Source organism: Mustela erminea, chromosome 16 (assembly GCF_009829155.1).
Source record: "Mustela erminea isolate mMusErm1 chromosome 16, mMusErm1.Pri, whole genome shotgun sequence".
Taxonomy (NCBI): Eukaryota; Metazoa; Chordata; class Mammalia; order Carnivora; family Mustelidae; genus Mustela; species Mustela erminea.
The window spans coordinates 60,276,761-60,420,939 of NC_045629.1; the positions used below are offsets into that span (position 1 = coordinate 60,276,761).

Here is a 144,179-nt window from a genome sequence, read left to right on the forward strand (position 1 = left end):
TGGGTTTTTCATGATTCATGCCCTTTATGTTTGAAGTTGATGCTTATTAGGATGTTATTATTGAATGTGAATGAGTATAACTAAAAAAAAAAAAAAGCTGATACAATTAGTAGTCTTCACAAGAAAGCCTTCACACAACGATCTTTCTTTTCATGGGTATTTGTAATCGCTATTTACCATGCTGCCCCTCAAACTCAGTTATGTTCCTCAAAACATGAAAAAATAAATCAAAATGATTCATTTTATTTTGAATTTTACTTGAAAAATGTTTTCTGTTAGTATCTCATCAAGGCATTAGTTGAGGATATATATATATATTTTTTTTTTTTAACTGTATCTGTAGAACTTTATATACTCTGGCTCTTCTCATTCACCTAATCATTCAGTCTCTGGGGTTTGTAGCTGTCCAGAATGTTTCTAATTTGTACAGCCTTAAAGATTTGCATGGTGCCATCATCACTAGAATCCATTAATCTGACATATAGGGTTAAATCTTACTATCGATCTGGCACTACAGGATCGTTTAAACTTGCTAATTTAAACATCATTTAAATTTGCTGCAAGTGTTGTGAAGTGCACACATTTTTAGTTTCATAGATGTACCATTTAAACAAACTGGATAGCATTCATTCTTTCATTCAGTCATTTACCTAATAATAATATACTTCTACGGGCCAGGCATGATTGTAAGTAACTGGAGACAGGCGTAAACCGAAGTGAGCAAGTTCTTTTTCTAATAGAACTTACATTCTAGTCGTGGTAATCCAAAAACAACTAATGGGTAAATGAAACATTTTAAAATGAAATATTTCTAAATGCTGTATTGAAAATAAAATAATTTGATGCGAGATTTTACACCAACTTTAAGGGGCATATCATTCCTGTGTCACAGAAGATGATAGTGAAGTCCAAAGATAATTAGCAAGTGATTCGAAAGTAAGTAAATAATTAGTGGTAGAATTTAAAATTTGAATTCATGCATCTTCCTTGAGTTTATCATTATTTTTAATTTGCCATATTGCATATTGCTCACTATCTTTGTTCTTAAATATTCACTTTGGTGTAAAACTGAATTCCACAAACATTTTTTATATCATCATCCTAATACTCAACATACTTGCTTTTGTTCCATGTTGTTAGGCAAAACTTGAAAATTAACATTTTACTTTATTATCATGAAATAAATATAGGCAATTAATAATTTATAACCATAATAATAATTGTTTAGTATAATTGCATCTTCTAATATATGTCAGATCAGTGTCTACTAAATGTTCTACTTTCACTTCACCTTCAACCCTCCCAACAGCTCTAAATTACAAGTAATTTATTATTCTCATTGAATAATACATGAAGCTATGTCTGAGGGAGATCCTATAAATTGTCTTCCTTCTGTTCCTTGGATGATCCAGACTCCTTCCCACCTTTGAGCTTTGGAACTTACCGTCCTCTTTGCCTGGAAATTTCCTCTCTCCCCTTCCCACATCCCTTTCAAATCCTCACATAGCTCTCTCCCTCAAATCAGTTCCATCTTGACTCAAATATCATCACGTAAGTCTTCCCACTTAGTAAATAGACTCCTATAGTTATACTCCATTGCTTTCTAGCCTATAATTCTATTTTAATTTTTATAGCAGTTTTTCCCTAACTGAATTTCTAGTATTTATATATTTATTTTTTAAAATTTTTTATCTATCAAAGATCAGTCACCTGCTTACCAAAATTTACGCAGTATCTCATGCAATGCCTGGTATTAAGCAGGGTCTAGCATTCTTTAGATTAAAAATTTATTAACTAACTCAACTTTAAGTTCTTAATCACCTACAGTTTAGCACATGCTTCAGTAGTCACTCAGTAAATCAAAGTATAAAATGGTATTGGCATAAGAAAACTAGGGATAGGATAGAGACATTAGTTACTCTTTGAGAAGAATTTAATCAATACCTTTGGAAGGAGTGATCAGAAATTAACACTGAATCCATACTATACTATATCTGTGTGATATGTATTAGCAGTGAAATTAATGCTGTATCTGTGTTGTATATTAGCAGTGAAAATAATATATTACATGTATACATATACTCGAGCAACATTAGCCTTACATTCTTCTTTTTTTTTTTTTTAAAAAAGATTTTATTTATTTATTTGACAGAGAGAGAGATCACAACTAGGCAGAGAGGCAGGCAGAGAAGGTGGGGGAAGCAGGCTCTCCACTGAGCAGAGAGACCGATATGGGGCTCGATCCCAGGACCCTGAGATCATGATCAGAGCTGAAGGCAGAGGCTTTAATCCACTGAGCCACCCAGGCACCCCTAGCCTTACATTCTTGACAACTTTTCTCCTTCAGGAATTTGCCAATTTTCAGAGTAAGGCATGGAGGGTGAAGAGAAAGGCAGGCAGGCAGGGAGGCCGGCTGAAAGAAATGAAAGGAAAGGGAGGAAAGGAAGGAAAGGAAGGACGGAAGGAAGGAAAGAAGGAAGAGGCACCCTAAAACTTCAGTAGTCTCCAATAGATAGATAAATACATAGACCTGTGCATGTCTGTGTGTGTGTGTGTGTGTGTGTGTCTTTGTTTGTTTTTCTCTAGAATTAGTAATTATATCTGTACCTCTTCTCTTTCATGGGATGGGTTTACATTGCATGTCTAGTGATCTATAGTGGATTTTATCTGCTTTTACATGAAATGCTACAATGGTTTGCAGAAGCATCTGCCATGATGTCTCTCAGTAACCATGTGGGTTTGTTTTCATTGGAGATCTTCTAAGAGAAACTAAATTCAGGTCATTTGGGATGCAGCAGATGACACGCAGATCACACTTGAGATAATTCATATAGGAGAGCATTGGATGGTTGGTGAACTCTGTAACTGAGGAAATAAAGACGAGAAAAAAATTGGAATGTAGAGTAAAATAAGGTGGACTAAACTTACCTTCTAGAATTTAACTTGTTTTGTTTTGCATTCTCCTCTCCTTAATCCCTATCACTCTGATCCCATCTGCTTATTTTCTTCCAGACATGTCTTTGAATTTTGGATCCACTGGTGGCATACTTCCCCATTGCTAGCACTGTTATAATTTTATTCTTTATTTGTATGTGCTGTGTCATTTCAATGGAATTTTAGGGGGAATAGAAAATAAATATAATTATTCAGTCTATCTCATTTAATTTGCCAACAGATGAGGGTAATTAGTACAAAAACAAAGTGATGGAAATCAGGTAGCATTTCATTAAAAAACTGCCTATATTTGTGTGAAATTATCAACATCTTTTAATGATGGGCTAGACGGAAGAATGTTTCCACCTGGGATGTGACAAGCTGTAGTCAGAAATGGGATTCCCTCATAGTTTTCCAGTGTGTTCATGGAAAGCATCACTCACACGGATCCAGCCAACACGTTTTCTTTTAAAGTTGTAAATTCATTATGTTTGCCAAGGAGCTGACAAGCTACAAGGCACAATATTAAAAACGCTTCTGTCTATTTAGATATTTCTATATTTATATAACTCACAAATATGTGTTTTAAAAAAATATCTGCACATGAAACTGATATGAGCAAATATATTTACTGCATTATTGTTACAATTTTTCTTTTTCTCATTTTCTTTTACTTTACGTTGTATATATTTTCTTTTGTGTGTATTATATATATATAAATATATCTATATGTAGATTTATACAAAAGTCTATATTCCTTACTACCTTAATAAAAGTTTGCTGTAACTATCAGATATATCTGATGTTATGTCATCATAGGTGACTAAATTATAATGCATTCTTTTTTTAAAAAAATCTATTTGCCAATATTTTACTTATACTTTACTTTTTCTTGAATTGTAAAAATACTGATCTAATACATTATGCTGTTCAGCAATAATATAAAAGTTTTCCTTTCTTTACTTTTAGGATGACATGATGAAAAAGTTCATCTTACGCTTCACTATAGATAAGGAATCCCAAAAATATAAATCTGGGAGCTTTTAAAATCCTATCTCCCTTTCTGAGAGAGGGCAAGAAAATACTGTTTTTTTGTAAAAACAAATTTTTACTGAAAACAAAATGGAGGAACCCTTTGGAATATAAATAATTGTCTCTAGAGGAAAGATCAGCCATGTGGCACTGAGTTTACAACCCAGGGTTTTATACTTCTTGCAGTTTAAACACTTACCTCAAGGAAGGTAAAATTCTCCAGAATTTTCACTGACCAGCATTTTGTTTTTGTTCTTTTGTGGGGTTTTTTTTTTTTTTTTGGTCCATTTTATTTATTTGTTTGTTTGTTTATTTTGTCATGTTACATTAGTCACCATACAGTAAATCATTGCTTTTGTTGTAATGTTCCAGGATTCATTGTTCACACGTAAGATCCAGTACTCCAGGCAAAATGTGCCCTTCTTAATACCCATCACCAGGCTCACCCATCCCTCTTCCCCTCTCCCCTCCAAACCCTCAGTTTATTTCTCAGAGTCCACAGTCTGTCATGGCTCATCTCTGCCTCTGCTTTCCCCTCCTTCACTTTTCCCTTCCTTCTTCTAATGCCCTCCGTTTTATTCCTTGTATTCCAAAAGCAAGTGAAACCATAATGATAATTGACTTTCTCTGCTTGGCTTTTTTCACTCAGCATAATCCCCTCCAGTCTCATCCATGTTGATACAAAAGTTGAGTGTTCATCCTTTCTGATGGCTGAGTAATAATTCCATTGTATATGAACCACATCTTCTTTATCCACTCGTGTGTGAAGGGTATCTCGGCTCTTTCCACATTTTGGCTATTGTGGACACTGCTGCTATGAACATTGGGGTACATATGGCTCTTCTTTTCACTACATCTGTATCTTTGTGGTAAATAGCCAGTAGTGCAATTGCTGGGTCATTGGGTAGCTCTATTTTTAATTTTTTTGAGGAATCTCCACACTGTTTTCCACAGTGGCTGCATCAACTTGCATTCCCACCAACAGTGTAAGAGGGTTCCCTTTTCTCTACATCCTCTCCAATACTTGTTATTTCTTGCCTTGTTAATCTTGGCATTCTAACTGGTGTAAAATCCTAGAGGAAAACATAGGCAGTAACCTCTTCAACACTGGCCACAGCAACTTCTTTCAAGACATGTCTCCAAAGGAAACTGAAACAAAAGTGAAAATGAACTTTTGGGACTTCATCAAGATAAAAAGCTTCTGCACAGCAAAGGAAACAGTCAAGAAAATGAAGAGACAACCCATGGAATGGGAGAAGTTATTCTCAAATGACATACAGACAGAGGGCTCTGATATCCAAGATCTATAGGGTTGTTTTAACCCAGGACGAAAGGTTTGGTAAAATTTGACCAAGAATATCTGACATTACAAAATGTTATCTCTATATAACAATATATAGAGACATAAAATACTTCAATACATAGTATAAAAATATTTTCTGTACAGTCCCACGAAAGGATTATTTGAATTCATTTTTGTTCATTAGTCTTGTTTTTGTTTGTTCTTAAGTAAGGGGATACTTAAGAGATTTGATAGAAATGCCTAGTGAAGGAAAGAAACTGATAATCCATGAGAGCACTGATTCAGTTGCAAAACAAATTCCTTGAGGAGTAAAAAGTTGAGGGAGTACAGATTTCAAGTGGAGGAACTGGACTAATTAAACATATGAGGTTCTTTCATCCATCATGCCAAAAGAAAAGAAAGAGAACATAGTTATGAATGGTGGCAACTTAGTGAATTTCATGATGAGAAAATGAGGGAGTTCCTCTATGATTGCTTTCTTATTTCAATGAAGTTAATTGTAAGTTTATGAGCTAAGCATTGGGATAAGCTTAAAAGTGTATGATAGAGGTTTAAGGTTATAAGAGTGATCTATAATATCTATCTTGGTGGTTGGGAACTTTACTGGGAAAATATTGTTGGCAGGTAGTTAGAATACATTAGTAGTTTTATTTTTTTGCTGGTAAATTTTTTAAAAAAATGTAATGGAAAAATTTAAAGGTGTGTGATGGTTGATTTTGTGTGCCGACTCAGCTAAATTATGGTGCCTGTTTTTGTTAAACTTGTCTGAATATTGCTAGAACATATTTTGTTGATGTGATTAACATTTACAGTTGGTTTATTTTAAGTAAAGGATATTATCCTCAATTATGTAGGTGGGCCTTCTCAAATCAGTTGAAGACCTTAAAAGCAAAAACTAAGGTTTCCTAGAGAAGAAATTCTGCCTCAAGACAGTAATAATGAAAAATCCTGCCTGATTTTCCAGTCTGTTGGCCTGCCCTACAAATTTAAAATTTGTCAGGTCCAACAACTGATTGTGGGAGCCAATTTTTATATACAAAATCTCCTGTTGGTTCTGTTTTTCTATACTTTGTTGGATACAGCTTTCATATAAGTTATATTGAACGACCATATAAGCTATGGGCTTTAGGCTGAGTAAAGATAAATAACAAGATTGGGCAGGGATAGACTTTAGTATTGATGAAGGGCTGGGGTAGGACAGGTTTGAAGGATTTCTAAAGCATTTGCTAACGATAAGCTGAGTTTTAAGAGGTAATATTAAGAGGTTTTTAGACAAGAAAGAAAAGGATATTGAGTTGAATTGTGAGACATAAAGTGTGATACAGGAATAATATTTTTGGTGATAATGCATCAATTAGAAGGCCTGGATTTCTGATATCGAATGAGATAAACAAGCATATGGAGAATAATGGAAATAGCTTGGATGGAATCTTAAAATGGGGTAACTGATGAGTCTAAGCAGTTTTCGCTACCTTTCACTGGAAGATCTAGGAATTGTAGGCAACTCATGTCCTCTGTGGGATGGCTGTTCCCAATGGAGTGCCAACAAAAATGGTAAGAATAGGAATAATAATGAGCAAGAGGACAAAAAGAACAAGAAAAGACTCAAGCATTTAACATTACGCTATGCACCATGTCCAAGGCACATTTCAAATTATATTTTCCGTATATTGTCCATTTAATCTACTCATCAGAACTATTAATTAGGTGAAATAATTATCCACAGTTTTTAGATGGGAAAGAACTTTTTCAAAGTGATACAGAAAATAAAAACTTAGGCAAAATCCCTATCTTTCTGTCTCTGTATTATCATTTATATTACAGAAATAAATAAATGGCATGGTATTCTAGATGAACACACCAGAGCTAAAGACACATAGTTTATTCATAGTAAGTGACCTGATTGGAGCTCACTTCCAATGTTAGAGAGCTAGGAATCAGTAAGGACTGATAAAGGAGTATAATCCTATAGAATAATTAATAAGTGTGATCCTGTCTAAATGTGGACATGCTCCACTGTGTCCACATGCATATATTCTTTGATTGTATTGGTCATGGCCCTTAGCGGAAACTGACACACATAAATGGGGTAGTTGAAAAGAATTTAATTAAAGAAAAACACAATTATTTACAAAGTTCTTGGAAAAGTTAAGGAAAACAGATAAGATCTTTAGTGACACACATTTCCAAGCAAGAGTGTAGAGCTATTGTCACCCCAAGGCCCAAAGAAGAAAAGTTGCAGAGCAATAGAATAATTCCCAGGAAAGAGTCATACTGCAGGAGTTGTGCCTTTGGTTGAGGGAAGCAGTTACCTGTGGCTGTGACCATTCTCCATTCCCACACTGCAGTGTTGGCACAGTTACTCCTAGTGCTGAATCAAATAGAAAGAGAACGAGGGACTCCATTGATGCCCCCGGCCAAGATTAGCCTTCCAGGGCCACAGAACATGAAAATAGAGTGCTTTGGAAAAGCAAATAGGGAATCTTTAGCATACTGAAATTCCAATCCAAATCCATGCTGTGAGGATCCATGGACAAAGGAACTACATGTGATGACACACGTAGTTTAATTCCTAAAGTCGTATGTTGGAGAAAGACCAGAATGTCTTAAAGGATAAAACATTGTTTAACAAAGCAATGGAACAATATGTGATCCTTTTTTTCTTTTTTTTTTTTTCTTTTTTTTCTTTTTAACTATATTACAATAATAACTTTCATCTGCCTTAAGAAACTTATCCTGTACAAACCACTTTCTGCAAAAAGAGTATGAAAACTAAGACTAAGAGAAGGTACAGTCACTTACTGGGTTTATAGTCACAAAGTGACTGAGGCAAGCTTTAGGACATCTTTCTTTTTCTAAGGGCAGTGATCTTTTCGTTACAATATAGCTTTCACCAGAGCAATTGTGTGCACCTTCAGGGAACTTTGCTTCTACCCATTTTTGGCTTCTCACAGTGAGTTAATCTTATCTGAGACACTTTCATTTTCATCTCTATGAAAATATCTTTTTTTATATCTTTATTCTCTATCTCTTCATTTTTTATAGCTTAATTTTTTTTTCTGCATTTTTTCCTGTATTTCTCCCTTGGACCTAATTGAGTCATAATGCTCTTTATTAATGCTTTCCTTCTACAAATAAACATATTCAGGTCCTACGTAACCACCAAATTTTTTTTTTTATTTCTTTATCTACTATGTCTTGAATTTCCTGTCTTGAGCATTTCACCAACATCTTAAAATTTTTTGTAAATTTACAACTCAAATGACTCCTCTATTATTTATCTATCCCCTTTCAATGTAAATTATGACTGCACCACTCCACTGAACCTACTTTCTTTGATATAACCAGAGAAATAGGAAAATTGATCCCCAAACTCTTTTTTTTTTTTTTTTCTCAGTATTTATTCCCTGCAGACCATTGTCAGAATTTGGTTCTTTAGCAAGAGAATCATTCTTGAAATCTTTTTTTTTCTCCTTTTCTTCCAGTGATGCCAGTGTAGATTCCCTTAGTTCTCTCATCTCAATTTACCTGTTGTCTTTGGCGTGTTCTATTTCTGTTTCCCTTAAAAAAAGAAAAAAAAAGTATATGTTCCTCATTTTCATCCTCACTCTTTATTCTAACTGCACATTTTTCTTAACTATTTTCAATCCTCCCAATATTCTCTTGTTATTTCTATCATCTAAATATCCTTAGTCATTGTCTTTTAACTGCAATTCTTCTGTTTTGATTATCTATGGGAAAAACCTATATTTGTGTTTGCTAATGTGTATTCTATAGGCATATATTACAGAAAATATGCTGGAAATTTTTTCTATAACTTAGCATCCACTTTTCTCTTACATCATCATATTATATATGACAATGTTAAGGACATGGGAAATCTTGCAAAACAAATCATTCTAACAATTGTTTCACTGGAGTCCATACCTCTACCCATTTTTCTTCCCTCACAAAATCTACTAATTGCCAGCAGAAATTTGGCTTCCCAGAAAACACACTGCAGGGTGGTATTTCATGTGAAGTCCCAAATTCAGCAAGTCCCAAACAGAATTCATTTGAACAGGCCCATTGGTAGCAACATGAAGTTCCCAGTAACCTAATTTCAAAATAATGGAGTTATCTTTTTTTTTTCCTGTTCCTAATAGTATCTACATCTAATCACTCAACAAAATTGGTTAATTATATTTTAAAAATGCTTCACAGAGTTGCTGCTCTTCCCATTTCAATGGATATTAGTGTATATTGCAGACTCCCTGTATCTCTCAAACAAAATATCACATTTTTATTTAGTTTTCTCATTTTCCTACATTTAAGGTATGATGTTGTAATTTTCCCATTTAAATTATTCACTACTAAAATTACTTCAATAGAATAATATACACCTCTTATTCTGACATTGAGAATAGATACTTTAATACATGACTTCAATAACTCAAGTGAGATGGAATTCCTTTTTTGTGGAAATGTTATGCTACACTGCTACATAAGACACCTCAAACCATAAAGTATTTTGATTATTGTCACTAATTTGTTTATTTGGTGAAATATTTAGGTGTTCCGTATATGGATAGCTTCATGAGACTTTATGGGAATACAAAAAGATAAATAAATTAATATTGGGCCATTGTGCTTACATGCATGTGTGTTTATCTAGTCATACTGGCTCTCTGATTACTCTGGGGGAAAATTTACTCAATGGAAGCTACCAAAGAATTGAGAAACGGTAAAATCCCATATAACAAGATCCCTTCAATTAAATAAAATATAGCATATGTAAGTGATTATGATTATAAGCTGCATAAGACTTGAATTTAGATGTTTCTGCAGGACATGTATGTTGCATTTACTGCTTCTGGTCTAAAGAATGATTTCCCCATCCCCACTAATTAATGTATGCACAAATTCATTGTCTGGCTAGTTCTCCTTCATTGTTCAACTTCTTTAACTCTCCTAAACTGGGGGTTAGTGACTGGTTTATAACACGGTGCATTAGGGTTCATGAGTTGAAATCACACAGCACAGATTTAAGCTCTGTTACTTCCAATTATTGGTCTGTTAAGTAAATATTACTTCAAGTAAAATAAAATTTAAATCATTTAAATCATTTCCCACTTCAGAAATGGTGAAAACTACTTTACTCCAAAAATTGTTGTGAAAATTAGATTGTGCCTTGCATATAATAAATGCTCAATAAATATTTCTAGTTGTTAGTATTTCATTATCTTATCTCATGATTTTATCTCTCAAAGAGATACTAATTTTTTTTTTTTGTTAACTTCAGTATTTAGGCTGTAGTTTTGTTGTCCTACAGATTTCTTTAAGACAGTGGATTATTTTCCTATTGGTGTTGTAACAAATTACCACAGCCTTTTTGTCTAGAACAACAAAAATTTATTATTAAATAATACATATTATTATTATTAAATTACTATAACAGTTCTGAAAGTCAGAAGTTCAAAATTGGCCTTACCACAATATAATCATGATGTCTGCAGGGCTATCTATATTCCTTATGCAGGCTCTAAGGAGAAATCTCTTTTTCCGGCTTCAAAAAGACCATCTACATTCCTTAGTTCATGACCCCTTTCTTTATCTTCAGAGACAACAGAATATTATTGGCAAATTTCTCTTTCTGACCTTGACATCTTTGTCCCATTTATAAGGATCCTTGTGACTACATTGGTAACATCTGGATAATCCAGCATAATTCTATCTCAAATCCTTAATTTAATCATATCTGCAAAGTTCTTTTTAACTGTATAAAACATTCATAGATTTCAGAGATTAAGAAATGGAACTCTTTGGGGGCCGTTATTCTGTCTGCCACAGGCAGGGTGTATAGAATTTGTCTTACCTTAGTTTAGTTTCCATAATGTTTAGTGTCTATCTTCTGCATATGAGGGGTACAATAAATGTCTGTTGAATAAATGAATCAGTAATGGAAGAATAAATAAGTAATAGAAAATCTTAAAAATACCTGGATTTCCTATTTTATGGTTGATACTACTTAATTGTTTAATTAATTTAATTATTTAAACAATTAAAATTTAATTATTTAAACAAGAATTTCTTGCACTCCACTAGAGTAGCAACTAACTTATGGAAGATTTAGGTTTATCTATTTATTATTATAAAAAGACTAACCTACCTGTCATAAATCAGCTTGAGACACAGTTCTAACAAAAGGTATGGTTTCAGAACAACCTTTCATCATTTCCTAACTTGACTCTCATCCATTTATATACTGTGGTTACAACGGTAAGAATGTTTTGGATGAGTGACATGTGTCAGGTATGTTTCTTTGAGGACAATGAATGCTGAACTTTGCGTTGTGAATATGGTGCTGTTTAGATTGTTCTAGGGTGTGATTTTAACTTGAACTCCATTTTAGTTTGCAGAATGTCAAAAGTTTTTCTGTTATCTCAAAAAAAAGACACTTTTATTTAAATTCATGAAGGCTTAATAGAAATAGAATATGTTTGGTAAATTTATCAGTATAGATGCCAGTTACTTATATGGATTGTACTGTTCATTATATGTCAAAACGCTGCTTTAAGCTACAGTGAAAGAGCTTTAGATTTGAATGTTTTTATTTACAAACTGCTCAGAGCTGTTATTTGATATTAAGTTTTTAAGTTTTCACCAAAGCTCAGTGGAATTTAGCTCATCCATTTAAACTTTAATCATGGCAAAGCAGTACATAGATAATGAATTATTGCTTCAAAATAGGACCATGAAATGACATGAAAAATGTTCATATCTTGATTGAAATATGAGCATTTACAAGGTTATGTTTAATTTACTTCATGTCTGCAACATCAGTAGTTTTCAGTGCTATGATTTTGTATTTATTTGCATTGCAGACTCTTCAGACTGAAGGTTGTTGTCTCAATCGGTTCAGACTGCTGCAGGCAGAACATTCTGGATATAACATTCTTGTCCTCTATGTTCACTTTACAGATAAATTTCAGATTTGAAAAGTTTATAATGAGCTACTTTTATTTGTTTAAAAAATACAACCCCCAAATCATAGTATTGGTTTTTATATTTCCAAATGGATTTGAACTTAATAAGAAATATTTTCAATGGAAGCATTAGCAACCTTCAAATCCATTTATACAATGGATTTTTTTTTTATTTGGAATGTAGGCATTTTGGAAAAAAACAAATCTATCTATTTATTTATTTATTTATTTTTAAAAGATTGTATTTATTCATTTGACAGACAGAGATCACAAGTAGGCAGAAAGGCAGGCAGAGAGAGGAAGGAATGCAGGCTCCCTGCTGAGCAGAGAGCCTGATGCGGGGCTCTATCATAGGACCCTGAGGTTATGACCTGATCGGAAGGCAGAGGCTTTAACCCACTGAGCCACCCAGGCACCCCTAAAAAATAAATTTATGATCACAAATTAAAAATCCTGATAGATGTAGGTACCACAGCAAATTTTGTTATGTTTCTTTAGTTAATGCCTACCAAGAAGAGAATGTAAATGCCAAGAATGCTGTTAAGCAGACCAAGGGCTAATTCTCACTTAAAGTCCCAAAACAAAAGGGAAAAAAATATCTATAGAGAAACTGTGGAAGTACCCTTAGGTGAGACATTCTGGGAAGACTGGTTCCAGTACAGGACAGGAAGAAAAAACCTGTAAATCTAACAACAACAAGAAAATCTTTTATTCAGTTCAGATGGAACTCAATAGAGTGACCCAAACTACAGTTTTCTCCACATAGTTTCAGTTCATACCTGTTGCCTCGTGTAATTATTAATAGCCCTTCCTGATATTCTCAGAAGTGTCCCAGTTAGAGTGATAAATTATATGATCACATAAAACTTCCTGGCCTAATGCTCCAGATCCTAAAGGACTTTGACTATTGAGAAGAAATGTCTCCTAACTAAAAAGATCGCTAGAATTTGAGCAACTTTTGCTATTCTATTGCAATAAAAGTCATGAAGTTTGAAGACCAATCTTTGAGAACTGATCTATTTGATGCGTATATTGCTTGGTCTAGTTTGTGACAGTTTCATTAAATTGATGTAGTTTTCTTTGGCAGGAAGGTGATTATATCTAATTTCAGAACCAAATCTCTTGAGAACCTTAAGCTAACAATTGCGTTATGAGAAGCTTATCAACTATTTAAATTTTATGTTAAGGATTTGTTGCACTTAATGGAATTTTTTTCAAGTATTCAAAATTCTAGAGGAGAATGAAATAGACTTTTGCTTATACATTATTATTCTGAGGAAACGTTACAAACTCCAGTACTAAAATATTTGTATACCAATGTTTGCTTACCATTAATGTTTCTGGCTTGATGTGCTTATTTTCACTTTGTAATGTGTAGAAATTTTTATAAAAATGGCCTACTGAATTAATATTAATAAAAAAGTCAAGTTAAAACACATAAATACACTTTCTATTTTGTATCTGCATTATATTTTAATAGTGCTTTGGACTTTGAGGAAAACAGTGATATAAGACGTGATTTCTGCTTCTAGAGAAGTCATTGTAGCATCAAAAATAGCAATAATCATCATCATCATCGCAGTTAATGGTACCAAAGTCTAGAGAGGACAGAAATGGCACTCAAAAACCATCAGTCATGTGGGATTCTTGGATGACTGTATACATTGCCTTTCCTTTTACAGAGCTGTATCCTCTATATCTGTGCACTTCACTTTTTTTAATATTGTACCTTATCTCTGAAAAGATTTTATATATTTTTTATTTTTAATAAACATATATTTATATATTATGAAAATAATTGACATTTACTTAGCTCATAGTATGCAGGGTATTATTCAATGAATTTTTATGTATTAATTTTTATATATATTAGCGACAGTTCCACATATCCTTGGTTTATAGGTTAAGAACAATTCAGACATAGACATAGTAAAATAAATTGTTGAAATTCACCACATCAGTAATTATAGGATATGGCATTAAAACACATTCACTTGGGGTGCATGGGTTGCTCAGTGGGTTGGACCTCTGCCTTCCGCTCAGGTCATGATCTCAGGGTCCATTGGGCTCTCTGCTCAGCAGGGAGCCTGCTTTCCCCTCTCTCTCTTCCTGCAGCTCTGCCTACTTGTGATCTCTCTCTCTCTGTCAAATAAATAAATGAAATATTTAATTAAAAAAACCTCATTCACTCTGGCTACATAAGTGCTCTCTTTAACACAGCATATTGCCTTTATGAATTGTATTTATGTATCACTATCCTAATATACATATTGTGCATCTATATTTTAAATAGCCAAAGATTGGGCGCCTGGGTGGCTCAGTGGGTTAAGCCGCTGCCTTCGGCTCAGGTCATGATCTCAGAGTCCTGGGATCGAGTCCCGCATCGGGCTCTCTGCTCAGCGGAGAGCCTGCTTCCCTCTCTCTCTCTCTGCCTGCCTCTCCGTCTACTTGTGATTTCTCTCTGTCAAATAAATAAATAAAAATCTTTAAAAAATAAATAAATAAATAAATAAATAGCCAAAGATAGAAGATAAAAGAAACAAGAAGAATAAATATGTAATTTTGTCTTTCATTTCTTACATCTTCCCCACTCTTTAGTTTTCTTTCTCTGAGGAGTGTAGTCAGCTGATGCAAGCTGGTACGTGTTTGTGCAGTTCTTAGCCTGTCAGTAAAAAATGTTGTGGTTGGACTGGCCGTTGTGGTTCTTATTAAGTTTGCAAGACACCCTCCAGCAATAACCATCAGGAGACTTTGAAAAAAAAAATGTTTATTACTTACAAGACCTGGAAATTTCATAACACACCTGTGGCCACACAGGGAGGTATGGGGTAGAGTGATAGAGAGTGCATAAGTAGTCCTGGGGTTCTGCGTTTATTGGGGTCAAGGGAAGGGGGCTAGAGTTTAATGGGCTCATTCTTTTTGGTAGATTTAAAAAAGAGGGATAAATTTAAAGCACCAGAAGAGAAAAAGTAAATGACCTAAATACTCAGTTATTGAAATCACCCAAGATCTCTAAAACAAAATCTTTGGAAGGGTGAGAAGGCCTGTCTCTTAGTCTAGAGAGGCTGGCAATGTGTTTATTCAAGATAGCCATTTTTGAAGTGGATGCCTCTAGCAATCAAAGCTTTAAGTCAAGCACTTGCATTGTGAAAAGAAAAAAAAAAAAGTCTGGCTTTACACTATGCAATTGGTGGATCTCTATACCTCTTCAACATATGGATTGGAAAATTTATCATGGTGGCTTGCTGAGGCTTCTTTCACGTTGGGCAGGAGCTGGCTTTTAACTGTTGTTGCTAGGGTAAGGTTTTTTGTTGTTTTTTTTTTTTTTTTAAGATTTTTTATTTATTTGCTTGACAGACAGAGACCACAAGTCCACAAGTAGACAGAGAGGCAGGCAGAGAGAAAGGAGGAAGCAGGCTTCCCGCCGAGCAGAAAGCCCATGCAGTGCTTAATCCCAGGACCCTGGGATCATGACCGAGCTGAAGGCCTAGGCTTTAACCCACTGAGCCACCCAGGTGCCCCTAGGGTGAAGGTTTTTAATCCTAAAACATACCATTCTGTTCTCAACATTGACTGCAGCTTTAAGGGCTTTACATAAGTTTCTCAGCTTTGGACCTATTGATTTAGGACTGGATAATTCATTGTCATGGGGGGCTTTTCTGTGCATTGTAACATACCTGTCCTCTAACCTATAGATACTACTTGTACCTTCCCTCCAGTGTGACAGCCAAAAATGTATTTAAATATTGATGTGTATGCTGGGAGTCAAAATTGCCTTCAACTGAGGACCTTGATTTACAGTTGATGGCTGCTTGGTGCTCTTTGGTCTTCTTGGATCTATGGTTTGGTGTCTGACATTAATTTGGGGGAAATTCTGTCATGACTGCTCATCTATTTCTTATGTTTCTTTTCCTCTTCTTCCAGTTAATTCCCATTAAACCCATGTTTCATCTTTTGTACTTATGTCATAGTTATTGGATATGCTGTTCCATTTTTGTCAGGATTTTTCTCTTTGCTTCTCAGCTTTGAAAGTTTCTATTGCCATTCTTAAGATGAGAGATTCTTTCTTCAGCCATGTCCAGTCTGCTAATGATTCCATCAAAGGCATTTATCATTTCTATGAAAATCATTTTTTCTTTAGCATATATTTTTGAATCTTAGAATTCCATATCTCTGGTTATGTCATCTGTTCTTTAATGTTGTCTGATTTTCTCATTAGAGCCCTTTGTATATTGATCATAGTTTTAAATTTCTGGTCTGATAATTTCAACATCCATGACATATGTGAGTCTGTGTTCTTATTCTGTCTCTTTAATTTTTTTTTTTTCTGATTAGTATGCCTTGTAGCTCTTTTTTTGCTATCCAGACATGGTATACTAGGTAAAGGATATATACCCTTTACCCTTTACCTAGTATAGGTATATAGAATTATATATAGGTATACATATACCTATATATAATATAATATAATATATTATATATATATATACCCTTTACCTAGTATAGGTATATAGAATATAGAAATATATAGAATTATATATAGGTATATATATACCTATATATACCCTTTACCTAGTATATCATGTCTGGATAGCAATAAAAGAACTACAAGGCATACTAATCAGAAAAAAAAATTTTATATATATATATATATAATATATATATTACAAAGTGTGTGTATCTATATATCTATATATCTATATGTATCTATATATTTGACTGTATCTACTCTCACAGCATATATTTTATATATAAAATATATATATAACTATCTATAATTATTATATATATATATATATAACTATCTATAATTATATATAAAATATATTACCAGAATCTCATATATCTCATATGAGACTCTGGTGATGTGGTGGTAATGTGTGGGGAAAGGGCAATGTTTTATATTTCTATGGGCAGGTCTCAGTTTTTTAGTGAGATCGTGTCCCTAAGCTCTGGATTTCATAAGTACTTCTCATTCCTCATTCTCAATCCCTGCTTCAGGTGGGACAAGATAACTAGGAAGAGTTGGAGTTGGATATTTCCTTTACCCAGGTGGGTTAGACCCCGATAAAACCCCCGTAGGTGAGGCTTTGGTGAAATATTTTCTCTTAAGGGCAGGCCTTTGCAACAACAACCACCACCACCACCACCACCACAGAATACTGTGGCATATTTTTACTTTTTCTTTCCTGCTGGAAGACATAGGGATTTTTTCAGATATTCACTGTGTGAAACTGGTAGAACTCCACGGACTAAAAGTAACAAAAATGTTGAGGTCCCCCGTGACTTGACTCCTCCTGAGTATTTAACTCCCAGACTTGTCCACCCAGCCTCTAGTAATTCAATCAATTACAGTTCAGGTTTTCCTTCCCCAGCACTGGTTCCTGTGGGGGCTCTGCTCTAGGGTCTCCTTTCCTGTAAGTTATGATTCTCTTTATCTGTCTGTCTCTCCAATTATTGGGACAGTGGTTTGCCCTTTCACCTCACTTTTCTGACAGATCTAAGAAGAGTTATTGATTTTTTAAGGTTGTTCAGATTTTCACTTGTTGTTAGGATGAAGTGATGACTTCCAACCCTCTTATGTGGTGGATTGGAAACCAGAAGTCTGGAAGCCACGTAACCAAGGGTAAGCCTTATGACCTGAGCAGAGATGGGGGTAGGCTTTGAAAATGGCCTGAGCTGAATGGCAGGCACACACAAGTGACAGTAAGCAAGGCCTGTGTGCTAATGTTGAAATGGAAACACGCTTGGAGTGTGTGTGTGTGTGTGTGCTGCAGCCTCTGCTGAGGTAAAACTAAGACAGACGTTAATGACGCTTCGTGTTACCACAGAGTATTAATGAAGCCTTAACACTTAATTCTTAGTGCCAGGCATACTTGGGCACTTTCGATAGCCTGGCTTAAATTCCATTCTACATTCGGGCTAAAGGAGGGAACTGTCAAGGAAGAATTATCTTTGGATTCATACAGTTTATCCGTAGACTATCAGGAATCACTCTCCATTCCTTGGGACCAATTTGATTCTGGATTTTTAATGACATAAGCTCTTACCAGTGTTTAATTTTTTATGCCTTAATTTGTGGGTTCACCTACAAAATATGGTGGAGTATACTAAATATTAGTGATAACTCTCTCTGTTAAAATAATATGTGCTTTTATTACTTATAGTGGAGAAACAACTTAAGGAAATTATTGGAAACTAATAAAGCAACATTAATATTCTGAGTCAAGAGTACTTTGAATCTTTGTGTCAGATTTGCTTAATAACTGAGAAGAAAATGGATTGATTTGAGAAGAGTGGTTTAGTCTGATGATCAGGATGGAAACAATACAGTAATTAAAACAAAATACAACAAGTCAGGCTGATTAAATAGGAGGAAGAGAAATATTCTTGAGGAAAAGCTTGAGATTTTAGGGAACAAATAAGAAATATCAAGAGGAAAATGAGATCTTGAAGGTCAGGCTAAAATGATAAGCATTGGCATATAACTGCTCTTAAGGAGGCCACTAAAAAAAATAAAAAAAACAAATAAGAGGCCACTAAAATAAAGACATATTTTAAATGAAGTTGAGAAACCGTACCTGATGCCCAAAGAAATTTCATAGGGAAAAAAGAAGCATCCCAGAGTAGACAGAAATGACTCCCCAAAGGGGAATCAGGATGCTGAAAGACTTAGAGGTATCTCTGAAAGTTGAGGTTTGAGGATCCACAATAAAAATCAGAGACCAACCAGTTAAAGATTATTACATACTTAGAGATTGAAAACTCTTAGATATATTAGAGAGAGGAAGGCCTGCAGATTAAACTATAGTGATGGTAGGTGAAGATGATGGCATTACCTGTACCCTGGAGGCACCAAGCTAAAGAGAAGGCATAGCAAAGGTATCAGTGATGGATCAAGTCTATGTCTGGATTTGATGTTGATCTGAAGAGAAAACACCTCTGAGCTAGAATTACACAATTCATGAAAGTAAAGGTAAACTACGTTTATTAGGTGTGTTTGGCACTGAATCATGGTAATTTCTGAAACTCGGAAGGACTCATTCCAGTGAAAGACCCAAGGACAGTGACTAGAAGAACCCTATCTGCTCTTCAGATGCTGACATACTCTCTGATACTGAGAGGGACTGAGGGCCTCTGCTTTAACTTTTCTCTGTCGCCCATGCTCTTCCCCAGAAAACTCACACAGTACTCTCCCAAGCTGCCTACCTAAAGTCATGGTTAAAGTGTACCTTTTCGGGTGCCTGGGTGGCTCAGTGGGTTAAGCCACTGCCTTCAGCTCAGGTCATGATCTCAGGCTCCTGGGATCGAGTCCAGTATTGGGCTCTCTGCTCAGCAGGGAGCCTGCTTCCCTCTCTCTCTCTGCCTACCTCTCTGTCAACTTGTGATCTCTCTCTGTAAAATAAATAAAATCTTAAAAAAATATAAATTAATTAAAAAAACTAAAGTGTACCTTTTCCATGGTGCTTACCCTAAGCACTCTTTTAAAAGCTATCATCTGCAATTCCTCATCTAAATTAACTGTTCTCTTTATCCTGTATGTATTTTCCTCAATAGCTCATGCAAAAAATTTCTTTAACTTAAGGTTTTAGTATATTATTAATCATTTATTTATGTCATACTCTCTAGAATAGAAGATTCATGATAGCATGGATATTTAATATGTTTTATTCACTAATGTGTCCTAAGAATTTAGGAAAGTGCCTGTCACACAGGAGATGCCCAATAAATACTAGTTTAATGAATAAATGTAGTACTTATGACACTTAGAAATAAACTAATACAACTCCAGGGGCTCCATAGGAACCACACAATTCTAAAGAGGAAATTTCTGGCTCCTACCAGGCATCAGTAACTCCTTTAACAAAGAATGAACAGATGAAGAGAATTGGGAGAATAATTTTAAGACTTAAATTAAGGCTTTGAAACTTTAATCATTAATTCACAAGAAGAGTATTTCATTTTGAATCTTAATTTGTTCTGTGTTCAACATGATTGGAAGCAGGTTTAAGCTTTGAATTTGAGTTTCTCCCTAAAATGTAATAGGAAATTTGTGTTAAGTTTGAAGGTATTTCTGTATTTTGGCATATATTGGCATAGTTTTCATTGTTGAAATATATTTGCACATCTTATTACTGAAGTATCTTGATGTTACTTGAATTCAAAGTTAATTCTGATTGATATAGAAATGTTGAATAATGTAACTGGACTTAACCTGGTATGAAAACAGAACAAAGGGTGAATTTTTAACTGAGAGTATCAAGTGATCTTGGAATTAGTTTAATGACTGTATTTTTTTTAAAATAAATTACATGAAATATTCAACTTTTTTTTTTTTTTTAAGATTTTACTTGTTTATTTGACAGAGAGAGAAATCACAAGTAGGCAGAGAGGCAGGCAGAGGTGGGGGGGGGGGAAGCAGGCTCCCCGCTGAGCAGAGACCCTGATTTGGGTCTCGATCCCAGAACTCAGAGATCATGACCTGAGCTGAAGGCAGAGGCTTAACCCACTGAACCCCCCAGGTGCCCATGACTATATTGTTTTAATTCATTTCAGTACCTTTGGGGGACAGAAGTCTACACTGAATACTGATGGTCTCAGAAGCATTTGCAGATGTTTGGAGAAGTGGACTCATGAAAGGTAGACATAGTACTTACTCGGATAAACTGCTAATCAGTTGGGTCAGGGGAAATGCTACACAATTCTTTAATTCTTTGTTAAGCCCAATATATTAAGGCAGGGGCAGGGGGGTAAGAAAGGATAGAGGGACCCATCCTTCCTATGCCTGATAGTTTCTTCCTTTAAAGGGAACCCTAGGCCTCTCTCGACTTTTACTTACTCCTCCCTAGGGATGTCTAATAAACTACCCTGTTGATAAATTTGAGAAAAATAACTGGACATGCTTATCTCAGCTCCTGTCATTTCTCAAGGAAGCTAACAAGCCCACAAAGAGCTTTGTTTTTCTCTGCTCCCTGCCAGTGGAGGACTTCTCAAGTCCAGCATAACAATGCCCTGTTAGGTAATTTTGTCTCATTTAGCTGGAAGGCCTGTTTTGTGCTAAATGAAGCTACACCCACCGCATTAATCTTTATTAATAACAAAGATGATATATTAGCTTCTACCCTTTCTCTTTGTTATTCAAACGCAGTTAGGGAAGAAGCTTGTTTGTATTGCCCTCCTCTTAATAAACACAGAAAATATTTTCTTCTTGGTTACCTACTTGGGTAACTTCCTCATTTTAAAACTTGTAGTAAGGAGATGATTTTTTCTTCTAGTTTGTCTTATATTATGTTCTCATAGAGCATCTGGGATCTTACTTGTTCTGCCCTCTGGTACAGCCTTTTAACTCCAGCTGTTCCAAACATGGCCAGTTTAGTGAGCTGATGTCTCTTTAATTGGACCGTAGGCAGGTTTGAGACAGGTTGCTTCAGTCCCTTCCATAATTATTTCTATGGCACTGAAAATCTAAGTAAAAGCTTTCACTTAGTGGTTATACAACTGTATAAGGAAATTATAACGCATGAGAGAAAAGACTTAAAATTTTTACATTCTAAATTAATTCAGTATACTCTTTTTGTTGTCTTTCTTTCTGAAATTCTCATAATCCCTTAAAGAAAGACCCTATTTCTACATCTTAAAAAAAATATCAATTCCTGAAACTATTTTTCTGTGAATGCTCTATTTCTGTGTTTTTTATTGTGCAGTATTATCCATTCTTTGGCCTTCAGGTAATATAGTTCAAGAGGGATTTGTACTTCTCTACTAGAGGTCATTTGAAAATATGTGGGGATACTTTGGCTGTCAAAATGACTAGGAAATTATACTACTATTTTAGGTGGACTGGAGGATGCTAATGATACCATAATAAGAACAATTCTATCCAAATGTCAGAAGCAACCCGTTAATTAAAATTGAGAAGGTTGTTTCCAGTTTTGGCTTTTGTGGACAGTGCTGTGATGTTCATTGTTAGACATGTCTTTTCCTGCCAATATGTACAGTAGTGAAGTAACTACTGTAGTAGGGATGTAAAATATGCCCTTGTGAGCTTTGGTAGATACTACTGAGTAGTTTTCCTAAGGGTTTGAATAACATTTATACTTCCATGAACAGTTTATGAGTGTTCTAGTAGTTCTATAACATTTCCACTTGGTATTTCATTATTTTTATTTATTTGTTTTTAGGTTTAACCATATTATGAGGTGTATAAATGAGTCAATTAATTTCTATATCTTTGGATAATTTTCATATATCTTTCATTTAGTGATTTCTAGTTTAATTCTCTTAGATCAGAGAACATGCTTTTTTTAACTAAAATGTTTTATTTATTTTCACCAGCTTTACTCAGGTATAATTAATAAATTAAATTGTATATATTGAAAGTATACAACATGATGATCTAATATACATACATATTGTGAAATGATAATCATAGTAGGTTAATTAACACATCCATCTCCCCACACAGTTTACCTTTATGTCTGTATGTATGTGTGTCTGTATATGTGATGAGAATGCTTTAAATACTCAGCAAATTTTAACTCTACAACTCAGTATTATTAACTATAGTCACCATGCTGTACATGATCACCAGAATTTATTCATCTTATAGCTAGCAGTTTTTATCCTTGGTCAGTAGCCCTCCCTTTTCCCCATACACATCTCCAGATAAGCACTCTTCTACTCTCTGTTACTATGAGTTGGATTTTTTTTTTTTTTTTAAGATTCCACATATTGGTGATACCAGACAGTATATACCAGATCTCCTGATCTGGCTTAGTATAATGTTGTCCAGATTTATCCATGTTGTTGAAAATAGAATGATTTCCTTCTTTCTCATGACCAAAAATATTGTATTAGGTGTGTGTGTGTGCACACGTGTGTGTTGCATCTTTATCTGTTCTATAGCAGTGGGCACTTAGATTGTTTCTGTATCTTGACTATTGGGAATAATTCTGCAGTAAACACAGTACATATTACACAAACACTCTTTGAAATACCGATTTTGTTCCATTCAGGTTTATACACAGAAGTGGGATTACTAGAACATAGGGTAGTTCCATTTTTAATTTTTTGAGGAACCTCCATATTTTACCATGACTGTACAAATTTTCATCCCGACCACAGTTTATAAGGGTCTCTTTTCTTCACATTCCCCACAACACTTGTCACCTCTTGTCTTTTTGATACGTGCCATTCTAATAGCTATAACGGAATATCTGTGCTTTTGATTTGCACATTCTTGTGGATTAAAGATATTGAGCAACTTTTCATGGATTTGTTGGCTATTTATATGCTTTCTTTGGAAAACTATATATTCAGTACTTGGCTCATTTTTTAATCAAATTAAGGTTGTTTTTTCAAATCAAATTGGGTTTTTTTCTTTTTTTGCTATTAAGTGGTATGTATTCCTTGTATGTTTTGATATTAACCCCCTATCAGATATGTGGTTTGCAAATATTTTCATTCTCCCATTCTGTAAGTTACCTTTTCATTTTATTTCATTTGTTATACAGAAGCTTTTTAGTTTAATCTTGGTCCACTTGTTTATTTTTGCTTTTGTTGCCTGTGCTTTTGCTATTATATCCAAAATACCTATTTTATTTTATTTCATTTCACTTTATTTTATTTTACATTATTTTATTATTTTATTTTATTTTTTCAGTGTTCCAAGACTCATTGTTTATGCATCACACCCAGTGCTCCATGCAATATGTGCCCTCCTTAATACCCACCACCAGGCTCTCCCAACTCCCCACTCCCCTCCCCTCCAAAACCCTCAGTTGGTTTCTCAGAGTTCACAGTCTCTCATGGTTTGTCTCCCCCTCCGATTTCCTCCAACTCACTTCTCCTCTCCTTCACCCAGTGTCCTCTGTGTTATTCCTTATACTCCACTAGTAAGTGAAACCATATAATTGACTCTCTCTGCTTGACTTATTTCATTCAGCATAATCTCCTCCAGTCCTGTCCATGTTTATACAAAGTTGGGTATTCATCCTTTCTGATGGAGGCATAATCCTCCATTGTATATATAGACCATATCTTATTTCCATTCGTCTGTTGAATGGCATCTTGGTTCTTTCCACAGTTTGGCAACTGTGGCCATTCCTGCTATGAACATTAGGGTACAGATGACCCTTCTTTTCACTACAACTGTATCTTTGGGGTAAATACCCAATAGTGCAATTGGTGGGTCACAGGGTAGGTCTGTTTTTAATTTCTTAAGGAATCTCCACACTGTTTTCCAAAGTGGCTGCACCAGCTCGCATTCCCACCAACAGTGTTAAGAGCATTCCTCTTTCTCCACATCCTTTCCAACACTTGCTGTTTACAGCCTTGTTAATTTTGGCCATTCTAACTGGTATAAGGTGGTATCTCAGTTTGGTTTTGATTTGAATTTCCCTGATGGCTAATGATGATGAACATTTTTTCATGTGTCTGTTAGCCACTTGTGTATCTTCTTTGGAGGAGTATCTGTTCATATCCAAAATATCTTTGCCAAGACTGACATTTAGGAGTTTTCTCCCTATGTTTATTTCTTCCCCCCCCTAGGCATTTTATGGTTTTAGGCCTTACATTTACATGTTCAATCCACTTTGAGTTCGTTTTTATGACTTGGGTATGATATGGCTCTGATTTCATTTCTTTGCTTGTGGATATCCAGTTTACCCAGTACCACTTATAGAAGAGACTGTCATTTACACATTGTTTATTCTTGACACTCTTGTCAGAGATTAGTTGGCCATATGTGTGGATTTATCTCTGATCTCTTACTCTGTCCCATTGGTCTATGCATCTTGTTTGGTGGTTGTTGTTGCTGTTTTGGTTTGTTTTGTTTTGCAACTATATACTGTTTTGATTGCTTTGTAATATGGCTTGAACTCAGGAAGCGTGATGACTCAAGTGTTCTTCTTTCTCAAGATTGATTTGGATATTCAGGGTCTTTTGTGGCTCCACACAAATTTGGGGATTTTTTTTCTATTTCTTTGAAAAATGCTATAGGGATTTTGTTTTTTTTGTTTTTTTGTTTTTTTAAAGATTTTTATTTATTTATTTGTCAGAGAGAGTGAGCGAGAGCGAGCACAGGCAGACAGAGTGGCAGGCAGAGTCAGAGGGAGAAGCAGGCTCCCTGCGGAGCAAGGAGCCCGATGTGGGACTCAATCCCAGGACGCTGGGATCATGACCCGAGCCGAAGGCAGCTGCTTAACCAACTGAGCCACCCAGGCGTCCCAGGATTTTGATTGGGATTACAATGAATCTGTAGATAACCCTTAGTAGTTGACATTTTAATTTTGAACCAGGAACACAGGTTATCTTTACATTTATTTATGAATTCTTCAAGTTTTTGTCAATATCTTAATAATTTTCAGATATTTCAATTCCTTGGTTAAATTTATTAATTGTATTTTATTGTTTTGATGCAATTATAAATGGGATTATTTTCTTAATTTCTATTTGTGATAGTTCTTTGTTATGGTATAGAAGTGAAATTGATTTGTCTATATTGATTTTCTATTCTGTAACTTTACTAAATCTGTTTATTAATTCTAGCAGATTTTAGTGGAATCTTTAGGATTTTCTGTAGGTGAGATCATGCCATCTGAAAACATAATTTTTACTTTTTGCTTTCCAATTTGGATGGCTTTCATTTTTATTTCTTGCCCAATTTCTCTGATTAGGACCTCTAATATTATGTTGAAATAGAAGTGGTGAGAGTGGGCATTTTTTTCCCCTAGCTTCTCATCTTAGCAGAAACACTTTCAGCTTTCCCCATTGAGTATGATATTAGCTGTGAGTTTGATATGTATGGCTTGTATTACTTTGATATAAATTACTTCTATACCTATGCTGTTTGGGAGTTTTTATCATGAAAGTGGGCTGAATTTTGTCAAATGGCTTTTTACGCATCTATTACGATGATCATGTGGTTTTTATCCATCATTCTGTTAATGTGGTGTGTCACATTTACTGATTTATGTATGTTGAACTGTCCTTGCATCCCACGATAAATTCCAAAAGATCATGATGTATGAGCTTTAATGTGATGTTGAACTCTGTATTCTAGTATTTTGTTAAGAGCTTTTGTATCTGTGTTCATCAGGGTTTTTCGCCTATAATTTGTACTCTTTTTGTGTCCTTTTTTTGGTGTTGGTATCAGGGTAATACTGGCCTTCCAAAATGAGTTTAGAAGCGTTTCCTCCTCTTAATGTTATGAAAGAGTTTGAAAAGGATTAACATTAATTATTATTTAAATATCTGGTAGAATTCACCAGAAAGACCATGTAGTCCTGGCTTCTTTTTGAGAGATTTTTGATTACTGATTTAATCTCCTATGTAAATATTCTAGAATTTGTCTTTTCATGTATTACATTATTCAGCTCTAGAATTTCCATTTTATTATTTTTTATTTATGATTTCATCTGCATGTTTAAGTTCTCATTTTGTGTGTTGTTTTCCCATTTGATTTATCTTTCTAACCCCCTGAGTATCTTTGTAACCCCCTGAGTTTCCTTAAAACAATTTTTTGAACTTTTAATCAGATAAATCACAGATGTTTGTTTCTTTGTGGTCAGTTACTGGAAAATTATTGTGTTCTCCTGGTGCTATCATGTTTCCTTGATGTTTTATATTTCTGAAGTCTTGTGTTGTTGTCTTTACATTTACAAAAGCAGAAACCTCTTCCAGTATTTTTGGAGTGGCTTCTGGAGAGAAGTATTTTCACCTGTCAATTCTGATAGAAGTTCTGAGGCCATCTCACACTTATTTTTTATGAATACGTCTTTTCATACTTGTTCTGTCTTGGGGAGAGGGAGTCTTTCTTAAGCTTGGGTCCTTCCTCTTGATCCTACAGAGCCAGACTGAGTGAGGACAGCTTCCCATTAGCTTTCTATAAGGTGGTGCTGAATGTTTAACTTTATTTGCTCTCTCCCACTCCTACATAGTCAGGCTAGAGTTCTGACAGGCTCACTAGCTACCTATAAGGCTCGTACCTGCTGCTCATAGGGCATTCTCCAGGAGCCCATCATGGGAGTGGGGATATGTGGGTGAAACGTCTGGAGCAATGGATGAGGTGGGTCCATAGGTGAGGCATCTCCAGGATGTCTGGATGGGCTTCCTCGTGGAATACAAGAAGTGGTTTGTAGGACACATCCCTTTGATGAATTCCAGCTCTGGCTGCTATGCTTCTAGTCCCTCGCTATCCCTCATTTCTGCACAGTATTCCAGATAGGATGAGAAAGAATTGGTAGCAGCATCTTATATAGCTGGGGAAGACATCTCAGTTTCCCCTATGGAAGACATCATGGACCAAGTGGGTCTCTCTTGGTACTCAGCTGTGTTACTATGAGGGAAGATGATGTGGCTAAAGTGAAATTTTCTACCTTCCTCAATGCATCCCAATCTCAGATTTTTTTTTTTTTTTTTGCCTTAATAGTGTGATGGAATTCTCTACTTGACTCAAATTTCCACAAAAGTGCTCTCATGAATGTGTGATTGTCAAAATTGGTGTTGAGGGAAAGGCAGTAGAAAACTCCTGTTTCACCATCTTGTTGACTTCAATCTCTCCTACTTTTAAATTTTGTTTTATGGCTAGCATTTTCTGTATTGTTAACTTTATGCCAGGCCTGTGACCAATATGTAATGTTCCTATATTATGTTCTAAAACCCCTAGTTCTAACACACATCCAGAGAAAAATACACATGTAAATATAAATGTCCCTGAAATTGTTATGTGTGCAAAGAGTAAGGGCATAAAAATTATTTTTATAAGCTTATCTATTTATATAGAACTATTCGTTGAAAAGACCATTCTTCCTCTTTTGTCAGAAACTGGATACCTATATATGGAGGGGAAATTTCTGGAATCTTTAATCTGTCCTATTTTACTGATGACTTTATCTTTATACTAACACCACACTGTCTTAATTATAGTAAACTTCATAATGAGTCTTGATATATGAAAATGTAAGTACTACAAAAATTTAAAGCCAGTTTAAAATTATCATAGCTATAATTTGTCTTGGGAATTTTTATATAAATTTTAGAATCAGTATTTCCATTTACTAACAAACAATATTTTAATTGGCATTGCATTGAACCTATTGAAAGATTTAAGAGAAACTGACATTTTTACAGTATTTCGATTCCTAATCCATGAACATATACACCTTCCTTGATAGCTTCCTATAAAGTGTAGTAGCATAAATATCTTCATTTGTGTCTTCTTTGACTATTTTCCATTGTGGTAAGCAATATAATAATCCTGCAAAGGAAGGCTACATATCCTAACTCCTGGAACCTGTAGATATTTTATCTTACATAGCAAAAGGGGACTTATGATGAGATTAAGCATTTTTAGAGGAGGAGATTATTCCAGATTATCTGAGTGGAGACAATGCAATCATAATGTTTCTTAGGAGGAAGACCAAAGGGTCTTGCTAGAGAAGACGTGATAAAGGAAGTAAGGGCTGGACTGATGGGGGGCCATAAGTCTACTAATATGGGCAGCCTCTAGAAGCTGGAAAAAGCAAGAAAATAGTTCCCTCCCAGAGCTTCCAGAAAGGAATGTAGCCCTGCTGACGTACTTTGTAATTTTGATTTACAGAATCATAAGGTAAAAATATGTGTTCTGCTAAGTTTGTGGAAACTTTTATGGCAGCAATAGGAAACTAGTGTGATTGTAGAATTTATTATAAAGGTCTTGAACATCTTTCACTAGTATATTTCTGAGTATTCGTAATTTTATGTATTTGTAAATGATGTTAATGTTATTTTCTAAATACCCTTTGTTATTAAGTAGAAATGTAGTTATTTTAGTATTTTATATTTTTATATATATTTATTTATATTTATATTTATTTTATGTTTTATATTTATTATATATCTAGTGATCTTAAATTTATTATAAATTTAGATATATTATTCATATTTTCTTTTGGAGTTTTTATTTATACAATTATATTACTTACAAATAGCAGCATTTTTATTTTTTCTTTCCTATACTTGCTAATTCTTTGTCTTATGGGATAATTTAAAATCTGAACTGGATGAGATACTAGTAGGAGAGAATGCATAAGCAAACATAATAGGTCAGGCATTTCAGAGTTATAGGATAGTTAGTATAGATATCATAAAATTAAATTTTTCTTACTGGTATAATTACTGCATTAAAGAATACAAAGAAAAACTACCTACGTGTGACTGTTAGTGGGTCTTTTTCAAAGCATATAAAGAGAGTCCCATGCCTTATAGTTAGACGGTGGAAAAATCTGGAGACAAGTCTAGGACAAAATTATGAGTAGACTTATTTTTCAACAAGTCATGTGAGGAAACTATGCAAAAAGAATGAAACCTTACCATAATTTGCACTGGCTTAGGAAAAAAGAGTTGTTAATAAAATTAATAAAGCATAAATCATTAAAATAATGGAAGGTACTCTTATTCATAGGGATAGACAAAAATATATTAATTGGATCATTGGCCACCTTCCCTGTACCTGAAGGCTTGTTAATAGTCCAGCAAAGTGGAGTGCCTGGGTCGCTCAGTTGGTTAGGCATTTGCCTTTGGCTCAGGTCATGATCCCAGGGCCTTAGAATCTAGCCCCGCATCAGGCTCTCTGTTCAGTAGGGAGCCTGCTTCTCCCTTTCCCTCTGCCTGTTTTCCCCCCTGGTTGTGCTCTCTGTTGAATAAATAAATAAAATCTTAAAAAAAAAAAATTCCAACAAAAATATCACTCTTACCTAACACAACCCATGTGGTACTGTAGGAAGAGATTGGTGAATTATATGGAGATAAACAGGGACTTGAACCCTTTTATTCTTTATGTCTATAAAGCTGATATTAATTCCTGTCATTATCTTCTGGGAGCAATATGTGTATATGTGTGTGAGGGGATTTTGATTTTGTATTTACTATCATGTTTAAATGTGGCATATGTGCAAATTTAGAGAAATCATTCAGTAATTATATTACCAACAAGGGAACCTTAAACAATACTTTTTCATGGACAAAAACATATGAAGAAAACAACAGAAAAGTAAACAAACACGTTAGCCAGTGACCCACCTTATGAAATGTATTGACGTAAGTATAGGGAAAACAAAACAAAGCAAAACAAACTTGTCTATTTTTTTTCAAGGTGAATGATCATCAGAGTAGGAAAGTATAGAACATTTTCATACTAAAAATTAAAGTACAATGTAGGTAAGATTGTGAGAAAACAACTATTTAATGCCTGTATCTGAGCCCTACCTCTGTCCTGTCTCCATCAGGCTATTAATTGCATTACCAAATGTTTAATGAATGTCTACTACTTCTGTATTTTACATTTATTCCCCATATACTTATTTATAACACTTTGAAACATAATTCCTAGGACATTCATGTTGCAGAATTTGAGACAGAAAATTAGAATAATGTGAATAACATGAACCTAAGATCCTGCTCCTAATTTCCTAGTTCTATCAATTATCACTGAAAATTGATGAATCACAGTGACATAACTTAGGAGTTCTTGGTATAAGAATGGCTATTTTGATACATATTCTACCATTTACTTATTGTATTTCCCTCTTTAGAAGTTCTAGAAGGTTAGAAATGTTCAAAGACATGATTTTCTTGAAAGCAAATGAGGTAAATGCCTGAACTATAGACAAGTGAGTTTCAATAATGTGAAGAACATTTTGACAAAAAAAATTGCCAAGCAGATGAGTTACAAACATTTAAAAAGGCAATTAATGACCTTTAAGAGCCAATGAAAATTTAAAAAGTCATGTTATACAATTAAAAATATATTTTGATAGACAAATAGATGAGGAGGATTCATTCCTCTTTTCCTACATTTAGACTTTTTTCAATAAATATTTATGAAGTGCTAGGTGCTATCAAAGGACAGAGGATAGGCTTGTGAATAAAACAAAAAAGGCCTTGCCTTCTTGGTGAAAAATGAAAAAGGATAAAAACATAATTGGTTATTATAAGTATATAGATAAATAACATAAATATATTTATATGTATATGTATTTATATATCAATATCCATATCTATATCCATGCCTGTACCTGTATCTGAATCTCATGTATACATGATATTGATATGTATTGTCAAATAGTGACAGGTACTATGAAAAACCATAAAACAGTATTAAAAGATAAAAAGTGATGGAAGGGGCATGTTTTTTGAAACAGATAATTAGGGAAGGCATCTATGGCGATATCACAGTTGAGTAGACAGTGTACGGTGGGAAGGAGAAAGCTGTGTCCGAAGTAAGGGGAGAGCATTTTATGTTAAGAACATCAACAGTGCAAATTATCTGAAGAAAAACAATGTTTTACAAGAATGGTAGAAAGTAACTAGATGTCAGGTCCTGTAAGAACTTACAGAAAAGACATTGATGCATGAGGATCAGGGCTATATCTTAATCATACTTGAAAGATTATTTTGATCTTGTACAGAGAACAATCAGGAGGACAATGAAACAGAGAAACCAGATAAGAAATGATGAAGATAGAGAGTTAAAAAAAAAAAATTAGCATGGTTATTGACAATTTCATTTTGGGTTTTTTGAGAAATTGATGGAGAATTTCGAGCTTTCCAATAACATAGTTAGCTTAATAACTTCTCAGTGAGAATCCTAGGGAATGTTAATGACTTAATGTCAACTTGGAAGGAACTGAGGCATAGGACTTGGTTCTTAATATTATCCTGTTGAGCATCTTTATCTGCAGTTCAGTTGGGCACATGGAAAACATGCTAATGAGATTCACAGATGATCTGAGGCTGTGAATAAGCCATTGTAACACATTGGCAGGGGAGCCTGGGTGGCTCAGTGGGTTAAAGCCTCTGCCTTCTGCTCAGGTCAGGATCCCAGGGTCTTGGGATCAAGCCCTGCATCAGGCTCCCTGCTGAGGGAGGGAGCCTCCTTTCTCTCTGCCTGCCTCTCTGCCTACTTGTGATCTCTGTCTGTCAAATAAATAAATAAAATCTTAAAAAAAAAAAAAAAAAGAAAAGAAAAAAAGAAACACATAGGCAGGCTACAAAATTACCACTATAGACTGGAAAATATAGTAACATTTTCCAGAGAAACTGTACTTTGCTTCAGAGAAGCAAATCTCAGACATCAGACAGAAATTCCTCATGAAGCCAAGATCACCAACTGTGCAAACCCCCAAATCCCAGAAAAAGTTTAAACAACAAGTTAGAGATCAGACTACAGCTACAATAGCAGAAAAAAACAAGAAAGACTGCCATCAATGTGTCAAAACTTTTCAGAAATTTCTGTCAGTAAAGAAGGTTTCTGTTTCTGATTCTACAGAGAAACAAAACCACAGAAACCACAGTTCAAATCAATAGAAAAATATATTGTTGACGCAGTAGGAATAGTTCAAGGGATATATAAACCAGACTTAATAGAAATAGTATTGAACCCTCTGGCATTCACTAACGTTATTAAATGGGAAGCTGTAGTATAAGTGAGTAGGCCAGTCAGTGTTACCTCTGAAAATGAGGGATATGTTTTAGGGAGTTAATAACTTCCACATAATCCTATTCTTTTCATTCACTCAATAGGATTACATACAAACAACAAACATTGGAGAATAAGAATTATCCATTTAAAAAGATAGGAAAACAATCAGAAAGAAAACTAAATCCATGAAAGAAAGCCACCAAATTAAAAAAAAATTGAATATTCAACACCCAATGAATCTCAGGGAACAGAACAAAATTAAGAAGTCTTTGGAAACAAATATAATTTGTATTTTAAACATGATTCCAGAGAATATTGCACCCAAGAAAAGAATCAGAATTCTTGAAATGAAGACTTTTTTAAAAGAAGATTTTATTTATTTGAGAGAGAGAGAGACGGATAGTGACAGAGATAGAGAGAGAGAGAGAGCACAAGAGCCTGATACGGGGCTTGATCCCAAGACCCTGGGATCATGACCTGAGCTGAAGATAGATGCTTAACTGACTGAGCCACCCAGGGGCCCTGAAATAAAGACATTTTACAAAATTAACAAAAAGAAGAGAATTATTGAAATGGAACATGGAAAAAATATTCAAAAACACAATAGAAAAATACAAAGATGGGAAGGATAATGAGAAAAGAGTTTAAACACATGGAACATTGATGCAGACATCCGAAACCTAATAGGAGAAGATAAACATAATAGGGAGGATGGAAGAATATAAATAATTAAAAATAATAGCAATAAAATCAAAAACATAAATGCTATGACTAATAAGAAAAGCAGACTGTTTTCTGTGCCCAGTTGGGAACAGATAAGTTATGCTATAGTAAGAAACAGTTTCCAAATATCACTGGTATAAAAGAACAATGGTTTATTTATTGTTCATGCTATGTGTCCGTTTTGGCTTGGTGTAGAGCTCTGGTAGTCAGTTTCATCCTCACCCAGGGTCATCACCCAGGGTGATGGATTATCCGTCATCTAAACTATTGCTCTTTGTTGGAGTTGGAAGAAACAAGGGTAACAAGTTACACATAGGGTCTTAGGGGATCTGAACATACTTGAGTGTAGCACATATTCCTCCTGCTTATATTCCATGGACCAAACAATTCATGAGCCCAAAGGCTCACCTCAAATTAGAATACAAAATAACAAAAGGTATGTAAAATAAATGAGAGAAGATAATTGTTACAAAGACAAAGAGTCAAGTTACCCATAATCAGTGCTCAAGAAGCAGAGAACAATGCAAAATGGAAATAAGATAGTAGATACAGATATATAAAAGAAGAAAATAACCTAAAAAAATAGACTTGAATTTATAGATTGAAAGAACACGACCCATTACAGGAAAAATGTATGTAAATAATTAGCACTAACAAATATCCTGTGAAGCTGATGGGTACCTAGTCAGATAAGAAATGTCTATACTATTGGAAAATCATGTTGGCTTCAAATATTCTCATAATAAAACAGAGTTTTGAGGAAAGGAAATTTATACCAGTAATTTTATATTCAGAAAAATGTTAACTCAGCCATAAAGCAATGGGCGTTCTCATCCTGCAAAACCATCCTTGAACATTTACTAAGAAAACTACTGAAAGAAAACTATGATATCTGGATAATAAGTAATCCTCAAAATAAAACAAATGGAGAAATTTGGAGAGCTATAGCTTAAAAAATATTGGTGAGGAACTGATTCTGTCGAATCTTGAATCACGGTAAACTAATTTTTAAAATTACATTTAGGTAAGAGAAGTACATGTTATATATCTTAATAATTCAAAATCGTAATTCAGCTGACAAAACCAATTTATAAGAATGGGGGTAAAAGATGGGAAGAATCATAAGTGTACAAAACCTCTTGTTTTTCATAAATGAGAGTCAACAGATAAAATAAGTGTATTGTATAATATAAATAAAATAAAATTAAAAAAATAAAAAATTAAATAAATATAAACAATATATTTAAAATATTTAAATTCTTTCCATATAATTTAGCATGATTTAAACATCATCATATTATAAATTATTGTTATATATAAATATAGTCATTTTTTTCAGGTAGCAAAATGTCTTCATGTCAGCACACTTGGAGTATGAGAGCTTATATAAAGATGCATCCATTCAGAATACAACTCAACAATAATTAATACAACTCCCATATTAGCAGCATTTAAATTATGCATGAAGTTTTACTCCTTACTGAGATATCTGGGATTTATAAATTAAATTTCTGCCATTATTCCTCCAAGTTACCTATAACCTTTGCCTTCCCAATTTCCAATGAAATCCTCCTAGAATACGGCCTTCATACTTAGAGTCAAGGTGTATGTAAGGTATATGTAAGCACCATATATTTATAACCATAGTCCAAGCACATTAAAAAGAAATGAATGGAAGAAGGCAAAAGCAGAGAGCAATATCCCCTCTCCTTAAAGACACTTTTAAATTCAGCATAGATTGCTTCTTTTTATATTTAACTTCTTAGGACTTTGTTATCTATACTCAGTTGCCTTGGAAGGAAAATGCAGTCTTTTTTCCAGGCCACCATAGAAAAACAATATGAAACGTATTTGAGAAAAATAAAGTTTCTTGGTCTGGAAAAAAAAGAAGACATGGTGTACATGAAACTTATGCTAAGATACTCCATGTCTGGCATGGAAAAATGATGGTCACCTATTGTTGTGACTTTAGAGAACTAAACCAAGATCCATGTTTATAAGATGTTGGAGGAGGTGGCAGAATGTACACTAGAGATTAAAAACAATTACATATCTCCCTGAAAATAGAACGGATATTCCCTGTGTTCTGTGAAAACAGAGGATATTAGTGATGTTCAAGCAGAGACAATATAGTTTACTGAACTAACTAATCTTTACAGTTGATTTCAGATTTGAGATCCCTCTAATAAAATAATACTTAGATATAACAGTATTTTATTATTTAGCAGTATTTTTTATTATATAATACTATTTTATATGTTATATTAATATTATGTTAACAATTTAACAGTAATTTTCTTTTATTCAAGTATAATTAACATGCAGTGTTATATTAGTTTCAGGTGCACAATATAATGATTCAACAATTCTGTACATTAGTCTACTCACCATGGTAAGTGTTCATCACAATAAAAGTACTCTTAATCCCCTTCACTTATTTCATGCATGAGTCCATCCTTGTCCCCTCTGACAACCACCAATTTGTTTTCTGTATTTAAGAGTCTGGTTTTTTCTTTGTCTCTTTTTCCTTTGTTCATTTGTTTTGTTTCTTAAACTACATATATGAGTGAAATCATATGGTTATTTGTCTTTCTCTGACTGGCTTATTTCACTTAACATTATATCCTATGAATCCATTAATATTGTTTCATATGGCAAGATCTCATTTTTTATGGCTAAGTAGTACTCGTTATGCAATTATACCAGATCATCTTTGTCTGTTCATCTGTGAAAGGACATTTGAGTTTCTTCCATAACTTGACTATTGTAAATAATGCTGCAATAAACATAGTGGTGAATGTATCTTTTAAAATTAGTGTTTTTGTTTTCTTTGGGTAAATACCCAGCAGTAGACTATCTGGATCATATGATAATTCTATTTTTAATTTTTTGAGTACCCTCATACCAGCAGTGCAGAAGAGTTCCCTTTTCTCTACATTTTTGTCAGAACTTGTCACTTCTTGTATTTTTTTATCTTAGCCATTCTCACAAGGGTGAGGTGATAAACAATGTTATATAACAAATATACAACACTATTGTATAATAGCATTATACAATAATATTTTGTTAATGAGATTTTATTTTATTTTTTATTTATGTTATCTTTTTATTTTTAAAGATTTTATTTATTTATTTATTCATTTATTTAATTTTTTCTTTTTTATAAACATATATTTTTATCCCCAGGGGTACAGGTCTGTGAATCACCAGGTTTACACACTTCACAGCACTCACCAAAGCACATACCCTCCCCAATGTCCATAATCCCACCCCCTTCTCCCAACCCCCCTCCCCCCAGCAACTCTCAGTTTGTTTTGTGAGATTAAGAGTCACTTATGGTTTGTCTCCCTCCCAATTCCATCTTGTTTCATTGATTCTTCTTCTACCCACTTAAGCCCCCATGTTGCATCACCACTTCCTCATATCAGGGAGATCATATGATAGTTGTCTTTCTCTGCTTGACTTATTTCGCTAAGCATGATACGCTCTAGTTCCATCCATGTTGTCGCAAATGGCAAGATTTCATTTCTTTTGATGGCTGCATAGTATTCCATTGTGTATATATACCACACCTTCTTGATCCATTCATCTGTTGATGGACATCTAGGTTCTTTCCATAGTTTGGCTATTGTGGACATTGCTGCTATAAATATTCGGGTGCACATGCCCCTTAGGATCACTACGTTTGTATCTTTAGGGTAAATACCCAGTAGTGCAATTGCTGGGTCATAGGGCAGTTCTATTTTCAACATTTTGAGGAACCTCCATGCTGTTTTCCAGAGTGGCTGCACCAGCTTGCATTCCCACCAACAGTGTAGGAGTGTTCCCCTTTCTCTGCATCCTCGCCAGCATCTGTCATTTCCTGACTTGTTGATTTTAGCCATTCTGACTGGTGTGAAGTGGTATCTCATTGTGGTTTTGATTTGTATTTCCCTGATGCCGAGTGATATGGAACACTTTTTCATGTGTCTGTTGGCCATCTGGATGTCTTCTTTGCAGAAATGTCTGTTCATGTCTTCTGCCCATTTCTTGATTGGATTATTTGTTCTTTGGGTGTTGAGTTTGCTAAGTTCTTTATAGATTCTGGACACTAGTCCTTTATCTGATATGTCGTTTGCAAATATCTTCTCCCATTCTGTCAGTTGTCTTTTGATTTTGTTAACTGTTTCCTTTGCTGTGCAAAAGCTTTTGATCTTGATGAAATCCCAATAGTTCATTTTTGCCCTTGCTTCCCTTGCCTTTTGCGTTGTTCCTAGGAAGATGTTGCTGCGGCTGAGGTCGAAGAAGTTGCTGCCTGTGTTCTCCTCAAGGATTTTGATGGATTCCTTTCGCACATTGAGGTCCTTCATCCATTTTGAGTCTATTTTTGTGTGTGGTGTAAGAAAATGGTCCAATTTCATTTTTCTGCATGTGGCTGTCCAATTTTTCCAGCACCATTTATTGAAGAGGCTACCTTTTTCATTGGACATTCTTTCCTGCTTTGTCGAAGATTAGTTGACCATAGAGTTGAGGGTCTATTTCTGGGCTCTCTATTCTGTTCCATTGATCTATGTGTCTGTTTTTGTGCCAGTACCATGCTGTCTTGATGATGACAGCTTTGTAATAGAGCTTGAAGTCCGGAATTGTGATGCCACCAACGTTGGCTTTCTTTTTCAATATCCCTTTGGCTATTCGAGGTCTTTTCTGGTTCCATATAAATTTTAGAATTATTTGTTCCATTTCTTTGAAAAAGATGGATGGTACTTGGATAGGAATTGCATTAAATGTGTAGATTGCTTTAGGTAGCATAGACATTTTCACAATATGTATTGTTCCAATCCATGAGCATGGAGCATTTTCCCATTTCTTTGTGTCTTCCTCAATTTCTTTCATGAGTACTTTATAGTTTTCTGAGTATAGATTCTGTGCCTCTTTGGTTAGGTTTATTCCTAGGTATCTTATGGTTTTGGGTGCAATTGTAAATGGGATGGACTCCTTAATTTCTCTTTCTTCTGTCTTGTTGTTGGTGTAGAGAAATGCAACTGATTTCTGTGCATTGATTTTATATCCTGACACTTTACTGAATTCCTGTACAAGTTCTAGCAGTTTTGGAGTGGAGTCTTTTGGGTTTTCCACATATAGTATCATATCATCTGCGAAGAGTGATAATTTGACTTCTTCTTTGCCGATTTGGATGCCTTTAATTTCCTTTTGTTGTCTGATTGCTGAGGCTAGGACCTCTAGTACTATGTTGAATAGCAGTGGTGATAATGGACATCCCTGATGTGTTCCTGACCTTAGCGGAAAAGCTTTCAGTTTTTCTCCATTGAGAATGATATTTGCAGTGGGTTTTTCATAGATGGCTTTGATGATATTGAGGTATGTGCCCTCTATCCCTACACTTTGAAGAGTTTTGATCAGGAAGGGATGCTGTACTTTGTCAAATGCTTTTTCAGCATCTATTGAGAGTATCATATGGTTCTTGTTCTTTCTTTTATTGATGTGTTGTATCACATTGACTGATTTGCAGATGTTGAACCAACCTTGCAGCCCTGGAATACATCCCACTTGGTCGTGGTGAATAATCCTTTTAATGTACTGTTGAATCCTATTGGATAGTATTTTGTTGAGAATTTTCGCATCTGTGTTCATCAAGGATATTGGTCTATAGCTCTCTTTTTTGATGGGATCCTTGTCTGGTTTTGGGATCAAGGTGATGCTGGCCTCATAAAATGAGTTTGGAAGTTTTCCTTCCATTTCTATTTTTTGGAGCAGTTTCAGGAGAATAGGGATTAGTTCTTCTTTAAATGTTTGGTAGAATTCCCCCGGGAAGCCGTCTGGCCCTGGGCTTTTGTTTGTTTGGAGATTTTTAATGACTGTTTCAATCTCCTTACTGGTTATGGGTCTGTTCAGGCTTTCTATTTCTTCCTGGTTCAGTTGTGGTAATTTATATGTTTCTAGGAATGCATCCATTTCTTCCAGATTGTCAGATTTGTTGGCGTAGAGTTGCTCATAGTATGTTCTTATAATAGTTTGTATTTCTTTGGTGTTGGTTGTGATCTCTCCTCTTTCATTCATGATTTTATTTATTTGGGTCCTTTCTCTTTTCTTTTTGATAAGTCGGGCCAGGGGTTTATCAATTTTATTAATTCTTTCAAAGAACCAGCTCCTAGTTTCGTTGATTTGTTCTATTGTTTTTTTGGTTTCTATTTCATTGATTTCTGCTCTAATCTTTATGATTTCTCTTCTCCTGCTGGGCTTAGGGTTTCTTTCTTGTTCTTTCTCCAGCTCCTTTAGGTGTAGGGTTAGGTTGTGTACCTGAGAAAGGTTTCTTGTTTCTTGAGAAAGGCTGGTACCGCTATATATTTTCCTCTCAGGACTACCTTTGTTGTGTCCCACAGATTTTGAACCGTTGTATTTTCATTATCATTTGTTTCCATGATTTTTTTCAATTCTTCTTTAATTTCCCGGTTGACCCATTCATTCTTTAGAAGGATGCTGTTTAGTCTCCCTGTATTTGGGTTCTTTCCAAACTTCCTTTTGTGGTTGAGTTCTAGCTTTAGAGCATTGTGGTCTGAAAATATGCAGGGAATGATCCCAATCTTTTGATACCGGTTGAGTCCTGATTTAGGACCGAGGATGTGATCTATTCTGGAGAATGTTCCATGTGCACTAGAGAAGAATGTGTATTCTGTTGCTTTGGGATGAAATGTTCTGAATATATCTATGATGTCCATCTGGTCCAGTGTGTCGTTTAAGGCCTTTATTTCCTTGCTGATCTTTTGCTTGGATGATCTGTCCATTTCAGTGAGGGGAGTGTTAAAGTCCCCTACTATTATTGTCTTATTGTTTATGTGTTTCTTTGATTTTGTTATTAATTGGTTTATATAGTTGGCTGCTCCCACGTTGGGGGCATAGATATTTAAAATTGTTAAATCTTCTTGTTGGACAGACCCTTTGAGTATGATATAGTGTCCCTCCTCATCTCTTATTATAGTCTTTGGCTTAAAATCTAATTGGTCTGATATAAGGATTTCCACTCCTGCTTTCTTCTGATGTCCATTATCATGGTAAATTCTTTTCCACCCCCTCACTTTATATCTGGAGGTGTCTTCGGGCTTAAAATGAATTTCTTGGAGGCAGCATATAGATGGGTTTTGTTTTTTTTATCCATTCTGATACCCTGTGTCTTTTGACAGGGGCATTTAGCCCATTAACATTCAGGGTAACTATTGAGAGATATGAATTTGGTGCCATTGTATTTCCTGTAAGGTGACTTTTACTGTATATGGTCTCTGTTCCTTTCTGATCTACCACTTGTCGGCTCTCTCTTTGCTTAGAGAACCCCTTTCAATATTTCCTGTAGAGCTGGTTTGGTGTTTGCAAATTCTTTTAGTTTTTGCTTGTCTTGGAAGCTTTTAAAGATTTTATTTATTTATTTGATGGAGAGAGGCAGTGAGAGAGGAAACACAAGCAGGGGGAGTGGCAGAGAGAGAAGCAGGCTTTCTGCTGAGCAGGGAGCCCAACGTGGGGCTCAATCCCAGGACCCTGGGATCATGACCTGAGCCGAAGGCAGATGCTTAACGACTGAGACACCCAGGCGTCCCATATTTTATTTTTTATTTGATCTTCTTTTTAAAGTTTTTATTTTTTTATTTATTAGAGCAAGAGAGAGTGCAAACACAAGTAGGGGGATGACAAGCAGAAGGGGAAGGAGAAGCAGGCTCCCTGATGTGGACCTTTGGATCATGACCATCATGACCGGAGCTGAAGGCAGATGCTTAACCAACTGAACCAACCAGCCGCCCTAGATTTTAAATAACAAAATTAGGCTTAAATGTATAGCAGTTAGGAAATATTTCTATTCTTTAAGATTAATAAACATGTGCCTGGTGGTTTAGTCAGTTAAGTGCCCAACTCTTGATTTTTGGATCAGGTCATGATTTCAGGGTCCTGGGATCGAGCCCCATGTTAGGCTCCCCATTCTGTGGGGAGTCTGCTTGTCTTCCTCTTCCCCTCCCCCACTCACCCATATGCTCTTTCTCTAAAATAAATAAATAAATAAATCTTAAAAAAGATTAAATATGTATCAGGTATGAAATATCTCTATTTATTATTTTTGTTATTACTCCTTGCTTCTTATAAGAGGTAAACAAATACAGTATTTTATTTCTTATGCTGGTGAAACTCTTGTAATTTAATAAATAAATGTTCCCCGGATAAATGGGTTTCTATAAAGCGAACATGAAAATACCACAGGAAAATAAAAATGAATAACTAAGTTAAAGAGAGAACTACATAAATTAATTTGCCTTAATTAAGTTTAAATCCCATAAATGAATGGACCTTAAATCCTAAAATACCACCAAAGACAGTTTATAAAGAATTGTTTTTTTAAACAAATACTTATTTCTTAGGGTTCTTTTACAGGGCTTCTCCACCCTATGCAAGACTATTATAGATACACTTATTAACTCTCTAACTTTATCCCAATTCTTATTATATCCTGAGTTAGAAACCTCACATAAGAGGTGCCTGGGTGGCTCAGTGGGTTAGGCCTCTGCCTTTGGCTCAGGTCATAATCTCAGGGTCCTGGGATCGAGCCCCACACTGCGCTCTCTGCTCAGCGGAGAGTCTGCTTCCCCCTCTTTCTCTGTATCTCTTCCTACTTGTGATCTCTCTCTGTCAAATTAAAAAAAAAAAAGAAAAGAAAGAAACCTCACGTAATTTTTTAAATTATTAACCATGGCAGTAATAGTTATAGTAGTTAAAAGTACCTCACTCTCTTTTCCAAGAAATACACTCTTCAACCTGATTTTTGTTTCCTTCAAGTGGAAGCAGAACTTCTTTCACCTAGCTCTGGACTAGACAAGAAAACTTCAGTGATTAGAGAGGTCCGAATACTCAGTGCTTTAGTTAAAATTTAAAGATTTTCAAATAATAGACCTATTCTTTACTAATGAACTAAAATACATATAGGAAAAAAAAACCAAACTTCACAATCAATTCTAATAGAGAGATATCCTTGATCTTGTATACTTTTAAAAATTCCCCCCATTTTCTTCTTTAAAGTTATTGCTCAGATGTTCTGCATATAGTGTTTTACATGAGCAAAAATCGCATGTCTTTAGATTCACAGAAAGAGGAGTGAGATGACATTTTTGAGGATGTAATATCTGCCAGACACTGTGTGCATATGTTGTCTCTGAAACTTCATTTCTATTTACACATACACTTCAAGTTCTTTTTTTTCTTCACTTCAAGTTCTTTTAAACATTATTCTTTGTTGTAATATTTTACAGATTTTCTTCTCTAATTTCCTACTGCCTTTATTGTTAAACTTTATAGCTTTTCCCTTTTACTTTTTATTACATTGGGCTGCAGAAAGGATACAGGATAATTTGCACATTACCTAAAGTCAAGTAATTTTGATGTGAACAATTTATCAACTATCAATTAAATTTAATCTTTAGATTATTGGCAAATTGGGACTAATTCATTGGGTTTGTAAATGACCATCAACTCCATTATTTCCTTTTAACACTATACTTTTATCATTATTTTTTACTAAATGTTAATATGACTCACTAGCAGAGACCACTATTTTCAGTACCCCTTCACTCCTAAAGAAATAGAATACTTACCTGGACATACGGTCACCTCTAATAAAGATTACAGTTCCATTATCCTTTGCATTGTGGAAGGCCTTTGCAAGTACATTTCAGTCAATGGGATGTAAATGGAGTCTGTATTTGGCAGCTCTGGAAATCTCCTAAGAGATACTCTGGAAATCTCCTAAGAGATACTGAGTAGGACCTTGATCCTTATCATTTCTGATTCTCTTTCCATTTTCTTTTTCTTTTTTTTTTTTTTTTTAAGATTTTATTTATTTATTTGACAGGGAGAGAGAGAAAGAAAGTTAGATAGAGGAGTAGGCTCCCTGCTGAGCAGAGAGTCTGACATGGGGCTCTATCCCAGGACCCTGAGATCATAACCTGAGGTGAAAGCAGAGGCTTACCTTACTGAGCTACCCAGGTGCCCATCCTCTTTCCATTTTCTTGCCTTGAGCATAGATGCTACACTGAGACATGAGAACAAGGTCCAGACTCTGAATAAGGCTGAGTGTGGTAAACTGAATTCCTGAAGATTTTTTAAATAATTTTTTAACATTTTTCATTGCTCATATATAAATCTATATCTTAATTACATATGTAGTAATTCCTCTAGACAGATTGCATTTTCAAATTTGAACAATTCTTCCTTAATGTAGATGTACTTGCTTAGTCTAAAATAGAGTGAGTTTTTATTTCATATATAGTCAATTTGTATCAGCTAAGTCAATGAGACCATTGGTATTGATATCAGGAAATGATGAGATTCACTATACTAGGAACCAATGTGTTGATTTCCAAGTACAAGGGATCTTTTCATTGTCTTAGAGATTGATACTGCAATCTTTTGCCTTCTGCCTCCACATTATTATCCAAAGTGGTCTTACCCATTGTGATATACTTTAATAATACTGACATTCTAATGAGCCTCAGTATTACAGACCCAAAACCTTTCCCCCTGAAATCAAACATGTATATCTACTTTTTCATTTCATGTTGTATCCTCTTGGATTTCTAATACTTTTTGCAAACATGGCATCAAAACAGAATGCTTGAGGGGCGCCTGGGTGTCTCAGTGGGTTAAAACCTCTGCCTTTGGCTCAGGTCATGATCTCAGGGTCCTGGGATTGAGCCCAGCATCAGGCTCTCTGCTCAGCAGGGAGCCTGCTTCCTCCTCTCTCTCTGCCTGCTTCTCTGTGATCTCCGTCTGTCAAATAAATAAATAAGTAAATCTTTAAAAAAAAAAAAAGAATGCTTGACTTCTATACCTATATTCAACTTTCAACTCAAGAATTCTTTTCCTTTTTATTATTCTTCTATATTCAAACTGTTTTCAAATTTTAGTGACTTAATATGCAAGACATACTGCAAATCCCCCCTCTCCACTACAACCACTTTAAATGGAGAGAAATAAAGTAGAAAATAAATCCATCTATCAAGTCTATTCCAGGACGAGTAGAGTAGCATTTTATTCTAACTCCCTTCTTCAGAATTCACCCCCTATCAACTTATTCTCTGTATACCAAATCATTGGTTTCTTGTTCTTTAGCCAGAATAATGTTTCTATAGATACTTAAATCCTGGAAATACTTTGTTTAAACCCTCAATGGGTTCCCATTAACCTTAGAATAAACCCAAATTTCATATGATATTCTAAAAAGTGTGACATTAACTGAGGCCCTATTGGCTGCCTTCATTTCCTAAAAGTCTCCAACACCCTCGCTGAAGTCCAGCCATGTTGCTCTACTTTCCATTTCGGCAGCTACCCAGTTTTTTATTCCTCAGGCTTTTACGTGACCCAGATTTTGGCATATCTGGCTACTTCTTGCCATTCATGTATACTGAATATCATTTAAGTATGGGTTTTTCTGGAAATTTAACTGAATACTCATTCTTTATCTCAACTAGCATAATTTTTATTTTTATTATATAATACACCACTACTGATCCATCTCGTTATATTTTGTTTGCTGTATTTTCCCCTTTATCATAAGGGGCATTTCATGCAATAGTAGATCTTTTCTCCTTATTTATCTCAATTTCCCCACAACCTAAAACAACACTTGACATGCAGTGAGTACCTGAATAAAGAATGTATGAGGGAGTAAATTACTTGGAAACTTACTGTCGTGAATCTCAACTCTAGACTAAGGATGTTGCCTTTATCCTGCATTACTATTTTTTGCCTCTGTAGTTATAATGAAAAAATACCTGTAGAGTTTTGTGTTGGTTTTGATTGATGCAAATGATTTTGTTTCTTTTTTTTTAATTTTAATTTTTATTTATTTTTTTAAAGATTTTTATTTATTTATTTGATAGAGATCACAATAGGCAAAGAGGCAGGCAGAGAGAGAGGAGGAAGCAGGCATCCTGCTGAGCAGAGAGCCTGAGATTTTGTTTCTTAATAAAGAAAATATTCTCAGCTATCCATAGATATAATCATTAAATTAGTACAATAGCCAATGAAAAGCCTGCTCCCTCTTAATTGGATGAAAAGCAGAGCTAACTTTGCACTGTGCTATAGTGAGGATTAGAATGAAAATCACAGTTTCTGGTGGTTGTAGTTCCACTTACTACACCTGTCTTTTGCCCAGTCATTTCTGATGCAATCCAGACCCAATGATTATCTTTGTTTTTCACCTCTTAAAAAAAAAAAAAAAAAAAAAAAGGCAGTTCTTACCCACCCCCAAAGATTTTAATTTATTTGACAGAGAGAGAGAGAGAGAGAGAGATCACAAGTAGGCAGGCAGAGAAAGAGGGGGAAGCAGGCTCAGAGAGGGGTTCGATGCAGGGTTTGACCCCAGGACCTTGAGATCATGACCTGAGTGGAAGGCAGAGGCTTAACCCACTGAGCCACCCAAGCGCCCCTGTTTTTCACCTCCTAAGGTAAGTGACAGTTGTCCACACAACTCCTTTAGTAGAAGTAAGAATATTCTAGATTCAAATCTTGTTTTTCTGTTCTCTTCTATGCTTTTTTGAGGTTAATCCATTCCAGGATACTTAGTATTAATCATAAACTATCTTTAATGACATTCATCCAGTTGATTAAAAAGTGACATCAGCATAGTAAAAATAATAATATAATTTGTTAATGTTTTTGAATATAGAGTATCCAACAGTGAACCCAAACATTATATATATTATGCACACTATATTTTTTGAAGTGATTACTATTTTTTTTTTAAAGATTTCATTTATTTGAGAGAGCAAGAGGGAGAGCACAAGTAGGGAGAAGAGGGAGAGGGAGAACAGACTCCCCGCTGAGCAGGGAGCCCAAGCCCTGGGCTAGATCCCAGGACCCTCTGATCCTGACCTGAGCTGAAGGCAGATGCTTAACCAGCTGATTGACCCAGGAACCCCTGAGGCGATTACTCTTCTTATTATCATTTTGCAGTTGAGAAAACTGAGACTTGAGGATGTAGAACTCAAACTCACTCAAATGCACACAACTTGATTTCAAATGACTCACATATCTTTATGTTAGAGAGGATATTCTTTTTCTTAACAAAAACAAACAAAAAAAACTACCTAGCTCTTTTGGGTTCCGTGAGATAGAATAATGATAGGTCTCCCTTTTTCAATTTAGGCCGTCAAAATTTAAGGAGTTTCTCATAGCCTATATTGTGAAGAAAGATGCCAATGTAGTCATAGAAATTTAAAAAGTTTCAAAATACCAGTAACACACTGTACCATACCATGAAATAGTCTAATTAGAAAAGATATCTATTTTATTTGGAAGATAAGGATACACTTCTGTCAAACTTTATATCGCTGCTATTTGGTCTGTTTTAGAGCTGACCCATTATACTTTAAGTGCTGAACAGCAGTATCTAATTGGTAAAGCTTGTACTTAGAACATAGCAAAATACAAGAATTCACAGTAAGCAGGAATACTTTCTCTCTCTGTCTAATACGGTCTTGAAAAAACAGGAGAAAATCCAATTTGGCTTATTGAGAGACAATTTTAACTCCCTAGATCACCTAACTTCATTTTTTCCCATGATAAAGCTTTTCTTGAAATAGATGTAAATTAATGTCACAATGTCCCATTTAAATGGGTAATGATGTTTAGTGATTAACAAAATAATTCAGATTTATTGTTACTGATTTGAAAGCCAGCAAAGGTAAAGCTACTGAGATCAAGATCCCTATTTTCCACTTGTATTATCTTCTGTAGTCCTTAAATGATTACAGTGTCCACACTATATATACACACAATTGAAGGTTATATACACACAATTGAAGGGTAGATCTGAAATCTGAGTAAGAGAATTGTTTCATGTAGAAATAAAATTTTAAACTTCTTAAAAAGATGAAATACAAACAATGAAATTATGGGAAATAACATTGGCATAGGAGCATCTTTGTAATTATAAATTATGTCATAATAATCATTGTTTTGAATACTGATGCCTTTATTAGCAAAACTAGCATTTGGAGTATATTCAAAATTCTATTCATGAAACTTCATTTAACTCTGACTATTCCAAACATTGGCATATTTGCAGAAACAGCATTATAAAACTATTGTTTTCTTTCAATTTACTCTATTTACTTAGATGAGACTTTATTTAGCATCTTAGAAATAAAAGATTTGGTTTGGCAGGTAAAGTGGAATCATAACCTTGTTCATGTTACCTAGACTATCACTTAAAGTGTGGTTTGCAGAGGTGTTCTAAGTCAATGTAAAGAGAAACAGAAAGAAAGGACATCTAGAACACTGAGAAATTACTTCTAATTATCTGTTGTCTCATATATGCCATGATGTGATTCCATTCAGGCTGTTGGATCATAATTCAGATTTGGAGCTAAGTGTGTGATTCATGTATGGGACAAAATCTTGGAGAAGCTGGTTATGACTATGAAATGTAGAGGGAAATCTGGCTCAGGATCAAGTATTTATTACATCCCCTTTCTTATATAAATAATATTTTTTATTAGGCAGTAAAGAATTGGGCATCAAGAACTATTTATGTTTGTACTTTTCCTAGATAATTAAATGTATTTTTAGGAAGTATGCTATAACTTTCATGTAACCAATACCAAATTAAATCTAATAAATTTCCCATATATATTCAAGTTCCACAAGGACAACATTCTATTAAAAAGTTATTCAATCTTTCAAAGGGTGATAAAACAACCTACACATTGTTTAGATGTTCCACTTAATGACAGGCTGCCTGCATATCCCTATAAAATGATTTGATTGAAGAAGCATTTTTTTATTTAATTAAAGAATAATAATTTAATATTGACTCTGTGATTGCACATGGTCCACAGGCTATGACTGGTCATTGAGGCAGTCCTATTGAATCTGAACTATGCCTACAACATTTTGAACTGTATGACCTTTGGAAGGATATTTTACGTATTTGTAAAATGGGACAAAATTCATTTGTGTGCCTTATAGGTTACTTGTGAGATTTAATTCATAATGAAGATGAATTTGTCACATTAGAAAATTGAGAAACAAACCAATTTCTCTTGACTGTGTTGACCTAAAAAAACAATAGGTAAAGTGAGGCAAGCACAACATTGTCAAAAAGATGAGGGAACATCTTTTGGGACAGCGGAGGAATTGCAATTTGGGACAACAACAAACTATATAGTAAGTACTTGAAAGTTTGAGGTAGGCTTTATTTATGGGCAGGAAATGTAAAGAGGGGAAAGTTCACTTAGAAGTCTGCTCAAATCAACCAGTCTCAAATCAAAGGAGACCAGCTTTGAAAATTCCTCGAGATAACCAGTCCAATTATACAAACAAATCTCAGTTCAACTTACTTTGTGAGATCAACCTGACCTGGGTATTTCTTGTTCATGTCTGTGGAAGGCATGAGCAAAAATTTCACAAGGTTGATAGGAGATAAACCTGAAAAGCTCTCTATAATTTAAGAAAATTCCGACATCATTAATTTTCTGTTAATCAGATATTTATGGGAAATCAGTCTCTCAGTCCTTAAGTTTTGTTTTCCTGAGGGCACATGCATGAAATTTTCCATTTTATATCCCCTGATTTATTTTTATGTGGAAATTCTTTCACAACTGCCTCCTTCTTTCTCTGTGTTTCTTTTTTTTTTCATTTATTTATTTTCAGCATAACAGTATCATTTTTTCACCACACCCAGTGCTCCATGCAATCCGTGCCCTCTATAATACCCACCATCTGGTACCCCGACCTCCCACCCCCCCATTTCTCTGTGTTTCTTAATTAAATGAGGTACTATGCCATGAAGTGTGTAATGTGGCTTCCTTAACAAGGTTCTGAATGTAACAACCTGGAAGTGAATGAGATTTTGCTTACCATGAATTGAAACTTAAAGAGAAATGTCATATGGGAGATAGCTAGATATGTAAATTCCTTGCAGTCCTCCAAGAAAAGTCCTCTATCCTGTGTGTAAATATACCTACTGAGAAATCATTTAAAAAAATGGAAGAGGAGGGTATACTTCCTAACAAATCTCTATGAGTCCCAACTTGTCTTGATACCATGAGCAAAGATATCAACAACAAAAGAAACTGCAGATGAATCTCCAAATTACTATATATTAAGTCCTGGAGCATATACAAATGTTACGGATCATGACCAAGAGGGATTTATAACAGGGATGCAAGGTAGTTTCAACATAAAAAATCAATATAATAGTTCATACTACTGAAATAAAGGACAAAAACCATATGGTTATCTCAATAAATATAGAAAAAAAATTTGACAAAATCCTACACAATTTAGTGATAAAAACACACAATAAATTAGGAATAGAAAAAATATTCTTAATATAATAAATGATATCTACTGAAATGTGTGCAGCTAACATCATACTAAGTGTTGAAATAATGAATGATTTGCCACTATGATCAGGAACAAGGAAAGGATGTCCACTCTCCCATTTCTGGAGCATTGTACTGGAGATTATAGTGTGGGTAGTTAAGCAAAAAAAAAAATAGGAGGCATACTGATTGGAAAGGTAAAAGTAAAACTATATTTGCAGATGACATGATCTTGTGTATATAAAATCCTACAGAATCCACTAAGAAAATGAAAACTAAAAAATGCATTTGGCAACTTTGCAGGGCACAAGGTCAATGCAAAATAAATCAGTAGTTTCCAACACGGTAGATACAAGCAAACAAAATGCGATTAGATAATTCCATTTATGCTACCACCAAAAATACTTAAAAATAAATTTATCAAAATAAGTTCAAAACATTTACTGAAAACTACAAAACATTCATGAAAAAAATTAAAGGAGACTTATGTAAGTGGAAAAATTTATAGGTTCATCATTAAGATGATAATATACCCCAAATTGATCTACAAATTCAGCATAAGCCCCATTAAAACCCCGGGTAATGTCTTTGTGGGAATTAATACACTAATCCTAAAATGCATTTGGAAATTCAAGAATATCAAAATAATCTTGAAAAAGAACTAATTTAGAATATTTACATTTCCACATTTCAAAACTTTAATACAAAGTTACACTATTCAAGACAGTGTGATGCTGTCTACATGCTTATGTAGAACAATGAAATAGAATTAAGAGTTTAAAAATAAATCTACACATTTATGATTAATTATCAACAAGAGTAAAAAGATTATTCAATGGGGAAAATAGTCTTCTCAATAAACGTTGGGAATAACTGGGTATATACATGCAAATAAATGAAGTTGAATCCATTTCTCAAACATAGTAAAAATCAACTCAAAATGGATCAAATACCCCAATTTAAGAAATCACACTATACAACTCTTAGAAGAAATGTAAGTGTAAATCCTTGTTAGCTTTGATAATTAGAAAAGTTTAAGGGATGTCTGGGTGGCTTAGTTCGTTGAGCATCCGATCCTTGGTTTTGGCTCGGGTCATGATCTCAGCATCCTATAATCAAGCCCTGTGTCAGGCTCCTTGCTCAGAGAGGGGTCTACTTGAAATATCTCTCTTTCTCTGATTTCCCTGCAATGTGCATGTGCTCTCTTTCTCTCTAAAATAAACAAATAAATCTTAAAAAAAAAAAGTTTTATGACACCAAGAGCACAAGAAACAAACACAACTAAAATAGATACCTGGACATCATTAAAATTAAAAATCTTTGGCTTCTTGGGGCACCTGGGGGGCTCAGTGGGTTAAGTCTCTGCCTTTGGCTCAGGTCATGATCTCAGGGTCCTGGGATCAAGCTCTGCATTGGGCTCCCTGCTGAGCGGGAAGCCTGCTCCCCACCCCACTCCCGCCTGTCTCTCTGCCTACTTGTGATTTCTGTCTGTCAAATAAGTAAATAAAAACCTTTAAAAAAAAAAAAAAACCTTGGCTTCAAAGGACACTGTCTTTAAAGTGAAAATACAGCCCACAGAATGGTAGAAAATTTTTGAAAATTATATATCTGATAAGAGACTTGGATTTGGAATATATAAAGAACCATTATAACTTAATAATAAAATGACAAATAACCCAACTGCAGAAGAGCAAAGGATTTGAATAAACTTCTTTTCCAAAGAAGACACAAAAATGAGTAAATACGTGAAAAGGTACTCAACATCATTAGTCATTAGGGAATGGGAAATAATTAATTTACTTCGTTAGTTGTATGTGTTAGTTCAATTTCTAGAAAATTTAAATACTTAGTTTCTTATACTTTTTATTCATTTTGCTTGTTTTTTCCTCTGGAATTGATATGTGAAACTTCTCACACTGTGATCCTGAAGATGGACTTCCCCACCTTGACCCTGCCACAGTATTTTTTTTGTCTTGTTTTGTTTTGTTTGTTTTTAATATGATAAAAATATTGTGGAATTAGGTATGGCTGAGCCTTGTAAATATATAACAAACTACTGAGCTAAGTAATTTTAAATGGTGAATTTTAGGATATGTAAGTTTTATCTTGCTTAAAATGTGAGTGTGTGTGTGTGTGTGTGTGTATTTGTGTGTATATAAATTAATAGGACAAAGTAAGAAATAGACAAAATATAAAATAATTTTGGAAATCTTAACATACCTCTTTATATGGCTGGCAAAGCAAGTAGACCAAAAAACAAAACGAAACATTAAATAAGGATCCAGTTCTGAACAGAAGTATTAAAATTTTTGGCCAGAAAGCATGTAGAGAACCTTGCTTGCAATGATGAAAGACTTCACATATTTCTCAGATTTATGCAGAAGTTTCCATGACTGGTAGACCTAGAACCATAAAGAAAATGTCAGTAAATAAATACTGAAATATTCAGAGCCTATTCTTGGACAACTATAAATTTAAGTTAAAAATTGTTAACAAAGATGGGGCGCCTGGGTGGCTCAGTGGGTTAAGCCGCTGCCTTCGGCTCAGGTCATGATCTCAGGGTCCTGGGATCGAGTCCCGCATCGGGCTCTCTGCTCGGCAGGGAGCCTGCTTCCCTCTCTCTCTCTCTGTCTGCCTTTCCGTCTACTTGTGATTTCTCTCTGTCAAATAAATAAATAAAATCTTTAAAAAAAAATTGTTAACAAAGAATAACTAGAAAACAATACTGGAAATTTTTTTTTTAAATATACTTCAAAAGTATCAAATATGGAAGAAAACACTTAAAAGTGGATCAATAATCTAAGTCAACTCTATCCTAAACTGATAATAATGAGAATAAGTAAATGCAAAACTAGGATATAATTAAATTTCTCCAAGTCATATTTATAACTTTAATGTATGTATTAGGAAACACCAAGAATTGGAATTAGGTGCCTAAGCATTTCTAACTCAGAAAGATAGACAACAAACAGCAAATCCCCTCCTACAGATGTGAGACAGAAAGCACTGATGATAAGAAAGAAATGAAATAGACAATAGAGAACATTATCAAAGCCAGAAATTAATTATTTGAAAAGACTAATGCAATTTTTTTTTTCATAGAAAATGGGGAAAGTACAATTAAACAAAACTGGAAATGATAAAGGAGACATTGTTAGTAACAAAAAATTAATAAGATGATACTGTGAATAACTGTATGCCAAGCAATTTCATAGCTTAAAGGAAATGCATAATTTTGGGGACAACAATTCTATTACCTGAAACAAGAAAAAATGGAAAATTTGAGTATTCCAGTATCTGTTAAAGAAAATGAACATGTTATTAAAAACCTTCCTACAAAGGAGACATCTATCTCAGTTAGATTCACCAGTGAAGTCTCCCAACATAAGAAGAAATAACACCCATGTTGAACAAAATTTTCGAAAGTACACAGAAAAAGGGCAACATTTCTTATTTTTTTTAACATCTTAATTTTATTTTTTTCAGTGTTCCAAGATTCATTGTTTATGCATCACCCCCAGTGCTTCACGCAATCCCTGCCATCCTTAAAACCCACTGTCAATGGGCGCCTGGGTGGCTCAGTGGGTTAAGCCGCTGCCTTCGGCTCAGGTCATGATCTCAGAGTCCTGGGATCGAGTCCCGCATCGGGCTCTCTGCTCAGCGGAGAGCCTGCTTCCCTCTCTCTCTCTCTTTGCCTGCCTCTCCATCTACTTGTGATTTCTCTCTGTCAAATAAATAAATAAATAAATAATCTTAAAAAAAAAACAAAAAACAAAAAACCCACTGTCAAGCTCACCCATCTTCCCCACCCCCCTCCAAAACCCTGTTTTTTCCTCAGAGTTCACAGTCTCTCAATGCTTTTTCCTCCCCTCCAGTTTACCCCAATTCACTTTTCCTTTCCTTCTCGTAATGTCCTCGATGTTATTCCTTATGCTCCACAACTAATTGAAACCATATGATAATTCACTTTCTCTGCCTGACTTATTTCACTCAGCATAATCTCCTCTAGTCCTGTCCATGTTAATACAACAGTTTGGTATTTATCCTTTCTGATGGCTGTGTAATGTTCCATTGTAGATATGGGCCATACTTTTTCTATCCATTCATCTGTTGAAGGGCATCTTGGCTCTTTCCACAGTTTGGCAATTGTAGACATTGCTACTAGAACATTGGGGTACACATGGCCCTTTTATTCACTACATCTGTATCTTTAAAGAACTCCTCAAACTCAATACCAAAATACATATACTTATGTCAAAAAATGGTCAGAAAATATGAACAGATGCTTCTCCAAAGAAGATATACAAATGGCTAACAGACACATGAAAAAATGTTCATCATCATTAGCCATCAGGGAGATTCAAATCAAAACCACATTGAGATACCACCTTACACCAGTTACAAAGGATAAAATTAACAGGACAGGAAAAAAAAGCAAGTGTTGGAAAGAGTTGGTGGGAATGCAAGTTGGTGCAGCCACTTTGGAAAACAATGTGGAGATTCCCAAAAAAATTAAAAATAGAGCTACCCTATGACCCTGCGATTGCACTACTGGATATTTACCCCAGAGGCAACATTTCTTAACAATTATTGCTAAGATCAATATATTCTTGACTCTAAAGTTAACATGCAGGAAATTATAAATAAAGGAAATTATAAATCAGTCTCTTTCATATTCATAAATTATTGATACTTAATGTATTGGCAACCATATCCAGATATATAGTGTTATTTAATCAAATGTAGACTTCTGTATTCTTTCTTCTTGTGCAGATTATTTTTCACATTTCACATCTCTCTTGCAGTTGAAAAGAAGTACTTTTTGCTACATTACTAATGAGTAGATGACGATGATATATATTTATAATATACAAGTCATTAGTTAATATTGTTTAAATCCTCAGACTACTTAATTTTTTTCACTTCAAATTTTTGGATTTAGAATAATAAGTTATATTACTTTATTTCGGATGAGTTTTGTCTGCCTCTCTATCTCTCCCTTTATTTCCTGTAGTTTCCACTTTAGAAATTTTGCTACTATGCTATTTGGACACTAGATATTTAGACCTATTCCATGAGCATTATGAATTCCAACCTTTTAAACTATAAATCTGTCTCATTAATGTTTGAAGGCTAAATTCTACCTTAATTGATAAACTTCTGTTTTCTTGTTTGCATTCGGAATATATTTTGTTGGTCATTTTTTTAGCCTCTTCATGCCCCTCATGTCTATGTCTTTTAATAGAAATAATGATATTAAAAACAAATACTCATAATACTCTGCCTGGCATTATTCCAAGTGATTTTACATGTCTTAACTCATAGTCCTTAAGACTAGAATCAGCTACATAATTTGGAGGACAAAATGCAAAATAAAAACAGAGAGCCTGCTGTTTAAAAATGAGAAGAAAGTCGGGGTACCAGGTGTCTCAACTGACTAAACGTCCACTGACTGTTGTTTTCAGCTCTAGTCATGACCTCAGGGTCTTGGGATTGAGCCTGAATCTGGCTCCAAACTCGGCCCAGAGTCTCTTTGTCTTCCCCCCTATCCCCCTCATTTTCCCCTTCTACTCCTCCCTCACCAGCTCTGTCTTTTTCTTTTCAGATAAATAAATATCTTTAAAAAAATTTTTAAAAATGAGTAAGAAAGTGCTTTAATAACAGGTGCTGAATTATAAAGCTTTTTTCTTTCTTCCTCTTGTGAAGTTTTTTTTTAAATGTTACTTAATGTCATTCTAAGTAAAAAATTGAAAATTAAAATTATTAACATGAATTTTAGCCTTCATCCTTATACTTTACAATGCCTATTTTAGATTTTACTATTTTTTTAGCCTCTTTAACTCCATTTCTTTTTGGTTTACCTCTGGCATAAAGGACATAAATCTAATACAGAAAAAAACTCCAGCGTACATAAAGTTAATATAGAAAAACAAACAACAGACAAAAGCATATTAAAACACTTCAATTGACTATAAAACACATAAAATAAATGTAATATAAAATACAATGAAGGAATTATATGAAAGAAAAGAAGAAATTCAAAATCAAAATATAAATGAAGGAATAATAGGAAAATGTTGAATTTCAACTTCCTGAAATCAGAAAAGGAACAAAAGAAATGACAAAGCAATCTCAAAAATAAAGAGTAGTTGCAGGATATCCAAAATGTATATGACAAAAAGTACAGTTAAGAGCAGAGATAGAAAGGAAAAGAGCAAATAAAAGATGGTGGTAGATACAGGCAACAGACAAATATATTTCAGAATATTAAAACTGGAAACTCTTAAGGAGAAAAACAGTTTAATATAATAATGCTACAATTGAAAACTGTTTCAAGAAGACAACCTAATTGAACATATTGAAGGTGCACTAGTAAAGATGACTCAGGTTGGTCATGTAAAACCTAGTAAGCTATTAGAAAAAAAAAAATTGTAGGGGCGCTTGGCTCAGTGGATTAAGTGTCTGCCTTTGGCTTAGGTCATGGTCCCAAGGATCTGGGATTGAGCTCCACATTGGGCTCTACTCATTAGTGAATCTGCTTCTCTTCTTCTGCCTTTTCCCCAACACTCATTCTCTCTCTTGCTCTGCACTCTCTCTTAAATAAAATATTAAAACAGAAAAAAATCTAAATGTAGAGGGTTAAAAAGGAAATTTGTCAAGGAAAAATTGTTTAAGGTGTCTATAATCTTTTTATTTTTATTTTTGCCTTTAAAATTTATTTATTTATTTAAAATTCCATTAGCCAACATATAGTACATCATTAATTTTTGATGTAGAATTCTATAATCTTTTTTAAACAAAACTAAAAAAATGCATGTATGTTGATTTTATTATACAATGTTTATACACGCTATGTTTAAATATTTATGATGTATTTATATAAGAAATATTTTTGAATATGTATAATTATATCTATGAGTTTGCATATTCATAAATATGTCATATACCAAATAAATATATATGGATATAATGGATATGTGTGTACATATATATAAGCTTATGCTCTCTCCCTCTCTCTTTCTCTCTCTCTATATATCTGTATATATGTATATATACATATATATAAAACACACATGTATATTCAATACTCTAAAATCAATGAAACAATTAATAAAGATATACGTGGATGATATGTGTGTATACTTCTATAAATTACTCAAAGGACTATTCAAATGTAGAAACAACCAAATCATATTTATCATTCAAAATTTCTTTGATGGTTAACTCTATAATGTTAGGTAGGTATTGAGTATATTAGTATATTTTGGTTATAAATAATATATGAAATATGCCCTATATTATAAGCATTGAGTTAACACTGAGAATTGCAGATAAATAAAATACCCTAAAAAACCATTGGGCTTTAATTCACTTAACTGCTGTCAGTTATTTTTATCATTTGGTTCCATTGTGTTTGGGAATTAGGAAAAATGAATCAGCTGAATAATAATTCACATATTAATAAAATATTGACTACTTGTATTTGAACATTGTGTAGGAAAAAATCTGCAATGTCTTACTGCTCATTTGAAGTGTCAGATGTTTTCAAGTCTCTCTTTTGGGAGTGATCAAGCACTAAAGATTCTGAAGGAATATATGAGGTGGGGAGAAGGTAACTAAAGCTTTGTTCCTGTGGGGCCAGAGAGAGACATTGATGACTTTAGAGAAAAACTTTCTAATTGTTTTTCATAATTAGCAGCAAGTAATATTCTGTTGATAAGTATGTTTTGTTCCAACTTTGTAAATCAGACCTAAGCATTTGAAATTCATATTATAATAAAATATTACAATATATATATATATATACATATATATACACAATATATATTCATCATATTAAATAATAACATATATTCTCTGTCTTCATGTGACACAAAGAAATACCACTCAGCTCTTAGTTCAAATTCCTTTTTGCATCTTGCCTACTGGAAATTGTAATGGGAAGAAGAAGAAAGAGCATTAGTTGAGTGAAGTAGAGGAAGAAAATGATGGGGACAAGGTCTTGTCATTATTTTTTTATAAAGCCCTCATAAAAAAATATATATGTGTGTGTATGTGTATATATATATATATATATATATATATATATATATATATATATATCTTTAGCATCATTTTATCTGTAGCATCCCACAGAAGAGGGAGCTTTTAGGGACTCTATGTACGTTCTTGTAATTTTCATTACGATGAACGAACTTCCTATTTTGGGATATATGTATATCTACTAATGGAATATCTATGGTGTTGGATAATGTGAGTTTACAGATAAACTAGTTATATATGTTGCAAATGATCACATTTAGCCAGCCATCTGTCCCTTAAATATATTAAGACTTATGCAAAGTTTCAACATCTGTGTGTGCATATATATTTTTATACATTGCTGGTAAAATGCTGACAAGAGTGGAAAACAAAAATGATAAACCAATGAAACTTCAAAGAACTTTGCTTTTTTGAATTCATATAGATTTATCTCCTGCTTCTAAAGTACATCTGTTGTTGTCTTTACTGAAATTCTAAAACTAATCAAAATCCTTTTGAGGAAAAATGAATTGAAATTAAATTTTAAATGCTTTGTAAATTTGTAAGTTTATTTGTAAATATACCCAGTTGAACTAGATTTTTGACAACCAGTGAGATGATATGCCATAAGCAATGCGTAGACATCCAATCACTTCTTAAAAAGTCACTACTTATTAACCTTATTAAAGAGTGAAGGTAGTTATTTGCTATGGCTATATTTTTTCTACACAGGGAAAAACATTAACACACAATATGCACACACACCATCAATCAGATAAGAGACAGCTTTTAATTTTTTATCTGAATAATATACCCAATATCTGAATATATATCTGAAGAGTCTATGAAAGTCCTAAATTTCTCTCTATACTTGGAACAAACAAAGAGAAAAAGAAAAAGAGAAGGAAAATGGAAAGAAGAAAGGAAGGAAAGAAGTGGGAAGAAGAGAAGGGAAAGTGAGGAAGAAAAGAAGGATTCTAGAGAATGTCAGAAAAAAAAACAAAAGAAGGGAAGGGGTTGAAAGGAACAACTTCTCAAGAACAAAATAATTAAATAACTCATATAAAAAGGTGTTTAGGATTTAAAAAGTTAGCAGCTGAGGTAAAAACAGTTCTTACAAAATCTTGGAAGTAGTCTTAATCATACTATTTTCACGTGGGGACTGAACTTTGATCTTAGAATATAGGGTAGAATGTATTTATTCTGAGAGAGATGTCACATTTAACTTTAAGCCATACAGAATAAATGCTATTTAAATCTTGGCCAGGTGAGACTCTCACATAGCCAATAGGGAATGGCAAAATAGGTGCAGTGAGGTATCCGTGTGTTTCTGACGGAGACAAAAGCCCATTAAAAACCTGAGAGAATAGGATAGATCATTATCTGAGATTATATAATCACTGTTGTCATTTGAGTTTGCAGTATACATCTTTTTTTTTTTTTTTAAGATTTTATTTATTTGACAGACAGAGATCGTAAGTAAGCAGAAAGGCAGGCAGAGGGAGGGAGGCAGGCTCCCTGCTGAGCAGAGCGCCCTATGTGGAGCTCAATCCCAGGACATCGGGATCAGGAGCTGAAGGCAGGGGATTTAACCCACTGAGCCACCCAGGCACCCCGCAGTGTACAGCTTCTTGAAAGTAGGTATGTCTGAAGCATTTTGAGCAATTTTCTGTACACTGAATATTCATCCCTTAATTGTTGATAATCATAGCAATATATCTAAGGGAACTACAAGGTGGACACTGATATTGCATTACAAACAGCAGTTAAACAGTCTCATGAGGAATGCAAAAGCCTTTTTGAGTGTCAAAACTGTGAAGCAAGTTTTTAGTCATTTTCTGTAAGGAAATTATCATTATTAAGGAAACTTACATTTAATTAATGATTTCCATGTAATTGTACATAGTTAGCCACCATTTTAGCAACATTACATTATTGTAATAGGTTACATTATTTATTACTAGATAAAACCATCAGGAAATTCCAGGGGCCCTGGAAACTTCTCAAGATTTAGGGAAAATTGATTTACTTGTGTAAGGATCAGAAAATTTCTGAAATTGTTACCCCCAGCATCGCCAGAATCTTGATATTCTTTGTCTTGTATCCATATTTAAACAAACAGACACCTCTCCTGGAGGGTTTGGAAATTATTTCCTGCAGGATTGAATAAAAGTGCTACCATGGGGTACAGGCATCTTCTTTCAACAGCTGATTTCATAAAACAGAGCCTTAGGATTCCGTAAGGAGGAGTCAGACAATGTATTTCTCATTTCAATTCTATCTGCCTTTTATTCATGGAGTGTAGTATTAGATTCTCTTTCAGTCCAAGTTTATGGCAATATTCTGGTATTTTATAGTTTTCTGGACATACACATGTATAATAGTATAATGTGAAAAACTGGAAATTATGTTAGTCAGAGTACCCCCATATACATTTTGAAATGTCCTGGAATATCCTTTCTAATTTTGGATAGATTTGGTGACTTGAAGATAGTTTCTATTTTCATTTTTTAATTCCTTATCAAAACTTGCCTTATCAAACCTTAGCCTATCAAACCTTATCTCTGTCTGCTACCTTTCACAAAATTATCAATGCAAAATACTTTTTTCTTGTAAATATTTTTGATATTTTTCTGAGCACCTCGATTTGGTTGCTGTTTGCTTTTGAGACCCATGTTTTATAGACTTAATCTATAGTATGTTTAGTTTTTGCGTCATTATATATATTTTTTCCTGTACTTGCCAGTAATCATACAGAGCATGACTTCTTAACAAAAGTGAACTTTTTCTTTTCAGATAAAAGCTTTGTTTGGCTTTATATATTGTCAAGGCTATAAGTGTCCATTAACTCTCAATTTAACAATTTAGGAAATAAACTGATCAGACCTGAATATTAAAAATAATATCTATGAAAACTGATATAATCTGGCAGAGTTATCTTTAACTGGTATAACATGAAGCGTCCCTGAGCATACTCTGATATTAAGATTAAATGCCTTTTATTGTTTGTCATGATCTATGTACTAATTTTTTTCAGAGATTTTATTTGTTTGAGAGAGAGAGAGACAGAGACAGACAGATATAGTGAGAGATAGTGAGAGAGAACAGGAGCTGGGAGGAGACGGAGAAGCAGGCTCCCTGCTGAGCAAGCAAACTGATGGAGGACTTGATCCTAGGACCCTGGGATCATGACCTGAGCTGAAGGCAGATCCTTAAACAACTGGGCCACCCAGGTGCCCTGTACAAATGTTTTAAAAATATTCGTATGACTATAGTTTTACAAAAAAGCACAAAAATTGGCAAGTTAAATCCTCACACCGTGATTGTATACTTAAACATTTGAGGTATTTTAAGTCAGTTAATGTTCATAAGGTGATTTTTTGTATAAAATTTTTTACCAACAAAAGGGATTCCCATTATAAAATAGGAATTCCCCCAGCAGTGTTTGTATATTCTGCACTTATTCTGCAGGAAGATAGTTATTCTGTAACTTTCTCATCACAGTTACAACTGATAATTTTTAGAGCATCTTCCTCAACTTCTATGTATTTGTGACTTTAAAACTTGCATGAATAAACAATGAGGCAATAAATATTATTGGTACTAACAGAGATAAGGATCAAATATTTGATGAGTTTTGGAAGCAATAGCTACTTTAGAATTTAGGCATCTAACTGAATGTCTGAAGTGAGCACTAGAGGATTTAAAACAATATCAAAGATGTAAGCACATAGACAAAAGTATAGAACATGTAAAAGATAAAACTTGGTGTTGGGTAAATATCATTCTATATATATATGTATTTTTTTCTTTTCAAATAAATTTTAACGTTTATATGTGTATATCTATAGGGCATGATATTTACCCAACACCAAATTTTATCATATATATATATATCTTATATATATATATTTATATATTTATCTTTTATATATATATGCTTCATTAGAGCAATATATTAGAGAATAATCTAATCTCTATTAGAGAATATATTAGAGAATAATCAATATAGAAGAGCTTTTCTATCTGTCCAGCTTTTGTCAAGTTAACACACATTAAAATAGTGATTTTACTTCATCTTATTTCATGTAAACACACCTGCTGGAATACATTCAGTTATAGGCATTTGAGTCCTAGGAGTAAATAGATAAATGAAAAACAGGAGCTCACAGCAAAAGCAATATGAAAGATTAAGAGAGTGAACAGATAGACTAATGAAAGGATTAAAATATCTCAAATTTTATGAGCTAGAACAAGCAAAGTCTACCAGGGGACATGAAATCTACATATAAATATCAAGTACTTGTAAACATGGATCAGGAAAATAATTTTTAGCCCAAAAGTAAGAACAGGAAAACTGGACAAAAACATAAAACAAAATGTACAGGATATTTGAGAAACAACGACATTACTTCAAAAAGATTATATAGACATAGTTTTTTGATTCTTTTGGAAATAGCTTCATGGTGAACTGGGTGGTGTAAAGGCAACATACTTGCCTATATCAACTCAATTGAGAAATGCACTGTAAAATATGTAGGAAAAATTAAATTTAAAGAAGTAGCTGTGTTTTGCTCTGGTGTTTTTGTTTTTTTGTTTTTGTTTTTGGCAAAACATCTGTGGCACACATATTAAGCTGAAAAATATATTTTTTAGTTCTATGATTATGTGAACTTCATGGTAAATAGAATATTTAGATCTTAGCTTTTTGATAATAGAAAAATGGAGGAATTAAAAAACATCATTAATCGAGTAAAATTAATATGTAATATATACATTTTAATATCTAAGGACCCTATATCAAACTGTGGACTATGTTCACAAAAGAGCAAAGAGCATCTACTTAAGACAATTGTATATTTCTTGATGTTGGACATCTCCTTGTCCTGTCCACTTCTGGGCTTTGATTTTGGATTTTAAATATTAACATTCTCAGCTCCTGTCTTCCTTTGGGGTCACCTCTCTCATAATCCCAACTTTGATTATTAGATCCTTCATTTTAAAATTTTCTTACCCCAGATTCTAGTGTAATACTAAATTGCAGTTATTTACACAAGTTATTTATTAATTCTTTTACTTTCTGCAGACATAGTATCAATTTCCAGTGTCTGCTTAGGACACTGTAATGAGAAGATTTTTGATTGCAGAGAGAGAAATAGGCAGCCATTTACTTATGTATAACTTGGTGTAGAGGGAGGAAGTGGCAACCCTTGGACCAAGGAGGAACCAGTCTTAATTATATTCCATATGATTCTAAAGCATATATTCATATCACCTCTTAAGTGACTTGTTAGGGTAATTTTTGTTAGGGTCCATGATCAAAGGAATGAGATTGATACAAAGCAAAGGTCAAGCAAAGCTTTATTTTGCACCAAGCATCCAGAATCAAACTGACCGGTCAGGGCTGTCTCTTACAAAGAGGCGACCCCTCCCAGCCTCACAGACTAACTTTTATAGCGGTGGTTGAGCCTGGCTATACACAGGTGACCAATGAGATTGCAATACACAGAGAAAACAGAGAAAACTGCACAGTCATCCTAGGTCAGCTATACTGGTGGCCAATTGAATTTCAGTTTACCTAGTAGATATATGCACGCCCCACTGATTGGATGTCTCCACCTGGCCTGTCCTGCCCTTGTATCTAGGTTTTGCAAGTAAGTTCCTCTGGGAGGGGAAGGGTCAATTCAATCTATGTTCACTGCATAAACTCAAAATGGCTCTCTCTCCTAAGTAGGCCCTTACATTACCCCCTTTTCTTTGGAGATTAGTCAAATCCTTGACTTTTCAGCTAGTTCTATGTTCTCCTTTTGAAAGGGGTTATATTGAGCATGTACGATTAATGTTTTTATTGCTCTAATTTTCTTTTAAACAAATGACATTAGGACGTTTATAATGCAGGGGCCAAAAAATAACATTAGTGCACGGTCGGCTAATGAGTTAGCCATTCACCGCTTTGTATAACCTTTTTCATTTTTCCTAATTCTGTTTCATGTTTTCCTAATTTTGTTCCCATTATTCCCACTTATACTTTTTTGTCTTATGAGGTGACTCAAAAACACTTACACAAACAGGTAACAATAGGAGCAACAATGAATTCATAGTCTTTTGAGTCTTAGCTTTAGTCCGAGGTCAGTGGGATCCATCAGCTGCGGCTTCCACCTCTGGGCAATGTCCTTGTCCTCAGCTCCTTTGACTTGACCCGCGTGAATCCAGGCCCTGATGCCTTCTACTTTTATTGCCATGGTGGTGATCAGGTTGACAGTAAATGGTCCCTTCTAGCCAGGCTCCATGTTTCCCACTTGATGGCGATGTATCCAAACCAGTCCCCGGGTTGGAAAGGATGTGGTCCCACCTCCACCTCCATCTCAGTGTGGGCAGTTCAGATCCCTGTGTGGGCTCTTTTTAAAATAGACTGTAAAGCCTGCAGTGTCTGGAGTACAGACTGATCAGTCATTTCTACTAGGGCAACCTCTTGTAGCCAAGGGCAGAGTGGGGGGCGGAGGGGTCTCCTGAACATTATTTCAAATGGGGTCAGCTTGTTTAAGTAGGGTGTACACCATGCCCTGAGGAGGGTAAAAGAAAGGAGATCCACCCATCCACCACCAGTCTCTAGAATCAGCTTTGTCAAGGTCTCGTTAAGAGTCTGGTTCATTCTCTCTACTTGCCTGGAACTCTGAGGCTGATAGGCACAATGCAGTTTCCAATTAGTGCCCATGGCCTTGGCCAATGCCTGTGAGACTGAATTCACAAATGCAGGGCCATTGTCTGACCCGTTCGCAAGAGGCAGCCCAAACCTAGGAATTATTTCTTCTAGTGACTTTTTGGCTACCACTTCTGCCATCTCATGTTTGGTGGAAAAAGCCTCTACCCAGCCTAAAAAGGTGTCTACAAAAACTGACATATACTTGTGCCCGTATTTTCTGGGTTTCATTTCTGTAAAATCTATTTCCCAATAAAGTCCTGGTTCCTTACCTCTTTCTCTTTTCCCTCTTCCCATTCTAGTTCCTCCCACGTTAATTGCCTGGCATTGAGCACATCTATCAACTATATCCTGAACCATATGCCCTAATTTAGAAACCTGGAACTGCTTGCCTATAAGCTCCTTGAGTTTGTGTGTCCCCAAATGAGTACCCAGATGTATTTGGTCTACTAACTTCTTACCTAATCTTCCAGGAAGAATTATCTTTCCTGCTTTAATCTTAGTCCAGTCCCCTTCATAGTCCAATTTAGCCCATTTTTGTAAATACTTTAAATCTTCTTCTGAATAGTTCAATTTTTCTGGTACGGCTGGAGCTGGGAGTGTGACCAGCTCTTGCACTGTTTCGGGCTGCTTGCTTTGTGGCTCGATTTGCTAATTGGTTTCCTTTTGAAATCAGATCAGTCCCCTTTTGGTGTCCCAGGCAATGCATAATGGCCACCTCTTTTGGGTCCCAAATAGCCTGGAAGAGAGCCAATATTTCTCCTCTGTTTTAATTCCTTTTCCTTCAGCTTTTCTGGAAATTCTTACCCATTTCAGTTCCAGGATTTCAACAAATAAAAACCTGTATTTGTTCTGAAAGTCTCCCACATCAATTTCCTTTAAGGCGGAATTCATCTTACAAGAGAATTAAAACAATTACAAATGACAAAAACTCAGAATAGTTATGGTTAAATATCAAGTGATGACCCTTATCAAAACATTAAAACTTTAGGAAATGTATAGAACGTCTGGAGTAGTTACAGCGTTTACCCAAATGTAACCCAAGGTTTATCATTGATTTAGCAGTACTTCCTGAGTAACTTAGCATTTCAAGGAAAAGCCTTATGAGTCAAAGAGATCTCATTTACAATTCTGGGTGGGCAAAGAGAAAACCATTTACATTTTCTTAGAAATATCTCAATCTCTAGTGAAGACTAAATATTAACCAATTGTGAACTGTTGCAACAGCAGTTAAGCACAAAACATGTTTACCAACAGATTTCAAAAGCACAAACCCAGTTCCAGCAACCAGCGCCCTAGCATTTTATCCCATTTGGTTAAGACCTAGAGGTCCAACAAATTTAATTCCATTTGTCATCCAAGTAAATCTTTAAAGTTTCAGGTTACCAAAGACTTTGAGAGCTACTGTAACAATTACCCATTAAAATCCTAGAACAGACAATTAACCATCAGTTTTAGTCATCTCTTTGCTAACAGATTTCATGTTACACCTGGGCCCACTCCACTTCAGATGTCATGCTTTCCCACCAGCAAGGTTGGGGGGGGGGCACTAGGCAGTCCACATTGGGCCAGAGAAGACAGGAACATCCCCAAAACAAATGGAGTTTCGGCAGCTGCTTGGGAATATACCCTAAAGTCTCTGTCTTGAGTTAGACTAACCACAGTTGGCTCCAGTTATAGCCATTAAAAGTCAGAGTCCCCTCACTCTCTGCTTGTCCCATTTCTCTGCAGCAAATAACACAACAGACAACAAAAAGACAATACAAAGACAACCGCAGGCCCAGTGGTCCTGCCACCGGTGGGGACTTTCTAGGGGAACTCGAACCCCCTGGAGATCTACCAGTAGAGGGAAGGGGTGTCCCCACATCCACTCCAGCCCTGAGGAGCATGACTGCATCCAGCTTCTCCCTGGTGGGCCATACCCTGGAGCTCCACAACCAGACAGACAGACAGACAGGATCCCGAGAACTTACCTCCAAAGGCTTTTTCTAGAAATTCTGATGCTGGCTCAGTTCTCATCATTTGATCCCGGACGAGCCCCCAATGTTAGGGTCTGTGCTCAAAGGAATGAGACTGATATAACGTGAAGGTCAAGCAAAGCTTTATTACACACCAAGCATCGAGAATCAAACCGACCGGTCAGGGCCATCTCTTACAAAGAGGTGACCCCTCCCAGCCTCACAGACTAACTTTTATAGCGGTGGTTGAGCCTGGCTCTACACAGGTGACCAATGAGATTGCAATACACAGAGAAAACTGCACAGTCATCCTAGGTCAGCTATATGGGTGGCCAATTGAATTTCAGTTTACCTAGTAGATATATGCCCACCCCACTGATTGGATGTCTCCACCTGGCCTGGCCTGCCCTTGTATCTAGGCTTTGCAAGTAAGTTCTTCTGGGAGGGGCAGGGTCAATCTAAGTTCACCACATAAACACAAAATGGCTCCCTCTGGCTAAGTAGGTCCTTACAATTTTATTTTCTGTTTAAACAGCTCTAGCACAAATGCATCTTTTACTCCTTACTTTACATTGTAATTTGGGTATTTCTAAATGTCTTAAATGTGAAATCTCCACCACAAAGCAGTTGGTTCCCATTGGTCATGACCACTCCTTGTAGTGGTAAGCATAGTGCCTTATGAGAATGGTGATTTCAATAAATATGAACTAAATAAATGAAGGATAAATGTGAATTGGCTTCAGTTTTCTCACCATTGCAATGAGAGAATTTATCTGAATAATTATTATTCTCACTCAGATTATAACTAAGATTAGTGTGGTAAATCATGGTCATGTTCTAGGAAGAAGATGGAGTTTAGTTCAGAGATGATATCAAGTAATATCCAAGAATTTTTTTCATGATATAGAAAAAATTACTGAGGCCTTAAGACAGTGGAGATACCAGAATGAAAAGTAGACAGGATTTGAGAAAATATAATCTTATTTCTGAATCTCTAGATGAAACATAAATTAAAAGTTAGGGTTAAAGATTAGAAAATTTTAGGGATTGGATAATCAGAAGATTTATATTGCTTCTCATTCATCTCCCATAACTGTGTACATACACATTCCAAGTTAATTGCACTTAAAGAATGATGATGAGTATATCTAAATTGTATCTAAATTGGGGTGTGAGTGTAGTCTTGGTAGTTTCAGTTTTACTATGGTGGCAAAAGCTGTCTACAGCTATAGTAATCAAAACAGTTTGGTAGTGCTGAAATGTAGACATGAGCAGAACAGAAAAAGATCCAGAAATAGACTCACATATTATATTGTCAATTAATTTTGAAAAAGTTGCCAAAGTTCTTCAATGTATAAATTCTATTCATTGTAAATATAAACCCTTACCTCACATTATAAACAAAACATTAACTTAAAATGGATCATCAGCTTAAGTTTAAAACCTAAAAGAACCTGAAAGTGTAAGTCTTTTAGAAGAAAAATGAGTGGTCATTTTTGCTACATTGGGATAGACAAAGCTTTCTTAGACACAAAACAAAACAGGTGAACTATTATTTAAAATCAGTACATTGAATTTCATGACAAGTATTTTTTAAAACTTGGTGTTCAAAAAGCATCATTAAAAAATGAAAATGCCAGCAATAGAAAAAGAGAACTTATTTGTGACACATATAAAATGTTTAGTATGAAATAGTATTATTACTCTGGAAAAATATTCAGGAGTTTCCTTCTCTCTCTCTCTCTTTTTTAAGATTTATTTATGTATTTATTTATTTGAGAGAGAGAGGGAGAGAGAGAGCGAGCGCACTGGGGAGAGACAGAGACAGAGGGAGCAGGAGAGAGAAACCCAAGTTGAGAGAAACCCAAGCTTATATCCTACTGAGCGAGGAGACAATGCCTGCTAGATTTCAAGGACCCTGAAATCAGGACCTGAGATCACAACCTGCGCTGAAACCAAGAGTTGGCAGTTTAACCAACAGTGCCACCCCGGCACCTCAGGCAGTTTCTTAAATAGTTAAAAATTCACCTACATATAAACCAGCTTTCCACAGCTAGCTAACTACCCAAAGGAAAGTAAATTTCCATACAAAGACTCATATATAAATGTATATATTTTATTCTAATATCCCAAATCTGGAAACAACTTAAATGCCCATAGGCGAGTAGGTAAAGTATAATATAGCCATATATTATTTAGCAATAAAAGGGAAGCAACTGCTGATACATGCAACTACATAAATTAAATAAAACAAAAGTATGGATGATTTTTCAAAATCCTATACTGAGGGAAAGCAACTAGGTAATGAAGATTATGTACTGAGTTTATATTTCTAAAATACTCAATTTAATCTATAAACACAGAAAAAAGATCAATGGTTGTCAGTGGATGGTGTGGAGAGGAAAATTGTGCTAGGGATCTTCAGGGATTGAGGAAATATTCTTTATCTTGGTGTGGTGCAGGTTTGTCAAAACTTTTAAGTTTGCCAGAACTCATGATGTACTCAAAATGTGTGCAATTTTTTGTATAACAATTTTACCACAAGAAAATGTGTGTTATTTTATAGTGCTTCCAAATACTCACTTATCCCAATTTAAGTTTTCTGCAGCTAAAGAAATATGGAAGTTATAGGCTTCTTGTTTAAATCTCTTCCTTTCCACACTGAATTCAATTGTGTGTGTGTGTGTGTGTGTGTGTGTGTGTGTATTATGTATGTATGTATGTATGTATTATTTCTTTTTTTTTAAATTTTTTATTCTTTATAAACATATATTTTTATCCCCAGGGATATTATTTTTTAATTTTTGTTTGTTTCAAGACTTATTTAAATTCTAGTTAGTTAGAGATGCTTGGGTGGCTCAGTCAGTTTAGTGTCTCCCTTGGGCTCAGGTCATAATCCCAGGGTTCTGGGATTGAGTCCTGCTCAGGCTCCTTGCTTAGCAGGAAGCCTGCTTCTCCCTCTGCCTCCTGCTCCTGCTGTTTGTGCTTTGTCTCTCACTCATACACACACAAAAATAAATAAATAAAATCTTTTAAAAAACAAATTCTAGGGGCGCCTGGGTGGCTCAGTGGGTTAAAGCCTCTGTTTTGGCTCAGGTCATGATCCCAGAGTCCTGGAATCGAGCCTGCATCAGGCTCTCTGCTCGTCGGGGAGCCTGCTTCCCCCTCTCTCTCTGCCTGCTTCTCTGCCTGCTTGTGACCTCTGTCTGTCAAATAAATAAAATCTTTAAAAACAAAAACAAAAACAAAACAAAACAAAAACAAATTCTAGTTACTTAACATATAATGTAATATTGTTTTCAGGTGAAAAATCTGAAATCTGAATCTGTAAGTGATTCATCACTTACATATAATATATAATACTCAGTGCACATCACAACAAATACCCTCCTAATTCCCATCACCCATTTAGCCCACCTCCCACCTGTCTCCCCTCTATCAACCCTCAGTTTGTTCTCTATAGTTAAGAGTCTCTTATGGTTTGCCCTCTTCTTTTTTTTTTTTTTCTTCCCCTATGGTCATCGGTTTTCCTTCTGAAATTCCACATGGTGAGTGATATCATATGGTATTTTTCTTTCTCTTTTTTTCTTAATATCACTCTAGCTCCATCTATGTCATTGCAGATGGTAAGATTTCATTCTTTTTCATAGCTGAGTAGTATTCCTCTGTGTGTGTGTGTGTGTGTGTGTGTGTATTTTATCATTTCTTCTTATCCATTTATCAGTCTATGGACATTTGAGCTCTTTCTATAATTTGGCTGTTGTTGATAATGCTACTGTACACATTAGGGTGCATGTGCCCTTTCAAATCAGTACTTTTATATACTTTAGTACTTAATATCTAGTAGTGCAATTTAAAAAAGCAAATAATACCAAGATATTCCTATAGTTATTACATTGAATATAACCCAAAACAGCCTTAACGATGTTTTAAAAATGAGGCAAGTAAAAAAACTTCTTATTTAAATGTTTCATTATTAACCAATATTATTCAATGTATTAAATTTTTAAAAAAATACTCCAAAAAGTAGAATTTATCCAATTATTCTGTTTAAAATCATCCAACAAAAACAAACGGGAGAACATATTTTCCTATTTCTTTTTAGTCTTTAGCCTTTTAAAGACTCGTTATGACCAAAAAGAGAAAAGGTCACCTTTAAGGCATCAAAATAATTGAAGATTATTGTCACAACCTAAATCCTTATATTCCACATGATACTGAAGGAAGCCTAAGGCAAAACTAAAAAGAAAATTATGTAAAGGCTATTAGGGATAAGAAAACCTGTGTGTACTGGGTAGAAATAATACTTGATATGAATGAATGAATGAATGAACAGCAATCACGCTTACTTAAATAATCCAAACAATACAGTCAAAGACATTTAAGGATACCTTAACACATTGCTTGACAAGTTATAAGTATTAATTTTCCTCCCATTTTTAGATCTCTGTTAGACCTATAAATGTTGGAATCTGTAGAAAGTAGGCCATAGTCAGTATTTCCACTAGCATGTCTTAAATTCAGCCTAAAATCAACACTTCTGTTCCAAATTTTTAATTAATTCTTTTAAAATAACTTTCTTGTGCTGCCTAATGTTTTCGACTTTGGTAAATGTGTAAGAAAACAATGAGGACATAGCTTCAGTGATCCTATGGTCTTCGTTTAAATTTGAAAATTCCTGGTGGTTTTAGATATTTTGATTTTATAGTTCTCCTTGGTTATGATGAGAAAACAATGCATGGGTTGGCAGCTACATTTGTCTGAAATCTCCTTGCAATCTTTTTAATGTGGCACAACACTTATTATTTAATCTTTCTTAATAACCCCAATACTATGCACCTTGGGTTTCCAAATCCATGCTGTTGTTTTTTCCTGGATTTACTGAGGTATAACTGAGAAATAATATATATGGAATAAAGATAAATAAATAGATGAAATAATTACCATATATATGGTGAATAATTATCATATGTGCATATATAGTGAAATAATTACCAAAATCAAGCTAATTAACCTATTCTGCATCTTATATTGTTAGCTTTTTAAAACGAAAATACTTAATCTACTCTCAGCAAATTTCAAGCATACAATACAATATTAATTATAATTCACTGCGCTATACACTAGATCTCCAGAATTTATTCATCTTATAACTAGATGTTTATGTCTGTTTTTTCCAGTTTTGATGAGAAATAATTCACATATGTCATTGTATAAGGCATACAGCATGATTGTTTGATTTACATATATTGTGAAATGATTCCCACAATAGGTTCAGCTAATATCTATCTTTTTATATAGACACAATAAAAAGGTAAGAAGAAAATAAAGAAAAAAAACTGTTCTCCTTGTGATAAGAACTCGGGATATATTCTCTTAATGGCTTTCTATGTATCATAGCATGTTAGCTATAGTCATCATGCTGTACATTTCATCCTAGTGCTTATTTATCTTCTAACTGGAAGCTGGTACATTTTGACCACTTTCCTCCAGTTCTTCCTCCTTCTACCCCGTTCCTTTGGGAACCACAAGTCTGATCTCTTTTTCTATGACTTTATTCTTTTTTTTTTTTTTTAAGTTTCTACAAACAACTGATCTCATAGAGTATTTGTCTTTCTTTGTCTGACTTATTTCACTTAGCATACTTTCAATGTCCATTCATTTTATTGCAAATGGTTGGATTTCCCATTTTTATAGTTGAATAATATTTCATTCCATATATATACCAAACTTCTTTTAGTTTTCTTTTAAGTTTTTTAAGTTTTAAGTTTTTAAAGTTTCTTTTTAGTTCTTTTAAGTTTTTAATTTCAGTTCCAGTATTGTTAATATACAGTTATATTATTTTCAAGTGTATGATATAGTGATTCAACAGTTCTGTACATTACCTGTGGCTCATCATGATAAGCTTACTAATCCCATCACCTATTTTACCATCTATCTCCCCACCTGCCCTCTGGTAACCATCATAGTTAAGAGTCTGTTTCTTGATTTATCTGTTCCTTTGTTCATTTGTTTTGTTTTTTAAATTCCACATATAAGTGAAATTATATGGTATTGGTCTTTCTCTGACTGACTTATTTTGCTAAGCAAAATACTCTCTACCTCCATCCTTATTTTTGCAAATGGCAAAATTTTATTCTTTTTATGGCTGAATAATATTCCATTGTGTGTGTATGCCACATCTTCTTTATCTATTTATATATCGATGGACAGAGGCTGCTTCCATAATTTGGCTATTATAAATAATGCTATAATAAACATAGGGGTGCCTGAATATTTTTGAATTAGTGTTTTTGTGTTTTGGGGTAAATACCTAGTACTGCAATTCCTGGATTGTAGGGTAGTTATTATTTTTAACTTTTTGAGGATACTTCATGCTATTTTCCAGATTGGCTGTACCAGTTTGTATTCCCACCAATAGTGAGTGCATGGGTGTTTCTTCTTCTCCATATCCTCACCAACACTTGTTGTTTCTGGAGTTTTTGATTTTAGCCATTCTGACAGGTGTGGGGTGATATCTCATTGTAGATTTGATTTGTATTTCCCTGATAATGCGTGATGTTGAACATCTTCTCATGTGTGTGTTGGCCATTTGTATGCCTTCTTTGGTGAAATGTCTGTTCATGTCTTCTGCCCATTTTTTAATTGGATATTTTGTTTTTTGGGTGTTGAGTTTTGTAAGTTCTTTTTAAATTTTGGATACTAACCCTTTATCTGATATGTCATTTGCAAGTAACTTCTCCCATTCAGTAGGTTGCCTTTTAGTGTTGTTGATTGTTTCCTTTGTTCTACAGGAACTTTTTATTTTGATATAGTCCCATAGTTTATTTTTGTTTTTGTTTCCCTTCATTAGGAAATATATCTAGAAAAATGTTGCTGTGACCAGTATCAAAGACATTATAGCTTGTGCTCTCTTCTAGGATTTTTTAATTTTTTAAATTTTAAAAATTTATGTATTTATTCTTTTTTTGGAGAGAGCGAGAAAGTGAAAGAGAGAGCAAGTGAGCCTGATAGCAAGTATGAGCAGGGAGCCGGGGGAAGGACAAAGGAAGAAGCCAACTCCCCACTGAACAAGGAGCCTGGCATGATCCAAAGAGTATGAGATGCTTACCAGAGCCAAAGGCAGACACTTCACCTACTGAGCCACCCAGGCATCCCTCTTTTAGGATTTTTATGTTTTTTTCTCACATTTAGGTTTTTAATCCATTTTGAGATTATTTTTGTGTATTGACAAAAATTGGTCCAGTTTCATTCTTTTTCATGTAGTTGCCCAGTTTTCCCAATACCCTTTGTTGAAGGAACTGTCTTTGTTCCATTGCATGATCTTTCTTCCTTCGTTGATGATTGATTGACCATATATCACAACTTCTTTATCTATTCATCTATTGATAGACCCTTAGGTTGTTCCTGTATCTTAGCTATTGTAGATAACACTGCTGTTAACATGAAGGTACAGATATCTTTTCAAATTTTAACTTGTTGATACAGTCCCAGAAGTGGAATTCGTGGATCATATGGTAGTTGTATTTTTAATTTTGGGTGGGGGGATCTCCGTATTATTTTCCATAATAGCTGTTCCAACTTTTAAACCCACTGACAGTGCACAAGTGTTTCCCTCACTACATCCACACCAGCATTTGTTATGTCTTATCTTTTTTATTTTGTCCATTCTAACTGCTGTGAAGTAATATCTCATTGTGGTCTTAATTTGCATTTCCTAGTAAATAGTGATGTTTAACACTTTTTCATGTACCTGTTGACATATTTATATTGTCCTTAGAAAAATGTTCACTTAGGTCTTTTGTCCATTTTTTAATTGAGATATTTGTGGGTTTTTTTGTTTTTTTTGTTTTGTTTTGTTTTGAGTTATATTAACCCTTTATTAGATATATGGCTTCCAGACATTTTTTTTTTTCCATTCTGTCAACTGTATTTTCACTTTGTTGGTGGTTTCTTTTGGCTGTGCAGAATCTTTTCAGTTCGTATACTCTCATGTGCTTATTTTTTTATTTTGTAGCATTTGCTTTAGGTGTCATTTCCAAAAAATATGGTTGCGAATACTCATGTCATGTACGTTTGTTGCTATGTTTGCTTCTAGGAATTTCATGGTTTAAAGTCTTACCTTTAAGTCTTTAAAGATTCCTAGCAGTTGAACCCCACAGATTCCCCTACAGTCTGTGTGGTACTATATCAAAGTAGGGGATCCTATAAAATGATCCCCAGTACTTCTGGGTTCTCTTTCCCCACTGGAGGAAACAGTGGTTCAGGGGAGATCTCTCCATTTGGTGCTGTGCTGGTCTGGGAAAGGGACAGTGCAGTCAATGGATAGCCACCTTCTTTACTCTTCTAATGAAGTCTGTCTTGGTCGCTGTGGTGCAGAGAAGTAGTACTTCAGCCTCATACCTGTATTCTAGGATTCTCTCATGGTGTCTTATTCTTGAATAGATATTAGCATTATTCTTGTGAGGGGAAGAAGAGTCAGGAACATGTTGTCATCTTGTTGATGTCATTCTCCTGTTGTTTTTTATTGAAATCTGTTATTCCTGTCTCTTCAAAGAAATTTTGTAATGTTTGTAATGTTTCACATGATGCAGTCCACAGTATTAGCTCCTGTTGAATATAAATATTATTACCTACTTACTGTTCCTTTTGTAGAGGGATTCAGACCTAGTAGCATCCGTTCCTATAGTAAGATCAAACACTGGGTTTAGTTCATTCTCAATAACCCCTGTCCATAAGGTGCTGGAACAGTCAGTTACCTTTGCTACAATAGTCTATCCTTCATTTATGTTTTGAAGGAAATGGTATCCCAGATATGAATATTTACAATTTTCTTTGTTTTCCTTATTTATATTTGGCTTAAATAAGAAACCAAGGCCAGGGGCGCCTGGGTGGCTCAGTGGGTTAAATCCTCTGCCTTTGGCTCAGGTCATGATCCCAGGGTCCTGGGATCAAGCCCCACATCGGGCTTTCTGCTCAGTAGGGAGCCTGTTTCCCTTCCTTTCTCTCTCTGCCTGCCTCTCTGCCTACTTGTGATTTCTGTCTGTCAAATAAATACATAAAATCTTTAAAAAAAAAAAAAAAAGAAAAGAAACCAAGGCCATAAATATAGAGCAAATAGCATAAAAAACTATTAATATGAAAAAAGTACTGGGGTCAAACTTATTATGTGCCTTTTGCTTTTATTTTTTCAACAAATCAAAGTAAGGATGCATTTTACTCCTATTTCAAACATTTTCCTAATTATATGATTATATTTCTAATCATCTAAACTCAGTATTTTTCTTCTTTGTTCTTAAGTGTCATTATTTTATATAGTATCAGTGTTCACATTGAATGTTAATGTCTTAACTTTTAATATAATTGTCTCTGTAAAAATATTTCGGTCTTTAATTTTTCCCTCCTCTTTGTTATTTGATCAACTTTCATTTAGGAAATCTTTTTATTCTTAATTTTGTTTCACTGTTCTTTGTGCTTTTCTGAATATTTTACTTCTCAACAATTTAAACAATACTTTCCCTCACATTTTTAAATTTCTTTTACAAATACCTCTTTTTACTTTCTTTTTCTTTTAGAGATGTATTTTTTTCATCCTAACTTTACCCTCAGGATTTAACAAAGTCTCTTATTTTACTACCTTCTAAATGGGGTTTTGTTTTATTTTTTAAAATCTTTTGTCAAAGTTATGATTGACTAGGCTATTTACATAAAGATATTTACATGAGTTTCATAGCTACCAGAAAAATTACTTACTGCATCCATCTCTTCCAAGGACATCTGAATCTTCTTTTTTGAGACACCCTGGGGAAAAGAATTTGCTGTTCAGTGGTGGCTCCATGGATTCTGAGGAAGGGGCATTGTTATGCAGTTTGCCTAAAAAACAGAATTGCATTCATTGTGTCAGCTGGATTTGTGATTATATTCTCACTCTTGAAGACAATGGTACTTGGGGACTTTATAGTAAAGGACATAGCAGAATACCTTATCTGTCATCTTGTTCACAGGAGGAGAAATATGTCATTTACTCTCATTTTCTATCTCTAAAATTATTGCTTTGTTATAAAAGTTTATGACCAAATCACTTTGCTATTGACAATGTATTACTACAATCTTTTTTTTGCAACAAGTGGAAAGAGGAGGAAGAACAAAAGTAAAAAAGAGAAGAACCTCAAATTATTTTGAACAGTAAAAATGTTTAATGGAAACATCAGGGAGCTCATAGAATTGAGATGCATGAATTTAGTGATGCCAGCTATCATGTGTCAGTACCAGCTTTCTCTTCCCTTGGGCAGAATAAGCAGAATAAGAAGAATTTCTTCTGCAAAATAATGCAGACCAAGAGTTTGTCCAGGAATAACACTAGCATATCTGGACATTCTCTTAAAATTTAGTAGAGGATTTTTTGGTGGACTTTTAGTAATAACAATTCTATGTTTTTTCCCTACACTTTTCTCTTTTTTTCTTTTTACAATTTTTTGACATACTCATTGCTCATTGGTTTTAACCACAAATAAGTTTGTTGAATAAAGTTTTTATATTGCTCCTGCAATAGGTTTTTTTATTGAGCTGTAATTGACACATTAGTTTCAGGTGTACAATATTCAGTGTTTGTATATATTGCAGAATGATCACCACAATAAGTATAGTTCACACCCATCACAGTACATACTTTTTTTTTTTTTTTTTTTTTTTTTTTTGGTGATAAGAACTTTCAAGATAAAATCTCTTAGGTAATAAAAAAGACAAAATCTTTTAACAACTTTGAAATATGCAATACAGTATTATTAACTGTAGGCTATATATTACATTTCCCAAACTTATTTATTTATTTTAAACCAGAAGTTCCTATATTTTGATCACCCTCATCCCCTCATTCCACTCTGGCAACCACCAGTCTGTTCTCTTTATCTGTGAGTTCAGTTTTTTGTTGGTTGGTCGTTTTTAGATTTCATGTATAAGTGAGATTATATGATATTTGTCTTCTCTAACTTTGCTTAGAGTTCTTAATGTCAATCCATACAGTCTGGCTATTATTTCCTTTGTTTTTTTCTATGTTTCATGATATAACTATCTGAGGGTCTCCTTTGAAATTGTAATCTTAATACATACTGCCTATATGGTCTAACCAAATTTATTAATTTCCCTTAGTCTCTTCATCTATAAAATACAATAAATGTACTTTATTCATAGCTTCATTTTCAAGGATTAAATGAATTAATAAATTTAGGTAATTTGGCATTGTTTCTGGCATTTAGTCGATGCTCAATAAAAGTTGTATGCAGTGGCTACCATTTAACCTTACCTTTGTGCATGAATATTATGCCCATATATGGAATTTTTTCCTAGGTGTATTTATTCAGAGAGGAATTATTAAATAAGTATATACTAAATTTTTGCAGTTTCTGTATAATTGCCCACCCTCAAGGAGATACATACATGTGTGTGTATATTATATTACTTATTTTATATATATATATATGAATATATATCACATTAAGAGTAAGGGTCTGTTCTTAATTTTCTACACTCATGACACTACTTGATATTACCAACCTTTAAAGTTGTGACTGGTCAAATAGTGAAAATTTAGTATCTCAGAGCCAGTTGTGATTACATTGTTGTTATAAAACACAACATACCATGAATGAATGCAGTATCCAGGAGGAAGCATAGTGCTCAGGAATCCTTGTAAGGTACTGATGAAGTTCCAGAACATAGGTGAGGTTTGGTGGGCTGAGGTCCGGAGCCGATGACCAAGAAAGAATTCTTGAGACATCTTCTGTGCGAAACAGTGGTTTATTAAAGCGCGGGGACAGGACCCGTGGGCAGAAGGAGCTGCTGCCCCAGGTTGTGAGGAATGGCAGGTTATGTACCCTGTGGTTCGGGGAAGGTGAGGGAAAAGGGGGGTTTCAGTGGAGCTTTCATATGCTAAAGAGGGCCTATGAGGAGCCAGGACACCGGAGGTCTTGCTGCTTGATCAATGTTGTCTTTTGGCAAGCCATTCACATTTCTGCTATCAAGTGTCTTTGTTAGTGAGATTTGGGTTTAGAAGAAATTTAACTTTATTTAGGGCTTGAGGAACTGAGTTATTTGCCTCTGGAAATTGTGCTATTGTTAAGATAGCTTCTTTGTTGTAAATCTCTAGGACATTGGTAAACCAGGGGAGACTCCTGTCTTGCAGGATTGTGATCTCTATTTGCTTTTCCTTTAGGACGGCCAGGGATGGCTGAGGAATGTCACACATATTACTGATGGGAGCGGGTGGGAAGGGGGTGCAAGGTGCCAGCCTTTGCTTTGTCCTCAGCCAGCCTTCCGCTCCCTCATCAGGTACATTCAGCTTAAAATGAGAGAATGGAACGGAAAGCTGCTAATAACCAGTAACCAGGTACATTTCTTTGTTTTGGGGGAGAGAAACATGCCTATAATTCAGTCTGTTTACTCCCTCCATGAGTCTCTAGTCCCTAGTGAGCCACAGTAAGGTTAAGGAGAGAGAGAGAGAGAGAGAGAGAGAGAAAGACCTCACTGTCTTATAGTGGGGGTGCTAAAGCATTCTAGTATTGTAGAGAACACCAGGATCTTTGGGAAAATTTTCAGAACAAATAGACATGTGACAATGCTATGAAGACAACTAATCCCTTAAATCAAAGGATCTAAACCCAAAAGAATTTCTAGAAATTAAAATGTTGATTTCAACTTGTGAATGCTGGCAAACAGTAGGAAATGGTTTATGTAGGAGTCTCCCTTCCAAATAAAGCACTAGACTGACCCATCACAAGGAGAATAGAGAGCTCCTGACCTTAGGGAGCAAAAAATACTTCCTTAGACTCTGATTCCATTTGGGGACAGCCTGTCGTATTAGAAAAGTTCCCCTCCTAAATTGCAGGGATGTCTGAAGGATTAATGTTTGCTGGCTCTGGGCCAAACTTCTGGGAAGTTTGCCAGAAGCTGAAGCTCTGTGGGTGATACAAAAACCAGACTGGTTATGAAAGAACTGACAGGGATAAAATTGTCAGGACTGGGCAAACTGGGATAATGACCGGAAAACTAAAACAATTCTCAGGGAAGAAACATCTGGAAGATAAAGGAGGAGGGGGAAAATATCATTAGGAAGACAGTGTGTGAGGAAGGCTTTTGTTAGGGGACCATTATCCTTTAGAGCTCTGGGCAATTCATTCTCACCCTCATAGCACATAGCCTCTGAGTTCTCAAACATGCAGTGAAGGGGGATTGCTTATCTTGTCTCAAAATTGCTTAAAACAAAACAGAACACAACACAACACATACACACACACACACACAAATCATCACTATTCCTTTGGCCCCCCTCCCATCAGGCTTCTCTGAGTCTGCTAAGATAAGAGAATAAGGACAACCGTACCTCCCCAGGCAGTTGCTTGCTCAATGGAGAGGGGACCCTTCACATTCCCAAGTCAAGAGGACACCAGAGCCCTAGAAACTGAATTTTGGCTCACGTGATAGAACTGCTGTTCCTTCAGCAACTGCCAAATAAAGCCAGCACAGTTCAGCTTGCTCACTAACACTGGCTGATGGCTTTTATAGTGATGGATGGACCAAATCAGAGTTTGTTGCAAGTTGGAATGCTGATGGGAAAGATGTATCTAGACCACAAACATAGCTTTTAACAGGAACTCCAGACTTCCAGGAGGGGAGGAGTGTAGAAATGGGAAGCAGCAATGAACTTCTTCCCTTTTCCTACTTCAACATCAGCAGATATATAGACATCTACCCCTGGATGAAACAATTTCTGAGACTCTGGAAAGATAATAGTAATGTAACAGACTGTTTCACTATTTGGTGAAATGACCAATCACAACTGACTAGACATAAACATAACACACTCCAAAAAGCACATGAATATTTGAGGTCAGGTAGAATGACAACCCTTCTTTTTGTTTGTATCCCAGATGTATGTGATGAGTTCCTGGATCAAGGGGTTGAACTACAATGAGCAGAATTGTGTGAGGGGACTTCCAGAGGAATTGGAAAATTTGGTGTGTGGGTAGTGGTCTAACATGGCTTCAAAATTTGAGAAAAGTATTCAAAAGTTTTGTTTTATGTGAGATGGACAACAGTCCATATTTGTCACGAGCTGCATTCATTCTCCTGATTTCACTTACAGTTTAGTCTACAGGGATGTTAACACTGACATTTCATAGGACATTATGCTGGGGTGTTATACTAGTTCAACCTGGCAAACAGAACAACGAGTTACTTTGAATGCCTTAGTAAGATGTATACCTGCCCAAGATGTATCCATGCTTGTAAAGGTTTTCAGGGGCCTGAAATACTTGTGAATTCTTTATGTATCCAGTGGTATGGTCATGCTGAGACATCATCTTAAAGTCAAGGCCAGTTGGTTATATTTTTCATGTACTACTATCAAGAGAACCACTTAGATTGTTCCAAGGAACAACTCTGCAAACCTCCATGGGTTTGGGAAGAGTGTCTAAAAAGCCCAGGAGGAGATTGTGGGAGGTAGGATTCTAATTCTAATTCTAATAATTCAAATTCTAATTCTAATTCAGTGGCCTTCACCCTGTAACACTAATGATTATATATATTAAAAGGTATTTTAGTGAATAGTACAGTCCCAGATCACTTTATTTTAAGATAAGGAGATTATCTTTGATGAGCCTGATCCAATGAGGTGAGTCCCAAAAGGAATGGAGGTCTTCTGGGGAGAGATATTCACAATGTGAGAGGATTTGACATCAGTGAGATTCCATATAAATGGCTTTGAAGATGGAGCATACCAAGTAGCAAAGAATGCAGACCAGCCCTAGGAGCTGAGAGTAGCCATGGCTGATAGTCATGGAGGAATAAAGACCTCAGTACTCTAACAGCAAAGATTTGGATTTTGCCAGTAATCTAAATGAGCTTGGAAGCAGATGCTTCCCTATGTTCTCCAGTCAAAAACTCTGTCTGGCTGACACCTTTATTTTCGCTATAGATACTTCACATAAAACCCAGCCAGCCTGGACTTAAGACCTATAGAACTATAGATAATAAATGTGTGTTTCTTTACTGCTGAATTTGTGGTAATGCATTATAGCATCAAACCAAGAGAGAAAAGTGCAGATTTCTAGGATTCTGGGGGTAAGTTATGCCTTTTGCTGCAGAACATGACTTGCTGTTTGGACAGAAATCCCAGCATGTGAGTGAGTCATAGAGTGGACTAAAGAGTTCACTCTGAGCTATCAATGACTGTAATCAAATCTACCATTCCTGATGTGGGTATTATCTGATCTAATAAATTTCAGGTTCAGACGGTACAAAGCAATTTCTTTAGGTTGGAAATTGTGTGGTGTAGTTTGGGCCCTGGTAAGATGAATGGTCACACATGTGTTGCCTATCTGTGTTACATTGAAGCCTTTGCTTTAACTCACATCTATGGATTAGGGTGGAGTTTTTTTCAACCAAATAATGGTGGATGAATAAGCTGGTTTACTGGTTTATCAGCTTGATATGTTGGTATAAACTAAAAAAAGGGGTTGGGATTGTACTCCAGGTCTCTTGTGGTGTGGCCTTAAAGAATGCATCAGGAAATTCTCTCAGAGGACATAACTGTGAGCATTAAACATTTAGCTATTTATATTTTATGTGAAAAACAGCCCAATATATTACTAAACACTTATTTCCAGGCAGTGGGAAAATAGGCTGGATGGTTATTTAGGGGTCTGGCAGAAATAAAATTAAAATTTCAAGAGACAGTGAGTGGATATTTTAGAGTGTCACAATGTATTAGGTATTTGTGTGTCTTACAGTAATTCACACCAGAGGGTATTCACCAAAAAGGAGCTCCTTGACATTGTTGTAGATAGATTGATTCATCCTATTGTTGTCAGTCAGTCTCTCCTCAACTATCGTGGTATTTGCACAAATGGTTTATAAGTGGAGTGGCTAAGGTAGCAGGTACATTAGCATCCATTAGCTTCTTCTCATCAAGGCTCATCATGTTACTATCTTTTCTGAGTGTCGGACCTGTCAAAAACAGAGACCAATATCCAGCCTTTAATATACTACTCTTCTTCAAAAAGAACCAGACACATAATGGGACATTGATTATATTGAATCATGTCTACCTCTGAAAGGACAATGACTATTCCTCATTGGTCTTGATAGTAAGGTTTGCAGTTTCTCTTCTGGAGCAACCTCTTACAAGATAACACAGTTGTCAACCCAGACCCAAGGACCCATTTTATGATAAGAAAAATGCATAATCATGGGCACGTAACTGTGTGATCCACTTGTCCTGCCCTGTACTGTGATCTGGGAGTACAATGGAATGTTGGAATGGCCTATTAAAGATCAGTGTGTCAGTGTCAAAAAAAAACATTCTGCAAGAGATGAAATATGCATCAAGAGCTCATACTTACGGTAGTCACTGTTGTTTTCTGAGGCTTAGAACACTAGTCCAGGAACCAGTGGTAGAACTATAATTAGCCAAATATACTGTTACACTCTGCAACTCACTTGCTAGATTTTCACTTTTTGTCCTCTAGTTTTTAGGCTTGGAAAGATTAAAAGTCTTGATCTGGAGTAGGGTAGAAGGGGGTTTCTACCAGGGCATCCAGAAAGGCTTTCTTTGCACCGGATGTTATAACTCCCACTTTGGTGGTTCAGCAGACAGCAAGAGGAGTTAATTTATGTTGCAGATCGCTAGAATTTTAGCAACCCAATAAGCAGGAAAGGAAAATATTGATAATCTAGGAGATTCATTAGGACAACTCTTGTTGATCTAAGCCCAGTGATAGCTATATGTAAAATTGCAACCACTGTAACCTCACAAGTGCAGTGATCAAAGGCTCTTATTCTTCAGGGATCAAGATCTGGGTCCTTTCACCCAAAGAAACTGACAACAGCTGAAGGACGTATTCAGGATAAAAATGAACTAGAGTGTATTCTGGGTATTTCAGCTTGTTCAATTAATAAACTTTTATTAAATGTTTTGTGGTATATTGGTCTTAATGTAGGGCATAAGAGGTCTTAGGTGGTACAAGCAGAGGGAGTGTCTATCAGACAACTTCTGTGTTTCTCTCACAAAGACCGTAGGCTTGCTTCCGCATGACAGCACATTGCTGTGGATCTACAATGCATCTCTTGCTTTTGGAATGGTGTTTATCTATCTCAGCTGCATTGGATGACTATTAAGGCCTACTCCTCTGAGCTGATGCACTTGTACATATATAACTGTGAAACAGTTGACATTTCCTGGGTAAGCAAACACTACCCTCTCTCATGTCTCAGGCTGATATGCATTTTATAGGGTCCCTCATGGACTTCCTAGTGGGACTGAATTCCAGTGGCCTCTAAAAGGAATATCCCAGTAATGTTCCTGAAGACAACTGCCCCTCTTTGTTTCGATGTTTCTACTCCTTCCATTTTGGTTCTTTAGTATCACTTGTCAAAATAACACATGCCTAAGAATCCTTGTCCCAAACCTTCCTTTATTGGGGGAACCCAAACAAGAACAGCAGGGTTTCTGAAATATCTTGATTATAAAGTACCCAATTAATAAGTCTTTTGCCATCAGACACGGGAATTTATAGTCTTTCCAATATGTCTTTGTAGTTAAAATGTATCTTATAATATAGCATGTAAGAAAAGTCATCTGAATTAAATACTTGACATCTTCCTTTCTGTGGATGCCAGACTATTAGAAGCAGAACATAAAGGTAGAACTTAACTGCTTTATCTGGACTTTCTCAAGAGAAAATATGAAAAGAAGCACCACAGTGATTCCAATAGCTAGCTACTCTATTAATAGGCTACCTCTGACTTTGGGGGAAAAAAAAGAAAAGGAACATTTAAGGATGTTAAAGTCTGTGAGATTTGTATAAACTTTGATTATGTCATACTTTAAGAGTATGCACAGCTATCACAATGATACATCTTCCAGTGACTTTAAATGGATGTTATAATGCCTCAGAATAAATGGCAACCAATATATTTCCAGGTTTGTAAAATAGGTTGGTGGTGTTCTATCAATATATTTGCAGACATATCTGAAGAATAAGAATTAAGGCATCATAAACATCTTAGAGGAAACTAGGTGTTATCTCATTATTAACCTTAAAGCAACTGAAATACCTTGATATCAATGTATGATGACCATTTAGAATCTTTGAAAAATGAAACCCATCAAAGTTTTAAGGTGAAGGTAGTAACTCATACTGCTTTTTCCTATAGTACAGTTTCATGTGAATTTTATCTAGAAATGTATACCAATTATTTCCTTATCTAGGGATTTTACTTAATTTTCTATTTTATCTGACACCTGGGACATTTGTTAAAATGAATAGGAATATTTATATCATTACAATTCAACCTTGGTACCACAGCATGTTTTTAATATGCATAAATCTGTGTTAATATTTTGGTATAATGTCCCATTAGACATTTGAATAGAAGTCAACTTTAGTTGTATTCAATTGATATTCAATGAAACATAATTTTAATGGAAACTGCTATAAGCATATTTCATCTTCAGAAAGTTAATTAATATCTTAGAAGCCTTGCTACTAACTTACATTGATCATACAAAGGATATGGGTAGCATTTAAAATGAAAATAAAGTGAAATACAATCACAGTTACTTCATATTTTCATTTCATTTCATTTCATTTCATATTTTCATTTCATTTTCTTTAATGGTTAAATTAATACATAATTTGGGGTGCTTTATAAAATTTATAAGATGAATAGTTAAGAGGAATTAACTTTAATACTTCATTTTATTTTATTTCAAAAATAATACATTGTGTCTGTTTGATCACATATTCAAACATAATAAATACTCCAGTTCTTAAATATGGACTACATAATAAAAACTCTATATATTCATATTTATGCACTATAAAGCAAGTGCTCAATAACCTATGAATAAATTATGATTCAATACTTCTTTGATTATGCATATAAAAACTTGGTATTCTGGCATACTTTCTAAGAGTCATGCAAAGAACAGTTGTTTCTTGCAAAACTGTATGTAGTGGTGTTGGGTGGGGTCATTGAAAGGATGTAACCTCTGGCTGACCCTTGAGCTGGACCCAGAAATTGGAGGCCTCTCACCCACTCCTGTCCTTGGAATGTGTGATCCACCATCATTCCCATAACCCAAGCTATTTGAAGGATATAGCTTTGAGAGTGAGGTGTTGCTGAGACCCTCTGGATGGTATATATGGCTGAAACCCTTTAAGTTCTCCACATAATCTTTTAAGATTTTGGTGGGTTGGTGCTGAGATCTATTGGTCTTGAGGCAGTGGAAGACAAAACACCTAGTCAAGCCACCTTGCTTATTGCCACCTACAAATCTAGAGTGGCCTGCCACTTTCTTTGGTCTTTCCGTTCCCTCCGTATATGATAGCCAGTTTCTAATTTCAGCTGGAGAAATACTGAGGATGCAAAACAAGTGGTAGGGCACTTCACCTTTTACAGAGAAGAGGCAAGAAAATAACTTCCAAAACTGGTGAGATCACTCTCTTTCTTTCAGTATTTGCACAGTGAAGGACAGACACACACACAAAAACCGGGGGAGTATCTCCTATTTCAGACTGAAGAATCACATTAAATACCTTTTCATTGTTTTTCATATTAATTTCTGGAGGTGAAATTTGAAACTGGTAAGACTTGAACCAAATATACATTATTACATTAAGCTGCTTTCAGTAGAAAATTTTTGAACATAAAGGTGAAGGACACCGTGTTTTCTAAATAATATGCGCAGTATATGTGTATAATACATTTAATTATTTTTCAGTGTATTTAATTTTTACTCATATTTCCCATTAAGAGTGCTAAAATTAACATTTATTATAAATACTACTATCTACAAATACTATTATTAACAATCTTAGTAATTATTTTAATAAACTACTCTGTTCCACCATCAACTGTTGAAACAACTTCGTCATCATCTTCTTCATCTTTTTCTAAGCGACTGTTGAAACTTCTCGTCACCGCATTTAGGAAGTATTCTAAGATACTTCTCTGAAAAATGTAGGTTTCTCAGTTGGGGAGTGAGGATTATAACTATATATAGTCTTCCTCAGACAAAAGAATGTACTGGTTAAAGTCTCTGGCTCTAAGTCACACATCTACTATTTGCTATGTACAAAGTGCTTCTCTTTGAGTTCTAAACTATTCACCTTTAAATGGAGACAATATTGCTGATGCCTAATTCAAAAATTGCCAGTAATATTAAATGGGATATCCTATATAAACATTTCATATTGTGTTTGGTTCATATTAAATGCCAATAAATGTTAATTTTATTATCATTACTCCTACATTTTTTGTGAATGCTGGATAGTGTTTATAAAATCAATTTCTGAGTTATTAATATCTGTTAAATGTTAATTATTATTTTATTAGTATCCAGACTCCAAAAATATCCCAGTAAATCAGTTTACAGTTGTGATCTCTACATATATTCTCAGACAGAGATAATAAGCTAGTCATTATATGGATCAGGACACACAGAACTTATCCAATGTTTTAATATGGTTGGAAACTATCAGGTAACTTTATAGTATGACATAATTTATTTATGAAATAATGACATGTTGAATGTCCTGGCCATCTTCTCCCTCAGTCCTAACTCTTAAGAGGGGATACATATTTGGGATTTTCTTGATACAAATGGGAATAACCATATTAAACAAGATAGCTCTGTTAGAAGATTCTGAACTTTGCTACAAAATAGCCACATCAGAAATAGAATCAGACATTGATAAGGGGAACAATCGAAGAGTTAACTCAAATGCAAAGAGCTCAACTAAGAAAACCTAACATAGTTAGATGCCAAGATGTGGTAGACATGCATAAGGGCTACCCACTTCCTGCTTCAGAGAAGGACTTGCCGCCCCCTGGCATGCAGGGAAGTCTACATGTGTCCTTCTGCTGCCAATGTCCTCATGTAAGCCTCAAGCAGTCAGCTCCTTTAGAGTCTTGTCCTTTCTGTGGCAGCTCTGTAGAGTTACTAAGTCAGGTAGGGATAGAAAGTTTAAAATCGTTTCACACTTAGATGCTGTATTCCATTTTCAAAGGTATATGTCATCTGAAAATTAACTTTCCATCAATACCAACTCTAAATTTTGTCAAAAAAAATCTTCATAGATCCTGGATATCAGCCTTTTGTCTGTACTGTCATTTGCAAATATCTTCTCGCATTCTGTGGGTTGCCTCTTTGTTTTGTTGAATGTTTCCTTTGCCGTGAAGAAACTTTTGATCTTGATGAAGTCCCAAAAGTTCATCTTCGCTTTTGTTTCCTTTGCCTTTGGAGACATATCTTGAAAGAAGTTGCTGTGGCTGATACAGAAGAGGTTACTGCCTATGCTCTCCTCTATGATTCTTATGGATTCCTGCCTCACACTGAGGTCTTTTATCCGTTTCAAGTTTATCTTTGTGTATGGTGTAAGAATGGCCAAGTTCCATTCTTCTACATATAGCTGTCCAGTTTTCCCAGCACCATTTATTGAAGAGACTGTCTTTTTTCCACTGCATATTTTTTCCTGCTTTGTCGAAGCTTATTTCACCATAGAGTTGATGGTCCATATCTGGGCTCTCTACTCTGTTCCACTGGTCTATGTGTCCGTTTTTATGCCAGTACCATGCAGTCTTAGTGATCACAGCTTTGTAGTAAAGCTTGAAATCAGGTAACGTGATGCCGCCAGTTTTGTTTCTTTTTCAACATTTCCTTCACAATTCGGGGTCTCTTCTGATTCCGTACAAATTTTAGGATAATTTGCTCCCGCTCTTTGAAAAATGCCATGGAATTTTGACCGGCATGGCATTAAAAGTAGAGATAGCTCTAGGCAGTATAGACATTTTAACAAGGTTTATTCTTCCGTTCCAAGAGCATGGAATGCTCTTCCATCTTTTTGTGTCTTCTTCGATTTCTTTCATGAGTGTTCTATAGTTCCTCGAGTACAGATCCTTTACTTCTTTGGTTAGATTTATTTCCAAGTATCTTATGGTTATTGGTGCTATAGTAAATGGAATCAATTCTCTAATTTCCCTTTCGATATTTTCATTGTTAGTGTATAAGAAAGCAACTGATTTCTGTACATTGACTTTGTATCCTGCCACTAACTGAATTGCTGTATGAGTTCTAGTAGTTTGGGGGTGGAAGCTTTTGGGTTTTCCATATAAAGTATCATGTCATCTGCAAAGAGAGTTTGACTTCTTCATTGTCAATTTGAATACTGCCAGGATCTATAAAGAAATTCTCAAACTCAACACACAAAAAACAGATAATCATGTCAAAAAATGGGCAGAAGACATGAACAGACACTTTTCTAATGAAAACATACTAATGGCTATCAGACACATGAAAAAATGTTCATCATCACTAGCCATCAGGGAGATTCAAATCAAAACCACATTGAGATACCACCTTACACCAGTTAGAACGGCCCAAATTAACAAGGCAGGAAACAACAAGTGTTGGAGAGGATGTGTAGAAAGGGGAACCCTCTTACACTGTTGGTGGGAATGCAAGTTGGTGCAGCCAATTTGGAAAACAGTGTGGAGATTCCTTAAGAAATTAAAAGCAGAGCTTCCTTATGACCCTGCAATTGCACTATGGGGTGTTTACCCTAAAGATAAAGATATAGTGAAAAAAAAGGCCATCTGTACCCCAATGTTCATAGCCACAATGGCCATGGTCACTAAACTGTGGAAAGAACCAAGACACCCTTCAACAGATGAATGGATAAGGAAGATGGGGTTCATATACACTATGGAGTATTATGCCCCATCAGAAAGGATGAATACCCAACTTTTCTATCAACCTGGACGGGACTGGAAGAGATTAGACTGAGTGAAATAAATCAAGCAGAGAGAGTCAATAATCACATAGTTTCACTTATTTGTGGAGCATAAGAAATAACACGGAGGACATGGGGAGACGGAGAGGAGAAGGGAGTTGAGGGAAATTGGAGAGGGAGATGAACCATGGACTCTGAAAAACAATCTGAGGGTTTTGAAGGGGCAGGGGGCAGTGGTGGGATGTTGGGTGAGCCTGGTGGTGTGTATTATGGAAGGCACGTATTGCATGGGGCATTGGATGTGGTGCATAAACAATGAATTCTGGTTCACTGAAAAGAAATTAAAAAATAAAAAAATTAAAAATGTCTTCATAGGATTGAGAATTTGCCATAATTTAGCCTCATGTTTACAGTGACCAATTAGTACATACTGAGTTAGGTTATTTGCTAGGTATCTTTCCAAATGTAAAATTTTCTGGTTTGTAATTGTTAAACTTTTCCCATAAACACAGTGGGGGACTGAATAGAACACAAAGGAAAAATTTATTGCATGATAGAAGGTCTCTGAGGGGGGCGGTTCAGACAAGATGAATGGCGTTGTTGTACCTTGAAGTTCGATAAGTGGGAGGTTTAGGAGTATTTTCAGTACCCAAATTGTCACATAAACAATGAACCATAAGCAACAGATGAACATGTGAAGGAAGGAAGGAAGGAAAGAAGGAAATCTTTAGCTGCTGACTTAATGATCCATGACAAATAATTGTAAAATGTAAAAAAAAAAGAAAGGAAAAAAAAAGATATTTTTTCCAGAGGGATTGCCCTCCTTTTTTTTTTTTTTTAACCTCTGGATTTTGAGTCAGGGTTTTAGGGCAACAAAAGCAAGTCTATCTAACCAGTCATTTCTTGTCTTTTTTCATTATTTCAGTTTTTGATTTCTGAATGCTTCCATGCTTCCTAGTCTTTAAAAATTTTGATTACTAAAATCATCTAAGTATTCTTTCCTGAATTTAGAAACATGATCAAATTATTATTATTCTATAAGATCTCCTGACGATGTCTGATTCATTTTAGAGACAAATGCTTTCTAATTCTCAAACTTACTCATAGATATTATGCATGGATAAGCACCAAAGCAACTTTATTTTATTGCTCTTATTTGAATTCCTTTTATTTTCCCTTACCTCCTAGGGCTCCTCATAGTCTCTGCTTTTAGCATAATCACGGAAGACAGTAGATCTTTTTTATCTATTGTCTAAAATAGTCTTCCCACTGTTCCATATGTATTGATTCTCATACTTCTAAAATCTCTTTTAGAAATCAATACTTTGACCTTGATATGTTCTTAATTTGAGTATTAAAAGTACATTCCCTACTTAGGTTTCATTTCCTTTAACTTGGTTTGCTTTATTGAACTGAAAGTTATGAAAAGAAAAAAGTAAAACTTTTTCTCTGGGATTTTCTCTTGATAAGTTTTCATTATTCTTTTTCAAATCATAGCACGAAGTTTACAGTAAAACCTGGGCTTTATGTTACCTACTACGTAATTCATTTGGGGTTGGAAGGACACCTTTTAAGCTCTCAAATTTGTTGATGTATATATATATATTTTTTAATTTAAATTTTAGTTTTTTTGATGTTTTTGCCCCACCATTCCCTGTACACGCGTTCTTGGTTGTTCATTCTTAATGGTGCCTTATGATTCCCAGTCACACAGTGTTCTTGCAAACATTGACAACATACAAGTGGAATGTGTTCTTTCCTTTTCTTTTCTTTCTTTTTTTTTTTTTTTTAGAGATTTTATTTATCTATTTATTTATTTATTTATTTGACAGGCAGAGAGGGAGAGAAAGGTGGAAGCAGGCTCCCTGCGGAGCAGAAAGCCCAATGTGGGGCTTGGTCCCAGGACCCCAGGATCATGACCTGAGCTGAAGGCAGAGGCTTTAACCTACTGAGCCACCCAGGCGCCACTGTTCTTTATTTTTCTTAATCTTTTATTCATTCACTTTAAATATTGCTTCAAATCTTTCTTCTGCTATTGCATTTATCATGATTAAATGTATCTCTCTTTCTAACTTCTATGTTGTATTTAAATCTAATTCCCACTAGTGCATTTTGAATATATTCATATGTTCCATTTGTTTTCCTAATTTTTCCATGTATTTTCCTTTGCTTCTAGGAAAAATTCACCCTTTTCTCTTAGAAAATTAAATATTGTCTGGTGTAAGAATTTTTTTTCTATTTCCACTGGGTAGAATTAATTATTTGATCTTTCATGCTATGAAATGACTACTTTATATGATTCCTACATAATACAGATCATTCTAAGTGCTATTCATAGATCCGTATTAAGTAATTGCTAGTTTCTTAATGAGGGATAAATATATATCTAAGAAATCATGGAAATTAAAGACTTTCTTTCACTTTCTTTCTTATACTACTTACTCTAGGACAAGAAAGTGGTTGGAATTGAGTTACTTACTCACTTAAAGATATTTTATTATAATTTCCAAAGACTAGTAAATTGTCCACAAAGTCATAGTGTTTTATAAATGTTTGTTGAATTTGTTTTGTCAAATAAAATTTAAATGCCATCAGTTACCGGAGACTGGTTATGAAAGAGTAGTTTAAAACAATAGGTAAAATTTATTAACACATTCTAAATGACTAGACCTAAGAAAATTGTAAGAGTGAAATGGAAGAATTAGGATGGTTTACATAAAAGAAGACATTTTCATCTGCCATAATTTCATTTATTTTCTGTTTTTCTTTACTTGTGTGTGTGTGTGTTCCACTGTTCCCTCTTTCCTATTTTCCTCTGGATTATTTGAACATTGTTGACTAACCATTTTGGTTTCTCTACATCTTCAAATTTTATTTTATTATGGTAAGAATTGAACAGGAGATACCTCATTTTAACAAAATTTTAGGTGTGCCGTACATTACTGTTAACCATAGGTATAATGTACAGCTGATACCTAGAACTGATTCTTCTTACTGTACTGAAATTCTATAAATTTGGATATTTTAAGTACCTTTGTCAAAAAAATGGAATTGTGCAACAGGCTTATTTCACTTAGTATAATGTCTCCCAAGTTCATTCATGTGGTCACATATGACAGAATTTCCTTCTTTTTTACATCTGAACAGCATTCCACTGTATGTATACACCATATTTTCTTTATTCATACATCCGATGGATGTGTAAGTTATTGCCACATCTTTATTTTATTGTAACTAGTGTTGCAAGAAACGTGGGAGTGCTAGTTTCTCTTTGAGATCCTGATTTCAGTTATTTTATATATATAACCATAAGCAGGATTGCTGGTACATATGGCAGGTTTGTTTTTAATTTTTTAGTAAACTGCTTTCCAAAGCAGCTGCACCATTCTACATTTTTACCAAGAGTACAAGAGTTTTAATTTGCCCACATCATTGCCAACACTTGTTTTCTTTGTTATTATTGTTCTTGTTTTGTTCATAGCCACTCAAACAGGTGTGAGGTTATATTTCATTGTGTTTTTGATTTGTAGTTCTCTGACAATTAGTGATGCTGTGAGCATCTCTTCATAGCCCTCTTGGGCATTGGTGTGTTTTCTTTAGAGGAATGTCTATTCAAAGTCCTTGGCCCACTTTTTAATTGAGACATAATTTTTATTTGCTATTAAGTTCCTTATATATTTTAGAGATATCAGATATATGGCCTATAAACATTTTCTTCCATTCCATAGGTTGCCTTTTCACTCTATTGATTTTACTGATGATAAACTTTTTAGCTTGTAATTCCACTTGTTTATTCTTGGTTTTGTTTCCTGATTTACCCATGTTTATGATTATTATATATAATTTATAAGCTTTTAGTGGTTATTTTCCCATTGGTAAATACTTTTTGTAAAGGATCAGATAGTATATAGTGCAAGCTTTGTGAGACATATGGTCACCTAGTCAGTTCTGCAAGAGTGGCAAAAAATAGCTATAAACAATACATGAATGAGTGGACATGGTTATGTACCAGTCAAAATTTATGTACAAAAACAGATGGAGGATGGGTTTTAGTTCAAGGGCAGCAGTTTGCCAAACACTGCCATTTTAGGGATCACAATCTATAATGTAACATTACCATTTACTAATATAAATATTTACCAATTTTAAAGGAAAGTACATATCTTATTGCATTTTGTTCCCATATATTCTCTATTTTATGATATAGTTTAATTAGGTATCATGTCCATATATTTTGAGAATGGCATCAGGTAATACTTGCTTTTAACTATAAAACATAATTTCAAAAACTCAAGAGGCATGATAATGTTCTAAAAGAGATTTTAAAACTATGAGAATCAATATGTATAGAACAAAGGGAAGACAGTTTCAGGAAACAGATTTTTAAAAACTGTCTTTAGCTATTATGTTAAAAGCAGAGGCCAAGGGGAATCACAAGAACTAGGAAACAAAGGAATTAAAATAATTACAATGAAATAAAATTACTTTTGTTATTGTCCTAAAATGGTCTCTGAGGCTCTTTTCATTTTCTTTTTGTTCCTCAGATTTAGGAATATATATTAATCTATTTCTAAGTTCCCAAATTATTTCCTCTGTCAACTCCAGTCTGAGTTTTTATATTTTGGCCATTATATTTAATCAGTTCTAAATGTTCATTCTTTTTTTCTGTTTCATTCCTGACACTTATTCTTTTTTTCATTTATTTTAAGACTGTTTGTAATTGTTTGTTTGGACATTTTTATGAGAGATGGTTTACAATTTGGTTGGATAATACCAACATCTGTGTCATCTTAATAGTGACATCTATTTACTGCCTTTTATTCATGAGAGTTTAGATTTTTGTAATTCTTGGAGTGATGAATAATTTAAGATACAGTATGCTGGGTATCTGAGTATTATGTTGAGAGTGTCTGGTTCCTCTTAAAAAAATCTCTTTTTTTTAGGATGTCTGGGTGGCTAAGTTTTTTTAAGTGTCCGCCTTCAGCTCAGGTCATGATCCCTGGGTCCTGGGATCGAGTTCCACATTGAGCTCCTTGCTCAGCAAGGAACCTGCTTCTCCCTCTGCCTGCTGCTCTCCCCTCCTTGTGCACTCTCTTGTTCTCTCTCTGACAAATAAATAAAATCTTTTTTTTTTTTAAATCTATTTTTTTCCAGGCAATATATGGGTGTTTAGAACATGCATCCTGATCCACTTTGTGAATGTGGTTGAAATGTCAACTTTATTTTCAAAGGCTTTGCAGTATTATTGTGGTCCCTCCCTCTTATGTGCTTCCTGGAGGCCAAGCTAGAACCAAGGGTAGACCCACACCAGAATTAAGTTATCAAAACTTTTCTGATTTGTATTGGTTGGTTTCATGTATGAACTTTTCTGAGGACTGCCCAACACTTCACATAGAGACTTAAAATATCCTTTTTTCTAATTCCATCTCCTCTGAAGTTCTCCCTTTCCTTTTTCTTTTGTTGGGAAATATGGATACATGGTCTCATTTTTTTTTCCAGAGATAAAATGGTGGACAAGGCTCTGCCCTCCATCTCCATAGCTGAGATGGTGGGGAGAGAGAAAAGAGTTGTCTCATTATTGCAGGGGGTGAATATGTGACTGGACTTTTCTCCCAGTGTGTATATGGTGTAAAGAGTGATCCTCCACTTTATTAAAGGGCAGAGATGAAAAATAAGTCTCTATTCATGATCATATGATCAGAGTAGGCACATCACCATGTTGTTACAGGGCAAGGATAGAAGACAGGGCTCTGTTCAGTCTCTGGACTTTCTAAGAAGGGAAAGTGGTGCAACATTTTTATTATAGTGTTTATCTGGAGTAAGGCATATATGTTCTAAATGTTTCTCTTCTACTGGACCACTATTTAACTTGTGCTCTGTCTAGAAAGATCAGACTTTACTTCTTTGTTTTGTGTATGTCCATTGATGGTTCTGACTAGTGGACTTATCTAGTACACAAACCAGAATGTATATGAGGCAATAAATAAATAAATAAATGTCTAGAAATTTGCTGCTGGTTTGTTACTCATGTCTTGTGGTTCATAATGACTCTATTTTCTTTTTTTTCCATCTTTTGGAATCATTAGTCAATTGCTGTATGAATTTACTCTAGGAATTTTTAGTTAGAGAAGGATTGGAAAAATGGAGTGGAATGTGCTTACTCTTTCATTTCAAGAATTAGAAACAAGAGGTTACCTTTTAAATTTGCAAGAATTTTAGTTGAATTTCAAGGTAGAAGCTAGACAAAAATAGATTGACATGGGGAATGGAAATGAGGGGATAGAGAGTATGAATACAGACATATATTTGAGAAATTTGGCCATTATAAAATGCAAAGAGATAAGATGGTAGAAGAAGAATGCCTAAGTTCATGGAAGGATTTTTTTCTTCCCAGAAGAGTAAACATGAGCAAATTGAAATAATGATGGGAGGGGCGCCTGTGTGGCTCAGTGGGTTAAGCCGCTGCCTTCGGCTCAGGTCATGATCTCGGGGTCCTGAGATCGAGTCCCGCATCGGGCTCTCTGCTCAGCAGGGAGTCTGCTTCCTCCTCTCTCTCTCTCTGCCTGCCTCTCTGCCTACTTGTGATTTCTCTCTGTCAAATAAATAAATAAAATCTTTAAAAAAAAAAAAAAAAGAAATAATGATGGGAATTAGGCACAATGAGATAAGAAGCAAAGCCCAGATAGAAGGAGCTTAAGACAGGAATATAGTCACATCTTCTGTTTTAATAGAAGAGCAGAGAAAAATATAACTGTCTTTGAAATTAAGTATATTTGACTATTAGCACTTAATTAAAATATGTAGCTCCTTTTGAGTTAGGGGAAATAAATTTGAACATTTAAAAATATACAAAGGACTTTAAATATTTTACATAGAGAACCGGAGAAAGATATGGAGCTGACTAGGGAAATTGAAGCTGGTTAAATTTGTATATATTTTTAAAGGATTAGTTGATGTAATGGCGCATGGAATCTAAGGAGAATAGAAAAGGAACTATGACAGAGAATGGCCAATTTATTGAAATTAGATAAATAGAAGGATCTAAGTGTTAGAGACCTCTATGGAATTGAAAAGCATGTATAAACAATAAAAATTCATGAGAGGCTTGGGAAAATAAGGATTGTAAGTGTAATGGTATAGTCAAATTTATGCATTAATGTGCTGGTCATCTCTGAATGACAGAGGATATACAGTTTGGTCATAGGAGTAAAAGAGCAAATTTGAATGGAGTAGAATAGGCAGAAACCAATAGCCAAGAGTGTAAGATGGTAGACAGATTAATTTTTTAAATATACTTTCTTCAGGATGGGACCAAAAATTGGGATAGAAAAACTGTGATGTTAATAACATCCTCAGGTATAAGAGGGAGAAAATGGAGGAGGGTATTCAAATTATGTGTTAGCGGTAAAGGGGTTTAAAAAGCAGTAGAACTGAAAATAATGGCCTTTTTAAAAAAAATCGTTCTTTTTTTAAGTTTTTTTTTTTTTTTTTTTTTTTTTTTTTTAACAGAGAGAGACACAGCAAGGAAGGGAACACAAGCAAGGGGGGAGTGGGAGAGGGAGAAGTAGGCTTCCTGCTGAGCAAGGAGCCCTATGCGGGGCTCCATCCCAGGACCCTGGGATCAGGAACTGAGCTGAAACGCTCAAAGACTGAGCCACCCAAGGGCCCCTAAAAAAGTAGTTAAATAAGTGATTTTATGGAAATGAAATTGCCTAAGGAATGATACAGTTTTCAGACTAATGTGATTTGGGGCTATGAGAAAAGAAGTAGCTTCAATGGATGTCTTCAGAAAAGTATGGATCTTCAAAGAAGTAGCTGAGGATGCAAGATGCTTGTAATATACAGATGCTCAGAGCTGTGGTTCAAGCAGAGGCTTAGGGCCAGACAGCATGGCTTCAGTCCTGGCTAGCTGTGTGACCTTGGGGGCACTAAATAGTCTTTTGACTTCAGGTTACTCATCTGTAAAATGAAGGTATTAGTGTCCATACTAGGTGATTAAGCGAACTGATACCTGTGTGTCTGTTATAAAGCAACTGTTGTCTTTCAGCTTTAAAGCCATTCTTTTATGCTCTGCAACATATTTCAGTTTGCAGATTGTTTTTATCCTCCTATAATCAACCTCATAGCCGCCATCAGAGATACTAGCTCCAGCTGGCTGGGACCTCTTTCTTAGAAGTATGATGCCCTTCTTTGTGTGATCATCTCCAATACCCAGAGGCAACACTTTCAGCCAGGCAGCCAATGCTCTCCAGAGGTCTGTCTCCCTGCTTTGCTGGTTCCTACCTCCAAGCTCTAAATTCTAATAGTCCCCAAAGTTTGCTTTGTTTCCCTAAACCTGGGGTTAGAACTGAATTCTGTGATATCTCTATATTGACTTTAGATCTTTTAATTTTTTTAATGTTGGTTAAACAATTATTAATCTTCAATGTTTCTATTAAAATAGCAGTGTGCTGAGGTGCATCGATGGTTCTGTCGGTTAAGCATCTGCCTTTAGTTCAAGTCATGATCCCAGGGTCCTGGGCTTGAACCCTACATCCGGCTCCCTAGTCAGTGGGGAGTCTTTTCTTCTTCCTCTTCTTTTGCCCCTCCCCTGCTCATGCTCTCTCTCAAATAAATACATAAAGTCTTTAAAAATAAAATAAAATACCAGTGTGGTTTATGTTCTCTTGATAGCACATTGATACCAAATAGAAAATATTTAGCACAGAAACTTCTTAAACATGTTATTATTTTGTTTTTGTTACAGCAGAAAGATTTAGGAATCATAGGAAACATGGGTGGTCAGGTTAAGGAAGAGATGGCATAGGTCAGCGTATAGCATATGTTTATGTGCACATAGACAGGAATATAAGACCTGGGGTATTTGCCTCTTATATGGTGCCAGTAAAAATATTGGGATACAAAAGGAGATACATTCTCATATACTTGTAGCTACTTACTGAATTTAGTTTCTTATGGACTTAGTTTTATTTCTCAGCAAAAGAGATGGTTCAAGAAGAGGTTATAGTTGTCAGGGACCTGGTATCTTGGTGCTGAGGAGATCTTTGGCTATGGCCTAAGGAAGGAAGGAACTTATGGAAAGGAGCACAAGAATTATATATATGTGAGGATGTTAATACCTTGTGATGACACACTATAATCTAAAGGGGTGAATACAGAGGAAAACATCTTGTTAAATTGCTGTATTACATATGTTATTAAATGTCTAACTATATTAGGGAGATGAAACAATCACGATATTCATAATGCAGACTGTAAATATATTAGGTAAACTATATTAGTTAAGAGAAATTAGAGTCAACTGAAAATCTTTTCTGTGCTTCATTCAAACAAAAAGTGGGTTATATAAATTTGATTCATACTTCATTGGCATTTTAATTTTTGTGAAGATCAAAGCAATCAGAAATAGAACATCTGGTCTTTACCTAGCTCTGACTAGTAAAGAGATCTTGGTTCATGAAATAAAATACTGGGGAGTAAGTGAAACAGTTGTTTATGAAAGATTTACCAAAGCACGATAAGAATATAAATCCTACTTGATGCGAAAAGCAAATTATACAGAGACAAATTTCTAAACACTAAAGAGTGAAAGACTATAGTTTCTCATGATGTGTATTTCAAAAACAAATGAACACACTTTAAAACTTAGACGATGAGTTGTGAAAACTTACAGAACTCATGTAAAGAGACTCATGTAATTAAGCCAAAGTTCTTTGACTATTACAAATTTCGAAAGAGACTCATGTAATTAAGCTAAAGTCCTCTATTAGAGATTTCAAAAAATATTTACAAATATGAATGGATATCAGCAATTTTATCAGGAGGGATGAATAGAATCACAGAGACATGGATAGGTATCATCAATATGGCTAGTTTGCTACAAGGCGGATACAACATGGGGCACCTGGCTCTGTTGGTTATGTGGTTATGGCTCAGTTGGTTAAGTGTTCCACTCTTGATTCCATTTCAGATCATGTTCGCAGTGTGGTGAGGTTGAGCCCCACGTCAGGCTCATGTGCTGGGTGTGAAGCCAGCTTAGGATTCTCTCTCTCCCTTTCCCGTTTACCCCTCCCCTCTAAAAAAAGAAATAAAATAAAAGGCTGATATGACTTATCATTTTTTTCTCAAGACAACTCAAAGTTTTTTAAAGAACTTTTTGTTAAAAATAAATACAATAAGAAGTTATGAATTTATTAATAACATAAGATGTGGGAATATGTACTTTTTTTTCTCCTCTGCCCTTAAGAAGATTAAAAAATACATATATCCCTGCTCATTGTGATGTGACTTAACAGTACTTTCCCGTAACAGGAGTATACTTCTCAGTGAAAACAGGGGAGACCAATAGAACATAGTCAGAAGTGACAATATGGTGATTTTTAGTGGAAATTTTAAGAGCCATCACTTTTTTCTCCAGCTTTCTTTCTATTATTTCTAATGAAAAGAGTTTGTTACATGTGGAGGATTCTTCTTCAATTTGGATCCTGGAATGAGGTCAGTAGAGGAGAGCCAGACATCAGAGATACTATCATGGACTATGAGGAAGATATAATCCATTGTTTGTGCAAGCCATTGTCATTATTGAGTTGCTGTTACCCAATGGTATTATATTTTTAAAACACTATAGTTTATATATGCAAACACAGTAGAAATGAAAGGAAACTTAAAGTGCAATATTGTGTGTATTTTCTGACTATGAAAATGTTCAGATTGAAGAAAGATAAATTACATACTAAGAACAAAGTGACTCTTGGTAAGTGAGGAGGTTTTAAGAGACCATGTATATCATTTTAAATAAGACAAATTTCCTAGCTTGTACGGAAGATAGGCATTTTTTAAGTTCTTAGTGAGAAAAGTAGTAGCGGAGTCTAAAAGCTAGGTTTAAAAGAATGCCTGGGGGTGCCTGGGTGGCTCAGTGGGTTAAGCTGCTGCCTTCGGCTCAGGTCATGATCCCAGAGTCCTGGGATCGAGTTCCGCATCGGGCTCTATGCTCAGCAGGGAGCCTGCTTCCCCCCTCTCTCTCTCTGCCTGCCTCTCTGCCTGCTTGTGATTTCTCTCTCTGTCAAATAAATAAATAAAATCTTAAAAAAAAATAAAAATTAAAAAAAAAAGAATGCCTGGGTGGCTCAGTCGGTTAAATGGCTGCCTTTGGCTCAGGTCATTATCTTGGGGTCCTGGGATCGAGCCCTGCTTTGGACTTCCATAACCACCCAATCTAAATTTTCCTTTCTCCTGAATTGACATATTACACTGTTTATATATCTACTTAAAAAAAAAAAAGAGTTTTATTGAGTTATAATCTAACATACCGTACATTAAACCATACATTTATTTTATCTGTTTAAGTTCTAGAATTCATTTTTAGTATTTTCACATGTATGTGCAACTGTCATAATAATCAATTTTAGAATATTTCATCACCTTCAAAAGAAACTCTTTACTATGCTTCTAAACCCTTTTCTATACTATAGTATAGAAACCCAATATTATACCTTTAGCTATACTTCTCTTAGCCCATCATTTAGGAGATATATATAGTTTTACTTCTTCCTTTCCTCTGTGGATGCTTTTTAAAATTTTCAGGCCAAATTTTCCTAGTTAGATCCGCCAGTACACTGTTAATAGAAGTGGCAAAAGCAGACATGCTTATCTTGTTATTCATCCTATGAGGAAAGGATCTAGTCTTTCACCATTAAGTAAGATATTAGCTGTGAGTTTTTCATAGATGTCTATTATCAAGTTGAGGAAGTTCCCTTCTGTGGCTAATTTTTTGGGCATTTTTCTTATAAAAAGATGTTGGTTTTTGTCAGATGTTTTCTCTATGTCTATTAAAATCATACAATTTTTGTTTTTAATTATAGATATAATATATTGCATTAATTGATTTTCAACTATTAAACCAACCTAGTATCTCTGGGACTATCACTGGGAAATAGTGTATAATTTGTTTGTGTATTGATAGCTAGGATTTTGTTGTGGATTTTGTGCCCATATTCATAAGATATATTGCACACTGATTTTTTTTCTTTATAAAATTGGACATTTTATTAAGAAATGTCCTTAAAAATTTTTTAAGTGCACAGCAAACTTTTGTTAACCAAAGACACAATGTTGTACCATATATCTCTATAATTTACTCATCTTGCATGACTAAAATATTCATTGAACAACAACTACCCATTTACTCCTTCCTCCAGCCCCTGACAACCAGCACTCTACTCTATTTCTGTGAGTTTGACTATTTTATATACTTCATGTAAGTGAAATCATGCAGCATTCATCCTTTCATAACTGGCTTTTGTTCTTAGCATAGTATGTTACAGACATTCATGTTGTCATATATTCAGGATTTCCTTCTTTTTAAAGGTTGGTTAATATGCCATTGCATATGTATACAACATTTTCTTTATCCATTCACTTGTCAATGTCCATTTAGGTTGTTTCCATATCTGCCTATTGTGAATAGTATTGCAATGAACATAGTAGGGCAGATATCTCTTCTAGATCCTGATTTCAATTGATTTGAATAAATAACCAAGAATGGGATTGCTGGATCACATGGGAGTATAATATTTAATTTTTTTGAGGAACCTCCAGACTGTTTTCCATACTGTCTGTATTATATTGCATTTCTACCTTCAGTGTATACAATTTCTAATTTCTCTGTATCCTTGCGAACTCCTTCTTCTTCTTCTTCTTCTTCTTCTTCTTCTTCTTCTTCTTCTTCTTCTTCTTCTTCTTCTTCTTCTATAATAGCCATTCTGACAGGCATGAGATCATATCCATTATTGTTTTAATTTACATTTCCCTGATGATTAGTGATGTGGAACATCTTTTCATATTCCTGTTGACAATTTCTGTGTGTTTTTTTGAGAAATGTCTACTCAGATCCTTAGCTTATTTTTTAACTGGTTTATTTGGTTTTTGTTTGCTATTGAGTTCCTTACATATTTTGCATATTAACCCATTACCAAATACACGGTTCCCAAATATTTTCTTCCATTCGATAGGTTGCCTTTTCACTGTGTTTTTTTCTTTGCCGTAGAAGCTTTTCAGTTTGATGTGGTTTCACTTGACTATTTTGCTTTTGTTACTTGCCCTTGTGGTGTCATATTCAAGAAATCACTGCCAGGACAAATGTCTTGAAGGTTTTTCCCTACGTTTTCTTTCAGGAGCTTTACAGTTTCAGGTCTAATGTTTAAATGTTTGTACACTTAGGGGCACCTGGGTGGCACAGTGGATTAAAGTCTCTGCCTTTGGCTCAGGTCATGATCTCAGGGTCCTGGGATCGAGCCCCGCATCAGGCTCTCTCCACAGGAAGTTTGTTTTCCTTCCTCTCTCTCTGCCTGCTTCTCTGCCTACTTGTGATCTCTGTCTCTCTGTCAAATAAATAAATAAAAACTAAAACTAAATAAATAAATGTTTGGTACATTTTGAGGTGATTTTTGTGCATGGTATAAGGGTCCATTTTCATTGTTTTGCATGTGAATATCTAGTTTACTCAGCTATATCTGTTGACGAGACTGCCATAACCCCACTGTGTATTCTTAACACTCTTGTCAAAGATCAGTGAACTGTATGTTTTAATTTGGGCTTTCAGTTTGGTTCCATTGGTCAAGGTGCCTTTTTTAAAAAATCAGTGCTGTCCTGTTTCATTACCACAGCTTTATAATACATTGTGAAATCAGGAAGTGTGATACCTCCTGCTTTGTTCTTCTTTATCAAGATTGCTTTGGCTATTTGGGGTCTTTGTGGTTCCATATGAATTTTAGGATTATTCTTTTCTATCTGTGCAGTGTTTACATATTTATTCCTGACATTTACCTCTAGACAGTGTGCTAAAATATATTGAGATCTTGCTTGCCTGCTTAACATTGTTTTCTCGGTACTAAGGATAGTGCTAGAAAAACAGTGCATTTCTCAAAAATATTTCTTGAATATAAGAAAGGGAAGCAAGAAAGGGGAAGAAGGAAGGCACAGAGAGAGCGGATCAATGTACAGAAAGTCTCTGGTTAGTCTCATTGCTGATGATGGTAGGATGATGATGATGAAGATGTTGATGAAGATGATGATAGAGACAATGGTGACAATGACAACCAATAGTGATGAATAAATCAACATTGACAGATGCTTAGGACCCTTGAAAAGATCTTAGGATGGTTATAAACTCTAGAATACCAAATGACAAATTTAGGAGTCATGTAACAAATGGTATTCTGACTTATTCACATGTTAAGCTAATGTTTTTTGAACACAGGTTATGTGCCAGGTGCCAGTGATCAGAGCTAAAACTATATGTAAACTAACCTCTTAAGTAGCTTAGAAAATTTGTCTCAAACATACAGATGTAGTGAAAAGAATGGCATATATATCCCAGTGTTCATAGCAGCAATGTCCACAGTAGCCAAAATGTGGGAAGATCTAAGATGCCCTTGAACAGACGAATGGATAAAGAAGATGTGGTCCATACACACATTGGAATATTACTCAACCATCAGAAAGGATAAATACCCAACTTTGTATCAACATGGATGGGACTGGAGGAGATTATGCTGAGTGAAATAGTCAAGCAGAGAAAGTCAATTATCATATGGTTTCACGTACTTGTGGAACATAAGGAATAGCATGAAGAACATCAGAAGAAGGAAGGGAAAAGTGAAGGGAGAAAATTGGAAAGGGAGACAAACCATGAGAGACTGTGGACTCTGAGAAACAAACTGGGGGTTTTGGGGTGGGGCGATGGGTTGGCCCGGTGATAGCTATTAAGGAGGGCATGTATTGCATGGAGCACTAGGTGTTATACATAAACAATGAATCTTGGAGTACTACATCAAAAACTAATGATTTGCTATGACAATTGAGTGACATTTTTCTATCTACACTAGAGTTCAAAGCACAAGCCTCATATTTTCCTAAAACATTTTGTCAACCACTAAAATGTATTTTATATTCTTTTTAACACTGAAGATGTATCTTATAATATTACTCATTTTCTAAAGTAGCATTTAATAAGTTTGTCAGTAAGCTAATTAACCCATATATTTTAATTACTTAGCATACCACATTTGTGGCTTACTATGTATATATATGCCTTATAGCAAAGACTATTTTAATCATTATTAAATTAATTTTTTGACCTATGCCTGGTATTAAAGTTAAAAAACTTAATGTTTAAATTTGTTTTGAAAATTAAATGTTTGCCTAAATCCTTATTCAAAATATTCCACTGTGTTTTAATGGTCAGATATGTGTTTCATATGTAATATTTGGTGTTTAATGTATTTTTACTTCTGTTTAATTTGAAATACACGAAAAGTTAGCATATCCCATGACTTATCACTCTGGTATAATGAAAACTTACGTACCTCTCTATATCAATTAATGAATGGTTATAGAAGGCAAAACAACCTCAGAACTTGTTGATTATATTTTAGAACCAGACATAAATGGAATAGCAAACATGAACATGAAAAAAAAAATGTCTCACAGTGAGTATAAACATAATCAATTTAGAATAAATAGTTCAATCCAAGACACAGATGCTTTATCAATGGCTTTAATTGGAAGAAAAGAGGTTTGTAACAACTCAAAGTAAAATATGATGGCTTGTGTCATAGTGTTATAAAACATATTCTTCTTAAGAGCAGAGGGGGCAAAAGGAATGAAAAACATGATGGACCTTGAGTAACAGCTCAACAGTAATGTTGTATAATTGCTTTTCATCCTTTCTATCAGCAGCGGAGCTTTAAAACATTGATCAAAGATGATGACTATCACAAAGTGCTTAAAGTGCAGCACATTGTTAAATTTCCTTAGCCTCTGAAATAATTATAGCATGAGCAAGTATAAAGATGATTCCCCCACCTTCACCCGCCTTCCTCAAATGATTTTCCAGCCAAGGTAGATGGGATTAAAAGAAATCTGACATGAATGAGCTATATTAGAACATCGATGTCAAAAGATATATCACCGACACTTACCTCAAAAGGATAAAAATACTGTGAACATTTCACATTAATGCACATCAGAATTCCATCATTTTCCTTACTGACAAACATGCGACTGAAATAAAGGACACACAGCATACCCAATAGATGAGAAAGGGCAACACATAAATGAGAAGTGTTTGTTGATGATGTAAAGGAGATAGCTCTTATCTGCTAAGATTTTACAGCTAAAGAAATGATTTGGGGAGAAAAATATGTCTATCCATTTATGGTTATAATAGGTAAAGGATTTTTCCCCAGTAATTTAGTAGTTTATGGTAGATTAATATTTTAAGCTCATGGTTTCATTAAAATTTAATGACTTAACTTATTCATCATTTAGTGAATTTTAAAATAAGAATTGAAATCCTTCTAAATGCCAGGCATTGTATAAGAACACAGGTACTGTATCGTTACAATAGTTACATGTGAGGCTCCATGCCGTGTGCTCTTAGCCTATCTGATTTTGGTACCCACAGCTGGTGTAGGTAGTCACACACCTTTGCCAGTTTTCTAGATCAAGTACTCACTCTGATGTCTCTCTGCTATGGGATGCCATTCATTTACAATTAGGGGAATTAGGAGGTAGGGGGGATTTAATGCCCTCCAAGAGAGTTTCAACCAATGTTATAAGTGGATAGATATTTTGTTACCCTAGATAATCTGGAAGGATGATTGTAAGATGCTTTCAAGGTAGTTTCTCAACTGATTACCTGAGAGAGGGTTGAACCCTTATTGCACACAACAGTAACCAGCTCATTAGTGCTTAGTTACTGGACATTTTTCCCCCCATCTCATTTTCTTTCCTAAATTTGTTTTTCCACTGTCCCCCAAAATCTATGTTTCCAAGTGGCTCCCCCCCGCCCCAGGATCTGCTTCCAGAAAGAGACCGAAACCAAATGAATCAGTACTGGTAGTAACAGTAGAAAGTAGCCCCTCTGGGGTGCCTGGGTGGCTCAGTGGGTTAAAACCTCTGCCTTCACCTCAGGTCATGATCCCGGGGTCCTGGGATCGGTCCTGGGATCAATCCTGGGATGGAGCCCTGCATCAGGCTCTCTGCTCAGCAGGGAGCCTGCTTCCCCCTCTCTCTCTGCCTGCCTCTCTGCCTACTTGTGATCTCTGTCTGTCAAATAAATAAATAAAATCTTTAAAAGAAAGAAAGAAAGAAGCCCCTCAACATGGGATTCTGAGATTGTTCTCTCTTTATGTCAAATGGCAAAAAAAGATTCCATTGCTGGTGATAAATGAGTTGCTGGTGATAAGTGGTTTGCTTTACTACCACATTTTGGAAAACAGGTTTATGTAATAGCTCCAACACTTGAAAACTATGAAGGCAAGGTATTTATAAGGCTTGTAGAGGTGGCTTACCTTCTTTCAACTGTTCCAGAAGCCCTGATGGCAGGCTCAGGTTAGCCAACTCTCAGCTCAGGACATGTGAGAAAATCAAGAAGGGCTTCTTAAGCCTCTTACAGTGTTTATTACCTGCAACTGGAATACACATAGCATTGAAAAAGCAGGTCCAGGATTTAATTTTAAGTGTTGAACAAATGTAAAAGATATGGAAGCCTCAGCTTTCTGATGTTTCTTGATAGCAGGCCTGTGGTAGTGAATACATGAGACACTGAAAAATTGGATGGATTCTGGAAAAGATTGACTAAAGAATGTTGCACCCCCAGATTTCCTGAAATCTCTGGACTTTGAGAGCAGTGTTGTCAACTGTTGCTAGAGGCATTCTCGACCTTGACAGAGGACAATGTGAAGAAATCACCTGAGGTGAGTGCCTTGCAATATGATATTTTTCTCCTCAAGGTCATCCACATTCTTAATATTTGGCTCACATGTATAAATATGCTCAAATCTCAGTCTAAGAAGGGATATATAGTCTCTGCTATGAGCAAACTATCTCATTAAACGAGCTTCAGAACCAGGGTAATAGGGAGACAAATCATCAAAGTCTCTTAACCTTAGGAAACAAACTGAGTGTTGCTGGTGGGGGGTAGGGAGCGGGGAGATGGGATGGCTGGGTGATGGACATTGGGGAGGATATGTGTTGTGGTAAGCACTGTGTGTTGTGTAAGACTGGTGAATCACAGACCTGTACCCCTGAAACAAATAATACATTATATGTTGTTAATAATAATAATAAAGAACCAGGGTAATGGGTAAATATGTCGCCATAGAAACTCAGAAACATACATAGGAGTGGTATTTAAAGTATCACTAGATAGCATTGAAGAAGTACGTTTATATTTACCTGGAGGCACACTCCAGTGGCATAAAATGTAATATTCTGTGTGAACACCTGGAGCTGGTTTTAATGTGATGCTTAAAGGAGGTTTGTTTACAGCTTGCATGTAGTAGTACTTTATAGTCAGTGATATGGGGTTGCCACAGTCACCTTAGTGAAATGTTAAGACTGTGTACCTTGGAAAGCCCAAAGGATATGAAAGTGATAGGAAGCACTACAAAGAGAGTGATCAATATATTTAAGAAGATTAATGTTGGTTTTGTCTGTAGGCTGGAATTGACAGTGAGTGGTGCTTGCATGGAACTTAGATAAAATGCCATTCTAGCAGAAAACAGGTGGTAGCACTTAGAGGCAAGGTGGACATAATGGTAATGGGAATAAAATAGAGTGGTAGGTTATCTTTACTCAAAGAAATCGTGGCTATGGCTGTTAGATCATGGTGATCTCAGTGAGAAAGATGAGCAAGAAAGTAAACTATTGTTTGACCTACTTTGCCAGAGTAAGTTGATATTAGGTCTTTGTACGGAAGACTGTGTTCCCTTGCCCAATTTTTAGATTTGAACTACTTAGATCCAGAGCCCACTGATTAAAGGGAACTCTAGATATTCCTGAGGAAGGAACCTGCAGTGTCATTACATGTATATGAAGTACATCCCCATTTCTTCTACAAAGGACCTGCAGCTATTTAAAAGAGTAACTGTACCTTGTGGAAAGGGGAATTCTTTGGGGATTTTTAAATAGAGGATCTGAGCCTACCATGGTAATCAGTGAGACCTAAATACAATCACAGCCCCTGTTTAAGGTTGAGCCTTATGAAGGGCAGGTACTACGTGTCCTAGGCCAAGTCTAAAGAATCCAGAGGCCCAATTTCTGGTTATTTTCTTGACTTTGTAATATATATTTATGTTGGACATACCTAGCTGCTAGAAGAACATTTACACTAATTCTTTGGTTAGAATAGAGCCAAGATGTTATTTCAATGGAAGACCTTGAAACTACCCATTCCTGACTGAGGAAAAAAAAAATCAGAAGCGATAAAAAACCCTGTTTAGAATGGCAGGTAATAATGCTGTTCTCATAGGCTGAAAAAAGAGGTGGTGGACCTTGTCTGTTCTCAATTCACCTTTTTACCCTTTCCAAAAATCAGATGAATTCTGGCTAATGACACTGGATTGTGTTATATTAGCAAATGGTTACTTCCATTTTGGTCACTGTGCTTAAGGTGATGTTTACCAAAAGAAGTCAGTACAGTCCCTGCCTAGCTTGTTGTATGCTTTATTGATTTAGAAAATGTACTGGAATCCCTATCAAAATTAGTTCTTACATAGTTAGAATAGCAGTGGGCTAGAGATATCTTACCACCATCCTCATAGGAGGAGTGAGGTGTATAGAACCCTGAAGTTGGGGACACATATCATTGTCTTCTGGAAATCTGTTCTCACCATTTCTGTGTAACATTGTATTGGAGATCCTAACCAGTACAAAAGAGAACAAAAAAGTAATAAAAATGACTTTATTCACAGAAAATGTGATTGTGCATGTGCAAAATCCCAAGAAATTTGCAGCAAAAGAGTTAAGTGGAAAGAAAGAAAAAAAGTAAGTGGACTTACAAAAGGTCAAAGGATATAGAAACTAATTTGAGAAATGATTTGTATTTTTATATACTAGAAATACATAATTCTATAATGAAATAAAAAAGCAATGCCAATGGCTACATTAAAATACTGAATATACAAGAATACTTTTGGCAAAATAAGTGAAGGACTTATTCACTGAAAACTACAAAACATTACACAAAGATATTAAGGAGAAACTAGATGGTGGAGAGTTTTATTATGTACATGAATTGGAGAACACAATAATACCAATTCAGTTATCTAAATATCAATCTTTGGATTAAAAAAAAAGTTGTTAAAATAATAGAGGTTTTTGGTTGAAAAAAGTTTGTACAAGCTGTTACAAAATTTTTATGAAAATGCAGTGGAGGGGCACCTGTGTGGCTCAATGGGTTAAGCCTCTGCCTTTGGCTCAGGTCATGATCTCAGGGTCCTGGGATAGAGCCCCGCATCGGACTCTCTGCTCAGCAGGGAGCCTGCTTCCCCCTCACCCCTCTCTGCCTGCCTCTTTGCCTACTTGTGATCGCTCTGTCAGATAAATAAATAAAATCTTAAAAAGAAAGAAAGAAAGAAAGAAAGAAAGAAAGAAAGAAAGAAAGAAAGAAAGAAAGAAAGTGCGTGCAGTGGAACTAGAATAGCCAAAACAATTAGGAAAAATAAGAGCTAATTTGGCACTTACACTAAATATGATAAATATATTTAGGTATATCAGTAAAGTGGAATATTACTTAGCAGTAAACAACAAAATACTACTGGTACATACAATGAAGATGAGTGTCAAAAGTGTTCTGAGCTAAAGAAGCTTAATACAGAATTGTTCAAACTGTATTATTTTCTTTGAATTAAATAGTGTAATATGATTCCATATTAAATCAGGACAGGCCAAACTAAGTGGGTTCCTGGGGACTAGACACAATGAGACACAAGAAGTTTGGGGAGAATGGAAATGTATGCATGAGTATACTACTGTTATAATTCTTTGAACTATATGCTTAAAATTGCTGAATATTGTTGTATGCCAATTATACCTCCAAGTTTATTTAAAATAAATAGTTGAAATTTACTACTGAGTAAGAAAAAGAATCATTGGCTAATCAAGTTCTGTGAGATAATGGAATTACTGAATGAATGTTAATGAAAGTGTCAAATTATTAAATGGATGTTATTAAAGTTATTTATGATACTTGAAATTTATTTGAAATATTAAGTAATGTCAGCTTTCAACTAGAAATGTGATTTAGCATTTTCACATTTCTTCCTTCTATTATTGAAATCCCTAACCTTCCAATAATTCTGTGTATATTTACACAAAACAATTTTTTCCAGTGAATGATATTTTATAAGAATAGAAATGTAATGAAATACAATAGAAAAGAGATATACTTTCCCTCTGTATAAACATACTTATTATTTTGGTATATTTCTTTTAATCATTTTAGGCATATATGTATATTGTTTTCCAAAGTTACATTTTTGGAATAACCTGTAATGGACAAATAACATTCCATCCATGGAATGGATATATCATATCAAGATTCTCTTAATTTTTTAGTTCTAAGCTGTATGTTTTTTTAAAAAAACATTTTGTTAGACATCTTAATGGCTGTGGTAGTGACCTATCTCCCATGTAACTTGGAAATATGAAATTCAAATAAATCTATATGAGTTCCCTCTCTACACAATGTAAGAAATTAGTCATCAGATGGTGCAAACCAAAGTTGTATGCAAAATGTTTCTGTGAGTATAAGAGCTTAAAAAATGATTTTGCAAAATGGGGGAGATATGATTACAATGTATGTGTCATTTAAAAAGATAAAACATATGTATATTGTACCTTTTATAGAGAAAGGCTGTTTGAATAGTAATGTAGGATTCTTAGATTGCAGTACAGAACAAACACGTATTGGCCATTCAGATTCTCTCCCCTGAGATGCTGAAACCTAAAGGAGTGTTAGGAAAACATGGAACTGGTTAGAGGTCATTGTTCTCTGCCACAGCAGCAACAGGTGGACGAGGCAAAGCCTTTGCTGTGGTTCTTGCTGCCTTGCCTTTCAGAGCTTGTTTGGATCCTGCCCGTTTCCTAAGCCTCAGTTCAATCTAATATCCTGCCAATAAATCCACTTTTGGCTTAAGTTGGTTAAATTCACTTTTTGGCAGGTACACCCGAATATCTCTTTACTAGATTACATCTTTAGGGAACAGAAAATACATTTTATTCATCATTTTGTTCCCAGTGATGGAATATAGGCATAATGCCCAATGCATGGCTTAATCTCATAAATATATGGTGGGTGTACAAATTGAAGTATGGAAGTATGGTATGCATAGAACTTCTTTTGTGGAAGGGTGCCTGGGTGGCTCAGTCAGCTAAGCATCTGCCTTCAGCTCAGTTCATGATCCTGAGATCAAGCCCTGGGTTGGGCTCCCTGCTCAGCAGGGAGCCCGCTTCTCCCTCTCCCTCTGCCTGGTGCTCCCCTGCTAGGACTCTCTATCTGTCAAATCAATAAATAATGTCTCTTTTTTAAAAAGATTTTATTTATTTATTTGACAGACAGAGATCACAAGTAGGCAGAGAGGCAGGCAGAGAGAGAGGAAGGGAAGCAGGCTCCCCACCGAGCAGAGAACCCAATGTGGGGCTCAATCCCAGGACCCTGGGATCATGACCTGAGCCGAAGACAGAGGCTTTAACCCGCTGAGCCACCCAGGCGCCCCAATAAATAAAGTCTTACACACACACACACACACACACACACTTTTTTTTGGAGCTGTAAGTCGCCCTGTTTGGTTATAGTGTGAGTATATTAAAAGGAATAATGGGATAAAAAATTTGAGTTGTAGGTAATAATCAGAATGTGGGCAGATTTAAAAGCCAGATTGAGATGTTTGTGTTTAATTTACTTACAAGGTAAATGTTATGAGATAATTATTATTTTTAAAGAAGTACATGCAGTACTATGTATAGTACTGTACAGTATAATATAGTACTATAGTATAGTACAGTATAGTTTAGTACTACATATAGTACTATATAGTAACTAAAATTTAAATGAAAAAAAATACATCAGGGATGCCTGCGTGGATCAGTCGGTTAAGCTCCTGCCTTCGGCTCTGGTCATGATCCCAGGGTCCTGGGATGGAGTGCCCATCGGCTCCTTGCTCAGAGGGGAGTCTGCTTCTCTCTCTCTGTCTCTGCCTGCTTCTGCTCTCTCTCTCTGTCTGACATATAAATAAATAACTAAAAATCTTTTTAAAAATACGTCAGAAGAAGTATATAGGATGAATTTGAGAGGTTTTTCAGGGAAAAATAATATAGTCTTGGCTACTGTTTTCCTACTGGATATCTTAACACACTGGTGAGAGAAGTGTGTGTGTGTGTGTGTGTGTGTGTGTGTGTACATACACACACATGTAGAGAAAGGTATATATGGGGAAAGAGAGAGGCAAGATTAGCACTAAGACTTTCGGAAGTATACACCACAATGTAATGTATAGTTTAGCATAAGCAACTACCAAATTATTGTATATACATTGGAATGGCTTCCACAATGTGTATTCAAACAAACAAACAAACAAACAAACAAGAAATTATCCATTGCTTTTAGTGAGAAGTAATAAGAAACAGAATTAGGATACAGTATATTTCTATACTGCATATTTGACATGTCACTCCCTTGTTGAACAGTATTTAGTGTGTTCACAATAGATGCACAATAAAATTCAGTGTCTTGACATTACCAATTCATTGCCCTACAAAATTTATAAGCGCACAGCAATCTACTTTCTCTGGGTTCTTAAACTGCTTGATAGCTAGGACTATTCAGAGTATCCTAAGTGAGTTTCCTGGTAAATTTCATTACAGTGTTCAATTTATGGGAATAGATTTGTTCGCAGTATTTCTTTACTATTTTCGAATGGCTATGTGACCAGCAGTGATGTCTACTCTTTCATTCCTGATACTTTAAATTTTTAATTGAGACACCCGTCTCCCCACCTTTCACCCATAAGTTACTCAGGGATTGTTGATATTTTGGTATTTTACGCCTATTTTTCTGTTCTTGATTTCTAGTTCAAATTTGTCATAGAGTGAGAACAAATTTCATTTGATTTCCATTCTTTTCAGTTTCTTAGACATCACTTTTTGCTTGTACTGAGGATAGCGATCAAACAAAAGTGAAACCTTACCTTTTCCAGGTCTTTTCTGCCTACACTCTTCCTTAGCCATGTATGTGGCTTTTAAAATTCCAAGTATACACAGGCATCTTTGAATGCCCTAATACCTTGAAGAAACTTTCTCCTAAGCTTTTCTTCTGAGGCTTAAGACTGTTCCTTATATGTCATGAGTATAATATTTTGCCCCATGTTAACTATGGACATTTTGTTTGCCTTACAGTGTCTTTGAACAATTCCTACTGCTTTTTCACCTGGAGTGAGTTCTGAGTTAGGCAGAATAGGGACATGAATCTTGTGTCAGTCCTACAGGTAGCTCCCAGATAATTCAGAGCAGACAAGCACTATAATCTGTAAATATGGGCAGCTGCTCTTCCTCTGGAGCCAGTTACCAGGATCACGCTGTTACTAGGGAACATAGACTGCTGCCTTCAAGAGTTTTGCCAAGCTATGGGGAGTTGAGGGCAAGGAAAATTAAAAGTACCACTAAATTTCCCTACCATTTTTGAAGTACATTTTTTTTTTTCAATCATCGTTTACTTGGTTGCTGTAAACCCTTGGCTGCTTTCTAGTGTTCTGAATAATTTGGCTCATTTAAAGTGATTATTGACAAGGTTGGAATAAAATGTAGTTTCTCCAGCTATTGTGTGTGTGTATGTATTCTTTGAACACTTCAGTGGTTTTATCTTCTATTAGTCATTTGTCCATCAAACCTGAAATGAATGTGTCTTGTTCAATCTAAGCTGTTTCCCACAATAAGCTTTTTTTCTAAGATTTTATTTATTTATTTGAGTGCGCAAGCAAGAGAGTGAGAGAGAAAGAGCACAGTAAGATTTTATAAGTTTATTTAGAAAACTTTTTAACAGATTAACTGGTGCACACTGTATGTCAGTTTTTAGATGATTTTAGATCTTTGGTTTTCCTTCTGTAGGTTTCATCTTAGTCATTACTTCACAGATGGGCAGAGAAGACCAATAAATGAACAGATGACACCTATGAACTAGTGGGGAAAATATACATGCTATCCAAAAACAGAGTGAAGTTTTTAGGGTCTGATCCCTGCTAGAGAACTGTCTCTAGGATATCAACATGTTTGTCAATCTTATATTTATATTTCACATATTTTCTTCTGTTGAGATTATAAACATTTATCAGTGTTCATGTCTTAGCTCTTTTATTTTATATGATTCACTTGGTGGTGTGGCAGTTTTCTAATCTAAATTGGAAAGTAGCCTCTTCTGGCATTCTAGTTATAGTTACAAACACCAAATTTAAAACATATGATTAGTGGAGTCATGGCATATGCACACTTAACACACAAAATTCAACCATATATGCTATGCCAACTCAAAATAAAGACTTCTCTAGCTGTTTTCTATTTCATGTGTTCTTTCTTAAACTATCCTTGTTATGTTTTCCACTCTAATTCAGTATATTTTATAATTGTTTTATTTTTTTATTGACCATTTTTTTTAAAAATTTTCCAGTGGTTTAGTGTCTGTGTGTTTTAGTGTTAAAGGTTAGTATTGTATATCTCAAAATAATCGCTGTATACTTTCAAAAATGTTTTAGAATTTTATGTATAAGGATTTTCTACCAACATTTTCCCTATTTCTTCCATCTATTCCTGCTACCATTGTTGTTATACATTTAATTTTTGCGTATGCAATAAAAACATAATGCATTGCCACTATTTTATGATTTGATTTAAATGATTAGTGGGGAGAGGATTAAGATAAGAAAAATCATTATTCTTTTGTTTCTAATACTTTTTATTTCTGTCTGTAGATCTGAGTTTCTGACCATCATATTTTTTCTTGAACATTTCTCATAGACTAGATCAGCTGATAATTATTTTTTCATTTTAGTCTGAGAAAGCCTTTGTTCCTTATTTCAGTACTTTTTTCTTCTGAATTTATTGAGCTATAATTGAGGTATCCTGAACTGCATGTATTTAGAATGTATAGTTGGGTCAGTTTTTACATATATGTACTTATGAAACTATATCATCACACTCTTGTCTCTTAATTTATAGCTTTCATTTCCCTCTTTTTCATTTCTTTACTTACAGTTTATTTGTGAAGAAACCAAACTGTTTACTCTGTAGAATTTCTCGCATTGTCTTTCATTGATTGCAGTACTGTGGTGGTATTTAATATATTGTTTTGTTTTCTTTATTTTCTTTAAATTGATATTTAAATCTAGATGTTTTATTGGATTCAACCTTTGAATTTTTTGAGAGCATGGGCAAGGCTACTTCACAGTCTTCTTTTTACACAGCAGGTTTTACCTTGTATTGACATTCTCTTACACATTTGACAGATATTTATTCTAGGTACAAACTTCTGGGAGAGTAGTATTTTTCTTTTAGAAATCTGTGGTTTCACCCTATCTTCTACTTGTTTGAATAGTTTTTGATGAGAAATCTGCTGTAATTTTTGATATTTTTATTCTGTATAAGGAATGTGTCCATTTTCTTATGGTTTTAAAGAACTTCTCTGTACTTTTTAGTAGTTTGAATATAATATACATAGATGTTTTTTGTTTGTTGCTGTTTTGGAGTATGTGTTTTATACTACTTGGTATTCCTTAACCTAGGATCTGTGGTTTGGAAAATTCACAAATCTTCAAATATCTCTTCTGCTCTTTTTTTCTTTGTTGAGTTATATGTTCCTTTTAATATTATTCCACTGCTATTAGATGCTTTGCGCTGTTTTTTATTTTCCCTATTTTCTTCTTAGTTTGTGCAATTCCTATTGACCTGTCTTCAAGTATACTGATGCTTTTGTTGACTGTGTCATCTATTGATTTTTTTTTCCTGTTATTGTGTTTTATATCTAATGTTCCCATTTTATTGTTGGACTTTTTCTCTCTGTTGAAACTACCTATATGGGCAATCATGTAATTCATTAGAACCTTTAACATGTCAAACATACTTATATGAAATTTCCTGTGTGATAATCACAGCATCTTTTCATATTTGAAGCTAGATCTGATGATTGCTTTGCCTCTTAAAACTGTAAAAAAAAAGCATTTTTATATGTCTCATTGTTGTTGAAAGATGGACAGGTTGCATAGATTAGATACTGAGGTAAATGTTTTTAAAATTTACTTTTTTAAGGTTTAGTTTAGTTTTCAATTAATCTACTCAGGTGTTGGACTGGTTTTGAAATTCTTATTACTGTGGTTACTATGCTGAGTGCCCCAGAGGCTTCAAATTCTTCTGGTGATAACTGTGTTTAGGGAGTGTGTTAATGTGTTTAGAGGATATCTGAATGCCTGACTTTTGTTTGGCTTTGGGCCAATCTACCTGTCTGGTCTAGAGTCTTTTGTGCTATACCCTAGAGAAAAATCAGTCTCTTGCAGATTTCCCGGTTGTTTTATACTGTTATTTCTGCTGGACCTTGTTAGCACAGTAGCGGGGGTGGGTGGCAGAGATATTATTTGATTTTACTAACTAAGCCTCAATCTTAGCCAGGCAATGTGAATCTAAGTCTTAGGAGTGTGGTGAGCACAAACGCTCCTCTTCCTCCTTGAGTGTCCTACTAAGCCTAGCATGTATTCTTGCCCATCCCTAAGGTATAAAATTTTCTTTTGTTTTCCTTTATTTCCCCACTCCTGGAAGCAATGGATTTCCATCAGTGCCTCAGGTTACAGTTTGTAACTATTTCTTTCGCAGATCAAGGCCTTTGTTCTGGAGGAGTAATAGGGAAGATGAGTCTGTGTGACGTATCAGTGGTAGCTGCTGTTGCCCTACAATCCCCACAGGAAAGAAGTTTTCTTAGAATTCTGCTTGATCTTGTTAGAGGCTCCTGGGAATCCAGAAAGAAAAGCCCACAAGAGGGTATGACTCTCCATATGTCTGCATCTGTTACGAGCTTCACAGGCTCATGCTAGCCCACTCTTGATCCACAGCAATTAGTTAAACGTTACTAGACTGACTCATTTTACTGGCTTATAGGACATTTAGGAACCTTTGTCCTAGGGAAGCAAGTGTCTGCATCCTGTTTCTACCTTCAGTCACCTGTTTCTTTCCAGATTTTGGGTTAGTTGTTTGTCCTGCAATCTTAATTCCCTCGTGTATAGTAGTTACAGATACCCAGTTTTTTCCACTCCACAGCTTTCAACATGTCTGAACTAAAACTAAAAGGCTCCTCTGGGACTGTTTTGAACATAAATTTTAGAGGAAGTTGTGTGGTGGAGTTGAAACTTTATACTTTAGAATCCACATAGTTGATTCAAGTTCTGACTCTTCCTGCTACATATTCCTGCTACAGATTCCTGTATCTCTAGGTTGATGACCTCTGACCAACACCAAGAGGAAATGGATTCTAACCTCGTAGAGCCATTGAGAAACATAAATGACAACAAGACATATGAAGAATCTAGTACAGAGAAAGCATGCATTACCTAACTCTTTTCTTCTCTTTCTTGCTATGCGAAAATCTTTGAATTGTTTATATGTCTTTAGTGTGTTAACTAAATACTGAATTCTCTGAAATTACAAACATCTTCATATTTAGATTGGACTGATTAACTCATTGCAGACCTTGAAACATAAAAATTTTTGCTGAAAAAATATTCTCCTTCAGATCTGTTTAAAGCTGTGGAGTAGGTGGTGCTTAGGAAAAGATTTGCCAGATGTATTTTAGGTATGAAAAGCTCCTGCAAAAAGGCCATAACATTAAGTAGTTGGGAAAGCCATGTACAAAAGATTGAATCATTACCTCTCAGAAGTAACTTTTCCTGTTTGGAGATCTTTAGGGAAGGATGAGAAGACAGAGGTTTTGTTGTTAGATAGGCTTTGTTTTTATCTTGATTTTTCTAAGCTGTGTGAATTTAGGCATATTAGTTAACCTCTCAAAGGCTTGTTTTTCCTATTTGTACCTTACAGAATTTTGAGAACTCAAATAATTAGCATCAAGTTTCTGGCACACAGAAATGCTTAATAAATATTATTCTTAGTTTTTATGTACAATCTTGTCCTGAGTAAATCATATTCTTTTAGTAGAAAGGAATTTCCATATTAAAAAAATGCTCTAGGAACAAAAGGAGCTTTCTATTTACAGAATTTAGGAAAAGATACATGTTTTGATATATAGAAAATCGGTTCTGCGAAGAATGTGAGTTCTTTTCAAATGTAGTTTCCTGGGCCAACTGTGAGGGTGATAAAATGATTATGCTGAAAAATTTATAACAGCCAATTTTGAAAACATAAACAAATATGTCTGTGTTTATATCTAACTTTTAATTAGGGTGTTAAACTTAAAATTATATATAGTTGCTGGAAGTCTGTTATCAAATAGACCTTCAAAATTTATTAACTGAAGTTCTAGCGCTTGAAAGACATGAAAAAAACTGCCAAAATACCCACTTTTTAAAAAATGGAAAGGGATAAGAAAGAGGATAGGAAAGGAATAGGAAATCTTTCGAAATTATGGAATATTTATACCACTGACCATGAAGTAGATTCTAGAGAATATTGAGATGGTCGATTCCATGTCCCCAGACAGAAAAATTATTAACATTTTTGTGACAAATATATTTCAATTATTAATAAAAGATATCAATTAATCCAATATCTATCACTAAAATACTTGTTATTAAAATTCTGTTTCTTTGACAAAAAACTTCCTTTTGGATCCTACATATATAATGCCTTCTCATTAGTAAACTATCTCATTTCTTTAGATTTAATTATGACATGAATTCTAAAATTTTCTGGAGTTTATTTTCAAAATAATTTATTAAGAGCATTTTTTAAACTTAAGCCTTCTCATTCTTTTTGAATAATTTCTAGTTTGGGCCATCTTTTAAATTTTTTTAATGTTTAATTTTCTAAATTTTAGTTATTTTTAGGTATATTAGAACACATAATTTGAAAAAGAAATAAAAGCAGTTTTATCTATCGAGAAAAGAAGAAAAATAATTAGTAAACATTATTTGCTTAAACATTTATAAGTTGTAGGGACACCTGGGGGGCTCAGTGGGTTGAAGCCTCTGCCCTTCGGCTCAGGTCATGATCCCAGGGTCCTGGGATTGAGTCCCGCATCAGGCTGTCTGCTCAGCAAGGAGCCTGCTTCCCCCTCTCTTTCTGCCGGCCTCTCTGCCTACTTGTGATCTCTGTCTGTCAAATAAATAAAATCTTAAAAAAAAAATTATACGTTGCAGAGTGTTTTCTCTTTACTTATTCTAGGTGATTCTCAAAGCAGTTCTGGCAGTGGATAAATAATTTATCCAAGACCACATAACTAATAAATGGAAGAACTATGACTCATTCCAAGAGTGGATCTTAGCTCTGTCCACTAAATGTATCCACTGTGCTTTCCATAACCCTTTACATTTTCCCGTGTCATATTGGATTTTGCAATTTAATTAACCTTGCCCTGGTGACAAATATTTAACTTTTGGCTTAACTTTGATTTTCAAAGTTTTGGTCTTGATAATTTTTCTTCATTACTAATATTGCAACATATTCTTCCATAGTATTACTTTTTCCTCCTCAAATCATCAAGGTCCTACAAATTAAAACTCTTACCTCCAAAATATTTGAACAGAATTTTATTGATAAAGCTCTTTTTTAAATTAAACACTGATTCATATAGAGCATGAATCATTATGTTACTGTCTTTAACATAGAATTCCTGCTGTATAAAATCTTTTAGCCAGTTTTGCATTCTTATCATGTGCCACGTGTAATATGGTCCTTCTCTCCCTCTTCTTCCCTCCTTCCTCCACTTTACCCTGTTTGTCAAATAACATAACATCCATGTTTTCACACAGTATGACTTCAGAATCTGATTCTGTAAAATAAGTACCTAGTGAATCAGTCATGTAGGATGTCACACTAGGACTGTGAGAGAATATGGAGTTCCAATCTGTAATGAGAAACCAATTCTGAGAAGAGAATTGTAGTGTATAAGTGAAAATTTATACATCTTACACAGATACTCATTTTTAAAAGCTATTGTTTCATTTAATTTTAATAAATATGCTGAAATTAAAATTGTTTTACTAGAGAAAATTATGCAGTGGGGCCAACTTGGCTTATTTTACAGAGCTTCAAACACAAAATTATGATTTAAAGACCCAGCATAGACTTCAGATCAACCACAATGCCACTTATGAAACTCTAACCCCCTCTCCTTTTCACTCCTGTAGGATGCACATAAGAAAAATATGTGATTTTATTTGAATTGATAGTAATAATAACATGCATTTCATTAGGTTTCTGTAAAGTTCACAATTTTACTTCATATTATTATGCATGCTATCATAGGTTTGTCTTAAAAGACAAAGTTTTGTGGCATATTTTCAGAGTGTTATCTGGAAATCTAATGGCCTACTCTAATTTTACTCGGGAGTGCATTGTTCTCATTCTCAGAAATGAATCTTTAAAAGAAACATATGTTCAACATTTCCTTAAGGGAAGGGTGACAGTTAAATACCTGAAGGAGGAAAGAGCAGATCAAAGTGGTAAAGAAATAAAGATGTACTTAGTTGTTGAATAAGAGGCTTGCCACGAAATTTATCTGGAAAGCTCTCAAGGATAGACAGTCTAAAGAGGAGTTAATTAAAATAAATGTAAGTATGACTGCCTAATTGTGATCATTTTCCTCTTGTATCTACTTGATCTCACTTTAATGCTTACAATATAAATATAAAATAATGGTCAGCTTTAACAATTGCTTTGCCAAGCTAATCCATCAATGACAGAAACCCAGGGATCTGGAAGGGATTTTGTTTTTGTAAAATAGAGATTGCTTCTTTACTTTTTAACCTTAAGTATAAATTGGACATTGACCCAACTCATTTTGAGTTGGAAGAGGAGTTTTCATACCCTTGCGGTGTTACCTAGGAAACCACATCCTTGCTGCATGTAGACACCTGCACGATTGCTCTATGTACACTATCTCAGGTCACTTGTGAGGTAAATTACAGAAAGTCATCTAACCAAATATGATTCTGACGAATGGAATGACTGCAAAGTATTTGAGGTTTTAAGTATTTTTAAATTATTCAGAAAAAGAAAAACAGCCTTTCTCTAGTATAATTTTTTAAATCAAGTTTTTCTCTGAATAATACTTATTGCCTGTAGTTTCTAACTTTGTTACCAAAGCAGGATGGCTAAAATTGGTGATGTTGTTGACTCTCATGTAGATACAATTATAAAAAAGCCTAATTTCTTCTAGTTTATAGGTTGAAGTCAATAGTCATTTTTAATAAATCCTTTAGAATAAGATTTTGATGGTTTCACATAATCAAGGGAACTAAATCCCTAATAAAGATTTAATTATAAAGAAATATAAATTTTATATCAGATATAGTTATTCTATAAAACTGTGTAATGTTTCCTTACGTATCTCTCTAACCCATTTGATCTCCAGGAATATCCATTCCAGTAAATCATACCATGATTCAATTAAATAGTAAGCCTTGTCATTTGTACCCCAATATAATCACACTTATCCAATTCCACAAAAACATCACGTTCAAGTTACAGATAATTCCTATTTTGGACTTTTTCATTTTAAAGGGTATTCCTGCTTCTATTCTCCACAGTCCCTTTCCACATAGCAGTAAGAGTAATCTTTTCAAAAGGAAAATCAGACTCCATCACTCTAGGTTAAATCTTCTGCTTTTCATTGCACTTAACGTGCAATCCAAGCTCCTTATATTGGCTTGCAAAAGCTATTTGATTTGTTCCTGGCTGTTTCTCTGAATGCGTGTCTTATTACGTGCCATCTCACTGACCACATATCAGCCATGCTGGCTCTTGAGTACTTCACACAATGGCCAATTTTCATCAGAGGTTGGGTTGTTTTCAATAATGATATTGTATGTCTGGACTGGAGATTATACTACTTTAGACCTGTTTTAGGTCTGGTAATAGAAAAAAGACTGGGATAAAAATTTACTTTCAGGTAATTTACCTAAAAACCTGTAAAAAGGATAATGGGGGAGAAGAGAGCAGCTGCGATAAGGATCTCGTGTACTTGCTCAGATAACCCTTCAAGATGGGCCTTCGCGATGCAGAGGATCAGGACTTTGTACCCACCCTGGACCAATCTTTGGACACAAAATTCTCCCTCAGGACAGACTGAAAACGTGAGAAAGTTAAGTTTGTTGGCCAAAAGCCAATATTTTCTTTTAAGAATGGGTTCTCTGGTCTTCTGATTGGTCTTCCTCACCCATCCATCCCAGGAAGACTGACAAGAAGATAGCAGAATGAATTATAACCCTTGATACTGCAGCTGATCTCAGGGCTGCAATTTACTCATATCGCTTTCTTCCTGTGCTACTTAATCTAGCTTCTCACCTTTAGCTACCACCTCTGCATGCCTGGATGGGTCTAGTTGCCATATACTTCTTAGGCTGTGATTGCTGCTCTGACCAATTTACCATATATAAATCTGTAGGACAGTAATGGACACCCCAGTGGATTATCTGGATTGCCTAAATATTAAATGTATTCCTTCCTGTATCATGTATAATAGCTTTCTTTTGCAAGTCAGACCAACATGGTGACTACTTTTCTGTTTTTTTACACATAGAAATTGTATTAATTACCAGGTAGCAGCTGTGAATTTGCTTTTAACTTGACTCTTGATCCTTTCTCTGACACAATTCCACCTCTGGTAACCAGGAGATCTATACATGCAAAGCTGTGTGGAAACAGGAAGCAAAAACCCTAAGTGAGTTGCTGAGATGTTGGTAAAAGAGTCCATGGCTATGGTTTTTGGTTCTCCCATGTGTTCTCCATATTGTATATATACATTGATCTTGATTTGGACGATATATTAAATCTCAAAGGATGGTTTCTCATCCTTGTGAGGTACTATGTCCAAGCTGGAATCTTAAGTAAACTTTCAAAAGTTTATTCCATTTTCTCATCAGGCCATTGGTTGCTGAGTATGTGGTAGGTGATGAAATGCATGTCATGCTAATGTGCTCACTGACATGCATCTTCTACTTCACCCATGTGACATAATGAGGGATCTTATGTCAGTGGATCATCACACGAATCTATAGATAGTGATGCTGGCTGAAATCCTATGAAAATGAAAGACAATGTCCAGAACATGAGTTAGTTCTAGTCATAATAAAAGGAACCCAGCAGTGAAAGGAGCCCAGTATAATCACCTCACCACTGAGTAGCTCACTGGTACTTTTTTTTTTTTAATTTTTAATTTATTTTTTGAATTTCAGTGTTCCAGAATTCATTGTTTATGCACCACACCCAGTGCTCCATGCAATATGTGCCCTCCATAATACCCACCACCAGGTTCACCCAACCCCCCAAACTCTGCCCCTCAAAAACCCTCACATTGTTTTTCAGAGTCCACAGTCTCTCATGGTTATTTTCTAAGGATGAATTCATAACAGATACTTTGTATTAGATTCTATTGGATATTCAGAAGCATTAATAGCTATATTAGCTTTAGTGAGTGGGACTAGGTCTATTGCTGTCATCACATGGCTCATTATAACAGCACTGGGAGTGCTAAAGATAAGCTGACTCACCTGAATTTGTCAAGTCAAAGCTCTACCAATTGCGACGTTGTTTTCAGGGCCATATCTGAGTGTGGTTTTCAGGACCATACCTGAGTGTGGTTGTAGCATAGGAAGGGTGCATCTTCACTTTGCATCTGTATATGGACTGAAGCATACTTAAACCACTCATTTATGTTCTTCTTTCATCATCTGTTTTAAGTGCTCCCCTGCCCTCCAGATACCACCCATGAACCTGTTGGTATGCTCTGAGGGAGAGGAGTTGGGATAACACTGGAGGACATGGGAGTCTACGTCACTTGCTTGTGCAGCTTATTTCTGCCCTGTGGACCTAGCTATACCCTATACTAACATGATACTTCTGTCTTATGAATCACTGCCACTGGGCCTCCTCAATTTTTTGACTGGGTAATTGGTAGGTCTGACAAAACCAATTCATGATAGGCATTCTTAATTAGAGGTCACTTGATATCTCTTAATACATTTTCCATTTTTATAAGTGCACAGTAACATTTCACATGATGACATGACCTTGCTATTAGAAAATTAAGGCTTTACTTTGTGATGTTCCTACTGGGACTTGCCACAGGTATTATTCCTGCAGGGTCTTATGGCCCAAGAAGAAGGTCTGCTTGAATCACAAACTATTTCTTCTGTAGATACCTTTTCTTCTGTGGGTTCCACTAAAAACTGTCAGCCTTCCAAAATACCTGGGAAATTGGTCCAAGTGGTAATATCCAGTGTGGAATATACTGTTTCTAGAATACAAAATTTCTACCAGGTATTATTCTTCATTTGTACTTTTAAACGGTGCAAGATGCAATCTATTGTCCTTTACTTTTGAAAAAAATATACCCCAGGACATTGGACAAGTAAAAACTTAATTGGTGTGATAAGTCCTAAAGCTTTTTTATTTATTTCCCACCCTCTGTAACACACGGATCTTATCAAGTTCTCAAACATACTTGTTTTTTATTGCTCAGTTGGTTTGCTTATTATGTCACTGATGAAGTGGACCAATTTAAGAGTGTTCACAGTATCCCAGTGGTCTAGATTGCTCAGAAGTATTTTATGAGAGAGGTGGGGAGAGTTAACATGGTCTTGTGGCATCCTATGTAAATGTGAACTGATTCCTCTTTCATGATAAAGTTTAAGAGGAATGCATTGGCTAGATCAATTACTATACACTATGAACCTAAGGCCATGTTAATATGCTCTTAAAGAGATATCTCCTTTTATATAACAGCAATATTGATATTACCTGCTTTAATTTGAGGTAGCTGACTGTCATTCCCTAGCAACCATCTCATTTTTTTTAAGTGCTGGCATGATGAATGAATGGGGATATAATAGAGACCAGAATCCTAGAATTCTTTAGGTACTTAGAGGTATCACTGACCTTCCCTATTTCCTCTTAATATTCCTCTGAATTGTAGTTTTTATATAAGTTGGCTGGGAGAATGCCTTTACCTATGAAAAAGCTACGCAGGTCCAGGAAGCAATTTGGAGGTTGGTTTACTGACAAGAATGTCCAGTTAAATTATACACGCAGGGATTGGGAAAATGAGGACTTTGTGTTAGTGAGTCTATGAAGTTAGTGGATGCAATGTAGGTCAGACCTGGGCCAGTTCTTTACTTATTACTTGGTCACCATTGTAGCAAGGATTATGATGCTTCGGGTACCATATATTATCATCATCTAGGAATTTTTCCATCAGTTCTTCAAAGATTTATATATTCCCACAACCCTAGGATATTATTTACTGAGTAAATGGTCCTGGATATTTTTGGAAAGAGGCTAGGTGAATTATTACTATTTACATGTTAAGTGGTTTTTCAATATCCTTCCTTCTGTATCTCCCCTTTAGTCAAATAGTTCTGCCCTCTAAGCCAGCCCAGGACCAAAACGTGGTCACAGCATGATTTTGTGAATGTCTATCCTGAGCCTTCTGATCATGCACCCTAATTCATCTTGATTATTTAGTTTAGACTGATTGTACAAATTGAGCCATCCATCTTTCCATATATACCTTTACCCTAAGGATGCAGCATCTTATTTCTATAGCTGGATGTCAGCCTCTATCCTAATTTTACTATGATATTATTGCTTATTACAGTAATTGTACCCATCTTATTTTTGACCATTAAGAATCATCACATGGTCTTCTTTCAGGAAACTCTCATTACCATTCCCATTTCTGTCTAGGAACCCAATTCTGTAATAGCTTTTCCAGCTATCAAACCCAAACTACAGAGTCTTTTTTTTTTTTTTTAGAATCATTTTTTTTAAATTTCTTTAAAGCATAACAGTATTCATTGTTTTTGCACCACACCCAGTGTTCCATGCAATACATGCCCTCCTAAATACCTACCACCTGGCTCCCCCAACCTCCCACCCCCCACCCCTTCAGAACCCTCAGATTGTTTTTCAGAGTCCATAGTCTTTCATGGTTCACCTCGAACTACGGAGTCTTACAGAGAAAACAATGCTTAGTTTCTCAGAAGTACATGCCTTATTGACTGAGTGAGTGGAGTAAAGGGAGTGTTGTTCAGGCCTCCTTTAAAGTTGACTGGTGGTTTCCAGCCTTACATAATAGATATCCTTTCCAACATTCCGTTTTGCTGAGCTACCTAATCCCCTTTTACACTGCTTGCATTGTAGTTGGGGTTTTATTCTTCATTTAATGGGGGACATTGACATTTTCAGGCTTTAAAATGCTATCCTACCAGGATAGGAAGGTCTCCTGCATCCTTGATGAACTTTTAAATACAGTTGCATAGGAGATTGTTTCCAATATTTTAATCCTCCCCCTTTATTAGACTCTTTCATGATAGTCTTGATAACATATTTTTTGCATCCAGTCTCTTTCATAGGCCCTGACTCCTGTTAGTACATTTGGCAAGTTTGTATAGCCTTCAGTTATAGTCCTTTTACTCCCTTAGTAGGTCAAATTCTATCTTGGTTGAGTTATGCTGTCACTTAATACTGGTAATTATTGTCATGGGCAGAACTGCAGAAGTAGAGGTTATCTTTTAAGAAAGCAACTGGTAGATTTTCTTCAAATAAACTACTTACAAAATTTTAACATAATCTGTGCCAGCAGATTATGGTGAGTACTGAGAATTTCAGAGGATTTGAGAGGTTCTGAGGTCTCAGAGTTCAGAAGAACCCAGATGTTCATGCACGTTGACGGACATGTCTCCATCCCAGTTATGAGGATCCCATTTCTTCTCAGTTAAGGCTTGGATCGTGGTATTATGGAATTGCTAGATTAGGGTTTCTAGTCTTCTCAGGGGCTACATTACCAGTGTAATTAATTGCGATTTTTGGGCCTCAGCTTTCTGCTTTCTAGCTGCAGGAGAACAAAATATTCCATTTATGTTGTCAAGGAGGCACTATGGCTTTTAAACACATTGTCTTAAATTAATGATGAATTAATTCCATCTTTTGATGTCATTCTCTAACTCATTGGTCACCCCTAGCAACACTTCTAGCAATTATAACTTACTGTGAACATTTCAAATACCTAGATACTGATGCATTCCTTTCACTGGTATACCATTCCAGTTCGCTACCGGTGAGATGATCAACAATTACACTGCTCTCTCATGCCAGAGGTTATTAGTACTCCACCTATTCCGGTAATGGATTCCCCATTGCCAACTGGCCGATGAATGATTCATCTCCAAATTCCCATTTTTAGAGATTGCTCTTTCCTCCTGACACCATTTATAATTAACTTGGTTCTGCAGAAAACCGAGTCCTAGAATACTGGGGAATGTTCTGTAAAAAAATACCTTAAGTGATTGAAGGAAGCAGGACAGGGCAGAGGGAAAAGTTGACTTACAATGCAACTGAAGCAAAACTCTCAGTCAGTCACATTGATTGATCTAAAGCTGGAGTAGCTCTTCAGAGATATCCTACATTGGATCTGAGGTGTGGGTGGTGGTCAGGGAGGCTTTGTACTCTTGCATCAAACAGCCATGGGAAGTAAGTTATCTCTAGGGAAGAAGAGTAACTTTGGGAAAGCAATTCTTCTTGCCTAATAAGTTTTGTAGGGATTTGGCCATAACCCATCAGCAAGCAACACTTTTAGGCCTGGAGAAATATCTGAGTGGTGAGCCCCACACTATTTTCTATAGGACCCCTAGTATAATAGTTCTACCACAGTTATGCCCCATGTAATCAGATAGGTAGCCTTCCATATGTCTTTTTTCCCCTCTTCCACATGCTGATATCTTGCAAAATAAGTCTTGCAATGACAGTTATTCACATAGAATATCAGAGGACTCTGTGAATTTTGTAGACAGGTTATTAAAAGATGAGAAAATGTAGTGAGTGTGGCATTAAGATATCTTAATTCTTTTATTTTTAGCTCCCCAAACATAGAGATCACACCTTTCCCATGGAAAGGGAGCAGTATGGTATTAGTGAGTGGAAATTGACTGAGAAAAATGGAAAAATGGGGAATGGTGTTTTATTTTACACTATCTAGTTTTTGCATTAACAGTAGTCTTAAACATAGCAGTACATTAGAATCTGCTCTAGTGTATTTTATTTTATTTTATTTTATTTTATTTTTTTTTTTTTTAAAGATTTTATTTATTTATTTGACAGAGAGAAATCCCAAGCAGATGGAGAGGCAGGCAGAGAGAGAGAGAGGGAAGCAGGCTCTCTGCTGAGCAGAGAGCCCGATGCGGGCCTCGATCCCAGGACCCTGAGATCATGACCTGAGCCGAAGGCAGCGGCTTAACCCACTGAGCCACCCAGGCGCCCATGCTCTAGTGTATTTTAAAGACCTTATTTATTTATTTGACAGAGAGAGATCACAAGTAGTCAGAGAGGCAGGCAGAGAGAGACAGAGGAGGAAGCAGGCTCCCTGCTGAGCAGAAAGCCTGATGTGTGACTCATCCCAGGACCCTGAGATCATGATCTGAGCCAAAGGCAGCGGCTTAACCCACTGAGCCACCCAGGCGCCCTCTAGTGTATTTTAAAATATACCCATATCTAGGTCCATCCCTGGCCAATTAAATCAGAATCTCTTAAGAGTGGTGGTCAGCAATTTATAGGTTGTAAATGGTTACTACATAATTCTAAAGTTCAGTGACCTATTATTTTAACTGTTTACTAGAAAATTCTCAAGTTACTAGATAATATTGGGCTTATGGGTTAAACTTACAACCAGCTACTCTTGCTGCTTTCGTTAGAAGAGACCAGCAGTCATGTTTATATATGTATACTTCTACTCTGTTAATATCAACCACTACTTCTTTGTATATCTTTCTGGAATCACTGAAAGATACTTTTTATTTTGTCTTTGGTGGTCCAAAGCATGGGTCAAGAATATAGTGTTCCCTGATGAAATTGTACTCTTTTCTATCTTCTATCTTGAATGAGTCTAAATGGAAACCTACAAATTCTACAAATATTTTAAGAATATTGATATTAAAGAATAATGATACTTACATTGGTTCCATATCTTAGCTATTGTGAATAACACTGCAATAAACATAAAGAGTGAGGTATTTCTTCAAGATTTTTTTTTTTTAAGATTTTATTTATTTGACAGAGAGAGATCACAAGTAGGCATAGAGGCAGGCAGAGAGAGAGAGAGGAGGAAGCAGGCTCCCTGCTGAGCAGAGAGCCCGATGCGGGACTCGATCCCAGGACCCTGAGATCATGACCTGAGCTGAAGGCAGCGGCTTAACCCACTGAGCCACCCAGGCGCCCCCAAGATTTTTTTTTTTTAAAGATTTCTTTATTTACTTAGAGAGAGAGAGAGAGAGTGTGCATGAGCAAGGGGCAAGAAGGAGAGGGAGGGAGAATCTCAAGCAGACTCCACGCTGAGGGCAGAGCAGACACAGGGCTCTATCTCAGGACACTGAGGATCATGACCTGAGCTGAAATCAAGAGTTGGACATGTAACTGACTGCATCACCCAGGCACCCCTTTCTTCAAGATTTGATTTCCTTTGGATATATGTCCAGAAGGGAGGTTGATGTATTATATAACGTTCAGTTTTCCATAATATGTATACCAGTTTACTTTCCACTAACTGTTCTCTTTTCTCCATATTCTCACCAGCATTACTTTGGACTTTTTGATGACAGCCATCCTAACATATGTCAAGTGATATTTCATTGTGGTTTTGATTTGTATTTCCTGATGATCAGTCATGTTGAACACCTTTTCATATACCTATTGGCCATTTGTATGTCTTCTTTGGAAAAATGTCTAGTTGGGTCCTCTGCCTAATTTTTATTTATATTATTTTTTGTTGTTACCACATTGTATGGATTCCTTGTATATTTTGATCTCCTTATCATATAAATGGTTACCAGATATTTTCTCCATTCTATAGGTTGCATTTCCACTATGTTGATTGATTTCTTTGCTGTGCAGAAACTTTTTGGTTTCATGAGATCCACTTATTTATTTTTGCTTTTGTTGTTTGTAGTCTTGGTATCATATTTAAGAAATAATTGCCATGACTTATGTTAAGCAGCTTTTCCCCTTTGTTTTCTTCCAAGAGTTTTATGGTTTAAGTGTTCAATCCATTTTGAGTTGATTATTCTTGTTAATTGTAGATATCCCCACTGGTAGCTTCTTATTGTTTTAATTTGGTTTTATCTCTTGGCCAATAAATTTCAGCATTTATTGGCCATGAGCTTATTTTTTACCCATAAATGAAGTTTTTGGTGAAGTATTTGTTTAAATTTTTATGCATTTATTTAAGTTGTTCATCTGCTCATAATTGAAGTTTGAGAATTCTTTACATATTCTGGATATAAATCCTTTTAGATATATGCCGTGTGTGTGTGTGTGTGTGTGTGTGTGTTGGTGTTTTTTGGCCTGGTCTGCAGTCTCTTTCACCTTTTGATATCCTTAATTGTGTGGTTTCTTAAAATTCACTTTGAGAGAGAGAGAGAGAGAGAACACATGCACAAGTGGGGGAGGGGCAGTAGGCTGGTGGGGGCGGTGGGGAGAATCTCCAGCAGATTCCCTGCTGAGTGAGGAGCCAGAGATGGGATTTGATCCTGAGACCCTGAGATCATGATGTGAGCTGAAATCAAGAGTTGGGTGTTTAACCCACTGAGCCACCCAGGTGCCCCACTAATTGTGTTTTAGGAAGAGTAGGCATTTTAAATTTTGATGAAATCCAGTTGAGTAATTTTTGATAGATCATAAATTATAAGTTCCAAGGCTCTCAAAAATATAAAAATTATGTATCTATCCTATTATATGTATATATGCATAACCATTATTAAGAATGAATATGCAAAAAGATGGGATAATATGTTATAAAAATGGAGGCTAATTACAGAAAATTGGGGTTTAAATATTTTTTTCAAAATCATTTATAAATCACCACATTAAGAACATATGATAATTAAATTAAAAATTTCATAATCATCTCAATCACCTTTGAAAACTAGAAATAAGGAACTTTATTTTATCTTATCCTATTTTTAACTAAAAATAAATATCACATATTCAGTTTGCCTCATAGCACTACTTATATTCATTCTTGCACTAGAACTCTTAGAAGTGTAAACAGGAAAATGTGAAATAAAAAATAATAAAATAAAATCAAATACAAGCTATGTAGATTTTAAAGAAGAAAATGCAAGTTTTATTATTCATTGGCACCGTAGTTTGGGCATTGAAAAGCCAAATAATCTACCAAGAGACTCTTAGAATTTAAGTGTATATTAAGGAAATTTCTGAAGGGAAAAAAGGGAGCAATCAAAATTAATTTTATTTTGGTATATTAGCAATTGACAAAACTCAAAGTTTAAGAAAGGATTTCATTTACTATGCCTTTGAAAACAAAGTCATTAAGAATACATCTTTTGAAATATGCAAGTCATCTCTACTGGAAACTATAAAATATCACTGAAGCAAATTAATATAGTAAACTAAAATGGAAAGCTAAACCTTGTTTATACATTGGGAAATAATTTTATTATGTTAATTTTCCCCACATCAATTCGTAGACTTAAGGCAATTCAAATCAGAATCATTGTTTTTTTCTGAAATTAACGTTATTTTAAATTTTATGGAAATGCCAAATGCCCAGGATAGCTAAGAAAGTATTGGGTAAAAGAAGAATGTTGGAAAACTTACATTATGAGATATCAAAATAAATTATGAAGTCATAGTAATTGCTGATGGTGTAATTCGAGGACAAACACAAATAGATCAATGAGACAGAAAATAAAAATCTATAAATCATGCTGTGTCAGCTACATATTGAAAAGTAAAAAAGAACATTGACCTCTATCACACACTTTAAACACAAATTAATTTGAAATAGAATATAGACATAAAAATGAAAAGTAAGCCGGTAATATATCTAGGAAAAAATATAGAATATTTTATGTCCATTAAGTTGGCAACATTTTCTGAAGCAGAACACTAAAAGCACTACTATCAAATAAAAGGGTAATAAACTGAACTATATTGAAATTTAGAAATTAGTGACCTCAAATGTACCATTAAGAAAATGAAAAGGCAAGCCAAGGGAAGTTTTGGCACTTCTATATCTGGCAAAGGCCTTATATCCTGAATATTTAAGATATTTTATCATTAATACATATGAACAAACCAATTTTTTTTAAAAAGTGGTCAAAATATATGAAAAAAGTATTTTGTGAAAGAGGGTATCTAAATGATTAATCTGAAAAGTTGTTCCACATTATCTGAGAGAAGAGGAAAAAACACGTTAAACCATTAAAAAAACCAAAAGACAGCTTACTGAATGGGAGAAGGTATTTGTGAATGACATAATCAGTAAGGCCTTAATATCCAAAATATAGAAAAACTTGTACAACTTAACACCCCCAAACCAAATCTACATAAAAAAAATGGTCAGAAGACGTTAAGTAGTCATTTTTCCAAAGAAGACACACACATGGCCAGTAGACACATGCTCAACCTCATTCATCATCAGGTAAATGCAGATCAAAACTACAGTGAGGGGGCGACTGGGTGGCTCAGTGGGTTAAAGCCTCTGCGTTCAGCTTGGGTCATGATCCCAGAGTCCTGGGATCAAGCCCCGCATCAGGCTCTCTGCTCAGCGGGGAGCCTGCTTCCTCCTCTCTCTCTCCCTGCCTCTCTGCCTACTTGTAGATCTCTATCTATCAAATAAATAAATAAAATCTTAAAAAAAAAAACCACAAAAAAAACTACAGTGAGATGCCACTTCACCCCTATCAGAATAGCTAAAATAAAAAGCACAAGAAATAGCAGGTGTTAGCAAGTAAGTCTGGAGAAAAGGAAACTCTCATGCCCTAGTGGTGGGAATGTAAATTGGTACAGCCATTGCAGAAAACAGTATGGAGGTTCCTGAAACAAATAAAAATAAAATTACCATATGATCCAGTAATTCTACTACTGGATGTTTACCCAAAGAAAATGAAAACACTAATTCAAAAAGATACATGCACCCCTGTGTTTATTACAACATTATTTACAATAGCCAAAATATGGAAGCAACTGAAGTGTCCATCCATAGATTAATAGATAAAGAAATTATAGTATGCATATGATGTAATATTACTCATCCATAAAAAAAGGATGAGATCTTGATATTGACAACAATATGGATGGACCTAGAGGGCATAATGCTAAGTGAAATAAGTCAGTCAGAGAAAGACAAATACAATGTGATTTCACTTATATGTGGAACTTAAGAAACAAAACAAATGAAAAAAGTAAAGGAGACAAACAAAAAACAGACTCAGAATGTTAAGAACAAACTGGTAGTTGCCAGAAGGGAAGTGGGGCAGGGGATGGATGAAATATATAAAGGGGATTATGAGTATTTGATGAGCACCGATGTATACAATTGTTGAATTATTATTATGTTAAATTCACAATGAGCTCCTAATATTACTCACACAAAAATATCTGAAATTTAAGATTTAAATGATTAAAATTAAAATTTGAATTAATTTAAATGTCTTCTTACAGGAAAAAGAAAAAAAAGCTGAAAAAGTGAGGGATAGTCAGTTCTAATTTTTTTTTTTTAATTTATTTGACAGAGAGAGATCACAAGTAGGCAGAGAGGCAGGCAGAGAGAGAGGAAGAAAAGCAGACTTCCTGCTGAGCAGAGAGCCCAATGCAGGGCTTGATCCCAGAACCCTGGGATCATGACCTGAGCCGAAAGCAGAGGCCTTAAACCACTGAGCCACCCAGGCACCCTTCAGTTCTAATTTTGAGTGAAGGAAAGAGGAAGAATGTTGAATGAACGCATCCTAGACTGAGCAGTCTAGGGAAAATTCTGCAAAGCCATCAGAGTCCTTGAACGAAAGGAAGCTGACAAAGGGATCTTGTCTTTTCCAAGAATTCATCTGCCCTGGTATCTGATGCAACACAATAATGACACTTTTTCTGTGGAAATGGGATGATGACTTCTAACGTGGGAATATCCTTTGGTCATTTATATTACCTACCTCAGCAAGGCATGTTCACATGACTGTCACATCTTAATGTTATAATACTGGCACAAAATTCCAGTTTACATGATAGTACTATTGCCATAGGCATATTTGCTAGTATTTATCTGGTATATAGTATTCATGTCTTCATTTTTTTAGATATATCTCTTATATGAAGACCATTTTAAAATAATTTTATATTCTTCTGTGAGAATCAAACTCATTCTGATTTATTTGGATTATTGATAGGCTTGGATTATTCTGTCTGATTTCATATTTTTAATCTTTACAATGTTTCCTTTCTCTTTTCTGTCTCATTTGTTTGATCACTTTGGACAGTTTCATTCTCCTCGTTTGTCTTGGTAACCCCCCCATATTGATTTCAATCACTAATGGTCTTTTTTTTTCCCCCCTCAGGACATTTAGTGTTGAGTACATATATTTGGATTTATGTTTTTTTTTTTATTTTTTATTTTTTATAAACATATATTTTTATCCCCAGGGGTACAGGTCTTTGAATTGCCAGGTTTACACACTTCCTAGCACTCACCAAAGCACATATGGTTTTTGATCAGTGATCTTAATTACCTCCAGAGTAGATCTGAATGGCAGAATATTTTGTAGATCTTTACATTCCATAATTTGAATTAACTTAAAGGGATTAAGAAATTCAAAATTCTGATATAGGAATGGAGTATTTCTATAATATCTGGATAGATTTTTATTTTGCCTTAGTAAGAAGAGTTTAGAATAATTCATAATTCATGTAATGTGGGTATATAAGACTATTTGGTTTAGAAATAATAATTATTTTATACTGTCATAATTTAAATAGATTGGGAACAGGAATATCATTTTCTTGAACTTCTCTCTAAATCTGTCTTTTAAAAAGAAAACTTTTTTTTAAACTAAAAAAGCTTTCTAAAAATTTGTGGAGTTAATGGTATATACATTACATAAATTGATCAATACTCTTAAAATTACTTTAAAAGTACTCAAAATAATGATTGTAATAATTTACATCTACCTGATGTGTGACCCTTTGGTTCATAATAAGGAAAGTACAGATAATAGAACTTTTTCCTTTGTTCTAAATAACTGGAAAATAATAATGCCAAGTTGTCAGTCCGAAAATTACACCCAGAAAAACTTCTACCACAATGTAATTAAAAAGATTATTGTAGTATTTTTCTGTCATATATTCTTTCTGTGTGGATGGTCTCTAACATGAGTTCAATTCTTGACATTTTGTGGTAGATAGCAACAGAATTTTTGAATGTAAGTTCCTACTCATTAAGTTGTATTGTCAAGTTACTCTCTTTTGATACCAGGTAGATTTTCTCATTTCTATTTACTTTCTCTTCCTCCTTGTGAGGTGTACAACTCTATGAATTCCATAGATTCTTCATAATTTATTTTTAAAATATCAGAAACCAGAATTAAAAAAAAAAACAAGCTAAATATCTAAATGTAGTCTTTACAAGGACAAATGTCTTTCAATCTAATATAATCATTATAACTTTTGAAGGTTAGTATTATAAAATCTAGAAAGTATCAATAATAAAAACCATAGAAAACTAGCTTTCACAGCATGTATAAAGGCAAATACTCTGTCCACTGATTCAACAGAATACACTGAACATCCACTACATGCAGTCAATATACAATGTAATTACTTGGGTAATAAAAATGACACAAGTCAAACAATGATATACAAAAATAATTGCAAAATATGATTTTGACTATAGTTGCCTATGTAATGGAAATCTCAAAGATTTAAAGTGGTGTGAATTTAGTATGCCAAGAAGGGCCACATTAGGGGCGCCTGGGTGGCTCAGTGGGTTAAGCTGCTGCCTTCGGCTCAGGTCATGATCTCAGGGTCCTGGGATCGAGTCCCGCATCGAGCTCTCTGCTCAGCAGGGAGCCTGCTTCCCTCTCTCTCTCTCTCTGCCTGCCTCTCCATCTACTTGTGATTTCTCTCTGTCAAATTAATAAATTTAAAAAAAATCTAAAAAAAAAAAAAAAGAAGGGCCACATTAATGGGGAAGAAGATTTTACTAATCAATAGAGGGAAAATACTAATACATCTTACATCTAATTTCTAGGACTCCATATACAACAAGAGCACTGGAGTAAGATGCTTAAATTCTGGATAAATATTGGATAAAGATAAATGACAGTTTAATAGTTTCTTACTGTTATCTTCAATTTAAAAAACATAATTTGAGACCTGTTGATTATTATTATTTTATCTGTTAAATGTAGTTCGTCTTGGTGGTTTTTATTTTTATACTTTCTTTTAAAATTATATGTTTCTTCTCATAGTATCCCTAGGCATTAGAATTCTATTTCTATTTATTTATTTATTTATTTTAAATTTAAAAAAATTTATTTTCAGCATAACAGTATTCATTGTTTTTGTACCACACCCAGTGCTCCATGCAATCCGTGCCCTCTGTAATACTCACCACCTGGTACGCCGACCTCCCACTCCCTGCCCCTTCCAAACCCTCAGATTGTTTTTCAGAGTCCATAGAATTCTATTTTTTCTACTTGTAATATTTAAGTTCAAAAGGAGTAAGTACAAAGAGACAAAAGAGAAACACAACGATCAGTATTTTTTGGTGATTCTAAAAAATTACTTGAAAATGAAATTTCCTTTTCTTGATACATTAAATTTGCCAAATCAATTTTAACTATACATATTTATCCCATGGAATATTTACATATATACATATACACACACACACACATATGCACACACACACACATATAAATTCTATGGATATATTTAAAAAGATGTATCTTAGAATCTAAGACCTTAACCATTTTAGGACTTGTCTAAGAAATAAAAATGTATTTACTCAAAGAAAACACAAAAAAAAACCTAATTTGAAGAGATGTTCACACTTATGTTTATTGTGGCATTATTTACAGTGGTCAGCCTGTGTCCATCAATAGATGAATGAATAAAGAAGATACGATATATATATATAAATATAATATATGAGATGAGGCATATCTCTCTCTCTCTCACACACACGCACACACACATATACATAGTGGAATATCACATAGCCATAAAAATGATAAGATATGACCATTTGCAAAAAAATGGATGAATCTAGAAGATATTACACTGAGTAAAAGAAACCAGACTGACAAAGACAAATACCATATAATTTCACTCATATGTGGACTCTCAAAAAACAAAACACATAATTAAAAAAAATAGACATAAATACAAAGAGCAAACTTATGGTCAGAGAATGAGCAAAATGGGTGAAGGGGAATGGCAGATACAGGCTTCCAGTTAGGGAATGAGTAAGTCATGGGAAGAAAAGGTACGGCATAAGGAATATATTCAATGATTTTATCATAGCAATATGTGGTGCAAATGGTCACTGCACCTGTGAACATAGGATGATGTATTGAAAAGTTGACTCACTATGTTGTACACCTGAACTTAATGTAACATTATATGTCAAATATACTCAAAATTAAAAAACAATAATAAAAGTTATAATAAATGCAAATCTTAATATTTTGCTTGTGCTATATTTTTGTTCATTTATTTTTCATTATCTTAGTATCAGTTTGAAAGAATCCCTTTCCTTCAGTTCCATGCTTAGGATGATATTCTTTACTGTGGCATATTAAGCCATGTAATTTTGCTGTAATTCTTATCTTTTGAATTAGTCAGAAATCCTGAAATAAATTTAATCCATGACAGTATGGAGGTTCCTTAGAAAGTGAAAAATAGAACTATCCTGTTATTCAACAATTGCACTACTGGGTATTTACCCAAAGGATACAAAAATACTGATTGGAAGGATACATATACCACAATGTTTATAGCAGCATTATCTAAGATAGCCAAATGATGGAAAGAGTCCAAATGTCCATTGAGTAATGAACGGATAAAGAAATGGAGTGTGTGTGTGTGTGTGTGTGTGTGTGTGTGTGTGTAGCAAGATTTCATTCTTTTTGGTGGTTGAGGAATATATATAACAACATAGATGGGGCTAGGGAGTGTTATGCTAAGCAAAATACCAGCAAATATGTCAGTCACAGAAAGACCTATACCATATGATTTCATTCATCTGTGAATTAAAAAAAAACAAAACATGAACATAGGGGGAAATGAAGAGAGAGGCAAACCAAGAAACAGACACTGAACTATAGAGCATAAACTGAGGGTTGCTGGAGGGGAGGTGGGCAGGGAGATGGGTTAAATGGGTGATCAGTGTTAAGGAGAGTACATGTTTTGATGAGCACTGAGTAATGTATGTCAGTGATGAATCACTAAATCCTACACATGAAACAAATATTATAGGGTATGTTAACTAATTAGAATTTAGATAAAAAGAAGAAAAGAAAAATTAATGCATTACTACCAATGACATGGGTTAGCTAAGGTCAGTTGTTTTGTTTTGTTTTTACTTTTTGAAACATAGGTAAAATAATTTGATACATCAAAGAGACTTTGATCTCTTGTAAAACTGGAAAACAAAATAAATAACACATGTACATATTAGAGAATTAATGGCAACAGTGAATCTTAATTTCATAGTTTCTATACTCTGGCTTTTATAAAAAATATTATTTCTACCAGGTGATACTCTTTTTAACACAGAGGGTGTTTTTTTTTGTTGTTGTTGTTTGTTTGTTTTTTCATCCTCAGTGGAGAAAAACTGAGAGCTTTTCCTCTCTGGTCAGAAACAAAACAAGGATATCCAGTCTCACTATGGTTATTTAATATAATATGAGAAGTCCTAGCGTCAACAATCAGAGAGCAAAAAGAAATAAAAGGCATTCAGATTGGCAAGGAAGAAGTCAAACTTTCACTATTTGCAGATGATGTGATATTCTATATAGAAAACCCAAGGACTCCATCAAAAAGTTGCTAGAACTGATATATAAATTCAGTAAAGTCACAGGATATAAAATCAGCGTATAGAAATCTGTTGCATTTCTATACAACAATAATGAAGCAGCAGAAAGAGAAATCAAGGAGCTGATCCCATTTGCAATTGTACCAAAACCCATAAGATACCTAGGAATAAACCTAACTAAATGTTGTTTTTTGGTGGTCTTTAGGGTTTTCTCTATGGATATCATGGTATCTGCAAATAGTGAGAGTTTTACTTTTTCCTTATCAACTTGGATGCCTTGCCTTTCCTTTTGTTTTCTCTTTGCTTGGCTAGGACCTCCAGTACTACGTAGAATAAAAGTGGTGAGAGTGGACCCTTTGCTTGTTCCAGACCTTAGAGAGTTTTCCCCCACTGAGAATGATGTTTCCTATGGGTTTTTCATATAAGGCCTTTATTATGTTGAGGTATGTTCCTTCTAAACCTACTTGTTACAGACTTTTATCATGAGTGGATATTGTACATTGTCAAATGCTTTTTCTGAATCTATTAAAATGATAAGGTTTTTTCCATTTTTTCTCTTACTGATTTGAGAATAATATTGACTGTTTTCTAAATGTTCGACCACCTTGCATCCTGGGAATAAATCCCACTTGATCATGGTATATGATTGTTTTAATGTTTTGGTGGATTCAGTTTGTTAATATTTTGCTGAAGATTTTTTCATCTATATTCATGAGAGATATTGGCTTTAGTTCTCTTTTTTTTGTGGTGGCTTTATCTGCTTTTGGTGTCAGGGTGATATTGGCCCCATACAATAAATTTGGAAATGTTCTTTCCTCTTGTATTTTTTAGAATGGTTTATGAATAGGTATTAACTTTTTTTAAAAATGTGGTAGAATTTACCTGTGAAGCCATCCATTCCTGGACATATAAACATAACATAAAACATAACACATAAAATATAATCTATTTTAAGTTGATAGCAACTTTTTTGTTCCCATTCAAATCTGAACATTTTTATTCTTCCTCATCATGTTTTATGTTCTTACTGTCACATTTTATAACTTTTTATCTTGCTTGTCTATTAAATAATTTTTATAATCATGATTATTATACCACTTGTGCCTTTTAACCTTCATTTTTAATTCATAAATGATTAATCCACTATCTTTAGTATATATTTACTTTCTAGTAAAAGTTACTCTTTCATATGTATTCTTGTTATAGTTAGTATTCTTTCTTTATATTTATAACAAACTTTGTTTATGTTGATAACAAGCCAGCTAAGAGTAAATGGTAGAAGTGAAGAATAAATTTCCTTAAGACCATATGCTTGGACTAGTTTAAATATCTGTAGTGAAACTAGTCAACAAACTGTGATTGGAGGAAATTTCACAATGAATCATGAAAAATGTAATTCTTGCTATTTAATAGATGAGTTGATTAGATTATATCATAGGAAATGTGAATCTTACGCTTGTAAATTATAATCAGATAAATGAAAAGAGACAACTTCCATACCAGATAACCTTCCATTAAATGAAATATTAAAACAGAATGAACTCAACTATTAGTGAATAGAGTGTCAGACAAATTAAGATCTGGCAATGTTAAGTAACATTTTTTTTTTATTTCAAGTTTGTTATGATCTTAATCTGGAATTCCTCAGAATTTTAGTTATATATCAGCTAGACGTTTAGCTCATAGACCTTATTATTCTCTGCTATAATATCCTTTACATTTTCTTTACATTTTTATTTATCTATATGTTCTTGTTCTTTTTTTTAAATTGTAGCTGTATAGTTTTTAAGGATAAGGGATTATGTTTGTAGTGTAAATACCTAACATAGTATTTGACACTTTTTAGCTATTTAAATACTGTTTGAGTGAACAAATTAAGCCATTTATTATATATTCTCTGCATATCACTTGTATATTCTCTCCTCTGTTGTTGCAGGTTACAAGAGTTGGTGCAGGATTTAGAGTCAAAATATATTTTTTATAGCAATAAGCTTGGTTTTCTTTCTTTGTAGAAACTAATAAACATAATAAAGAAATAAACATAATAACAAAACTTCCTTAGCTATATCCCCAGCAGGCATCTGACTAAAGACTTAAAAACTGTAAATACTTAATATTACTCCTATACTATTTGGTATACTATTTCAATTTTCCACTCTGCCAAGTATTAGTTTAAAGATGAATTATTGAAACTAAAATCAACTGTAATGTTGCAGCTATTTTGGTACATTAAATGCCAAATGCCTATAGGTGACTCCATTAGAAAGGATGGATAGAGTTTCACTTAGAGCACTGGCTAAATGAAATTAGCATCTTACTACCTTTAATGAGCATAATGTCTATCTTTTATTATGCTAAATTTAACAACCACTCTCTCTTGAGTGTTTAGTTTTATTTTCAGAAAATTAAATGATGGAAGACGTGACTCAGTATGTAGTGCTTAAAATGTGAATGCTATATGGAAATAATCTGGTTCACATAAAAGAGTGCTTTCTAAAACTAAAGAAATTTCCTTAGAAACCTTATTTTAAAAACATAGCAGTTATGATGGTAAAATTTAGTTCATGTAGGAGTCTCATATTTTTCTGGGGTTCCCACATCTGTGCACATAATTCAAATTGTAGTGCTTTTTTTTTTTATTTAAAAAATTAGTCACTTTAGTCACTCTGATCATTACTTCTATATTTTTTGTGTCTTCAGCTTTTAACAAACTGATATGCTTTTATATTTTACTATATATTAAATCTGTTTTCCTGGATTGGGTGGTGTGATATACTTTTTGCATAGTATGATCCTAAGTATTAACAGAGAGCAATTAAATTCATTTTCAAGGCCATCATTCAATAAGTACAGTATCTATCAATTTAGCCCCTGTCTGACAATTTTAGAATCAGAGACTGCTCAGATAAACCAATCAGAATTGATTTATTTGCCATTAAAAAAATCTACATAAAATTTTGAATTATGTTGTTTTTAATAATCCTGTCTCCTCTAAATTTTCTTTACAATGCTTTTTATAGCAGTTTCTGAAACTATTAAATTTGTGTATGTTATATCATCATCACCATTTCATTTATAGGCAGACTAAAAATCAATGTTTTATTCAAGTTATTTTCTTTGATTTTACATAGGGATTTACTGGAAGATGAAAAGACTAGATAAAGAACCATTATCAGCTTGATTCTTATCTTCTAATGTTTTTCTATTAAATTTTGAAAGATTTTTAAGCAACTAACTTTACTAGATTTTGAGGGCTTGTTTAAAATACATCACAACTGATACATACTTTAGTAGTATTGTGCCAATGCCTAATTTTATTTGGTAGGGCATCTATTAGTCAAAGACAACTAGGTCAAATTTGATCTTACAAGAGGAAAGACAAAGAAGTTTAAGTTTTCAGTGACATTCTTGGGAATATACTCTCACAAGAGGAAAGACAAAGAAGTTTAAGCTTTTAGTGACATTCTTAGGAATATACTCTCTGATCCTGAGAATATTTTGCCAGGTGACTGAACTCAGATTCCAGCATGCTGGTTATAATTGCTAATACATTGTACCAAACCGATATTGAAGTAAAGAGAATATCTCCAAAATACTTGTCACAGAAGCCATGATGTCAAAATCACACAGAGGATGTGATGGGTAAACATATGTGAGACTTTCCAAAATGATGTGATAAAGGATTTTATAAGGAACTGTAAAGCTTCATTGGCAAGTCCCTCCTTTCTTACTCATTATATTCCTCCTTATTAAACTACCCTAATTTGCCTGCTTCCTCTTCAGATAAGGTTAGATATCACCTCTTCCAGGAAGTCTTTCCAGATCTACAGAATGTTTTGTCCTTTGAGGTAGTGGCAAACTTTTTCTCTCTAGCATGTTATCTTTTCTTTTCTTTCTTTCTTTCTTTCTTTTTTTTTTTTTTACATTATATTGGTATTTTTAATTTATTTCCTTGATAGTAGCAACTGAGACCTTTTTAGCCTGTGGTAGGCATTCAAATACATGTTCCTTGAAAGAATGAATAATTTAGTAAACAAATTCACAGAAGAAAACACAAATTACTTAAGTGAGAATGAGTCACTTCACTGAGTCTATATTTGGAGAATACCTCTATCAACTAGTTAAGAATTAAGATATGGTTCAATGGCTTCATATTCTAAATAAGAAAATAACTCAGAAGCTTCTGGAGACACTCAAAATAAAACCATGATATTATAATTATAAATGTTTTAAGTAAAATAGGAGGAGTATCCAAGGAAATCACATGGCAGAGTGTGCTTGGGATTCTTAAAAAAAAAAAAAAGAACTTGGATGAATGATTTTTAATTTTTAAAATTTATTTGAGAGAGAGAGAGGGAGAGAAAGATGCTATGTCTGCGTGTGACTGGCAGGCAGGAGCAGAGGATGAGTGGGGGGGAATCTCAAGTAGGCTCCCCACTCAGCACAGAGCCTGAGGCAGGGCTCGATCCCAGTACACCAAAATCATGACTTGAGCTGAGATCAAGAGCTGGATGCTTCCCAACTGAGCCACCAGGTGCCCTGTGGATGAATGATTTTTTAAAAGTTATTCTTGAGGGAAAATATCCAGTTTTGAATTCTTGTCATCAAATGATCCGGATGTGACCATAAAAATAGTTTAGAGTTCTAGTGAGAATATTTGGTTCACTTGGATATTTGATTTGACCATCCTCAAACAATAAGGGGACCCCAAAACTAGAGAAAGCTGAAAGTCAGGCATAGAGATAGGTAAAAACAGGGAGATTTTTGTAAAGAGAATTGATAATAATTAATTTTGATAATAATTAAAATTGCTTCCTTAGGGTTCAGGTCAATTTCAGACTTAGTTTTCTCAGAGGAAACTACGTTGCAAACAGCCCAATCATCTGAAAGTAACTTTGGTTTTATGATGACTAACTACAACTTATTTATTTGTTATTTTTATACACTTTTAAATATATATATATATTCATGTATATATTTATTATTAACTCACAGTACTAGACTTCTGTTTACTTTTTTAAAAAAATGAATAGTACTTTTTAATTAATAGCAACATTGCATTGAAA

At 34.8% G+C, this 144,179-nt stretch overlaps 1 long non-coding RNA gene across 1 annotated transcript; it reads right to left on the reverse strand.

Moving 5' to 3' along the window:
• Nucleotides 1-8,666: 8,666 nt before the first annotated feature.
• Nucleotides 8,667-80,930, reverse strand: LOC116575402. Its single transcript, XR_004279755.1, has 5 exons — nucleotides 80,716-80,930; nucleotides 76,210-76,329; nucleotides 51,997-52,178; nucleotides 11,124-11,185; nucleotides 8,667-8,830 (listed from the first exon to the last, which is right to left on the reverse strand). It is a non-coding gene; the product is annotated as an uncharacterized LOC116575402 (long non-coding RNA).
• Between the last annotated feature and the right edge of the window lie 63,249 nt (nucleotides 80,931-144,179).